At 40.3% G+C, this 125,524-nt stretch overlaps 5 protein-coding genes across 11 annotated transcripts; 3 read left to right on the top strand and 2 right to left on the bottom strand.

The window, feature by feature from the left end:
• The first annotated feature begins 5,840 nt into the window (after positions 1-5,840).
• Positions 5,841-12,075, top strand: LOC143025547 (uncharacterized). Of its 2 annotated transcripts, XM_076185400.1 has the most exons (3): positions 5,841-5,908; positions 7,749-7,998; positions 10,129-12,069. In XM_076185400.1, exons 2-3 carry the CDS (start codon positions 7,762-7,764, stop codon positions 11,653-11,655), a joined length of 1,764 nt encoding a protein of 587 aa, XP_076041515.1. In that variant the 5' UTR covers positions 5,841-5,908; positions 7,749-7,761; the 3' UTR covers positions 11,656-12,069. The 2 variants fall into 2 exon arrangements, with proteins under 2 accessions (XP_076041515.1, XP_076041516.1); XM_076185401.1 differs by lacking the exon at positions 7,749-7,998 and having other exon boundaries at positions 5,878-5,908; positions 10,129-12,075.
• A 5,142-nt stretch (positions 12,076-17,217) lies between these two features.
• Positions 17,218-33,012, top strand: T3dh (Type III alcohol dehydrogenase). Of its 2 annotated transcripts, none has more exons than XM_076185397.1 (11): positions 17,218-17,271; positions 17,398-17,494; positions 19,479-19,560; positions 19,716-19,924; positions 20,871-21,067; positions 21,367-21,535; positions 23,699-23,866; positions 25,150-25,308; positions 28,141-28,292; positions 28,830-28,951; positions 32,531-33,012. In XM_076185397.1, the coding sequence occupies exons 2-11, from the start codon at positions 17,436-17,438 to the stop codon at positions 32,612-32,614; spliced, it is 1,401 nt and encodes a 466-aa protein (XP_076041512.1). In that variant the 5' UTR covers positions 17,218-17,271; positions 17,398-17,435; the 3' UTR covers positions 32,615-33,012. The 2 variants fall into 2 exon arrangements, with proteins under 2 accessions (XP_076041512.1, XP_076041513.1); XM_076185398.1 differs by adding an exon at positions 17,646-17,806 and having other exon boundaries at positions 17,239-17,494.
• Positions 33,013-45,632: 12,620 nt separating this feature from the next.
• On the bottom strand, positions 45,633-58,243 carry LOC143025544 (AP-4 complex subunit beta-1-like). 3 transcript variants are annotated; one of them, XM_076185396.1, is made up of 5 exons: positions 58,192-58,243; positions 57,449-57,681; positions 51,363-51,463; positions 50,516-50,690; positions 45,633-47,034 (listed from the first exon to the last, which is right to left on the bottom strand). In XM_076185396.1, the coding sequence occupies exons 2-5, from the start codon at positions 57,530-57,532 to the stop codon at positions 45,835-45,837; spliced, it is 1,560 nt and encodes a 519-aa protein (XP_076041511.1). In that variant the 5' UTR covers positions 57,533-57,681; positions 58,192-58,243; the 3' UTR covers positions 45,633-45,834. The 3 variants fall into 3 exon arrangements, with proteins under 3 accessions (XP_076041511.1, XP_076041510.1, XP_076041508.1); XM_076185395.1 differs by lacking the exon at positions 58,192-58,243 and adding an exon at positions 57,835-57,886; XM_076185393.1 differs by lacking the exon at positions 58,192-58,243 and adding an exon at positions 57,811-57,874.
• On the top strand, positions 58,171-75,812 carry LOC143025546 (transmembrane protein 248-like). Its single transcript, XM_076185399.1, has 7 exons — positions 58,171-58,308; positions 63,853-64,030; positions 64,635-64,869; positions 68,365-68,504; positions 68,754-68,873; positions 69,096-69,230; positions 74,804-75,812. Exons 2-7 carry the CDS (start codon positions 63,875-63,877, stop codon positions 74,819-74,821), a joined length of 804 nt encoding a protein of 267 aa, XP_076041514.1. The 5' UTR covers positions 58,171-58,308; positions 63,853-63,874; the 3' UTR covers positions 74,822-75,812.
• Positions 75,813-83,735: 7,923 nt separating this feature from the next.
• LOC143025543 (cytosol aminopeptidase-like) lies at positions 83,736-124,788 on the bottom strand. 3 transcript variants are annotated; one of them, XM_076185391.1, is made up of 11 exons: positions 124,636-124,788; positions 122,097-122,206; positions 110,465-110,622; positions 109,639-109,810; positions 109,178-109,274; positions 105,492-105,672; positions 103,648-103,794; positions 98,474-98,665; positions 97,422-97,571; positions 91,340-91,419; positions 83,736-84,100 (listed from the first exon to the last, which is right to left on the bottom strand). In XM_076185391.1, exons 1-11 carry the CDS (start codon positions 124,711-124,713, stop codon positions 83,942-83,944), a joined length of 1,524 nt encoding a protein of 507 aa, XP_076041506.1. In that variant the 5' UTR covers positions 124,714-124,788; the 3' UTR covers positions 83,736-83,941. The 3 variants fall into 3 exon arrangements, with proteins under 3 accessions (XP_076041506.1, XP_076041507.1, XP_076041505.1); XM_076185392.1 differs by lacking the exons at positions 83,736-84,100; positions 91,340-91,419 and adding an exon at positions 96,906-96,931; XM_076185390.1 differs by lacking the exons at positions 83,736-84,100; positions 91,340-91,419; positions 97,422-97,571; ... (4 more) ...; positions 109,639-109,810; positions 110,465-110,622 and adding an exon at positions 111,313-119,712 and having other exon boundaries at positions 124,636-124,715.
• Positions 124,789-125,524: the final 736 nt, after the last annotated feature.

Here is a 125,524-nt window from a genome sequence, read left to right as displayed (position 1 = left end):
AACCAAATTTCTGGAGAGAGGGAAAAAAATGAGGTAGCTAGGGAATTCCATTGAAAATACATGGAAATTCACAAAGAAGGTGCAACAAGTAAGATCCAGCAGTATGAAGGAGGAATTGAAGAGAGGGTTGCTCAATATGGCTGTTTCTTATTGAAGCAGTGAGAACCTGACCCTGTTGTGGATGTGCTGTGTCTTGCTGGATTGCTTCTGATCCAGGTTGTGGGTAGGGGACAGGGATGACCCTTCATCCACAAGGAGCTAAAATAAAAGGGAAACAAATGGGTGATGTATGGGTTGGGTGGGGGTGGGTGGGACATGCCTTGACTGACTATTTTACTTGTAAGGGGGAAGCCTTTTAATATGTAGACTAATCTGGTCTATGCCAAAATGACTGGAGAATGTAATGAAACAGAAGATTAATATGACCAAGTACTAACTGTAGAGAAACAGTTAATAAAGGTCAAATCATGTGAGATTTTGTTTAATTTACCATAAAAATATTTAATTTGTAGCCGCTGTATTTCTATCACCTATATTTTCTCCACCTCACATAGGGAGCTGTCAAATGGTGATTGCTCTCCTCTTATTATTATAACCCTTTGATACAGAAACCAGAGTCCCAAAATTGATAGCAGTGCCCAAGGATCATTGCCATCCATTGTGAGAATACATGTTTCCAATCTGTGAAACCACAGGCAACAAATATTATTACTGGGAATATGTGTGACCAATTCAAATTCCTACCAACATGCAGAATTCATTTGGAAGCTTCCATTAGAAAGGAACCCCAAAAATTCTGGGACTAACATTTGATACTTGTATAACATTCAGCCCATATATCAAGGACTTGATTGCAAAAATCAACAAATAATAAACCTACTGAAAACCATTGTTAGCACTGACTTTGGACTACAAAAAGAAATTCTAATAACCATCTTTTGGGGGATTAACATAATCAAGTAAATATAAACCTCGGGGTCTGAGACATACAAATTCACAGCCTTACAGGTGTCTATAACAGAACCTCCACCCACTGAAATAAAGGAATAAAATTCTCCTTTCTTAACAAAGTCTGCTGCCTTCTGAAAGCTGTAATAATAAATAAAAATGTAAAATGTTGTAATACTGAAAACTTATTAATATTTCAACAGCCTTTTTTAATGCCAGCTTTGCAGTGATGATAATAGAAACAAGTTCATGATCAAAATATGTTTCATGCTTTCTTAATTTCTCCTAAATAAAATTGACTCCATGATTTTATATAAAAAAGATACATATACCAACTCCAAAGACCCTTTCCCTCAACAACACCAATACTTCTATCATACCTCCACACTTTTCTACAGAAGACTGGAATTCTTTCCAAACTATAATTACCTCTCAGCATAACCTTCCAATGTCACATGAATACTCCTAAATATTTAATAATACAATACTGTACATCCACATTTACCCATTTCCTACTAGTATCACCAATACTATGAACCTAAACCATCTCTTAGCAGAGGCATGGTACTGTACTTTACCTTCCTGCATATACCTAATTGTTATGTACAGGAAGGCAGTCATGTGTGCGGTGCCCTGTCTCTTGTTCCCTAATTATCATACCTTGTTTAAAATTTATGTATGGTTTCAGCTTAGGCTGTATCATCTAGGTTATTCAGGTCAAGAATCTATACAGAAAGCCATGTTTTCACATATTTCTTGTGTCCATGACCTTGTGATGCTCCCTAATCCCAAACCAAGAGATCTTCTTTGTCAACTTTGTCCATCCTCTTCAATGATCTGAACATCACAATCATGTCTCCCATTTCTCTTTGATCCTATAATGATGGTTGAGCTAGTGCCTCTAGGAGTCTAGTCCATCCTTGTACAATTTATCTGCATTCTGGTTGCTGCTCTTTGTATTCTCTTGATCATGCTTACATTTTTCAATTTGTGTGAGGATCAATCCACTGCTGTGTATCTTAATCTTGAATGAATTAAAACCTCTGATTTCTTTCATCATCTCTTCAGTAATCCATATTTCCCTCATAATCTATGTTAAATGAGAAGTTACCCCGTATCAACACTCCTAGATCTTTCCCATCTTTCACCTTTGTAACTGTCTCACTTCCCATTGAATAATTAAATAATGTTCTTTTAGAGCTAAACCTATTTACAGTACTTCGTATTTTGCATCACAGAATTTTGTTTTCCATTCTTGGCTCCAGGCATGCATGGTATCTATTTTTTTTCAGCAACATCTCGCATCTCACTCTTCTCATGATCTTTGGATCTTTGCTCCATCTGCAAACATGATTGCATAGTACCTTCCATCATGTCATTTACAAAGATAAAGAACATTACAGAAGATAGTACTGTCCCTTGTGGGACTCTGGAAGTCACTGCCCTCAAGGCCTCAATCCTGATGTAATGGTGTCATTATTATTTATTTTAAACAAATATAAATTTTCTTACATTTATTTGAATATTACTATTTTCTTTACTTTCATTGATTATTATACATGAATGTAATTACAACTAAACGAAAGAATCTTGGACTAGAGTCCAATTGATACAATGACACAACATACAAAAATATTTGTGGTAGCATGACACGGACCTAGTCAACAGAATGAATCACCTGATTTGAATCTTTGGGTAAGGCACATTGGTTACCTTCTTAGGAAATCCACTGGTCATATATAAAAAGACACAATTAATGTCAACTCTACAATTATTATTAATCCGGATCTGAGGATGGGTCATGGAGCACTAATTACACTTCATATCTGAATTAACTAATACAATAGAATTAAGGGCTTTTCCTTGGATGGGCACCATATGAACTAACGGACAAAATATATGAGATATTGTGGCGAAACAGCATGAATGAATGTTGCATAGTGAGCCTGGATGTTTAGTATGGACGTGACGTGATTTCTAACGTGTGATTGATGCGTGATTTGGAGAGTAAGCAAGGGGTATGTAGCGAGGGTATGGGTGGGGGGACGCAAGGGGGGGGGGGTCCCGGCGTCGCCCGCCATACCCCGAAAAGCAGCATTGCAAACTTAGACCCGGTGTTAAACAAAAGTGTCAATCCTCCTATCGTTGGACAGAATAAAGTGAAGAAAGTGACACTCCTGCCTTTCCCTGACCCGGACAATTGCAGGTAAGATTCTTCCATCGCTCGTGATTTCCGGATCACGGCCCATGTGCCATATAATTGGTGACTGTGAAAAGAAGTTGTTGCAGATTCGTAACAATGTTAATAATTGATTACTCACTCAAAGAAGAAAAGGTACCACAAGATTGGAAAAAGGCAAATATTGTACCAATATACAATGGGGGGACAAGGAAAATCCAATTAACTATAGACCGGTCTCCCTTACAAGCACAATAGCAAAAATATGTGAAAAAGTTATCAAAAGTAGATGGATTAAACATCTGAAAGAAAATAATGTACTGAATCCAAAATAATTTGGCTTTAGGCACGGAAGATTGTGCTACTAACTTCATTTACTAATACAGTAAAATTCCTTTTATCCGACCTTGGTGGGACCTACCTTAGATCGGATGTTTGGACGTACACTAACGGATTAAAAAAATATAATTGGTTTGGGACATTTTCACTTATTCATGGTACAATAAAGCATAGTAAACAAGACAACAGAGTGGAGGAGAAACAACTACCAATAACCAAACGTAAGCAAACACTGAAATGCCCACGAAAATAACAGCTGACTTGAGCCCCATGAGTCGGAAGTGGAGATGATGATGATGATATGGTTTAACGTCACACACTCCCCCCGTATCGGGAGGCTAGGACGGTGCCCCTCACAGAGGGCTTTGTAGCGTGGAATTTAATTAACCATGCTCTTGGTTCAACTTCGCTGGTGGCAGGGTTCGAACCGCCCTCACCTCGACCTTCGCCGCAAGTAACGACGCCCTAACCCGCTCAGCCAGCGAGCTTTCTTGTACTTGATGGTCGGATGTTTGGACAAATTCAACTTTTATCCGACTTGGGACATTGAAGAAAAAAGTAGGATGTCTGGACTAGTCAGATGTTCGAAGGTCGGATATAAGGATTTTTACTGTAGAAATAATGCAAGAAAGGGATGGATGGGCTGATTTTTTCTTTCCTAGATTTACAAAAGCATTTGATGATTAGTACCACACAAAAAGCTACTAAGAAAAGTTGAAATAATAGGTGGTGTACAAGGAAACTTATTGAAATGGATGGAAGATTTCTTGAACAGGAGAAAAATGAGGGTGGTACTTGGAGACAAAAACTCGACCTAAGAAGAAATGATAAGTGGAGTACCACATGGTTCTGTATTAGCTCCTATAATGTTTGCCATATATATAAACATATAAATAACATGGATGGTGTGGAATGCTATATGAACTTCTTTGTAGATGATACAAAACCGAAATATAGGAGTTATACTTTCTTTTAAGTTTCCTTTTATTCCGACTGGGTTTTTCGTGATTATATATATATATATATATATATATATATATATATATTATATATATAATATATATAATCACGAAAAACCCAGCCGAGATGGGCAGAACAGTACCGACCAGTACCGTCCAGTCTTCTAGCCGTCCCATCGAGCCTCGCCGTCATCATCTGCTACCGCCTCGCTGACGTTAGGCTCCACGTCCAGCTACAACTATAAGCTCCACTAAGCTGTGACCTTAGTCCGAGCTTCACCTATAGTTCTCATGTGACACTTCTAGTGTCGCACCTTGTGGCTAATTACCAAAAGAGAGAGATTAGATATTTTGTGTTGATTTTCATTTGTCCTGCCGTTGTTCCGAACTAAAACTACTACAATGTATTTAGCATTTTCCAGCAACCCCTAAAATCGATTTCATCGCCCCCAAGTTAAGAAACACTGTGCTAGAGTGTAGAACCACGGCTATCCTTCGCCTAAGACTCAACCCGCCACTCACCGCGGTAGGGGTGGCGCGGCACCTCACCGTCACCCCTTCCGAGGCAGCTCAGCTTCTTTGGGGCTCACCCCTCTGGCGCCGCCGGCGGTTGAGGGGTAGCCCCTATCCCCTGAAATCGGGGTGCCCCCATTAATGACAATGGCATCGCGTTTACAGTGACATCGGGTGAGCAACAAACCGTGTATATGAACTGTTCCGGTCTACCTGCAAGGTTAAGGTCCGAGCGCTGGCCCCACAAACCAAGGAAAATATATAAAAATGAATAAATAAATAAATAAACAAATAAATAAATTGATAAATCAATCAAGATTATCACGATTCTTTGGTGGAACGTGTCTGAAGACCCTCGAGCACATTCATTCATTTTATTCTATTCGTCGTCTCCGGAATGCCCATCTGTAATAGGCATCGCCTTACTAATAAGGAACAGATATGCAACGTTTGCATAAAAGGAGCATAATTTTTATCGAATTTTGAGAACCTTGATCCCTTTATAGAAAGAAAGCATGAATATTGTTTTAGTTCCATTTATGATTTATTCAAATTCAAGATCACCTTCGATATCACAATAAATTTTGAGTAGTTTCTGAAATGATCCTATAATTTATAGATCAGAGCAACAAACAGTGCTTCAGTAGTCCAGACTTATTAATTAGATGTTTATATTGGGCCATGATTGATCAAAATACTTTAGTATTATGTGTTTGCACTCTAGTTTGTCGACATCCAGCAAATTATAGATGACAGTATTCAATCGGCTTATACAACCCCATAGCAATATACTATATTGAAATTATTTTTCTCGTTAATGCTGTACACTACTACGCTTTTGTCAATTAACTGAATTAAACTAGCTCTAAAAACCCAAAACGCTTCAAAGGTTCATTCCGATTCGCGTCTCAGTAAAATGTAACACCAACAGTGTTGAGTAACTTGAGTGCAGGAGAGTAATTGTTGGAAGGTAAGAAAGTGGTAAAATTGTTTTATTCTAAAACTAAGAGTACTGATTATACAGCTGGAAGGAATATTTGCATCAAATACATTTGGATAATGTAGATATTGATATGGCGTAAGTTTGATACACAATTTGTTAATATCTGGTTCCGTTGTCGTGATTAATTGTGCTTGTTAGTGTTATGACTTATGACCAACAAACTAAGTACCAAAGCATTTTTGTGTCTTCCAACTTGAAAGCATACGTTTATAATTGTATCGACGTACATTTGGATAAACTTTGAAATTTAACGTTCAGTTCTACAAATATAGTTTCAGCGGGTATAGGAATAGGGGAAATGAACTTAATATATAAACAATCCACCCCATTTATCTCCATTGCTTATCTCCACGTCCCCGTTTCACATCTCTTCCCATTCTTTGCTCACAGTGCCATCCCCTTCACTTCCCTCTGTTCCCATCGTTCCACCCCAACGCCCCCTTCCCCATACCCTCCTCCCCCATACCCTATTCCCCCCATATCCCCATACTCTCCAAGCTTCACTTCACTCTTCCGCCATGTCCTCTTGTGTTACATCTTCCTTTCACACCTACCCTACACCCCATTTCCCCTTTTGTCCCTCCCCTATGCCCCATTACCCCTTTGGTTACCCCATATTGACACTTCCTCCATGCTCCCTTCACTAATTCCCCTGCCCCCCTTTCAACACTTTCCCCATGCCCCCATTTACTATGTCCCCCATACCCCCTATTGCTACTTTCCCCACACTCCCTTCATGACTTCCCCTGTGCCCCTCATTTACCTCGTCTATGGGTTTTATTTTAGTTGTGCACACCTACGCGATATATCATTAGAAAATTAGATATTAATTTTGTAAATTAAAATGCATGAACCTAGTATGCGATTTTCTTGGCGGAAATAAATAACAAAAAGAACCTTGCTACAAGCATATCTACAGTACTAACGAACGAAGCCGCTTGGCATGTCGTCTGTCCAGCCCAGTCACTGTCTGTTAGACCAGTGGTTCTCAAACTTTTTCGTGAGCGACCTTATTTGGAATATTTCAATTCTTCGCGACCCAGAATATAGTAAAGAGAAACAAAATGGACAGTGATATATACCCTTTACTTTGGAAAAAAAGTGGTACAGCTTTTCTTTAACAAAACTAAATTAACAGAATCCATGGCACTGCATTTCCTTCAGAAAACTAAATTAATCAGTCAAGTATTTGAAATACTCTGAAAACATAAGAATTTTCCGTGTCCCTCCGACCCATCAAAATTGATCTCGCGACCCACGGTTTGAGAACCACTGTGTTAGACGATGGCTTTCACGTTGTGGACCGGGTATTCTCCAAATCCAGGTGACGTTAATAAGCGCTATTACAAAGACAATTGGGCTTTCTTGGACTTTGAGAGAACACGGGGTTCTCCCGTCATCTGTTAATTGCCCGAGGTACAATAATAATCAGACCGTCAGCATCCGTGACAACGACGACCCGGATGATCTTTAGAATTTGAGGTACCGAATTACTAAATATAGATTAGGTTACATAGGATAGTTAGGCTAGGTTAGGTTAGAATAGATGAATTTATCATCCTTTCATTTCTTCGACCTCGGCATCTATCAAAACAAACATGGCGTATCATTCAACCGCCGCGACTTCGTTCGTTAGTAAATTGGTTTTAGCAACATTTTTTTTTATTAATTTCCACCAAGAAAACATATTACGTTGATGTATTATGTTTTACAAAATAGAAAAATAATTTTCTGTTGCTCTATCGCGTAGGTGTGCACAACTAAAATGATACCGTTTTTTCTTACATTGATTTTCCTCTGCTTTCAGTAGGGACTTGTGGATGTCCCTTGAGCTCTTCCACCACAGCCACCCACCCTGGAGATCAAGAATGAAAATTTACTGGTTTGAGTCTGGGCGCATAAGGGGTGGGCCGGCACTCTTCCTTGAGAGGTCCTACTTTCCCACCCACCTCAACATCCATGCCATCATTGTCAGTGTCTCCTTCGCTCTCCCCATCTTCGTTTTCCTTGTTCTTCTGCCCTCCTTCAGGAACAAGCATTGGCAGAGCCTCTTTGTGGTGAGTGAGTAAAAGTGTTATCCTGGATAGTGCTTAATAGCCACACAATCATTATTTAACATCATCAGGTTTTGTACATAGCATATAAATGTTTACAGTAGGATCAATGACTGGTATATGCACGAGATAATCATGCAAGATGGACATCACAGTCATCTCCCTGCTTCCCATCTTCAAAATCTCTCAACATTCCCACCTCTCTTTGGAGGTACGCGCTGAATGGCCTACCGGCTCCGGCGCTTGGCCTTCAAGCCAATAATTCCATAAATCAATCAATCTCTGAAGGTACAGCTCCTGATAACCAGCAGTAGTTCTTCTACAACTACTACTTCTATTAGTCTCACACTAATACAATGCAGAAATCAGTCCAAAGCTTGTTTCTAAAGAGATGTAAGGGAGAGCCTAAGGTCCATCAGCAGCTGTTGTAGGACTGCAGGTTTTTAGTTAAATTTGAGGCAACGTCTATTACATATATTATGCTGCTACTTGGAATGTAGGAATCATCAGTAATAAAAGTGTATTTATGTTTGGAACAGTGTTTATATAGAGAATATAATGTTTAATATCTTTTAGATTTTCGATTTAATGGCCATGAATAACTTGAAGAATTGCTGGAGGATAATGGATAATAAATGTTTAGAATTTTTTTTAAAGAATATTTAATGATTATGATGAGGTGTCAGTAACAAGTACTCGATACCTACCTACATACCAAAGAGCCTTTTCTCTTTTATAATGGGGATGGCAGAGTCAAAGCATACACCCATCCCACACCCATCTAAAATCTATTCATCATCTCCCCCAACTTTACTCCTTTGGGTAACAAGCTGTGCTTAAAATATGAAAGAAATATTTTATTTTCTGTGTACAGTTAGGTAGAGCAGTGGAGGATGTGCTCAGTGCCCTCCAGGTGATGGTTAGATCTAGGGAAGTTCATTTTTTTAGCCAGACTTATTCTATGCTGATACTGTCTTAATGCATATATGCCATTGTGGTACTTTTTTCTCTTGATGGATTTTTCTATGGGGCTATTGTATGGTTGAGGGGATTTTGATGGAATAAGGAGTTTGGTGGTTGGTCTAGAAGAGCTTGTTTTGTGATCAGGGTGTGAATGTATTTTTGTGTGGATGTGTTGTGACACAGGTGATTGCTATGGATGCTTGAGTAGTATGCTGCTCATGTAATTTTTTGCTCCATTCAGTTTATTGTGCTTGTGTGATTTAATGAGAAGGCGGGTAAGGTTGAGGGCTCTTACACAGAACTGTGTACCTATTATTTTCATGTTATATTCCATAGGGGACTTTGGTTTCGGTGTGCAGATCCTGTTAGAGTGGTTGTGGTCCAGTCATTATTTTCAGTTATTATTCTCCATAATTTTTGTATAATTTGAGAGAGTTCTGTTTTCCCAAGTGTTGGGAATCATGCTGTGGAAGCATAGGAAGTCCCATACTAATACAACACAGACAACAGACCAAAGTCTCTTCCCAGAGCGATCTATGGGAGGGCCCGAGAACCATTACCAACTACTACGGGGCTGCGTGTTTATGGTCAGCGAAATTCGTGGGAAATATTATCTTCATGAAATCATTTGGCAGTGCCATAATAAAATCCTCATTGAGGCTGAAGTGGATTGGTTGGGTTTTGGTCAGGAAAAGAAGAGTACTGTAGTTTGTACATGCTTGTTCTCTGGTAGTAATTGGTTGTGGTGCCAAGGTAATGTAATGCCAGTGCAAGTGCTGAATGTAACTGGTTCACTGGGAAATTTTGGAGTAAATGACACATGCACAGAACTTGGGCTGAACTATATGATTATTCGTTTATACATTTATTTATTTATTTTTATTTATTTACCTATTTTCAAAACTGATGAACAGGAAAGACAATTACTTTAGCCACACTATTTCTCCAGAAATTTCCTTCGGTTGAATAAGATCGCCTAACAGGAGATAAAATAAACAAATACCTGCAACTAAAGGTTTAAGCATTAAACATAGTTCCTTTAATCCTTGAGTTTGGGATGTTGTTCTCATCTAAATAGAATTGCATGGCGATAGGACAACATACGAAGTTGGTAGGAGACGTGTCTCATTAAATCAGTGGTAGACTACAGTGCTTTCTCTCTCGTTGCAGTTGGTGCTGTGCTGCATGACGGGAAGCCACATGATTGCCTCCATGCTCTCCCTGTCGTGGATGGTCACTCAGGCAGAGGTGACCTCTGCAGTTGGGCCTGCGCGCCCTCCAGTTCCTGCTACTGTGGGCCTGTGGGTCGGCCTCGACAGCATCAACGTGACCTACCATTCGAACGAGATGTACCTCAACGAGGACATACCCCTTGATTGTGTCAAGAGCCTTCGGGGTTTCAAGGAAATTATGGCGGTCCGAGGATTACCCTGGCCCTTAGTATCCGTGATCGAATATCTCGGGGGCCAAAGGTTTGCGTGGAAGGACGACCTTGGGAGGACCCTCCTAATCGCGGGAATCTACTGCAAGGCCCTTCTGGTCGCAGCCCTTTACATGTGGGCCGTCTGGTGCGTCCTCTTCCTTGTGGCGCCGGGCCTCACGCCGGTGCCTCTGGTCCTCACGGGTGTTCTCCAGTGCCTGGCCACATGCACTTACGCCTTCGTTGTCCGGAGTATGAGTAATCTCTTTCTCATCGTCGCAGGCGAGATGATGATCCTCAAGTTTGGGTGGTGCTGGTACTCCACGTTGGCCTCGGGCCTGGTGCTCACCCTCGTAGGCTTTGCCTTCTTCCTTATGGAGTTCTTTCACCCAGGTGTCTTCACCACCGTCTTCGAAATAGATTTCGGAGGCCCCACCCACCGGAGTTACCTGTACATTCCCAAAGTCCCGAGCCCAGACATCGAGAGGATCACATCGAGTCCTGTGTTTGAGTGGAGGTCCTCGGGGCTCGAGCCAGAAGGGGACCCCTTCACGATCTCTCCAGTTATACCACGGACACGGTACGACAATTCCCTGCAGTTTCACTATAACGTCACAGCAACACCAATATCAAGCAGGATCCCTCGGCGGATACCACCAAGCGGCAGCAATTCTTATAAAGATCGACTTCGGAATGTTTTAGGTCGAGAGTCACCTTTAAGTTCGACCAAACAGTTCACAGGACCGAGAGGTAAAGACCGCGTAGTCCCGGCACAGCGACTCAGCTATGTCAGGTTCCCGAGGATAGACGACCTAGAAATAAATGAAATGACCAGTACAGAGAAAACATCGGTGGCGACCCCCGTCTCCGGGGCCTCTTCTCCCGCCATCTTCCCTCAGGCTTCCGTCTTGTCTGCGATCCCGGCCATGGATCTGTCGATCTCCAGTTCCCACGAGGTTGCAGGATCGCCGTCACGGTCTATAGGCGCGTCATCAGCTTGGTTTTCGGCGTCGGCGTCGTCAGTGTTGGGATCTCCCTCTGCAATTCCTCCGACTCAGTTTGAACTGGTTCACGAGGAGGGAACCAGGAGAATCGAGGATTCCGGAAGGAATTCGGAGAGGAAGTTCGAAGAAGAGAGGTATACTTTGGGAGACGGGAGCAGATCGAAGTTCGCAAGATCTGAAGACTTCATTTCTGAATTTCAGCTTCGCAAGCGAACACCGCCCTCGATGGCGTATGCCGACGGTCAAACGGGGACCACAATGACGCACTTGTGAAGGGATTTCCTCAGGGGAATCCCCTGATGTCCACGAGGTTAACTTCATACGAGCCGAGAGCTACATCGACATTGGAGGGAGAGATGACTAGAATCCTCATGTACCGGTCGGGTGGGTCAGGTCTCCCAAGACTGAATAGAATCGCCCGGCATCACTAGTGTTTTAGTCGAATGTTGAAGTAATACAGCCAGTCAAGATATAATTTTGTTCTATTTACGTATTTTACTATTATTGAAAACAAAAATGGCCAGTCAGAAAACAGACTAAATCACACGGACAGGTGCAATTAGTGTTAAGAAAGACTGCAGGATAAAATGATCAATTAAGAAAATATAGATATTGTAATCCATTTTGGAGGTTATAGTTCCATTTCAATAAAATGCTCAGTTACATGTCATTTTTCATTCCAGTAGGCACCTTTGGTATAGATTTGAACCCTGAGATGAATGGTCGGGGCTGGGTTGTTGGAAAACGATATGATCAGTCATCCACGCATTGAAGGTCAACGAAAACCAACGAACGCGCACACGTAGACACACACACAGCATCTCTGCACTGCGAGCTGGCACTCTAACTTTGTCGGACAAGGAGTTTGTGTGTGTGTCACAATATGCCCATAACTCGGGCCTTATACTATCTCTAAGCTCTCACCCGGGAGGGTAAAAGTTGTCGATTACGAGTCAAACGTGATTCAAGACGGGTGAATTGTACATACACACACCGCTCAACGCCCGCAAACTGTGCCGCCCGTGGGCGGCCCTCTGGGGGTTCTCATTAAAAATCTCCAGTCACACTTACATGATAATTTCCCACCACATATGTCGATAAATACACAAGTACCGGTAGGCTTGTGGTGCTTCCATTTGGTTTTGTGGGAGATGAGGTAGAAAGGGAAGCTTTGAGGCCTGTAAAGATGCCAGGGGGGTCCACTATTTTTACTGCCAACCTCTCGACCGGAATGTCGACGGCGATAGTCATGTATGCATTGATTTCGTTATCTCTCAAGATAGAGAGTGTGTGCCTCTGTGCGAACACTGCTGTGCAATTTGAATTCTAAAGTTCACACAAATGCAGGTTTATTTGTAGCGTTGATGCTTTATGCCGTCATGTCTTTTGTTATTTTTGGGATATAAAGACGAACATCTGGGACGGTACCTATGAAAACCACGATAGGTATTCCTAACTGGACTTAGCAGACAATTTTTTTTAATGTTGCACGTAAATGTGCAAACGGTACTAAGTCTCCCTTACGCACTCTGTCGCTAAGTACACTTTGGCAGACGGCAAAGTGCCCTCGGGAGGTGTTTTAAATCATCTTTAGTCTACTTGGCGAAAACACGGAGTTACATATTAAAGTCGACAGCATTAAGGAGGTTGTTAATCTTCTTATAGGTATTCTCAAGCTTTCTAACAAGTACTCGGTCATTTGGAGGGTGGGCATAAACCAGATTGCCAAAATGATTCATTTATTCAACGTTTCGTCTGCAAGGAGACATCTTTAGGAAAATCTGTAACATAAATTACCGACATACAGAAACAAAGAACAAGGGTATTAACCTTAACATCACCACCACGACCTGTGACCACACCCTATGTCAATACGCCCTAACCCCCCTCCACCTCTTCCCACCCACTCCATCCATCCTTACCCCCAACCGACCTCGCAACCCCTCCTTCTCGACATGATGGGTCATCAACCCCTCCCACTACCCCTTCCACCACCCAAGCCGGCTAGGCTCGCATATATATATATATAAGTCACCACTCGACGATTTCCTTCGTCATTTCTTTGGACCTTTATTTTTGTAAGTATTGTTCCCCAACGGCCCATGTATCGGGATAGGATTTGATTTATTGTTGTCTATTTCCATGATTGTGAATTTTTGTTAAGGTTAATACCCTTGTTCTTTGTTTCTGTATGTCGGTAATTTATATGTTACAGATTTTCCTGAAGATATCTCCTTGCAGACGAAACGTTGAATAAATGAATCATTTTGGCAATCTGGTTTATGCCCACCCTCCAAATGGCCGAGTACTTGTTAGAAAGCTTGAGAATACCCATAAGAAGATTAACAACCTCCTTAATGCTGTCGACTTTAATAACGCATGCCTACAAGAGAATCTGCTCCCTCGATATTCAAATATATATGTATATACATATATATATATATATATATATATATATATACATATACATATATGCTAATAAGAACACGGGTACGTGTGTTCACTTATGCAAAGTAGACCACTATGAAAAAGGAAATTAACGAAGCAGAGCGCTTTCGTATATTACATCTTGTACTTGTCGCACTGAAGATGTAATATACGAAAGCGCTCTGCTTCGTTAGTTTCCTTTTTCCAAGTGGTCTACTTTGCATATATATATATAATATATATATATATATATATATACATATAATATATACATACATGTCCCGAAATCCCTGGTCAGTGGAGAGAGGAGGTGGTGTTTGAAGGGCATGAGAATTCTCTTGCATTGGGAAATTGGCGGAGAGAGATAGCTGTAGTGGGAGCCAGAGTCCAGGAAATTTGGGACGTCGGCCGGGACCACGGACGATCCCTTCAAATTCGTGCGTGTAATCAAGGAGGGGATCAAACTCGTGTAAATCACTGCCCTAGGCTAATTAAACAGAACATGCTACACTGATTTAATAGTATTAAAATTATTTCCACAAACAATGGCATGCAACTTATTCATCATGACTCCAATATCAATTAACTGGGCAAGATACACTTATGCATTAGGTAATCCTACCTAGCTAGCCCTGCTCGCTCTAAATTCTAGCTAATGAAAACAAAATACCTTTGGCCTCTCCGTTAATAGTGCACTAACTGGTAATATCTTCAAATGAGTGGAAGTCCTCGGTTGAACAGGATGCTGGTGATATTCATGGATCCATGCGTTGTGCAGAAGGCGGCGGGAACCATGCCCGTCCTTTGTCGTTGGCATTGCTCGTGGTGGGGGAGGAGAATCGCTGCGTGCACTCACAAAAGTTTTTAGATTCGAATAATCACTGGAGGGGGTTCGGCTATGAACTCCGATTGAACTGGTAGATTCTGATTGCGGTGCATTTCGCGAAGCACCTTGAGATTACGTTACGGCGCGGCGTCACGATGGGTATATCACGGTGGATACGTCACGGAACACATTCCCGTTTCAGTAAGTCTCCGGGGCACTTAGAGTCCCACAAAAACCGATCCCACGCGAGCGGGTGGTTTTACCTAGTTAGTCCACTTCTCTCCAGCAAGAGGCCTCGGGACCAGTTCTCACCACCAAGACGCCTCGGGACCAGTTCTCTCCAGCAAGTCTCCTTGTTCCCTCCTGTGGCCCTTCGCTCTCAGCCACGACGCATGATGAGGCCTTCACTCCGGACCTTCTCTCTACGAGACCTCGTCCGTGACCTTCTCTCTACGAGACCTCGTCCGTGAACTTCTCTCTACGAGACCTCGTCCGTGACCTTCTCTCTACGAGATCTCGTCCGTGACCTTGTCTCTACGAGACCTCGTCCGTGACCTTCTCTCTACGAGACCTCGTCCGTGACCTTCTCTCTACGAGACCTCGTCCGTGACCTCTCTACGAGACCTCGTCCGTGACCTTCTCTCTACGAGACCTCGTCCGTGACCTTCTCTCTACGAGACCTCCGAGCATAGTAACCATTAAATCTTAGGATTAGCGTTATTGTGAATCTCATTTCCTTGGCTTGTCCATGTCCGAACCAAACCACGACAAGAGAACTGACCGTTTATGTTTACCATTTTCAAATAAAACTTTGAAGTAGAAGTAGGAGAGTGCGGGGCAGCCAGGGTGGGGGAAAGGAAAATTGTTCAAGACGGTTCAGTAGAAACCTGGTCTGAGATGGCGGAATTACATACGGTAATTGTGGACGGGGAGATAGTTTACACCGGTTCACATTATGTCTTGCATTTTAAGGTTAGAAGTTGAAGGTTATGTTGCAAAGGAAAAAATGTTAGGTATTATTAAGGAAAATCACCTTCATTTTTCCTCAAAATATTTACTACCCAAGGTACTGATTACCTTCAAAGCAGTATTACAGATATAACAATAGATCAATAAGATATTTTAACATAGGTAATTGCTACGTGTAAAAACGTAAAAAAAAAAAAAAAAAAAAAAAAAAAACGCTCGAGTGAGAAGTCCTGTGATCCCCCAACATGTAACTGCAAAGTTGGTGTCGCTGTATGGTTCGGACAAGCAAGGGTAATGAGACTCGCAATATCACTAACACTAAGATTTGATGGTTAATAGGCTCGGAGGTCACGGACGAGGGCTCGTACAGGGAAGGTCTGGAGTGAGGGCCTCATCAAGCGTCGTGGCTGTGAGCGAAGGGCCACAGGAGGGAACGAGGGGACTCGCTGGGGAGAACTGGTCCCGAGGCGTCTTGCTGGAGAGAACTGCTCCTTGGAGTTGAGCCCGGGAGAGAAGTCGACTTGTCAACTTGCCAGGTAAGACCATCCGCTTGCGCGGGATCGGTTTTTGTGGGAGGGGAAGAATGTCTGTAAGAAAATGAAAAGATAGTGGTGTATAAAAGAGGGCTTTTGCCACCGGGCGATTGAGCGAGCGATTAGGGGCGGTTGGTGGTCGTGGCTCAGGAGAAATGGGCAGGGAACTCGGACGGAGGCGCCGACGCCTGAGATTAGAAGTGCTCGTCTCTGCTCGATGTCGACCTTTTAAAGGAGGCTGGTGGGAAACCGGGGAGCTTTCCGAGTTCCTGATTGGCTGGCCGCTGGTTGACCGGAACGTTTTATTGAACTATGCTTGCCAACTACAGCGAGTATAAAAGCGAATATCGAGTTGTGTGACGGCCAGTCTGGTTTTGACCAGCTGCGCGTCACTATAGTGGTAACAATTAACCCTGGTGAGCACATTCTTCTAGCATGATCTCATCTATAAATATAATTTCAGTAGTGCTGTCTAATAAAACACCCTCGCATAATCGATGGTGTTCATAACAATGCCTTGCGTAACTAAGTTAGCAGAGCCCTTACATGCCAAAGTGACGCCTCTCCCCTTACAGCCTGTTTTAGCAATTGGCTTGCAAAATAATTAAACGGATCTTAGATTTTGTATGTAATGTCCCTATTGCGGAAAGGATACGGGAAAAATATTTCATATTCTGTTTATTCTAACGCAAATTTCGTATATTACGGTAAAATATTCAGGGCTCCTTTGACTTTTTTTTTATTATAATTATTTTGTCAGCCTTGTGGGCGGCATATCCAGACTAGAATTGCCGCCCCCCTAAATGTGCCGCCCCAGGGCATATGCAGCCCCCCCCCCCCATGTGAGGGCCCAGAAAGTTAGTATCTTCATTGAATTCCACGTGTGGTACAAGTTTACGTCATAAAAAGTACAGTTACGATATGAATGGGCTGGGTTGTGGGAAGATTTTTTCAAGTAAAACTTTACACTTATCTAAAATGTTGGTGTAAAGTTCTTTATTGCATATGGCTTCATTCAGCCGTTATCGATTTACCAATTCTTAAAATTTCTTGGTAGGTGTTGACGTCGTGCCCAAAGGTCACTTGTGTTGTTGTGTAAAGTCACACAGGTAGTTAATGATAAGAGTTGTACGGGTAAGCACATTGCAAAAGGCGAAATTTTAAGTGTTGATCACAAAGAGTAACGACGTGATCATTCATAATTTAATGCGGTGCACAATCCAAATATCACAATTCTTAAAATAATCATCTCCACTCCAGATTGCGACTTACTATAATATCATAATATGCAGTGAGACATGGCTAGTGCAGGAAGAAATCACGCGTTAAATCTTCTCCGAACTCTTGCTTCGGGATCGTAAGTATTGCTGTCGTACATGAATCTTGCATATATTTGGTTACATTGCAGTATCACACAAACACATTTTCACTAGTTTCTTTTTTAATTTGAAGTATATATTTTTTCTATGGAATGATTATGTTTGGACTTTGGTTGTATTCTGTATTAGGTTAGGTTAGGACAATCGTCACTGTAAGTTTCACGATTGCGTGATTCTGGCATTTTATCGAAATGGGAAGCAAGGAAGTGGGTGAACAAAAAGGTGGAGAGACAAGGCACAGAAGTTTTTAGGAGTGACATGACAAATGATGATTCATGCAACTTGGAAAGGTATGGAGAGGCATGATCTCTGAATGGTCAATTTATTTTTTATATGGTCTTATTTATGTATATATTTATTTTCTTTTACCAAGATCCTGTAACAAGCATATATGAATTTAACCCCATTTCATAGCATCCAGCCAGTAACACAATCCATCTCTATCATCCTTCCTAGCTACCTTTAACATTTTCAACCACCTGCACACCTATTTACATAACAAAATCCCAAACATCTGGAAAAGAGCTCATATAATCCTAATCTTGAAACCAAACATATCTCCTGAAAACCCTGCATCATGCAGACCAACCTTACTACTTTCTACAGTATCCAAACTAATTGAAAGAATTATAAAATAAAGAATCAAATGAGAAATACCTACCCCCCCCAAACATCATGGATTCATGGAAGGCTGCTTCACAAGGACACTGCTCATGAACATCACAGTGCTGCAATAATAAAAAAAAAGAAGAAGAAAAAAGTGAGGAAGAAAAGTTATGGTTGCTATAGATATAACTAAGGCTTTTGACAAGGTCCCAAGACACAGACTATCCAAACATTGAGACATACATTCATAACAAAAACAAGAAGTGGTTAACCAGCTAAAGGCTATACAATGGAGTCCCTCAGGGTGCAATACCTTCACTATTACTGTTCAAACTTTTCATGAGTAATCTCCAAACTCTAGAACCAGAACTAAACTCCAGTGTTCTATCATATGCAGATCTGTATATATGTCTACATAACAATAGCTTTTTCCACCATATGAGGGAGATAGCCAAGTCAAAAGACATATACTCCCATCCACCACACTTTCCTCCCTCTCACCTTAGCTCCTCATGGATTTAAGATCACCTCTGTATCTCTCCCACTACCCTGGGTCGGAAACAACACGTACACAGCACATTCACAGCAGTGCCGCTTCACTTCAGGCAAACGTGTAAACAAAATAGTTGGAGAAACTTACAATATAATAAGATCAATGAAAGTGGCCTTTGACTACATGGATGAGGAAATAGTAAAGAAAATACTAGTTACACTGATAAGACCAAAATTAGAATATGCAGCATCACTATGGACACCTAGTACAAAAAAAAAATATATAAAGAAACTAGAAAGAATTCAAAGAGCATTGACCGAGATGGCACCAACACTTAGCAAGTTGACATACGAACAAAGATTGGACAAACTAAACTGGCAACAGTCATCAAGTATTCCTCATAGATCCCTATGGGAAGAAACATTGGACTGTTTTCTGTCGTATTAGTGTGGGACAGTTTCTATGTCACCAACTTATAGTAGTCAGAGAAGGGGAGTCATTAACAGTTGTCCGATCTCCTGAAATGAAAAGGTAGAAGGAATACAGCGGAAATTGTTAGAGATAAATTATGGGTCCAATTTGGAGATGAAGTGTCAACCCCTCAAAGCTGTATCTTGAGATGGGAGTGAAGATGTTGATGGATTTTGAAGATAGGCAGCAGGGAGATGAGTCTATGACATTTGTCTTGTAATTTAGGGTACTTCTTGTTGGATCTTACAGTGAGGAATATTGAGAAGATTGCAAAGAGATTATAAGTCCAAACTGAAAAGGGAGGATGAGGGAAAATTGGATAGAGATTGCACTTATATGAAGTGCAGGACAGCTTGTGTATATTTTATGAAATATGTTTTATGACATTACAGATGCCAGTGCCCAGCCCATTCAGGAGGATGGGGACGAATTTTGAACTCCACCCAGGCCAAGACAACAGACTATGCTTTTGAGGTTCGCACAGAGTAATTGTTTGAGCGTTTTGAGTTCAGATTGTAGCATAGACAAAATTTTGAAAAACAGTGATAGTCGATCTTTTAAAGAGCAGCAAGACATCAAGATTGTAGTAGTGTGGTTGTTAACATACTGAATGTGGTATTATATTGCAGATGGCTTGTTCTACTATTCGATATGGCCCTGGTGTAACACAAGAAGTAGGTCTTGATGTCAAGGCCATGGGTGCCAAGAAGTGTTTAGTGGTGACAGATCCTATACTTGCACAGCTTTCTCCTGTTGCAAGTGTTGTAGATTCTTTAACAAGACATGGGTGTAATTTTGAGGTCTTTGATCAAGTCAGAGTTGAACCAACTGATAAAAGGTCAGTATAACTTTCATCTTACTTTATCTTATCTGTGACTTGCCATAAAGTATGATGATTGGAGAACAAGAGACAGGGCCCCGCATACATGACTGCCTTCCTGCACATTACAATTATGTAAATGCAAGAAGGTAAAGCACAGTACCATGCCGATGTTTTAGGTTTGTAGTATTTGTGAAACTAGTAGGAAATGGGTAAATGTGGGAGTACAGTATTGTATTATTAAATGTTTAGGAGTATTCATGTGACATAGGAAGGTTTATATGCTGTGAGGTAATTGTAGTTTGGAAAGAATTCCAGTCTTCCATAGAAAAGTGTGGAGGGATGATAGAAGTATTGGGTATTGTTGAGGGAAAGGGTCTTTGGTGTATGTATCTTTTATATAAAATCATGGTATCATAATTGTTGATGACAAATCAAGAAAACGCAAAACATATTTTGATAATGAAATTATTTCTATTGTCATCATTGCATATGGATGATGTTGTGACTGCATGAGGAGGAATGGGCGGGGGGTGGGGGGTGGGGTAGTATGTGTGAGTAAATTTTGACGCAGCCCGAAGGGATTTCTCCCCGTCCTCGCCTTATATGCAAAGGGGGACGGAGAGGGGGGGTCGCCGATTAAATGAAGCGGCCTTACTGTGGATGTACTGTGTCTTGCGACACTGCTTCTGACCCAGGGCGGTGGGCAGGGTGCAGGGATGACCCGTCATCCAGGAGGTGCTCAGATGAGAGGGAGGGTGGGAGGGGTGTGGAGTGTATTTAGGGATGAAATGGGTGGGAGTGTTTTTATGCCTTTCCCTTTTTGGCTACCTCCCTTGGAAGGGGGAAAAAGCCTTGGTATATGTATGTATGTATATCATTGCAAAACTGGCATTAAAAAGGCCGTTGAAATATTAACAAATTTTTAGTATTACAAAATTCAAAATTCTTTTATTTATTACAGCTTTCAGAAGGCAGCAGACTTTGCTAAGAAAGGAGAATTTGATGTTTATATTGCAGTGGGTGGAGGTTCTGTTATAGACACCTGTAAGGCTGCAAATTTGTATGCCTCAGACCCTGAGGCTGAATTCCTTGATTATGTTAATCCTCCTATAGGGAAGGGCAAACCAGTTACAGTGAAGCTTGCTCCTCTCATTGCAGGTTGGCCATATTTCTGTATTTGCAAGTTCTCTGTGTATTAACAAATTGTTGAATACAATCTATCAAGATTCCTGATTCTGGGCTTTTTGGTTTCCTGTAAGAGAGATCTGAAGTTGAAAAATGATTGATAGACATAGAGTAGACCTTTATCCTATAAGCATGAGGCCCTTGTTTTTCATATACTGGGTAGTTATATTCAATATATAAAGACTTTCAAATTGGATATTGATGTATATATATATATATATTTTAATCTGTTATTTTTACTTGTTTTCAAAAAGTTTATCACAATTTTTCAGTTCCTACAACTGCTGGTACAGGGAGTGAGACAACTGGTGTTGCTATCTTTGATTATGAACCATTGAAGGCAAAAACAGGCATTGCAAACCGTGCCCTTCGCCCTACATTGGGAATTGTGGACCCATTACATACCCTGCTTATGCCAGAAAGAGTGGCTGCATATAGTGGGTAAGTCATTCAAGTTAACTATCTTATATACCAAGTGTCTCTTCCCCCCTATAAGATAGGTAGCCTATTCAGGTTATACTTAAGAAAGTTCCTTAGCAATATACACTAACTCCATTGATGAAATAAATAATCTGGTAGGTGCTAGAATGCTTATGTACAGATGGTATTGAAAAAAAGAATACAACAGGCCAACCTGAAGTGGTTTGGTGATGTTACAAGAAAGGATGAGAGTAGACATTCTTGAAAAAACTGTGAATCAGTGATCCCAGAAGTGAGAGATATGAGTAGACCAAGGAGAAGGTGGATTTGTAAAATGAATCAGACCATAAAAGCTTGCTGTCAAGATGTCAAAGTGAAAACATGCATGAGTGACAGTCAAATGGAAAAGAATGTAGACGAAGGTAGCTTGTTCCCTAACATTTTCATTTCATTACCATTAATTATCACTTTATCTTGGGGGCACTATCATGATGAAGAGGTGGAGTCATACTCGTTTAGAGAGGAATGAATAAACTAAGGCAACAAACTTTTCCATAAGATTTGTGTTTTGTTACTAATAACTAGCACTTCTATCCATGAAGACTCATGCCAAAAAAATGGTAAAGAAGTCTTACAGAAGGTAACAGAAAGGAGGAATGATAGAAGTTAAAAGGTGTCAGCCTTTTGTAGAATAGTCTTAAATTGTAAATGAATGTTGCATGATTCTGGTCCACAGGGCTGTCATAAAAGTCCAGTATTAACCACATAAGAGGGTTGTGCCAAGTATGAACAGGGAGTATTGCTGGGAATGAACCAAGTCCTATTTTCACATGATTTAAGAAAAACAAGTGAAAGAGACAAGTGCCATGTGAGTGACAGGGTGAGGATGTTTCTCTCCCATGGGTAGCCACCTCATTTTGTTGATTTGGGAGACAACAGAAAATGGATGAAAGATACAACCCATCAGTATGTACCCAAAGCCACCTAGTTGCAAGTTGTCACACTATATCCACTTCCACAATGTGTCACAATATATCCACTTACACAAGGTGTCATACTATATCCACTGAAGCTTGTGGAACTCTATTTGTTGGTACTCTCCATCCTAATATCTTATCCTTTACCATTGTCCTCATATATTGTACTTTCAAAAAATCTTAAATCTATTTGAGGAGTTTGCCTCTTAGTCCTCCAAAATGCTTAAATTTCCATGTAAGTCATCTGTGAGGTATTTTATCAAAAGCCTTCTTTAGTTTGAGGTACACACAGTACACCCACCCCTCTCTTGTAACACATCAATATCTTTTGATTCTATCTACAATATACCAAGGGATTTTCTGCCCTTACAAGGGAGGTAGCCAAGTCACTTGAGCAAAAGGTTTGACACACATGACCTTCCAGATCTAAAGCCAAATTGACTGTCTGTCACAATGTTCGTCTCTTCAGATATTTGGTCCATCAATCTTTGACAGTCCTTTGACATATCTTCCCTCCTCTGTGTTTACCTAGTTGTACCTAGTTGTATCTTACGGGAAGGGGAGCTATGCTCGTGGTGTCCTGTCTCTATATATCACCATATCTAATTTACTCTTAAATTCTTGTATTGTTTTTGCATTCTCTTATCCCAGTTTAGTAAGTCATCTCTATCAAGGACTTCCACACCTCTCATAATTCTGTAGATGGTCGACAAGTTACCTCTTTCTCTTCTTTGTTCCAGTCAGTAGTTCTAGTTTGAAAACTAGATGTATGTATTTATGTACCTTGTTTAGGTAATGGTAAGTAAACATTTACCAGATTGAGGGCACCCTCATAACTGAAATTCAAGTAGCAAATTGTTGAAGAAAGAAAAGTTACTGATGCTGTATTGTCCAAATGATGATTATGATAATATGGTTTAATGCCACAAACTCCCTCAATCAGGAGGCTAGGATGGTTCCCCTTACAGAGGACTTTGTAGCATGGAATTTAATAAACCACACGCTTGGTTCACTGGTGGCAGGGTTTGAATTGCCATCTCCTCAATCTTTGCCACAAATAACAACACCCTAACCTGCTTGATGAGCAAACTTCCAATTATCCAAATAAGTTATAATGAACCTATGTTTTATGTGTAATAACCATAAGTAAAATTTTGTATTTAATCATTTCTGTTTTCTTGTTTACAATATATTTCCTCTCCTTCAGGTTTGATGTCCTTTGTCATGCCCTCGAGTCTTTCACAGCCATAAAGTACAATGAGCGATCCCCATGCCCTGATCATCCTCTCCACCGGCCAGCTTATCAAGGGGCAAACCCCATTTCTGATGTATGGGCTAGGCAATCTCTCAAAGTCATTGCAGATTGCTTTAAAAGGTTGGTACTTTAAGTTGGTGGAATAGTCAAACAAGATAAAAGGATTAAAATCATTGCAATCAATCAATCAATCAATCAATCTCTTGCCTGTGGTCTCTTTTGTAGAAGACCTGTGGCCTCCAGGAAATTGGCAACAGCCTCCAGGCAGGACCACAAGTCACATACAGAAGAGATGTTGTGTGTCAGGAGATTGTTAGTGTAGGGCATAGTAAGATGACATGTTCTGTCTTCTGTGAAGGGGTTGCATGTGGGGCAGATATGATCTGTGGCCAGGCCTATTCTGTGTTGGTACTATCTTAATGCTGGGTGGTGTCATGAGTGGAGGTGTGCTAGTGTGGCTCTTGTCAGCTGTGGGGGTTGTTGGAGTATTGAGTTTTGTGGTCTTTCTTGAAGGGCTTATTAAGTTACCTGGGTGTATGTATGTTTCTGTGTGGATGTTTTGTATGGTTTCAGTGGTAGGTTATTGTAGATGATTATTATACTGCTAATATAGGTTTTGTTGCATTTTACAGGGTGGGGTGCGGAAACTTCCCGATTTGGGGATTGAATTAGAAAGTGTTTACACTTCACAATTCTTTATTGTACTTTTATGTCTGTCACACAACATGGGAGATTTACTTTTACACAGTTCTAAAAACAATATCTTTTAAATGTCCACCTCCATTGTCAATACACTGATTCAGACGATTTCGGAAGCTTTGGTCTACTCTCTCTAGCATGGTGAGCAGTATATTGGCTATTTGAGTGCGGATGGCATTCTGTAGGTCTTCCAGGGTCTATGGACGGTCGTTATAAACCAGGGATTTGAGATAATCCCACAGGAAATAATCACAGGGGACTAAATCAGGCAAGCACGCTGGACAGTTTAAATCGCCTCTCAGGGAAATCAGCGCGCTCGCCTGATTTAGGCCCCTATGATTATTTCCTGTGGGGTTATCTCAAATCCCTGGTTTATAATGACCGTCCATAGACCCTGGAAGACCTACAGAATGCCATCCGCACTCAAATAGCCAATATACCGCTCACCATGCTAGAGAGAGTAGACCAAAGCTTCCGAAATTGTCTGAATCAGTGTATTGACAATGGAAGTGGACATTTAAAAGATATTGTTTTTAGAACTGTGTAAAAGTAAATCTCCCATGTTGTGTGACAGACATAAAAGTAGAATAAAGAATTGTGAAGTGTAAACACTTTATAATTCAATCCCCAAATCGGGAAGTTTCCGCGCCCCACCCTGTATAAGGATATCCATTGTTTGAAATTTTTTACTTTCTATATTTCAGGTCTGTCTATAATCCAGATGATGTAGAGGCACGGTCTCAAATGCATCTTGCAAGCACATTTGCTGGAGTTGGATTTGGCAATGCTGGTGTACACCTGTGTCATGGAATGTCTTACCCAATTGCTGGCAATGTAAAAAACTTTCAGCCAAATGACTACACGTAAGATGTGCGATCTTTCACAACTAGGTTCTTTTTCAGCTGCAAATTATGATAATTTTGTGTATAATTACTCCTGTATTGTCTTCCTAAACAAAAATACTGAATGATGATGTCTGGATGTCTTTTGAAATATGCATCATTTGAACTTTTTTTAAAACAGCTTTAGAATGTGTTCATCGTTCTTTGCTTGCCAGTTGAAGCTGGTTTTGATTAAAATTAAGTTTTAGTGTGTTATATTTTGTCACTACATACATATGTACATATACGAAGAAATTTTTCCCCCATACAAAGGAGGTAGACAAAGTCAAAGGCATAAATTCACTCCCACCCATTTCATCCCCATATACTCCACTCCCAATCACCTCACACTTTTCTGGGCTCCTCCTGAATGACAGGTCATCCCTGCATCTCGCCCACTGCCCTGGGTTAGAGGCAATGCAGCAAGACACAGTGCATCCACAGCAAGGCCACTTCATTTAATTGGAGACCCCCCTTCTCCGTCCCCTCATGCAGAAAAAGAGAACATAGGGAGAAATCCCTTCAGGCTGCATCAACATATAATTCACATATACTCCCTAAACCCCCCGACCTCCACCCACTCTCTTCTATGCATCACAGAATCATCCATACACAACCATTCTTCACTCACTCCTTCCTTCTTTCTTCTCCCTTCCTTCCTCAACAGACATCCCCCTCTTTCCCAATGCCCCTTTCACCCCATCCATCCATTTCATCCTCAGTTGCCGTCCTCATGATCACTCCTTCCACCTCGGCCTTCCACAATTCTTTTACTAATCTTTCTTCACTCATTCTTTCCATGTGTCCAAACCATCCCAATACTCTTTCATCAACCCTATCTCTCAACTCCTTTTCTACCTCCACTCTCCTCCTCACCTCCTCATTTCTCACTCCAGCCTCTGAAGAAAAAAATCAATAGTGAATTACATTGGAAGAGCATAGGAGTAATATTATTATTATATATACAGTGCACTTCTGATTATCTGGCTGTCATAGGACTTTTCCATTTCTGCTAAATCAAATATGCTTTAAAAAGGCATGAAACCACCCAAAACCCAATTAATTTCCTACCTAAGCCTTGCAAATAACATAAACACGATGACAAACGACAGTACAGTAGTATAATTTTTTTTATTATTATTATTATTATTTTTTTTTTTTAGCCTTCATCATTCTCTTCTCCCATCTCAGTCACTACTCTATCATATTCCACAGTTAAAATCAAAGCCTTCATGTTTGGCAACTAGAAATATCCTAGTTTGGTAAGGTGTGGAAGAGGCAAAAGGAGAATGTTGAAGGTAAATGTTGGTAAAAGTCAGGTGATGAGATATACAAGGGAAGAGGATGGCAGCAATTGGGAAGTGATTATTAAAAGAGAGAAGCTGGCAGAAGTGGATAGCTTTAGATACTTGGGGTTGCATGTGGCAGGAAAGGGAGGAGTAGGGGTGGAGGTAGATTGTAGATTGAGAGAAGCAAGTAAGTGCCTTGGGGAATTAAAAAGTAAAGAGAAATAGACGTTTGAAAATGGGTGCTAAGAGGCAATTGTATGAATGGGTGATTGTGCCGACAGCACTATATGGGGTTGGAACATAAGAGAGGAAGAGGTTAAATGTGTTTGAGGTGAAATGTCTGAGAAGTATGGTAGGGGTTACAAGGTTGGATAGAGTGAGAAATGAGGAAGTGAGGAGGAGGGCGGGGTTGGAAAAGGAGTTGGGAGTTGGTTGATGAAAGAGTATTGAGATGGTTTGGACACATGGAAAGAATGAGTGAAGAAAGATTAGTAAAAGAAGTGTAGACTGCAGAGGTGAATGGAGTGAACATGAGGGGGTGACTGAGGATAAGATTGATAGATGGGGTAAAAGGGGCATTGAGAAAGAGGGGGATGTCTGTTGAGGAAGTAAGTGAGAAGATAAGATAGGGGTAAATGGTTGTGTATAGATGATGCTGTGATGCATGGAAGGAAGTGAGTAGGGGATGGGGGGAGTTAGGGAGTGGTTATGTATGAATGATAATTTGATGTATGCTAAAGGGATTTCTCCCCATCTTCACTGTTTCTGCATGAGGGAATGGAGAGGGGCCTTGCTGTAGATGTGCTGTGTCTTGCTGCATTGCTTCTGACTTGGCAATGGGCAAAATGCAGGGATGACCCGCCATCCAGTAGGAGCCAAGACAAGAAGGAGGGATGGTGAATGGGTGGGGATGAAATATATGGGGGTAGAATTATCCCTTTTGACTTTGGCTACCTCCCTTGTAAGGAGGAAAAAGCCCTTGGTATATGTATGTATGTATACATATTTATATGTATTTATACTTTATTTTCACTGTTGAGGAAGGAAGGAAGAAGGCAGAAGATAGAGGTGAGTGGAGAATGGCTGTATATAGATGATACTATGATGCATGGAAGGGAGTGGGTGGGGGATGGGGGGTTAAGGAGTGGTTATGTGTGAATGATATTTTGACACAGCCCAAAAGGATTTCTCCCTATCTTCAATGGTTCTGCATGGAGGGATGGAGAAGGGGATTGCCAGTTAAATGAAGTGGCCATGCTGTGTTTTGCTGCAGTACTGCTGACCCAAAGTGATGGCTGAGATGCAGGAATGACCACTCATCCATTGGGGAGCCAAGATGAGAGGGAGAGAGGTGTAGTGGCTGGGAGTAGAATGGGTGGGAGTGGAATTATACCTTTAGACTTTGGCTACCTCCCTAGTAAGGAGGAAAAAAAAACCTTGGTATGTTGGTATGTGTATATATATATTTTCACTCTATATGTTTATTTTTTCATTTCTTAACAGATTTTTAACTTGCTTGTTTCAGATGTGATCACCCAATAGTACCCCATGGGCTCTCTGTGGTTATGACAGCTCCAGCTGTGTTTACCTTCACTGCCCCTATGTGTCCTGAGAGGCACATTGAGGCTTCTAGTATTCTTGGCAAAGATGTTACCAATGTCAAAAAAGCTGATGCAGGTCAGTAAGTTTTTACTCATTGACATTGGAAGTGATATTTGTTGCATCATGTTTCATAGACTGGAAATCCACAGCCCCTCAGTAGTAAATCCTCCCCATAGGACATGATATGAAAATGACAGGAACACAGTTCTACAGTAGAACCCTAAACAGCACACACCCTCACACTATATTTTACAAGCACCACTACCAGAATGGAACAAAAGAAGCATATTACTCAAATACCTACAACAACCTATCACCTAAGCCACACAAAAACTGTTGTTTTCCCACCTTTGGTTTTTCCTTGGAGTTTCTATCAAACAAGTTCTTTTGGGGATGACACTTCTTGGACTTTCCACTTTGCTTATATCCAGTCCTCTCTTTGTTGGCTTGTTTATTATTATTTTTTCATTTTCTTTCTCTATTTTGCCAAAACTATACTTTTTTCAAGAACTGGATTTCCTTTATTGGTCACATGAGAAACACAGCTTACCCATCCCGCACAATAATCACTATTTCGAACAAACTTCTTGATATACTCTTTGTTATTCAAAGGATTGGTACTGGCTGATGTTCTAAGGGACATAATGGATCAAATGAAGGTGGATAATGGCCTTGCAGCTCTTGGCTATGAATCAGAAGATATTCCTGCTTTGGTCAAGGGAACTCTACCACAGGTTTGTTTGATGGTGTTGTTGTTGTTGTTGTTGTCGTTCCCTAGACTGTCTGTCCGAGCAGTCCCGTCTCCCCAAGGAAGGCCACAGCCGAAACTGGGTTTTCCCACAAATCCTTTATAGAGTGTATGTTGTGTTGTTTGCGTGCATGATTGTGTATAATGCAGTCTTCCATTATGTGTTGTACGGTATGGGGTGAAGTGTTACATCCTGGGCAGCTGTTCACAACACGGTCGTCCAGCCTCTTCTGGTAGCTTAGAAGTGCTGGGTGGTGACCGCATCGCAGTCTGGCCAAGTGGACTCTGTCCTTTCGTGGGAGAGAGGATTCAGAAGGGTGGATATCAGGGGGTCTGGCATGCAGCAGTGTGTTGTCTTTCAGTGTGTTAATGGAGCGGTGAGTGATATGATTATGAATATGTTTCCGGAGGCTGGTATTTGGTGGTTGTGGAGGAAGAGAAGAGAGTATCTGTGCGTAATAAAGGTCTTTGGGTGTAGTTTTAATGTTTCTTGGTGTGTGTGGGTGTTCTGCTATGTAGTGTAGCGGGTGTGATGTGTTTGTGGTGGCTGCAGCAAGTGTTTGTGTGCCTCTCATGTCGAGGTGGTCCTTGACTTTGAGGACTTTTGTTTCATGGTGTAAATGGTCTGTAGGTGTTGTATTTGTGCAGCCTGTAATTGTTTTTAGGGCTTTGTTTTGTATGATTTGAAGGGTGTTGTGGTGTGTCTCACTGAGATTAGGAGCCCATGCAGGACTCGCATAATTCATCACTGAGCGTATGCATTGTTTGTATATTGTTATATTAGTTTCTTTGTTTTGTCCAAATGTTGTTCCAGTGATTGACTTAAGTGCGTTAAGTCTAGGTGTGCATTTGTTTTTTATGTTTGTGAGGTGTTGTTTGAAAGACATGGATGTATCGTATGTTACACCAAGAATTTTCGATGTGTTTGTGTGTGGTATTAGAGTGTTGTTGATGTAGAGATGAGGTATGTATTTGTGTTCTTTTGTCCAGTTGGGGAGAAGTGTTGCTGTAGATTTGGTTGGAGCTATTTTGAGTCTGTTTGTGATGAACCATGTGTTGAGTGTGTCAAGGTAAGGCTGGATTATTTCTGCAGCTTTGTCTGTGTTACGATGTGTGCATGTGATTGTTATGTCGTCTGCGTAGGAAGAGATTTGTATTTCTGAGGTGTCTGGTGTGGGTAAGTCATGCATGTATAGATTAAATAATGTGGGGGATAGAAATGAGCCCTGTGGTACTCCGTTCTTAATGTTTCTGATGTGCGATGATTGGCCATTATATGACACATGAGCATTCCTGCCTGCCAGATAATTGGCCAGCCATCTTTTGGTGTTATTGTGCATGTCTGTGTTATATATTTTATTTGTTAGGTTGTGGCGGGGGATAGCATCATAAGCTTTACTAATGTCCAATGTTATAAGAAGTGTTCTGTGGTGGGGCCTATCTGAATTGATGCCATCTAAAATTCTTTGTGTGAGGTTTGTCAGAAGAGTGTTTGTGGAGTGTAGTGGCCTAAAACCGTGTTGTGAGTCAGCAAGGGGAATATATGGTGTGACAAGTTTAAGTATTAGGCGTTCAATGACTTTAGAGGGGGTGCAGAGAAGTGTGATTGGGCTGTGCGATGTTGGGATTGTTTGGACTTTGTTTGATGTTATGGCCTGTCCCTTGTTAGATAGATGTAGCTAGTGGCACCCTCTCACTATTAAATATATTGTTCAAATAAGACTTCATGTGGAGTCTCATTTTATTTTTACTATGTGTAATGCCAAAATTTATTTAGTTAGGTTAGTTCAAAGTAAAATGTTGTTTAGTGATTGAACATCCTAGAGTGTAGTTTATATTGTCTCAATTACTCTAGTAGGCAAGATATGTGATAACTATATACCAAAAGGCTTCTTCCCCCTTACAAGGAAAATAGGCAGCCAAGGCATGCACCTGTACCCTCCCATCAATCATTTCCCTTTTATCTAGTGTTATCAAAGATTGAAGGTATCTTCAGTAACACTAGTCCTTAACCTCTTCAATATGAGTCAGATATTCGTGTGCACATCAGGTTGCCTAATATACAGTGATGCATCACAATATACATATACCAAATGCTTTTTCCCTGTTATACTCTCTTTCACCCTGAATAAATATAATGTCACAGAAAATGTGATCAAGCCTGTTCACAGAATATGGGATCACTCGTGGCTCATGATGCATACATAGGCGGCGTCATATTCAAGAGTCTGTGGGAAGCCCACATCTGTAGTTTCAACCTGTGGAGTCCTAGGCTAAATCAACTTGAAATAACAACCCTCTTATTCCCTTTTCTTTTTCATTATAGGGCTTATCCCAGTACTTTCAGAATGGGTCTTCCATTTTTTTTTTTTTTTTTTTTTCATAACTATGTCTGTGGGGCAAGTGTTGATAAAAACAGACAGCTCCTAGTCACTGTAGGGATTGTATGGACTAGTTCATAGGGCCTCGGACCAGCACCCTAAGGTTTGGGTCTTTGGGTCTATTACTAAGTGGTACCAATTAAAGTTGTCTAACCATATGGCAGCCAAGAAATATGAGCCTTAAGAGCTGTTTACAGAAGTGTATGGGGTAGAAACATGGAACATAAGAGAGGAAGAGTTTAAATGTAATTGAGATGAAATACCTGACAAGTATGGTAGGGGTTACTAGGCTGGATAGAGTGAGAAACAAGGTGAGGAGGAGAGCGGGGGTGAAAAAGGGGTTGGGAGATAAGGTTGATGAAAGAGTATTGGGATGATTTGGACACATGGAAAGAATGAGTGAAGAAAGATTAATAAAAAAAAAAAGTGTAGAATGCAGAGGTGGATGGAGTGAACAGGAGGGGTTGACCGAGGATATGATTGATGGATGGGGTAAAAGGGGCATTGAGAAAGAGGGGTATATCTGTTGAGGAAGGAAGGGAGAAGAGGATAGGGGTGAGTGGAAAATGATTGTATATGGATTATGCTGTGATGCATGGAAGGGAGTGGGTGGGGTATGGGGTGGTTAGGGAGTGATTATGTGTGAGTGATAGTTTGACACAGCTCAAAGGAATTTCTCCCCGTCTTCTCTTTTTCTGCATGAGAGGATGGAGAGGGGTGATTACCAATTAAACGAAGCGGCCTTGCTGTATATGTGCTGTGTCTTGCTGCATTGCTTCTGACCAAGGGCATTGGGTGAGATGCAGGGATGATCTGTCATCCAGGAAGAGCCAAGAAAAGAGGGAGGGAGGGAGGAGTGGTGAGTGGGAGTAGTATTTGGAGATGAAATGGGTGGAAGTGGAATTATGTCTTGACTTTGGCTACTTCTCTTGTAAAGAGGAAAAAGCCCTTGGTATATGTATGCATGTGCATCAAATTGGGAACAGATAAAATTTGTCCAGAACAGTCATATTTGGTGTATGTCAACTTTAGTCTTCAGTAATCTAAAGATTGTACAGTAGCACCATTTGAACAGGTTCAGAGTACATAATTATTGAGTGACCATTGGAAGTATTCTTTCCCTAAATTTATTTGCCCACACTCATAACATTTACAATTTAAGTGATGCTGATTTCTCTTTACAGCACCGTGTGACCAAGCTTGCACCTAGACAACAGAGTGAAGATGATCTTGCTTCGTTGTTTGAAAATTCAATGCAAATCTTCTAAAAAACTAGAATAACAAGTTATCATCCAGATATCTTCCATGTTGCATGTGCACTTAGAGAATGCATGCATGTATTAAACAATGTGCCAATTAATGTCTATCTATATATACCAAGCGGTTTTTCCCCCCATATAAGGAACGTGGCTAAGTCAGAGGTATGTACCGAGTCCCACCCATTTCACTCCCCCTCCACCCCTCCCATCACAGCTCCTCATGGATGATGGGCCATCCCTGTATCCACCAACTGCCCTGGGTCAAATGCAATGCAACAAGACTTGGTACATCCACATCAAGGCCACTTCACTTCACTAACTTGATTAAGTCAATAAATGTATATGTATTTATATATAAGGTAGCCATGTATTTTTCTCGAGATAAACTAAATAGATTTGATCAATTACATGACTGTTGAAATCATACCTGAATGCTGAATTTTATTTGCCATGGCTTCCATGGATTCTCACCAAGATCAACAACTGGTATTCAAGAATCAAGATGGGTAGAAATTCTGGAAGAAATGTTAACCATGGCTGGCCAACATCCTAAGTACCTTACCCTTGCGGTGATTATGGAGCAACGACTGATAAAGCAAAATATGTTTTTTGTGAAAGCTGTCATCTATGATTCCATTGATGCTGTCAGAAGATATTGATGTCAGACTTTCAATTCTTAGGCAGTACAGAATCTGGGGTTTTGGTGATAAACAGGCATTTGACAGTAAAACTGGTGGCAAGAAGAACAAGATGAGTCGTCAAAATGGGAGCTAGTGTTTTTGCAGGATGAGAAACAACAATATATAACAACAGCAAACTGTGAATATGGTGGCACTCTTACCCAGGGTGAAATTGCCAGGAAAATCACCAAAGGGTGATTGCAAGTAAAAGTACCAGTATGGACCTCAGGAAATGGGAGATGTTTCTTCAGTTCACTGTCAGTATCATGAAGGGAGACAAGATATTGGTGGTAGAAAATTGATTGTGCACATCAATTGAAATGATTCAATAGGAGGAAAAGTATCATTCATTGTAGAAAAATGATAAAGCGACTTCTCAGTGTTTAGGTTGTTTTATGATGAAAATGGTAAAAGTGAAATCATGCAGAATACTGGTCTGTGGTTATACTACATACATACATATACCAAAGGCTTTTCCCCCCTTGTAAGGGAGGTAGCTAAAAAACAAAGTCATAAAAACCACTCCCACCCATTCCATCCCATCATACTCCACTCCTCTCCCTCGTCTCTCCCCCCCATCCTGGCACCTTCAGGATGACGGGTCATCCCTGCATCCTGTCCACCGCCCTGGGCCAGAAGCAGCATCACAAGACACAGCACATCCACAGCAAGGCTGCTTCATTAAATCGGTGCCCCCCTCCGTCCCCACACACAGAAAAGAAGACAGGGAGAGACCCCTTGGGGCTGTCAAATTTTTCTCTCATGTACTCCCCCACTCCCCACCCACACACAACCACTCTCCACTCACCCCCGTCCCCCCCCCAACAGACACTCCCCTCCCCCACCCCATCCATCCCATCCCAGGTCACCCCCTCATGTCCACCCTTTCCACATCCGCCCTCCACACCTTCCCTACAAGTCTCTTCACTCATTCTTTCCATGTGTCCAAACCATCCCAATACTCTTTTTGCCTCGTGCCTGCACCAAATAATTATTCACACATACTCCCTCACCCCCCATCCTTCACCCACTCCCTTCTATGCATCACAGAATCATCCATACATAATCATTCTCCATTCACCCCTACCTTCTGTCTACTCCCATCCTTCCTAAACAGACATTCCCCTCTTTCCCAATGCCCCTTTTACTCCATCCATACATCTCATCCTTGGTCACCCCCTCCTGTTCACTCCTTCTACCTCTGCCTTCCACACCTCTTTTACTAATCTTTCTTCACTCATTCTTTTCATGTGTCCAAACCATCCCAATACTCATTCATCAACTCTCTCTCAACTCCCTTTCCACCCCCGTTCTCTTCCTCACATGGAAAAAGATGTGTGGACATCAAAGGCACTATTATGACAGGTCACTTTTGGGCAAGTGGCAATCCATGGTAAGCATTAAAAACTGAACAACTTTAAACAATTCTTGAAGCTTCTATCATTTTACAGAGGAGAGTAAAAAGAATCAATATTCAATCAAAGATTTTTTCTCATTCCACTTGTAGGCTACACTCAGGGTCTCGTACAACTGTGTGCAATGCTGCTGAGCCAATTACTATCATGCTCAAACATAGTACATGGCATTGTGGCAGGTGACTTGGTCATTCATAAACTTTACAGGTTCATTATTCCATAAAATATTTGTTAAACATCTATTATTCAATCACAACAATTCATTCCCAGTGGCATGGAAGTAGGTGTGGGAGAGCAGACTGATTGTACAAAAATTAATTTCACTTCCATAGTAAAGTATGTATATGCATGTATAGTACATGTATCTAAAGCCCTTTCCCCACCCTTTACCTATCACATAACCAGAGAAGTAAGCAAAACTTATAAAAAGAAAATGTAATCCTGTCTGGATGTATGATAAAAAAGAAAAAGCAAACTTTTAGTTGAATAATCTAAATATTTAGATTGAAATATACACGAAGATTTCCACTGGATCTAAAGAAAGAGTTCAAATAAGAAATAAGTTCAAAACCTGAGAAATCCATTGATTCACACGAGCAGTGCTCTTGTATCACATTAAGAAATTGATTGATGCTGTAAACAAGGGCTAAAACTAAGAAAAAACATAGTACTGCAACCATCAGGAAAGCTGACAACCACATTCTACACTTAGAGCAATTGGTCTTTATCTGGGAAGGGTTGTCATATTTTTGCTCATTGCTTGTCTCTTCCACACTTTCTTCATCTCTCTCTCTTCTGTCTTTCTTTCCTCTGTTCTTGATGACATTATTTCTTCCTGTTGTTTCTATCTCCTCTTCTTTTTTATCCTTTCCATCAATGGAGCTTGAAGGATTCATTTTCATGTTATGGTTGAATCTGTACAGTAATAAAAAAAAAATCACGAGCAATTCATTATGAAAAAATTAATATACTCTACCTAGTTCAAATGAATGTTATGTCCTACTACCTGTAGCCCCAAAAGGGGATATTCCTAAAAAAAAGAAAGGGCATAAGAGGGTCTGGGAGCTTTCCAACCAGTACCCTAAAGTTTGGGTCTTTTAATGTGCATGGATGTGGTACAGATGAGAGTAAAAGAGAAGAGATAGGCAGTATGTTTGTGAGAAGAAAGATGGATGTACTGGCTTTGAGTGAAACTAAAATGAAAGGAAAGGGCAACTGTGAGTTTGGGAGTGTAGCTGGGAGGTACTCAGGAGTGAAGAGGGGACGAGGGAGAGAAGGGGTGGCTATACTAGTAAGTGAAGAGATAAGTAAGCGGGTAGTGGAGTGGAAGGTGTCATCAAGGTTGATGTGGATGAAGGTGAAGCTGGGAAAGGAGATGTGGGTTTTTGTAAGTGCGTATGGGCCTAGTAGTGAAAAGAGCGTAAAGGAAAGGGAGGCCTGCATCTTGCCCACTGCCCACTGCATCTTGCCCACTGCTGTGGGTCAGATGCAGTGTTGCAAGACAGTAGTAACAATAAGTAATTGGAATTTTCTTGCTTTCATTTATTTATTTTTCTGATTTAGTGGGACTAAAACTAAACTTATGGATGCTATTAGTGAATGCATCCTTATGAAGACATTTATTTTTCTTACATTTATTTTTTCGTAAGAAAACACATCTGGCATTCAAAGTTGGTCCAAGGTTGAGATCCATGATCATGCATTTCTTATTTAGTGCTAACCTACCTAATCCACATGACCAAACCAAAACCTTGTAATTACCACATCTTACCATCATCTTCAGGCGGCAAGCATGGGGCAGGTACTCTCTCCTGAGTCCAATCATATAAGGGTGGGTAATTAGCAGCTTGTTTAAAGAAAAGAATTATTTCCTGGTCACCAACCTCCTTAAGAAACATGTACTGAGCAAGGTATTGATTGAGAAATGAAGTCTGGATCCCAGGATTCTTAAACCAATGTTTGATGTCATTCCACAAGCATTCAATAACCTGCATATGAATTTCTGGTCTCTCTACATCAACAAAATGTTCACTATGGTTGATGGAGTAATGCTTATAACCATCATCAGTGAGTGAGGAGTAAGCAGACCATGAGTCACCCATAATAATGGAACCAGGCTTACTGTACTATGTTTCTTTATCAAGAGGATTAATGTTACCTTGTCCCTTTTTTTGTTTTCCAATGTATCTGAATCCAATGGAGGCACCACTATTTTTTTCGTGGTTCACACATTTAATCCCCCCCCCCCATATAGCCAAGTCTGTGTCACCTTCCGCCCTGTACTTTCTCCTCACTAAAGTGTTTCATCAATTTCCACAATTACTCAATCACTACCAAGAGGGTCATGTTGAGAGAACTAGAACTGAGTCACCTCTCAACAAAATCCTCTCCAATCCAAGGTGGTGTCCTTAGAAACTTCCAGGTTTCTAGTGACAGTTTCGTGTTTTTGACCCAATGATGCACAAAATACACGACCTGCCGAGGCAGATGTGTGCCCTCAAGAAATGTTTCTTTATAGTCTGAAACGGAGTACTTTTCTTTAATTTCGTCTTGGGTGGCCGGTACTTCCCAGTACACCGCCAAACGTTAGTCACTAGTATTAACACTCCTTGTTACACTTGAGCCACTCCAATGACAGGTAAAAGACCTTGGCACCGAAGAAAATGAATACTGGCCTCGTTATTTTTAAAACATTTGGTATTTGTTCAGTTGTGTACATGGAAGCGATATAGCGTTAGAAAATTATATATTATTTTTGTAAATTATAATGCATGAACGTAATATGCGATTTTCATGGCGGAAATAAAAATAAGAAATACCTTGCAACAAGCAAATATACTAACGAACGAAATCGTTAGCACAGGATAGGGACGCCATCTTGTCGTTTGTCAAGTGTTGTCAGCCCGGTCCAGTTGAGGCCTGGTGTACCCCTTCGGTATTTCCGCCAGTACCTCGCGAGGTATATATTCTTGAAGGAATGCTATGGAGCTGAAATCCATGCATTCCTTCAAGCTATGAAAAACCTATATACCCCGCAATCAGAAAGAGTGATTGAACAGGCCGCCAACATCCGTGACGACGACGATCCGGATGACCTTAAATTACAGGTACCGAATTACTAATTACACGTTAGGTTAGGTTGGGTTAGACGAATTTATCATCCTTTCATTTCTTTGACGTCGGCATCTATCATAAAAAACATGGCGTACCATTCGTCCGGCGCGACTTCGTTGCTTACGAAATCTGTTTTGTTTTTTATTTCCGCCAAGAAAACTGCACATTACGTTGGTACATTATAATTTACAAAATTTATAATTAATTTTCTAACGCTATATCGCGTCCTTGTACACAAATGAATATTTACCATTCCTGAAAAATGAGTGCAGGAACAGACGTACATTTTCCACACTGAACAGCAATCATTATTTATTATGCAATGACACAATGTTTTTTGGAAGTAGTCTTGGAGACCCCAAGTGCTGGAGAGCGCTCATTGATTGAAAAACCTTTAAACATGTGATGAATTGAAACAGGTAAGCTTATGAAACAAAAACCTGTCATTGGCCTATTTATGAATATTTCCCACACAGATTCATTGTTGTCCCACCGCATGTTCGGAACAGAAATGGCGCTTTGGCTGCGGATAGCGGGAAGGTTGCGGGAATTATTTTTTCATCACCTCTTATATCAAGTTACGGAAAAATACATTACTATGAAATTTGTTGGAATTTGATCGTAATATAGATGCAAACTATATACAAATTGCTGTACGAGCGGGTGATACAAAAATTCTCATCGTGCATTTCTTAACTAGACTACGTTATTGCGAAAATAACCGTAGATAGTAAAATCTGACGATAGTGTGGCGACGACATACCTTAGGGTATTTGTTATAATCCTGTTGTGCTGCCGAGTCTGGAGAGATATAAGCATACGCTGAAAATATTATCTTCCTTGGCGTAGTGACTGCTTTTCTTGGCTTATAGTTGAGTGGAAACAATTCGTTTTTCTACCCTGCTTTCATCTATAGTGCCATGCCTGATATCAACTGTTTATGTTGGATTGTTTACTAGGTCATTTACTTTTTTCCTGTGAGTACTACTTATTTAGTCGTTATTTTCAAATATATGTTTTTTATTATGTTTTCCTTCGTCCAAAATGGGGAGAACAGTTCTTTGGATGTATATTATATTTGTTTGTTGTATGACGTCATATCGGAGACCAAGATGCATCGATCAACAATATTGTCACAGAAGCTATTCGAATGCGGGTGGCGGGGGCTATCCTACGTTGAATGAAATGAACTGGCAGCAGCAAAAGTAAAAACGTATAACTTGCATTGATGAAAAGTCCGAACTCTAATCAAGAAACAGTGTTTTCTTTCTTCAGCTGAAGCATCACCTAGGAGAACACCCATAAAAATAGAGTATGGAGGTTGCTGATAGGATATACAATACAATTATATACCCAAATTAGTGCACTTGTGATAATTAATTACTATCTAATATAATGTAAATAGAGGAAAAAGACAAGAGGTAGGGAGGTGCTTAGAGTGAACTGCCTAAATGAGAAAGAAAAGAAGGAGTACAAGAAGAAGCTGAGAGAGGAGTGGGAGGGAGTGGAGGATAGAGTAGAACTAGGAGTGGAGAAGGAATGGGGATGGTTCAAGGAGGGAGTCACAAGGTGTGCGAAGATGGTGTGTGGAACAAGGAGGACGGGAGGAAATAGAAGGAAGGGTAGTGAATGGTGGGATGTGGAAGTAAAGAAGGTTGTAGAAGAGAAGAAGCGAGCTTTCACAGATTGGTTACAAAATAGGACGGGGGTCATATGAGAAGTACAAAGAGAAGAGAAGTAAAGCATAAGATAAAGGAGGCAAAGAGGAGACCAGATGTGAAATGGGGTAAGAGTATTACAGAAAATTTTGAAAGTAATAAAAAATGTTTTGGAAAGAAATTAAGAGAGGAAAAGGAGGTGAATCAAGTAGAAAAGAAAAGGTAAAAGGTGCAGATGGTGAGATGATAATGGAAGAAAAGTCAGTAAGAGGAAGATGGGCAGAGTATTTTAGGGAGTTGCTAAATGTGAAGGAGGATAGAGAGGAAAAGGTAGATGCAGTGGGAAGTGCAAACAAAATGACTATGATGAGTGAGGAAAATGGAGGAGAAATAAGGATGAAGTGAGGGCAGTTATTAAGATGATGAGAGCAGGTAAGGCACCTGGTCTGGATGGATGTCATGCAGAGTGTCTGAAGAAAAGGAGGTACATTGATGGTGGACTGGCTGGTGAGGTTATTTAATTTTTGTTTAAGAGAGGGTAGTACCAGAGGACTGAAGGAGTGCCTGTATAGTTCCACTTTACAAGGGAAAAGGGGACAATTGTGAGTGTAGTAGTTTCAGAGGGATTAGCTTGTTAAGTGTAGTTGGGAAGGCTTATGGGAGGATCTTGATTGAGAGGATTAGGAGAGGGAGTAATTGGTGAGGAACAGTGTGGTTTTAGGACAGGTAGAGGTTGCGTAGATCAGATTTTTGTGATAAGACAGATATGTGAGAAATCTATAGAAAAAGGTGAGGATTTTGTTTTGTTTTGCTTTTATGGATTTGGAAAAGGCTTATGATAGGGTGCACAGGAAGGCACTGTGGGAGGTATTGTAGATATATGGGATAGGAGCAAAGCTCATCGGAGCTGTCAAGAGTTTTTCTGAGAGTATTAGAGTATGTGTCAGGATTGGAAGTGGAGAGAGTGAGTGGTTTGAGGTAAAGTCAGGACTTCGTCAGGGATGTGTTATGTCCCCCTGGCTGTTCAACTTATACATGGATGGGGTGGAGCGAGAGGTAAATGCAAGGGTGGTGGGTCAGGGGTTGGAGATGGTTAAAATGGAAAAAAGTGGGAAATAACCCAGTTGTTGTTTGTTGACGACACTGTGCTTGTAGCAGGATCAGAGGAGGGATTGAGGAAGTTAGTGACAGAGTTTGGGAAAGTGTGTGAAAGAAGGAAGTTGAAGATAAATGTAGGTAAAAGGTGATGAGATGTACAATGGGTGAAAGTGGCAGTGGACTAGAAGTGAATATTGAGAGAGACCGGAGGAAGTGGATAGTTTTAGATACTTGGGTGCAAATGTGGCAGGAAAGGAAGGAGTGGAGGTAGAATGTAGATTGAGAGAAGCAAGTAAATGCCTTTGTGGATTAAAAAGTGTAATGAGAAATAGACATTTGGTAATGGATACTAAGAGGAGGTTATATGAAGGAGTGATTGTGCCAACAGCACTGTATGGGGCAGAAACATGGAACATACATGAGGAAGAGAGAAGGAGTTTGAATGTGTTTGAGATGAGGTGTCTGAGAAGTATGATAGGGGTTACTAGGCTGGATAGAGTGAGAAATGAGGAGGTGAAGAGGAGAACGGGGATGGAAAGGGAGTTGGGAGATAGGGTGGATGAAAGAGTATTAGGATTGTTTGGACACATGGAAAGAATGAGTGAAGAAAGACTAGTAAAAGAAGTGTGGAAGGGGTTGACCTAGGATGAGATGGATGGATGGGGTAAAAGGGGGTTTGGGGAAGAGGGGAATGTCTGTTGAGGAAGGATGGGAGAGGACAGAAAACAGGGGTCAATGGAGAAAGGTTGTGTATGGATGATGTGATCCATGAGGTGGAATGGTTGGGGGGAGAGGGAATATGTATGAGAAAATTTTGATGCAGCCCAAAAGGATTTTTCCCCATCTCTTCCTTCTCTCCATGAGGGGATGGAGAGGAGGGGTCACCGATTCCATGAAGCGGCCTTGCTGTGGATGTGCTGTGTCTTGCAACACTGTTCCTGACCCAGGGCAGTGGACCAGATGCAAGGATGACCTGTCATCCAGGAGGTGCTAAGGAAGAGAGGTGGAGGGGGATGGAGTGTGATGGGGGATGGATTGGGTGGGAGTGGTTTTTATGCCTTTGTTTTTTGGCTACCTCCCTTGTAAGGGGGAAAAAAGCCTTTGGTATGGTATGGTAAATAAAATCTTTGTATTGATGTTAACTATATATATATATATATATATTTTTATATATATATCACTGTTCAGGTTTATGTCAAGAAAAAATCTAAGGGAAACACTGTGATTTGTTCTGCTCTACAAAACAAGAAGGGATATAAGAAAAATTGAGAGAGGAAGAAGGCCGCCAGAAACTAGAAGAAGTACATAAAACAAGTCATTCGAAAGAAATGGAGGGAAAGGCACGTATAGTACCGGCATCCAGCCAGAGTCGGGTCAAATCTTGAGAGGGCGACTGGCCACTCTACTCTCTACGAGCATGGCTCAGCATGCCCACTGGATGGTGGACCAGCTCACTAGGAACAATTTTTTTTGCCACTGTTAGGCGAGGTGGTGCACAGAGGAGATTAGGAAGGCAGGGCACCCCTCAGCTTCAGGCTTCACCAAGGAAGCTGAGGGTTGTTTCAGAAGGGGATATGGTGGGGTGCCATGCTACCCTACCAAGGTGAGTGGTGGGCTGAAACCTAGGTGAAGAATGGCTTTACCTCTGCACTAGATCAAGCATGCTATCGTCAATATGGAAGGCTAAGGATGCAGAAGCAATGCCCCATCTCGCTCTTCATGGGAACACCCTCCCCTGGGTGCCCACCTATTAATACTTGGGCATCTAGATTGATGCCAAGCTCTCCTTCACTCCAGAGGTCAGGTACCTTCATGAAGACATGAAAACTAGATTGAATCTCCTCAGAGCCATGACGAGACTCTGGCTAGGTGCCTGGCACAAGGTTCTCCGGATGTATTATATCCAAGCAGTATGTTTGGTGGTAGAATATACAGCTGTGGTTCTAATCTCTCTCTGGCCCAGTTCGTGGGACAAACTTGTAGTCCTCTAACACCAGGATTTCCTTGCATGACATCCAAAGCCCCCCTTCACCCTATTCTTGGTCTTCTCCTTTGAGTTCCCTCCATCCACCTCTGTTTTTCATACTATTTGCTAGTCTTTCTCCAATCATTCTTTCTATATGCCCAAGCCATTTCAGTGGTCTTATTTTTCAAACCTGTCTACCAGCTCTCTTTATACTGCTAAATACCTTATCCCAAATTTTCTCATTCTATCCATCTTTATAACTTCAACCATATTCCTCAAACACTTCATCTCAAAAACATATTAAGGTTTTTATTTTCTGTTTCCTTCAAATTCCACATCTCTCCTACATACAAAGCACTGACTACTGAATGAATTAACGAAATAGAAGGTTGAGTAATAATAACATGAATAAAACATGAGCATTTATTACTGTAGTAATAACTAAATCCTCTCTTCTGTATTGGGATAAATACATCACAGTCCTAAACTTTGAGGGTAAATGCCAAAGGTTAGAATTATGTCTAAAGTCATACAGTTGTAAAATGTGAAAAAGAAATTCTGCTCTTTTGATTCAATTTCTACTCAATGAATTAAAAAAGTCCTTCTGGAAAATATATCTCACATAGCTATATAAATGGATCTCAGACACTTGAATGAGATCAGTTTTTCTGAAAGCAGCTAATAAAATTAGGAACATGTAGATATGTTTCAATAACACAGCTACTATCCAAGTTTCATTTTGTACAGTACATCAATTCAAGGTAATTACAAAAGTGGGTTGTTATTAAACTGATGGTAATATGGTGGATTTAGCCATGAAACATGTCATTTAATCCGTAACCACTAATAGGCCCATTCAGCATCCTAAAGGTGAGTGAAGCATCCAGCTGTGTGTATTAATACGGGTACAATTTAATGCTGCTAACAGGGGAAGGAGTATTCCACAGTTGGTTCTTGTTAAAAGTGAAGTCAATGTTATCTGGAGTTGATACAAATTTTGTGTCTGTTAGTAGACAGGATGCAGGACTGAATTCATCTGTTTGTGAAAATGGAGGAGAGAAACAGAAAAGTTTCCGTGTGAAAATCAGCAAGGAAAGTACACACATAAGGAAGGATGATGAGCTTTTCTAGGTGAGTCTCTTATCATATGATTATGTTTGGTTTTTCACATTAGATCAGTGAAAAGGAAAATGGCTATATTCTCAAATATATTTTTTTCTTTTCTTCTTTTAAAAGAATATGAAAATCACCCAAAAAAAGATGAGTGGTAATACCCACATCTGATGGGGAAGGGGATACTATGGTTATACATACTGTACATAATACATACATCTACCTATATACCATAAGGTCTCTTTCCCCCTTATAAGGGAGGTAGCCAGCCAAGGTATGCTCCCACCCTACATCAATATCACACCCATCCAACTCGTTTATTTTTTCCTTTTATTTTAGCACCTTCAAGATGACTAGACATTCCCACCACCCATGCACTGCCTCAGAAGCAATACACTGAGACACGGCAAAGAAAGAGCAATGAAGTGGTGACTGTACCCATAACACTGTACAGGTTAGAGATTTGGTATTAAGGGAGGTAGAAGGGAGAAGCCTAAATATGTTTGATATGAAGTGTTTTAAGAAGTATGGTGGACATTACAATGATGGATTTGGAGAGAGAGAGAGAGAGAGAGAGAGAGAGGAGAGAGAGAGAGAGAGAGAGAGAGAGAGAGAGAGAGAGAGAGAGAGAGAGAGAGAGAGAGAGAGAGAGAGAGAGAGAGAGAGAGAGAGAGAGAGAGAGAGAGAGAGAGAGAGAGAGAGAGAGAGCGAGAGAGAGAGAGAGAGAGAGAGAGAGAGAGAGAGAGAGAGAGAGAGAGAGAGAGAGAGAGAGAGAGAGAGAGAGAGAGAGAGAGGACTGATAAAAAAAACAGCAGAGGTGGATGGAGCAAATTTGATGGTAAGATCAAGATGGTGTGTGTATAAATATGTATATATATAGTAATCCCTCCCATATTCAAACTACCATTATTTGAACCTTACTGTCTTTTGTGATGTAGAGGGAAATTTTACATGTATACCACTTTTATTCCTTCACAATGGGAAATTTAGCGCTGTGGGTGGGTGGGTCATTTTACCTTATGTATTAGAATACCTCCAAAATCAAAACACCCTGTGACTCCCTGAGAGGGACTGTATGTATGTATATGAAGGGGAATAGACCTTTGGTATAAATAGATATATACACACACATGTGCATGCATATGCACCAAAAGCCTTATCATCTTTATAAAGAGGTGGCCAAATTAAAGCACACACCCATACACAAATAAAATCCGTTTAACCACCCCTCTCATCTCAGCACCTCAAGAATGAAGGTTCATCCTGTCCCCTCTCTCATAGTTTGGGTCAAAGATAATGCAGTGAGGCACAGTTCTTCCTGAGCAGGGTACAACAGCCAGTGCTGGTTTACCCCCACAGCTTCATATGGCAATGCCCCTCCTCATCCATTCATATGCATGTTTAAAAAGAATCTATACATATTCTGTACGTACAATTATAGCTTACATAAAATAGTGACAAGGTGAATATGGCATTCCTTATTCTGATTCATCTTCAACATTGAGATGATTAGTACATACATACATACATACATATACCAAGGCTTTTTCCCCCTTCCAAGGGAGGTAGCCAAAAAGGGAAAGGCATAAAAACACTCCCACCCATTTCATCCCTAAATACACTCCACACCCCTCCCACCCTTCCTCTCATCTGAGCACCTCCTGGATGACGGGTCATCCCTGCACCCTGCCCACCGCCCTGGGTCAGAAGCAGTGTCGCAAGACACAGTACATCCACAGCAAGGCCGCTTCATTTAATCGGCGACCCCCCCCCCTCTCCGTCCCCCTTTGCATATAAGGCGAGGACGGGGAGAAATCCCTTTGGGCTGCGTCAAATTTACTCACACATACTACCCCACCCCCCTGCCCATTCCTCCTCATGCAGTCACATCATCATCCATATACAACCATTCTCCACTCACCTCTGTCTTCCGTCCTCTCCCTTCCTTCCTCAACAGACATTCCCCTCTTCCCCAAAGCCCCCTTCACCCCATCCATCCACCTCATCCTAGGACGTCTCCTCATGTTCACTCCCTCCACATCTGCCTTCCATACCTCTTTAGAGATGATTAGTGATCAACTCTATTTTCATCTCAATATATTTTTTCTATTTTGTAGCTAGTATAGCCACAGCCCAAACAGTATCCTGCATGATTGCACTTTTACAATTTTTATCATAAAACAGCCTAAACACTGAGCAGTCGCTTTGCACATGATGGCCCTTCTTCCAGCATTGCATACACCTGGGCAGCTCGACCAGCCACTTCGCGTTTGTCACCCTTTAAGCCCAACTCCAATACATGGCCAAGAAGCATCTGACATTCAGCTGGACGACCAAGGAAGAGGCGCACTGTGGATGTGATCAGGAGTTGCTGGGTAGGAACATCAAACTGCTGCATACAATGAACCAGTTGTTCCATACAGTATGGAGCAACTTCAAGATGTACACCTAGCTGTCCTACAGTTCTTAATACAAGAGCTGGATTACTCTGCTGGAAGGAAGGAGTTGCAACAAGGGCAGCTACAGCTTCCTGTAGGCCTGAAGAAAGTGGAGGCTGAGGGTCAAGAGCAAGAACACATTCAAGAGCAGCACACTGCACACGTTCACTGGGACCTGCCAGAAGACTAACAAGAGCACTAAGGCACTGTGTCCTTGCCTCCTTGCTCGCAAATGCTTGCTCCTTTAGGCTTCCAATAGCTTCACGATAACACTGATAGTCAGTACAAAAGAGTTTAAGTTCGTCTATTATACTTGGCGCATTGGCCTCACAACTAACAAGGGGCAAGACTTCCATCTTTTTAATTTTGAGATAGGATGGGTCTTTGGTTTTCACAAGAAAACATTTATAATGAGGTGCAAATACATCACATATCACACTATCTAATGATTTTAAGTAATCAAGAACAAAATAAGTGTACTCTGGAATGTTTTTATGTAGGATTTTGCAAAGTCCAGGTTGTATGGTTTCCAACATGTCCTTTTTGAGATGTGGATAATCTTTCGTTAGATGGAAAAACAACTTCATTACAGCAACAAGAACTGATGGTACAGTAGACTGTAGCATTTCATCAACAGTATTCAGTAATGTAAACACTTCTTCTTCATTCTTTGGGGAATACCTTAAAAGTAAGGTCAACACAAAGACAATGTTGCATTCTGAGAACTGTGGCAATCTACTGTAGAGGTAATGTGCAATATTTTTGTTCAGGACTATTCCGCCTTCAGAAATAAGTATTGTGTCCAGGGCAAGGAGGCAGTTAGTGATGACAGCTGGGTTTGGGTCTCGTATGCCTTCATAGAGGGAATCAATCAGATTGTTCTCAACCACCACATCAGGTGCATGATTATGAAGTTTCACACACGCAAGGGCACCTGCCTGTCGTACCTGGAAAAATAGTTTTATGAATATATGTATGTGGAGGTGGGGTGGGGGACCTTAAGAACTCATATGCTGAAAGTATAAACAAAATCTCAAATTACCTAAAACATATCAGTCCCCAAACTCATGTAAACAGTAGTCTCCATCTATTGTTACACTGATCTGCTGATGGCAATTGAAAATTTCCAGATAATTAAATATAGTGCAAGTCAAGAATAGAGAGAATAAATTATTTGGGGTGAAGGTGGGGTTGCACTAGAATTACATGACGTCAACATGGTTGTTTAATGTTTATGTGGTCAGGGTGGTAAGGGAGGTAAATGTAAGAGTGCTGGGCAGGGATTTGGGGTTTGGTGAGAGTGTAAGGAAATGCAAGGTGAGCCAGGTGTTTGTAGATGACACTGCACTTGTGGCTGAGTTTGGGGGGAGATATGACTAATTAATCTTAGTGATGAGTTTGAAGAGACTGGTCCATTCCTGTCCTGCAGGAGACACCATATAGCTGTTGTGACTAAATATGAGATGGTTAAAACAACACTAAGTATTTGTTAACCCTTTCATGCCAATATTTTATTTTATCTATTTATTTCTCTACCCTGTGGTGGGGGAAAAGAATGCTGCCACCAAGTATTCCTACTTGGATCATAAGAAGCGAGAAAAATGGGACGGGGATTGGGACCAGGCATCCTTCTCCCTGTAGCCCCACAGGGGACATTCCTAAAAAAAAAAGTAAAGGCATAAGAGGGTCTAGGAGTTTTCCAACCAGCACCCTAAGGTTTGGGTCTTTTAATGTGTGTGGATGTGGTACAGATGAGAGCAAAAGGGAAGAGATAGGTAGTATGTTTGTGAGAAGAAAGATGGATGTGTTGGCTTTGAGTGAAACTAAGTTGAGAGGGAAGGGCGAGTGTGAGTTGATGTATGTATGTACAAAGTCAAAAGGCACATTCCACTCTTACCCATGTCATCCCCATCCACTCCACACCTATTCACCACCCTTCCCTCCCTCCCTCTTTTCTTGGCTCCTCCTGGATGACAGTTCATCCCTGGACCTCACTCATTGCCTTGGGTCATAAGCAATACAGTAAGACACAACACATCCACAGCAAGGCCACTTTATCAAATTGGCAACCCCACCCTTTCCATCCCCTCATGCAGAAAAAGATGGCAAGAAATCCCTTCAGGCTGCATCAAAATATCATTCACACATAACTATTCCCTAACCCCCACTCCCTTCCATGCATCACAGCATCATCCATACACAACCATTCTCCACTCACCCCTATTTTCTGTCTTCTCCCTTCCTCAACAGACATCCCCTCTTTCTCAACACCCCTTTTACCCCATCCATCCATCTCATCCTTGGTAACCCCTTCATGTTCATTCCATCCACCTCTGCCTTCCACACTTTTTTTAGTAATCTTTCTTCACTCATTCTTTCCATGTGTCCAAACCATCCCAATACTTTTTCAGCAACCTTATCTCCCAACTCCTTTTCCACTCCTGCTATCCTCCTTGCCTTCTCGTTTCTCACTCTATCTAGCCTAGTAACCCCTACCATACTTCTCAGACATTTCATCTCAAACATATTTAAATTCTTCCTCTCTTAAGTTCCATGTTTCTGCCCCAAACAGTGCTATTGGCACAATTACCCCATCATACAATCTCCTCTTAGCATCCATTCCCAAATGTCTATTTCTCATTTTGTTTTTTAATCCCACAAGGCATGATAAATGAGTGGATTAGGGTGTTGTTCCTAGCGGTGAAGGTCAAGGGGATGGTGGTTTGAACCCTGCCACCAATGAAGTTGAACCAAGGGGTGGGGGTTTGTGATATTAAACCATATCATCATCATAACACATTTGACTGAATGAAGATGCTCTAGCTAAAATTTCATAAACAAGTTACAATAATACATCATATAAAAATGGTGGAAGGTAAGTTGAGTGTGGAGAATAGGTGGGGGAAAAGGAAAAGGGCAGTAGGTTGAGAAGTGGTTAGGGTTAACAATTTAAATGAAGGAAAGGGTGCAGGAGTATCAAAAGAAGCTCAGAGAAATGTGGGAGGTGGGAGTGGAGGAGAAATGGGTGTCTTTCAAGGAGAAAGTGACAAGGTGTGCAGAGACGGTATGTGGAACAAGGAAAGTGGGAGGGAATAGAAGGAAGAGGAGTAAGTGGTGGAATGATGAAATGAAAATAGTAGAAGTGAAGACATGAGTATTTAGGGATTGGTTATTAAGTAGGACTCTGGAAGCATATCAGAGGTACAAGGAATAGGAAGAGAAGCAAAACATAAGATAGAAGAGGCAAAGAAGAGAGTAGATGTAAAATAGGGTAGGAGTATGACAGAAAACTTTGAAAACAAATAAAAAAGATATTTTGGAAGGAAGTTAAGAGAGGAGGGGGGTGCATCAGGCTGAAAGGAAAAGGTTAAAGGTTCGGACAGATGTTAATGGGAGGGAATGCAGTAAGGGGAAGATGAGTAGAGTATTTTAGAGAGCTGTTAAATGTGGAGGATAGGGATTGATTGATTATAACTGGGTAGCACTTAAAAAAGTGACAGTGATGGGAGAGGAAAATGGAAGAGATATAAGAAAAGGTGAAGTATAAAGAGCTTTGAATATGATGAAAGCTGGTAAGGCACCTGGGTCAGAAGGTTTCATGTTGAGTGTCTGAAAAATGGAGGTATTTATATCGGACTGGCTAGTGTGGTTGTTCAATGTATGTCTATGGGAGGGGAGAGTGTTGGAGTACTAGAGGAGTACTTGTATAGTTTTGCTTTACAAAGGAAAAGGGAACAAATGTCATTAGTAGTTTTTGAGGGATCAATTTGGTGAATGTAGTTCGAAAGGCTCATGGGAAGATTTTAACTGAGAGGAACAGAGGGAGTTATTGAGGAGCAGTATAGGTTTAGGAAAGGTAGAGGATGTGTGGACCAAATTTATGTGCTAAAAAAGGTTTGCGAGAGGGCTATCGTAAAAGGTAAGGATGTCTTTGGGGCTTCATAGATTTGGAGAAGGCCTAGGGCAGGGTTGACAATATCCTGAGGGTGAAACATTCAAGGCCAAAATGCCTAGGGCTGAAACATCTGTCTACAGTATGATCTGATTAAGCCATCCCCCTTGTAAGGGTGAAAAAGCCTTTTGGTATGTATGTATGTATTACACTGAGCACTATGGTGAGGGGCAAGAACACCATTGTCACATTTTCCGGAATGTCACAGAGGGCAACTAAATAGGGCAGCCTCAGGGAGCTACAGATCTCTTTTTTCCATATGTTCTCATATAGTGAGTAAGGGTAGTCCAGCTCTGTTAGACCCTGTTGTTACAGCACTGTGTCTCATTCCATTGCCTCTGACTTAAGGAGTATGGTGAGGGACAGGGATGACTTCTTTCAACGAAAGCTATCATTAAACAGTTTTGTCAACACAACAACTGTGGTGGTCATCTATGCAATACAGGTGGTAATCGTACAATATCTGAAGAACATACCTTGGCAGCAGGATCGGCCAAAGCAGCATGAACTGCCCTTACAGCTCCTTCCTGAACAGCAGGAAGTGTTGCCAGGGTGGTAACAGCTACACTACGAATTGCTGGATTGGGGTCACTAGCATCACGAAGAAGCAAATTCGATGCCAGGTAGGCAAGATCTGTGTAGGCCTGGCATCTGCAAGATCAAAAACTACTTTAACTTGGCATTTCATGAAATCAACTCACTCATTAAAATACTATCTATATAGAGGACTATTTAGGATTTTTTTATGTATTTATTTACTTTATGCAGTGGGGATGAAATGGGTGGGAGTGGAATTATGTCTTTTGACTTTGGTTACCTCCCTTATAAGGGAACAATCTAGATGATAGACTAATATTTATCATTCGACTAAATACGTTGCATCAAACTATCCAAGATTTCAAATGAAACCATGATAATAAAAGCAAATAAGAGTTATGGTCATTCATTTTACATATGATGTGACTCTAAGCCTTGAATCAATATTCTTTAATGACTAAAGACAAATCTCAACTCGACTATGCCTCCTTTCTGCTACCCTCCTAAAATTTCTCCTTTACCACCCTGGTAACTCTATTCACACCTTGTGGGAGAGGACTCTAATACTGCCATCACTTCCCCCTGGATGTCATCATAGGCTACTAAATGAGGTGGCATGAGAGGAACAGGGACCCCCTCTTTGTATTTTTTCTCCCATGCAAAATCAGGACATGAAATAACTTTAATTTGGCAACTCCTTTATAAAGGAGGATTAAGGCCTTTACAGTATATATGTACAATGAACACTTAAACATTATGAAACATTAAGTACAATAAAGTTCTTACTTGTGAGAAATATATCTACAGGTGAGTTTTTTTGTGAGTGTATCATGTGCAGCCAGAAGTTCTACTACTTCACTTGTTGCCAGGACTCCACCACTTACCACCTAAAATAACAGGAGTAATGTTACAAAATTATAAAAAATATGATGATACATTAAAATACAATATTACCCTTACATTTAAATATTCATATAAGCAACTAAATTTCAATACACTACACAATGAAAATTTAAACTGCTGTCAAATGAACAAATATCAAATGTACTATTGATAAACAACAATGGTAATCCAGAACTTAGGAAGAAATTGCTGTACAGAATGTGGAAGATGAGAGAACTGATCAAGAAGTCTAGCTAAAGAGGACTATCCAATAAGGTGATCTAAGCATCAAATCAAGAAACAAAAACAAATTGCATATCAACACTGATCTAAAGGTGTCACCCCGAACTTTATCAACTTTTACAGACTTTTATATAAATCATGATAAAACAGTCTTAAAATTTAAAAAATGTGTGACATGCTGGTATTTTCCTCTATGGTGACAGACCCATACAGCACAGCAAAAGGGGTTAAAAAAAAAGGGACATGATGGAGATGGAAAAAAAACAAAAAACAAAAAAAACCCTGATGGCAATCAGAATAACAAAATAATAAGATAAGTGTTACCATGCACAGAGGGGTTTAATGAAAGGATTTTCAATGTTTTCAGAGAAGTGCTCACCTACCCATTATATCAATAGAAAACTAAATATCCATTCTATAAATCATAATACATTAATATATGTTTTTCTTGGTGTGAGAAAAAAAAAAAAATTGACATTGTCTACCATGTGTTCTCCCACACCAAGTGACATCACAACCCAACATATTTTTAAAACAAAACTTTGGAGCTCAGCTTCATGCTTTTCTTCAAGCTATGAAACTCCTCTACACCCTGCAGTCTGACTGGATGCCAAAACCAGCCGCTAACACTCCTGACAACAATGACGACCCTGATGATCTATAGAATTACTATGACCACATTACTAAATGCAGTTTAGGTTAGGTTAGACAAATTTATCATACTTTAATTTCTTTGACCTACATATCTATCAAAACAAAAATGGTGTTTCAAGCGCCCTCATGTTCACTCCGTCCACGTCTGCCTTCCATACCTCTTTTACTAGTCTTTCTTCACTCATTCCCTCCATGTATCCAAACCATCCCAACACTCTTTCAACCACCCTATCTTCCAACTCCCATACCACCCCTGATCTCCCCCACCCCCCATTTCTCACTCTATCCAGCCTAGCAACCCCCACCATACCTCTCAGACACCTCACCCCAAACACATTCAAACTCCTTCTCTCTTCCTCTTCCACGTTCCAAGCCTCTGCCCCACACAGTGCTGCCGGCACAATCACTCCTTCACACAACCTCCTCTTAGCATCCACCCCCAAATGTCTACCTCTCATTACACTTTTTAATCCACCAAGGCATTTACTCACTTCTTTCAATCTACATTCTATCTCCACCTCCACTCCTCCCTTTCCTGCCACATTCGCACCCAAGTATCTAAAACTATCCACCTCCTCCAGTCACTCCCCCCAAATGCTCACTTCCATTCTACTGCCACCCTCACCCCCTGCACATCTCATCACCTTACTTTTACCCACATTTATCTTCAACACCTTCCCCCAAACTCCATCACCAACCTCCCCAATCCCGCCACAAGTGCAGTGTTGTCTGCAAACAACAGCTGGCCCACCTCCCACCCCCCTCCACCTCCCCTAACCATCTCCAACCCCCGCCCCACCACCCACCTCTCGCACCACCTCATCCATGTATAAGTCGAACAGCCAGGGCGACAGAACACATCCCTGACGAAGTCCCACCCCCACCCCGAACCACTCCCTCCCTCCACTTCTAATCCTGACACATGCGCCACCACTCTCGTAAAAACTCCTGACAGCTCCTAGAAGCTCTCCTCCTATTCCACACATCTGCAAAACCTCCCACAGCACCCTCCCATCCACCCTGTCATAAGCCTTTTCCAGATCCATAAAAGCCCAAAACACATCCCCACCCTTTCCCATAGCTCTCTCACACATCTGTCCCACCACAAAAATCCGATCCATGCAACCCCCACCTGTCCCAAATCCACACCACTCCCCACCAACCACTTCCTCAGTTCCTCTCTCAATCAAGATCCTCCCACAAGCCCTCCCAACCACACCCAACAAGCCAATCCCCCTGAAACTACCACACTCACACCTGTCCCCCCTTCCTTGTAGAGTGGAACCACACAGGCACTCCACCCTCTCTCCAACACACTAAATAACCTCACCAGCCAGTCCACCATCACTGTACCTCCCCTTCTCAGACACTCCGCACAGCACCCATCCAGACTAGGCACCCCACCCACTCTCATCATCTTAACAACTGCCTTCACTTCATCCTTCCTCACCTCTCCTCCACCTTCCCCACTCATCATGGTCACCTTCTCAACACTTCCCACCCTATCCTCCCTCACACTTAGCAACTCCCCAAAATAATCTACCCATCTTCCTCCTACTGCCTTCTCTCCCACCATCATCTCTCCATCCGCACCTCCCACCTTTTCCCCTCTACTTGATTCACCTCCTCTTCCTCTTTTAATTTCTTTCCAAAACATCTTTTTATTACTTTGAAAATTTTCTGTCATACTTTTACCCCATTTCACATCTGCTCTCCTCTTTGCCTCCATTACCTTGTGCTTTACTTCTCTTCTCTCTTCTTTGTACCTCTCATATGACTCCCTCGTCCTATTTTGTAACCAATCTATGAAAGCTTGCTTCTTCTCTTCTACAACACTCTTTGCTTCCTCATCCCACCACTCACCACCCTTCCTTCTATTTCCTCCCCTCTTTCTTGTTCTACACACCATCTTTGCACACTTTGTGACTCCCTCCTTGAACCATCCCCACTCCCAGCTCTACTCCATCCTTCACTCCCTCCCACTCCTCTCTCAGCTTCTTCTTGTACTCCTTCTCCTTTTTCTTCTCATTTAAAGAGTTTACTCTAAGCACCTCCCTACCTTTTGTCCCTTTCCTCTTTCTCCATCTATCCTCCACTCTCATCTTACCTTCCACCAAAAAATGATCTGATATTCCCCCACTCTCTCCCCTTAAAACATTTACATCCTTAACTCTTCCTATTATACTCCTATCTATTACTACATAGTCCATTAATGCTCTATCTACCTCAAATTCTATTGATCATCCAGGTCATTGTGATGGATGCTGATGGCCTGATTATTATTGTACATACATACATATACCAAGGCTTTTTCCCCCTTACAAGGGAGGTAGCCAAAAAGGAAAAGGCATAAAACCATTCCCACCCATTTCATCCCTGAATACACTCCACACCCCTCCACCCTCCCTCTTATCTTAGCATCTCCTGGATGACGGGTCATCCCTGCACCTTGTCCACTGCCCTGGGTCAGAAGCAGTGTCGCAAGACACAGCACATCCATAGCAAGGCCGCTTCATTAAATCGGCGATCCCCCCCCCTTTCCATCCCCCCCATGCATAAAAGGAGAAGATGGGGAGAAATCCCTTCGGGCTGCGTCAAATTTTGCTCACACATACTACCTCACCCCCTATCCCCCCGCCCATTCCACCTCATGCATCACAACATCATCCATATACAACCATTCTCCATTCACCCGTCCTTCCTCAACAGACATTCCCCTCTTCCCCAAAGCCCCCTTCACCCCCTCCATCCACCTCATCCTAGGACGTCCCTTCATGTTCACTCCCTCCACATCTGCCCTCTTTTACTAGTCTTTCTTCACTCATTCTTTCCATGTGTCCAAACCATCCTAATACTCTTTCATCAACCCTATCTCCCAACTCCCTTTCCACCCCTGTTCTCCTTCTCACCTCCTCATTTCTCACTCTATCTAGCCTTGTAACCCCTATCATACTTCTCAGACACCTCATCTCAAACATGTTCAAACTCCTCTCTTCCTCTCTTATGTTCTATGTTTCTGCCCCATACAGTGCTGTTGGCACAATCACTCCTTCATACAGTCTTCTCTTAGCATCCATTCCCAAATGTCTATTCCTCATTACACTTTTTAATCCACCAAGGCATTTACTCGCTTCTCTCAATCTACATTCTACCTCCACCTTCACTCCACCTTTTCCTGCCACATTTGCACCCAAGTATCTAAAACTATCCACTTCCTCCAGTCGCTCTCCCTTAATGCTCACTTCCAGTCTACTGTCACTTTCACCCCTTGTACATCTCATCACCTTACTTTTACATACATACATATACCAAGGCTTTTTCCCCCTTACAAGGGAGGTAGCCAAAAAGGAAAAGGCATAAAATCATTACCACCCATTCCATCCCTGAATACACTCCACACCCCTCCACCCTCCCTCTCATCTTAGCTCCTCCTGGATGACGGGTCATCCCTACACCTTACTTTTACCCACATTTATCTTCCGCTTTCTTCTATCACACACTCTCCCAAACTCTGTGACCAACTTCCTCAATCCCTCCTCCGATCCTGCCACAACCACAGTGTTGTCCGCAAACGACAGCTGGCTCACCTCCCACTTTTCTCCATTATTATTGTACCTCAGGCAATTAACAGACAATGGCAGAAACCCATGTTCTCTCAAAAAGTCCAAGGTAGCCCTATTGTCTTTGTAACACTGCTTACTGCAATCACTTGGAGTTGGAGAACACATGGCGCCTGGACTATCCTAGTGGCTTTGTTTGTTAATAGATTTGCTTATAGCAAATTTTATCTTTTATTATTTTCATCAAGAAAATTGCATATTATGTTCATGTATTATAATTTACAAAATTAATATTTAATTTTCTTATGCTATGTCACATAGGTGTGCACAACTAAAATAATACCCTATTGAAAATTGCAGATTAATCTTTAAGATTATTTATATCAGTGTAATATGCATTTTTCTTGGCAGAAATCAAGGACAGAAAAAGTTTTTAAAAGTGATGCACAAATGAATGTAGCCACTGCGACTGCTTGAAATGCCATCTTTGTTTTGATATGGGAGGAGGTCGAAGAAATTAAATTTGGGTAAATTCATCTATTCTAACCTAACCTACCTATATAATAATATAACATAACCTGCATTTAATAATACTGTAAGTCCTCGTTATATGGTATATATGTGTTCCTGAAAACCTTACCGCAAATTGAAATTACTGTATACCACCCATTATAACATGTAATAATTATTATAATAGGATATGGCAGACGTACCTTCTCCATGCTCTTTCCTCTTCAAAATATCTAGCAGATACCGTATCTGTGAATTTTTCTTACCGTAATTAGAATCGAGGGTACTAATTACCAAATACCGTAACTGTGAATTTACCGGATAAAGAATTACCATATAAGAAAGACTTACTGTACAGTATCTGTAATTCTAGAAGTCATAAGGGTTGTCATCTTTGACCTCAGAATCTATCAAAATAAAGATTGTATCTTAACTTCTGAAGGATTCACTGCAACTCTGTTCGTTTGTGTGTTGCTTTTATTATAGTAATATTTTTGTTATTGCTTTCTGCTAAGAAAAATGTATATTATGTTAATGTATTATAATTTACAAAATTAACATTTCATTCCCTAATGCTATATTGCATAGGTGTGTGCTTTAAAAAAAATCTTATAGTTGCCATACAACAAATATTGCCATAACTCTGCTATATAAAGGGTACTGTAGGCTCCATTCAAAGAGTGAAGACAATAAAACACAACTCCTTCACTCATAATGGACCTCGTTTGTTCAACTGCCTCCCAAGAGATCTCCGGGACCAGACAGATACTAGCCCGGAGACTTTCAAGAGAAAACTGGACAAATGGCTGGATGGGTTACCAGACCATCCACTGATACCAGGATACCCATACAGCCACCACAACACCCTGCCAGAAGCAGTACAGAACCATGGGCAACTTGGAACGTGCGGAAGCTGACTTCAGCCGTGTCATTAACAGACAAAATTACCGAAAGTATACCGAAAGTAAGTATACCTTTAATATCCATATATATCCCAGTTACCTGTAAGTGGTAACTTCTTACCTTGGCTAACATTTTCTTCCTTTCTGGTGTGGAAGGTGCCATTGATAATATATAAACTATAAAGGTTACAGTCCAATCAACCATATGTATATTTTTTCAATATAAATGAGAACTTCACGGCCTCTTTCTTCTTTGTTTTTGAACTTGAGAAAGTATACATTTCATTCTAGAGTACTTAGTTAAGTTCCGTGGTCGATCCTCAAAGCCGTGGTGGACTAACTGGAGTGATTTGCCTGAGTGGGTTATAAAGTACAAACATTGGAATCATCAGAATTAAGTTTATAAGTATAGAGCCCAAATAACGTTTAATGCGCATGTATAACAACAGTCCAGCTTGTATGATATAGAGGTGAAATCGCAACCTAAAATCTAAATTGTGTTTTCACCCTTCCAGAAACTCGTCTGTGAGTAAACAGCTGTTTAAATCGTTCGTATGCTTTTCGAAAACCTTAGACCAAACATTAGATACAGGATATAGAAGATACATATATATAACATTACTATAATTCTACAAAGCTCCAAGAAATTAATGCAAACCTTTAATCATTCATGTATGAAATATTTAGAATGTCTATGGAACCACAAAATCTATTTCAGTAGATTCGAACATTATTGCATTATCTCTATTTGAAAACAAACTGTATAGAACATGTAATTTTACGGCTTAAAAATCAAGAACACTGTAATGTGCATTATATTCTCCTTTTGAAATAAAACAATTGAAATAAATTCTGTTTACAAACATTGCTCTTCTGCGACACGTATGGTACTGTGGACGTAGCACTAGAGTTTCGGAACGTCAAGAGATTAGTGATTAACACAAGAAGATATAAATTTCATCGTTGTGTCTGGAAATTAACGTATGTACCTAAATATATCAAGACGTAACTAGGTACCTACCAGGATATTAAAAGATGGTTATGATCCCCATTGTCGAAGTACAATTATACAATATTTACATTAACATTTAACTTGTCAAATGATTTTACCAGTGACCAAATCGACTGATCGTTGATCTCCATTATTATGGTAATATTTTTTTTTGTCATAACTTTTTATTAATGTCATTACTTGATTAAAACTGGGTAAGTCATTACACATCCCTTCCATAAGACCGTACTAGAAAGTTTAAATTACCCAACAACTTCAACTTGTATGTGAAAATGATAGTTTCTGATTGTAAATTACTCTTTACTTTTAGGTCTTGTAGGTAGGTTCCAGTGTCAACACCATAGTATATCTGGGGACACACCACTCCTATATCTCAGCCTGAGCTACATGTATTGGAGTTAGTCTGTGAGTGAATTCATTGCCACTCCTCATGATGGTGGGCCATGTGGGATTGGAGGGCTCAGGGTTATGTGGGATGATGGCCAGGAATTTGTCTAGCCTACTCTTGGAAGCCTCCATGCTGACTCCTGTTAGGTACCTTATCTTTCTTGGGAGACAGTTGAAGAGTCTGGGGCTGTCTCAGGTGAAGCTTTCTGCCTGGATCATCTTCAGATATTAGGAGCCGATGCTTATGGACCTCGGGTGGTGTTTCCCTCTGATACCAGCTCCATCTTTTTTGTGAGAGGTTTGGTGCTATGCCTCCAGGACTTTTTAGATGTAACCATGTAGTGAGCACTGAAACTGTCAGTTGTTTTAAGAAACGTTTAGACAACTTTATGGATGGGGGTGACGGTGGTAATGGATATGAAATTGCCTTAAGTAGGCCTTGGCTTGTGGTCTCTTGCAGCCTCCTTCATTTTTATGTTCTTTTGTTCTATATAAAGTTCTCGGCATCTCTGCAGTGAATAGAACTTGAAGGCTTTCAGTCTCTCCCATGTGATAATTGTTTTAGTAATTTGACCGTCTTGGGTATTATGATAATTGTTTATGTAATTTGTAATATTTAACTCTGAACCTCAAGTTCTCATTCCTCCAATGAAGATTTATATTGATCAGTTTATAAACTTAATTCATTGATGTTGGTGAATCTGCCTCTATTCCCTCACTAATAGTTATATGAATATTTATTAGTTGTTGTTGTTGTCGTTCCCTAGACTGTCTGTCCGAGCAGTCCCGTCTCCCCAAGGAAGGCCACAGCCGAAACTGGGTTTTCCCACAAATCCTTTATAGAGTGTATGTTGTGTTGTTTGCGTGCATGATTGTGTATAATGCAGTCTTCCATTATGTGTTGTATGGTATGGGGTGAAGTGTTACATCCTGGGCAGCTGTTCACAACACGGTCGTCCAGCCTCTTCTGGTAGCTTAGAAGTGCTGGGTGGTGACCGCATCGCAGTCTGGCCAAGTGGACTCTGTCCTTTCGTGGGAGAGAGGATTCAGAAGGGTGGATATCAGGGGGTCTGGCATGCAGCAGTGTGTTGTCTTTCAGTGTGTTAATGGAGCGGTGAGTGATATGATTATGAATATGTTTCCGGAGGCTGGTATTTGGTGGTTGTGGAGGAAGAGAAGAGAGTATCTGTGCGTAATAAAGGTCTTTGGGTGTAGTTTTAATGTTTCTTGGTGTGTGTGGGTGTTCTGCTATGTAGTGTAGCGGGTGTGATGTGTTTGTGGTGGCTGCAGCAAGTGTTTGTGTGCCTCTCATGTCGAGGTGGTCCTTGACTTTGAGGACTTTTGTTTCATGGTGTAAATGGTCTGTAGGTGTTGTATTTGTGCAGCCTGTAATTGTTTTTAGGGCTTTGTTTTGTATGATTTGAAGGGTGTTGTGGTGTGTCTCACTGAGATTAGGAGCCCATGCAGGACTCGCATAATTCATCACTGAGCGTATGCATTGTTTGTATATTGTTATATTAGTTTCTTTGTTTTGTCCAAATGTTGTTCCAGTGATTGACTTAAGTGCGTTAAGTCTAGGTGTGCATTTGTTTTTTATGTTTGTGAGGTGTTGTTTGAAAGACATGGATGTATCGTATGTTACACCAAGAATTTTCGGTGTGTTTGTGTGTGGTATTAGAGTGTTGTTGATGTAGAGATGAGGTATTTATTAGTTTTTGAGGGTGCTTCAAACCAAGTGTTGAAGCATCTGAATTGGTGGAAGAACAAAGTTGTTCCTGGTTTCAACTTAATATTTCTCTCAGTGAGAAACTTTAAGTAGAACCATCCCACTACTAACATCTTTATTACATTCTGAACCTGTTAGCACCTTAGCAATACTCATATTTCCTTTTTTTCTATTATTCAACTTCATGTTTTCTATTTTGGTGTTTCGTAATGTGAAACTCCCTCAATGAACCAGTGAGTATCTTCAGTCGTTACAAATTTATCATTCATTTCTCTTGAAACATTTAATTTCATTTATGTTATGTTATATCTCTGATAATAACTATCTTGCACATAGTCATCATACAATTTTCACAAATGAATTTCTACCTAAGATTTTTATATGAATAATTATAAATTTCTACTTAATTTTTTTTAACATGTAAAATGGGATAGGAGTATGACACAGAACTTCGAAAAGAATAAAAAAGATGTTTTGGAAGGAAGTTTAGAGAGGAAGGGGAGTTGAGTCAGGCAGAGGAAAGGATAAAAGATACAGATGTTAATGGAAATGAAGGGAGGAAGGGGAAGAAAGTTGTTGAATGTGGAGGAGGATAGAAATTGATTGATTCTGGCAGTGGGAAATGCATTTAGGGATTGTATGCAAAATAGAACTTGGAAAACATCTAAGAGGTACATACATACATGCATATACCAAAGGCTTTTTCCCCCCTTACATGGGAGGTAGCCAAAAGGAAAAAGGCATAGAAACCACTCCCACCTATTCCATCCCCTACTCACTCCACTCCCCTCCACCCTCTTCCCTCCCTCTCATCTTGGCACCTCCTGGATGACGGGTCATCCCTGCACCCTGCACACTGCCCTGGGTCATAAGCAGTGTCACAAGACAGCACATCCACAGCAAGTTCACTTCATTAATTCAGCGACACCCCTCTCTGTCCCCTCATGCAGAAAAGGAGAAGATGGAGAGAAATCCCTTCGGGCTGCATCAATTTATTTCTCATACATACTCCCTCATCCCCATCCCCCACCCCCTCATACATCACAACATCATCTATATACAACCCTTCTCCATTCACCTCTATCTTCTGTCCTCTCCCGTCCTTCCTCAACAGACATTCCTCTCTTTCGTAATGCCCCTTTTATCCCGTCCATCCATCTCATCTTAGGACGCCCCCTCATATTCACTCCTTCCACCTCTGCCTTCCACACCTCTTTTACTAATCTTTCTTCACTCATTCTTTCCATGTGTCCAAACCATCCTAATACTTTTTCATCAACCCTATCTCCTAACTCCCTTTCCACCCCTGTTCTGCTCCTCACCTCATTTCTCACTCTATTCAGCCTAGTAACCCCTATCATACTTCTCAGACATTTAATCTCAAACACATTCAAACTCCTTCTCTCTTCCTCTCTTATGTTCCATGTTTCTGCCCCGTACAGTGCTGTCAGCACAATCACTCCTTCATATAATCTCCTCTTAGCATCCATTCCCAAATGTCTATTTCTCATTACACTTTTTAATCCACCAAGGCATTTATTCGCTTCTCTCAACCTACATTCTACCTCCACCCCCACTTCTCCCTTTCCTGCCACATTCACACCAAAGTATCTAAAACTATCCACTTCCTCCAGTCTCTCTCCCTTAATACTTGCTTCCAGCCTGCTGCCACTCTCTCCCCTTGTACATCTTATCTCCTTACTTTTGCCCACATTTATCATCACCTTCCTTCTTTCACACACCTCAAACTCTGTCACTAACTTCCTCAATCCCTCCTCTGATCCTGCTACAAGTGCAGTGTCGTCAGCAAACAACAAATGGCTTATTTCCCACTTTTCTCATTTTTCTTTAATCATCTCCAACCCTTGACCCACTACCCTTGCACTAACCTCTCACACCACCCCATCCATGTATAGATTGAACAGCCAGGGCGACATAACACATCCCTGACGAAGTCCCACTTTTACCTCAAACCATTCTCTCCATTTCTAATCCTAACACAAGCTCTACTACTCTTGTAAAAACTCTTGACTGCTCTTAACAGCTTTCCTCCTATCCCATATATCTGCAGTACCTCCCACAGTGCCTTCCTGTCTACCTTGTCATAAGCCTTTTCCAAATTCATAAAAGCCCCAAAAAACAGCCTTACCTTTTCCTATAGCTTTCTCACATATCTGTCTTACCACAAAAATCTGATCTATACAACCCCTACCTGTCCTAAATCCACACTGTTCCTCACCAATTACTCCCTCTGTTCCTATCCTAATCCTCTCAATCAAAACCATCCCATAAGCCTTTGCAACTACACTCAATAAGCTGATCCCTCTGAAACTACTACACTCACACTTGTCCCCCTTTCCCTTGTAAAGTGGAACTATACAGGCACTCCTCCAGTCCTCCGGCACTCTGCCCTCTCTTAAACATTAAATAACCTCACCAGCCATAACTGCACCTCTTTTCTTCAGACATTCTGCATGGCATCCCTCCAACCCAGGTGCCTTACCTGTCCTCATCATCTTAACTGCTACTTTCACTTCATCTTTCCCTATTTCTCCTCCATTTTCCTCACTCATCACTCTCATTTTCTTAGTGCGTCCCACTGAAACTGCCTTTCCCTCCCTATCCTCCTTCACATTTAGCAACTCCCTAAAATACTCTGTCCACCTTCCTCTCACTGCCTTCTCTCCATCTGCACCTTTTACCTTTTCTAAGAGGTACAAAGAAAAAACATAAGATAAAGAAGGCAAAGAGGAAAGCAAATGTTAAATGGGATAGGAGTATGACAGAGACTTTTGAAAAGAATAAAAAGATGTTTTGGAACAAAGTTGAGAATGTTAATGGAAGTGAAAGCTGGAAGGGGAAGATGGGTAGAGTATTTTAGAGAGCTGTTGAATTTGGAGGAAGATGAGGAAGGGCTGTGGCACTGGGAAGCACTACAAAAATTATGGTGATAGGAGAGGAAAATGGAAGAGAGATAAGACAAGATGAGGTACAAGTAACTTTGAAAATTATGAGAGCTGGTAAGGCACCCAGGTTGGATGGGTGTCATGCGGAATGTCTGAAGAATGGAGGAACAGTTATAGTGGACTGGCCAGTGAGATTGTTTAACATATGTCTTAGGGAGGGGAGAGTGCTGGAGGAGTACCTATATAGTTCTGCTTTACAAAGGAAAAGGGGACAAATATGATTGCTGTAGCTGTAGAGGGATCAGTTTCTTGAGTGTAGTTGGGAATGTATATGAGAGGGTTTTAATTATGAGGATTAGGAGAGGAACAGAGTGACTAATGAGCAATGTGGATTTATTCTTTCATATTTTCTACTCCCTAATTGTAGTTCATTTCCCTCACTTCCAGTCTAATTGATGTTGATAATGTATCTTTTTCTTATTTTTTATTACTAGCATTGACTGGTGATGCTTCAAGATGGTAGCATGTGCTGGATTGCGAGATTTTCTGGTGAATCGACCACCGATGGTAGTATTCATGCTAAGCGTCTCGGCATTTGCATTGGCCTTTGTAGGAGTCTCCATTTACATAGAAATACATAAAAAGGAAATTCGCAATCCAGACATTAAAATGGTATGTAGCCATACATTTAACCACATCACTATGGTGACATACTTTGCATGTTAAGTAAATTCTCAATTATTTTTATTCACCTTGAGACAACAATAACTTTGCCATATTGATATATTTTACAGATTTTAGTTTAGTTAGTACCACATGACTTGCATTTTAGTCTGCCTGATATAATTTTACTCAGCTTGAGGTATGGGGGTTAATTACTTGGTATTGTTAGCTATTCAAGTAATTTGACCTATGCCTAACAACTATGCTGAGATTCATAAGCTCTTGAATCTGGAATGGTGGCACAATTTACTGGTAATGATATGCATATGTATCCAGCATTTCAGTGTGAAGATAGTGGATCTCAGTGGTTAATGTTGGCAGAGGAGGTGAATGAAGTTTAGGAATAGATGAAATGCATAATTCATGTTGCATTTTCTTGGTGACATAAGTTAGTGTACATTTAGTGATATTTTTATTGTGCCTGTATCTGTGCTGATAAGTTGAAGCCCAACAGATTTGATGCTTTAAATTTTACTTTTAGTAGTGGGCAGTAGCACTTTAACTTATGTTTTAAAATAGCACTTTAACTTATGTTTTAAAATGTACTTGACAGGACTGGAACATGTTCTTTGAGAAATTATCAAAGCTTGAGATGTGTCCTCTGAAAGAAACAAAGACTCGCTCCAGAAGGACAACTACAAGCACTGTACATGATGAGGATATTGATATGCCCGTGGATAAGAATGTAACATTTGCAGTCACTGCTGTTGTTTCTCTTCGTCCAATGAAAAATGGCCATGATGCTCCAATCCATGGGTTTATAACAGCAAAAAATCTTGGATTTGAACGTATGTTAATATGATTTCAGTAGAAGGATATAGTTAAGTCCTAAACACTAAGGTTGGGGATTGGGGAAACCTGGTCTGATCACTGCATTTCCTTTATACCTCTAGTTTTAAGCTTGGATCAATTGATATCCCCCTTTTCCATTACCAGTATCTGAAGACAATATATGTAACTTTTGTTTCATCTACATCTGTTATTTGTCAAAAATTGAAGTGTAATTGAGAAAGACCCAGTCTTATTTAATTCAGAACAGCATTGAGAAGGTTATAAATTGCTGTTGTGTATATGTATGTATGTGTGTATATATATATATATATATATATATATATATATATATATATATATATATATATATATATATATATATATATATATATATTATCTGACCCAGGGCAGTGGACAAGATGCAGGGATGACCTGTCATCCAGGAGGTACCAAAATAAGAGGGAGGGTAGATGGTGGAGGGGAGTGGAGTGTATTAGGGATAAAATGGGTGGGAATGGTTTTTATGCCTTTGTTTTTTGGCTACCTCCCTTGTAAGGGGGAAAAAGCCTTTGGTGTATATGTGTATATATATATATATATACACATATATAAATGGTAAGAATGGAAAGACACGATTGGGAACAAGAGACTTTATTCCTGACCGGTTTTGCCTTTGAGGCTTCTTCAGAGGTAATATTTACAGAGAATGAAATCATTGGTATTTATAGGGCAGTTGCTGTGGTTCATGAGGGATGCAGGGTGGGATTCTGTATGCTGCTTGGCTTGGTGGTCATGTTGGGTCAGGTGTGAGGTGGGTGGATGTATTTGTTTGTTTGTTTTGTGTGAGCAATTGTCTCATGGCGTATTTGGCAGCATGTTTTTCAATCTTGATATCTCCTGTTCTGTTGTTGATGCAGTCGTTGGTGTTTATGTATATTGCTTCTAATGTCTTTCTTTGTGGTTTATTTAGGTTTTCATGTAAAATGTTAGCTTGGTTCCATTGAGGTAAATGTTGTTTTTCATCTATGTGGTTTACCCAGGCGTTTGTTGTGCGGTGGTGACGGACGTCATCTTTGTGTTCATCTAGGCGTTTTTTTTTAATCCCCTGTATGCTTCACCATAGTAGGCAAGGTTGCATCCTGAGCAGGGGATTTTGTATAGGATACTGTCGGTTTGAATGGGATTTTGTCTGTTATTTGTGAAGTCACGTATTTGTTGTCCTTTGTCTGATATTACTGTGATGCCTATGGGTTTTAATTTCTTGGTTAGGAGGTGAGTTAGGTCCGATGATGGTGTTATGAGGAGGATATTTTAATTTTTGGCTTGTGGTTCTGAGATGCTTCTTCATTTGATTTCCTTAGCTTTGTATAGGGCTCGGGCAATGATTCCTGTTGGGAAGTGAAGTGTTTTGAATGTAGTGGTGATGTGGTCTATTTCGTCTTGAAGGTATTCTGGGCTGCATATTCTTAGTGCTCTCAGGAAGAATCCTATTAGTATACCACTTTTAGTTCTGTCGCTGTGGGCACTGAAGTAATGTATGTAGTCGTTTTTGTTTGTGGGTTTTCTGTACATACATACATACATACATACATATACCAAGGCTTTTTCCTCCTTACAAGGGAAGTAGCCAAAAAGAAAAAGGCATAAAATCATTCCCACCCATTCCATCTCTAAATACACTCCACTCCCCTCCACCCTCCCTCCCATCTTAGCACCCCTGCACCTTTGAATTTTGCTGTATTATTGTTCCTGATGATTAAAGGACTCTCTCCCATACCTTGACACTTTAATCATAATATATAAAGGATTACAAAGGCGGAGCATGCCGACAGGAGACCTTTTGATCCATATCTAGGTCGGATGCAAAAAAAAATCATATTAATAATAAAATAATAAATAAAAACTATAATAATGTAAATAACAAATAAAATACATAAATGAATGCATAGGTATAGTTAAAATAATAAACAAACAGGTAAATAGTAAATAATAATAAATTGACATGTAACTAATAATAAATGAAAATCAGACAGACAAATTATAACAAAACAAAAACAAATAATATAAGATAAATTATAATCATTACAGCATCTTACTTAGGTATTTATCTAAATGATTCTTAAAGCTTCAAACTGAACTACATTCCACTACCTGTGCAGGAAGTTTATTCCATTAATTAACTACACGGTTGGCAAAGTTGTTTCTACCTACTTCCAAATTGAATCTATTTCCGGACAGTTTGAGACCATTGTTTCTTGTCTGATTCTCATTCAATGTGAAAATTTTGTCACTTTTGATGTTGTCAATTCCCTTTAAAATCTTAAAGACCTGTATCAAGTCACCTCTGAGTCTACGTTTTTTTTAGGGAAAACAGATTCATGTGCTTTAGTCGATTTTCGTATGATTTATTTTTGATATTTGGAATCAGTTTTGTGGCTCGCCGTTGTACTTTTCCCAGTCTGTCAATGTCTTTAATGAGATTCAGTGACCATACAGAAACAGCATATTCCAAATGTGGACGAACTAACGATTTATATAGCTTGTTAATTAGTGATGGACTTTTGAAATCAAAAGATCGCGCAATCAGTCCCAGAATCTTATTTGCTTTCTCAGAGGCTGAAATACACTGCTTGGATGATTTGAGGTCGTTACTGATAATTACGCCGAGATCTTTTTCACTATCCACTTTTGTTAACGAATTTCCAAATAACTTGTAATCGTACTTACTGTTATTTTTACCTATGTGCATTACCTTGCATTTACTTGTGTTAAATTTCATTAGCCACTTTTCAGACCATTGCTGTAATTGATCTAAATCTTCTTGAATATCTAATTGGTTTGAGTGATCATTTGCCACTCCGCACAGTTTTGTATCATCAGCAAATTTGGAAACAGTAGATTTTAGTCCATGGTCTATATCATCTATATATACTATGAATAGAAGTGGCCCAAGAACGGAACCCTTAGGAACTCCACTTGCAACAATATATATTCTAATAATGCTAAAAATTTGGCTTGTGACTAGGTGGCCTCATATCATGCAATAAGTTTTATATTTTTTCTGAATCAGGGAGTTCCTCATGGTGTAATGAAAACAGTGCCTTGATTTTTTTCCAGGCATATAGAAACTTTATTGTAATAGTTTTTATTATGGCATGTATGATAATTGAACAGTGTGTGGTTTTCATTCATGGCTTTTGTATCTAAACTCTTCAATACAAGTCAAATATTCTCGTGTGAGTGTTAGGCTGCCTGATGTACGATGATTTGATGATACATCACAGTATGCGCATTATGAATAGACAAGGCAAGTGAAAGGAGAAGAAAGGAGAAAATGTGTGTGCATGATAATTTGTAAACATTACATCATCACTATTCAGCTACAACTACAAACCAAATATAATCAGGATGCCGACATTGGTGACCTCATGTACCCACTCATGCCTCAGGATGCCGACGTCAGCATCCTCCTATGCTAAGGGTTAATAACTGAAAATTATTTTTCAAAATAGGTGATACAAGTATGTTGGAGGTCAATATAAAAATGGCACCGAAAAAGAAGGATAGGTTAAAGTCATGTCTTTTCCTCTTTGGACCTGAACACCTTCTTCCAAAGTCCCCAATTCAGCCAGAAACATGCCATATTGAGAAGGTAAGGTGACACTCCATTTTCTGTATATATTTAGTCTGTATAGAAAACGGATCACGGCATTGTGTTTATATGTAATGAATTGCATGGGTTAGAGACAGTGTCAGCCTCTCAGGGCTGCATCTCCTGATGGAGGTAAGAGGGTTGACTGGTTCTGAATAAGCTTTACAGTCCACCCTGCAGGACCACCACATACAGATATATTATACACTCACTATAATTATTTCTTTTTCTTTTCACTTCATATCTCAGCCTGAGAACAATATAGAGATGAAGATTATCTTACCTGAAGAGAGGGAATGGTGCACTAAAGGGGAGAAATTCAAACTTCATATTGACACCCAGCCTGAACTTAATGTTTTTCTAACAGAGGTGAAGTATATTAGATATTTTATATGTATTGAATAATTGAGGAAAGTGTCTGTCTGCATGTAACATATTTGATAACCATGTAATTTATGGCTCTCAGTCCATCAGAAGCCAAAATACAAGGCAGTGTATAAAAACTGAAATGTTAAAAAATGATAATTCTAACAAAATATTTTTATTTAGTTATTTTATTTTTTATTTAGTAACTGCTGTCTGTTCTTACAGGATGATATTGCCATGATTCACATCCACATCCTGTACACGACCTCTTTCCTGTTTATCAGTGTCATAGCTATTCTCTTCACCTCCATTTACCGCAAGAGAGTTGCAGCAAGAGTCAAGGGTCAGAATCCAGACCAGGTAAGTTACACTTGTCCATACCAAGAAGTATGAATGCACTGCCTGTATGTACATATAATGATAGAACATACTAGCATTTAAAGAATCTTATAGAAATTATAAGGTATAGGATACTATGAGAGTTGATATTCTTACAGTACAAGTCTTACATATGATCAAGAAATGAGCAAACAGTTATGGTAAGTTGAATATGAGAAAAAATCACTGAGTGAATAAGAGTGCCTATTTTGCACTGTTAAATACAGGAAAAAATCTATGAGTGTGTATATTTATATATATTTACAACACATATTTTAGTGGCCAAATGCACAGTTAGTTGGTTCTGAACCACAGCCATGGCATAGAAAACAGCAACAAGCAAATAACTAAACCAATGAAAAAATCAAAATTTCGTAACAGACTTTAGCCCAAAGTCACTTTTTCACTGTCAGCCTTTCACTCCTGCTGTCAAATGTAGCACCTTCCCCACCATGTCTTCATCCAAAACAGCATCAGAAATGTCCATTATGTTTGTGACCTCAAAACAGCCGGGAACTTGATGGGCTGAGGTCAGCAGATTTGCTGCCAGGACAGTGCACAATATAAAATTTACCCATGAATTGTAACTTATTGGTCAAGCACCATGGCTCTCTGTCTATATACCAAAAGACTTTGGCCCCATTATAAAGGAGGTAGCCAGCCAAGATATACACCCATCCCTCACTTATCCCACACCCATCCCTCACCCATTTGTTTCCATCTTATCTTACTCTTGTGGATGAAGGGCTCTCCTTGTTCCCTGCCCTCTGTCCAGGCCAGAAACAATGCAGCAAGACACAGCACATCCACAGCAGGGCATGGCAGCCTAAGCTTATATAACCCACTGTTTCATTTACATGGTGACCCATCCTCCTCATCTCTATATGTATTTACCTAGTTGTATTTTACGGGAAGAGAGCTATGCTTGTGGTGACCCACTTTTGTATCTTTCAACACCCAGTTTGATCTTAAATACCTGTATAGTTTTTGCACTCACTGTTTCTTTATTCTGTTTGTTCCAGATATCTATCACTCTGCGTGGGAAGCTATTCTTTTTCAGATCTCTTCTGTAACTATCTTTTTTAAGTTTCTTTTTGTGCCCTCTAGTTTTTCTTTTATCCCACTGTAATAAGTCATCTCTATCAAGGACTTCCAACTCTTTCATAATTCTGTATATGGTTAGCAGGTCTCCTCTTTCTCTTCTTTGTTCCAGGATAGGTAGTTCGAGTTTAACCAATCTTTGTTCATATGTCAATTTGGAGAGTGTTGGTGCCATCTTTGTCGTTTCTCTTTGAATTATTTCTAATTTCTTTATGTTCTTTTATGAGAAAAAATTGGACACAGCCCGAAGGGATTTCTCCCAGTCTTCTCCTTTTCTGCATGAAGGGATGGAGGGGGGGGGTTGCCGAATTTATGAAGTGGCCTTGCTGTGGATGTGCTGTGTCTTGCGACACTGCTTCTGACCCAGGGCAGTGGACAGTATGCAGGGATGACCCATCATCCAGGAGGTGCCAAGATAAGAGGGAGGGAGGAGGGTGGAGGGGAGTGGAATATGTAGGGAATGGAATGGGTGGGAGTGGTTTCTATGCCTTTTTCTTTTTTAGCTACCCCCTGTGTAAGGGGGGAAAAGCCTTTGATATATGTATGTATTTATGTTCTTTTTAGTACTAGGTGTTCATAGTGTCACATCGTACTCCAATTTTGGTCTTATCAATGTAATTAATATTTTCTTTACCATTTCTTCATCCATGAAGTCAAAAACCACTTTCATTGATTTTAATAAAGTGAAAGTTTCTCCGACTAATTTGTTGATATGTTTGTCTGGTGTCATGTCATTGGTGATAGTTACTCCTAGGTCCCTCTCAGAGTTGACTTTTTTAATTTCCTTTGTACCAGTTTTGTAATGTCCTGATATTCTGTTTTTGCATTTTCCAAATTCCATTATACTACATTTCTTGATGTTGAAATTCATTTCACACTTCTGACTCCCATTTTCAGATTTTGTCCAGGTCTTCTCGAAATGATTTGCAATTCTTCTGTACTTACTGTCTTTAGTAGTTTCACATAATCTGCAAAGTTCATATAACATTCCACACCTTCATCCATGTCATTTATATATATATGGCAAACATTATTGGAGCCAATACAGGGCCTTGTGGGACTGCATGTATCATTTCTTCCCAATTTGAGTTACTGTCTCTGAGTACCACTCTCATTTTTCTCCCGTTCAAGAAATCTTTCATCCATTCCAATAAATTTCCTTGTATTCCACATATCGTTTCAATTTTTCTTAGCAGCTGTTTGTGTGTTTTGTCAAATGCCTTTTGTAAATCTGAAAAGGCACAATCTGCCCATCTGTCCCTTTCTTGAATTATTTCTATTAATCTTGAGTAAAAGCATATGTGGCTCATGATTTTCCACTTTTAAATCCAAATTGTTTTTGATTTAGTATTTTGTTGTCCTCAACTTTAATCATAATCAGTTCTACATTATTTTTTCCTTCTGTTATCTTTCACAATTAAACATTTTTAGTTCTATTTTCCGTTCTATTTTTTGACCATTGGTTATATAGACCTTGTGCCATAGTATTTGATGGTAATGGACCTTTTAATTTTGTTTCCACAATTTCCATTATGTCAGGTTTTTCCGTTAACAGATAGTCATTTAATTCATTTAGTCCAGAAATCATTCTGTCTATGTTTGTGTATGTTATTATTATTATTATTATTATTTTTTTTTTTTCTCTCTCAGCCTCCTTTGGGCTGCATCAATTTATTGTCCATTCACAACCACTCACACCTGTCTCTTGTCTTTTCCCTTCCCTGTTCAACAGACAATTCCCTCTTACACAGAGCACCATGTTGATGATGATGATGATATGGTTTAACGTCACACACTCCCCCCTATCGGGAGGCTAGGATGGTGCCCCTCACAGAGGGTTTTGTAGCACCATGGTACACCATAGTACACCATAGTAATCCATGCCATACAAACCCATGTACTCAACTTTACATAAATATACATTCATATATACAGCAATCTCTCCCATATCCTAACTAATTTGGCCACATGGTGTTCAGGGAAGTCTTTGCTATGCCTCTTATAAAGGGTGAAAGTCCTTTGGTATGTACAGTGAGTCCTCCCTATACGGTAGTTCTTTATCTGGTAAATTCACAGTTATGGTATTTGGTAATTGCTACCCTCAATTCTATTTATGGTAAGAAAAATTCACAGATACGGTATCTGCTTGTGTTTTGAAGAGGAAAGAGCAGGGAGAAGGTATGTCTGCCATATCCTATTATTACATGTTATAATGGGTTCAGTATACAGTAATTTCAATTTGCGGTAAGGTTTTCAGGAACGCTTATGTACTGTATAATGAGGACTTACTGTAAATATCATCATCATCATATGGGCCACCATTCATCCCGTAGGTGCTGAGATGGTGAGGTGGTTGAATTTGTTTTATTTGCTTGTGATGTGCCTGTGTGTTTTGGCTAAGACATTTCTCGTATGAAGGGGGAAGGGCATTCAGTATATATGTACCATGATGTCATGGAAAAGTAGTGGGCATAGTCGATACATTCTTCCCAGTCACCTTTTTGCTTGTTTGACACCCTGACCACATTCATCAGGATTTGTTTTACTCTGTTAACTTTCTTTGTGGTCAGAATGTGTGATTTTGAACTTCACTGCACTGTTACTACTCTGTATTTACCTTATAAGCATGGTTTTCAACATTCAAGATAAACAAAAGACATCCTACAAACTGCAGAAAATATGTATACATATACCAAGGGCTCTTTCCCCTTACCAAGGAGGTACCCAAAATGTGTGTGTGTGTATGTATGTATATATATATATATATATATGTTACAGTAAGAACACGTACCTAGGGATTACGCGTAATCCCTGAATGTTTATTCAGTGAATACGCATAATCCCCGTTTCACTAACCTAACCTAACCTAACCTAACCTAACCTAACCTAACCTAACCTAACCTAACCTAACCTAACCTAACCTTAGGTTAGGTTAGGTTAGGTTAGGTTAGGTTAGGTTAGGTTAGGTTAGTAGAACGGGGATTATGCGTATTCACTGAATAAACATTCAGGGATTACGCGTAATCCCTAGGTACGTGTTCTTACTGTAACATATATATATATATATATATATATATATGTATATATATATTATATATATACATATTACATATACACACACACCAAGAGCTTTTCCCCCCTTATAAGGGAGGTAGCCTAGTCAGAGGCATGATCCTACTCCTACCCATTCCACTCCCATCCACCACCCTTTCATCTTAGCTCTTCATGGATGATGGGTCCCCTGTATTCTGCCCACTGCCCTGGGTCAGAAGCAATGTAGCAAGACACAGCACATCTATAGCAAGTTTGTTTCATTTAATGCACCCTTCACTCATCCCACACCCATCCACATTTATTTGTTTCCTTTAAAAAATAAAAAAAATCCTTACTACATGTGACCCTGAATACTTAAAATTATCCTTCTTCTCTAGTCTCTCTTTTAAGATGTTCCTCCAATTCACTACTACCCTTACTCCTTGTACATCTCCTTACCTTTCTTTTACTCTCGTTCACTTTCATCTTTTAACTATCACACACCCTTCTGAACTCAGTCACCAACCACCTCGGACCCTTTTCTGACTCAGCCACAAGTGAATTGTCATCATTAAACAACAACTGGCTCAGCTCCCACTTCCCTCCACTCTGACTAACCATCTCCAATCCCTGTCCATCACCCTTGCATACACTTCCCATACCACCCCATCCATGTGCACATTGAATAACCATGGTGATGTAACACAACCCTGGTACAACCATACATTTACCTCAAACTGCTCACTCTCAAACATATACTAGGAAGGCCTTTTCCCCATATAAGGGGACTAGTTGCGTGACACCTCCTTGGAAGGTGATTTATGGTCCCACCTGTAAGCTGCAGGTCTTGTACAAGAGTGACCAGGAGCAATGGATTGATTGTAGAGTCACCTTCAACAAAGAAAGGCATCCAAAGTACTATGATTATAGACACATCCGTCACTTTCCATTTGTTTGACATTATTTTCATACTGTGTGGCATGCATTGCTATACCTGCCCCCTGGGGCTAGGGGGTGTAGTATAGAATATAGCCCCCGCCACGTCGGCTGCGTGTCGTAAGAGGCGACTAATGCCGATCCCCGGGCGGGGCTCTTGTTTCCCCGCACATGGCTTCCTCTTAGACTTCCTTTTCCACTCTTCCCTTCTCTTCCGCTTGCTGTCCCCTCCCTCCGACCTAAAAAAATTCTGGCGCTGAATGATCACTTTGGTCCCAGTGCCTGGCCGTCGGCCAAAAACTCATAAAATCAATCAATCAATCAATCAAGCATTGCTATACCTACAGGGTGTGGTTCACTGAGCTTTGGTGAGATCTGTTTACTTTTGAATAAGTTAGTGTCAGTAAATGTTTAAATATATATATGTGAAAAATAACTGTGATTTAGACAGAATGATTAATTCATGTTTTCATTACTGTCTGCAGATACCCTTGCAGCCATAGGAGCAACAGATCAAGGTCAAGATTGATGAAAAATTCTCTAGTTTAAGAATGGGATAGATCATGCTCTCAGTGTGTCATTAATATCTAAAGATCCCTGTTACTACCAGAGAATAAGCTACAGAAGAAAGTCTTCATGTTGAAGTACATCTATACCTGTGAAAATCTAATTCACCATTTTTTATGCTAATATAACCTGGAGATAGTGTTCTGCTGATGCAAATTTATTTGTAAGAGGAAAAATTGTTACTGTAAGACAGTGTATGATAATATATACATTGTTCAGTTTAGGAGATGTGATAAGAGTTTCAGTAGGGACTCTACTCTCAGAAAATTAAGACATACCCAGAATTAGTTCTCCCAGAATTAGTTCTCATTTACAGAGTGGTCATGTGTGAGGAACAGTGTGATTCTTGTTATCACTTCAGGGAAAAATGTGGAATGTTTGCTTGCTTACATTCTCTCTGTTTCTCTTGGCTCATTGTCATGACTAAGCTTCATAAACTACATGTTTAGTCAATTAAAAGACATACAGGTGTGTAATATTATAATTTTGTCACCGTTAGGAAACTTGTGTCCACTATTTTAGACTTATCTGTTAACCCTTTCACTGCATTTTATGACTAGCTGTTTATTTTAGCTGCCTCTGGGTAATTTTATTTGACCAAGGGTTCTTTCTGCAGAGAAAGGATTAAAAGCTATCTCAAAACTATCCAGATTAACCCTTTCACATTATTCTATTGCTAGTCATTTATTCTAATTGTAGCCTGATGATTTTATTCAGCAAAAGAAAACCCCTTGTGCAATAGAAGAGTTAAATAGACAGAGAATACCATAACACCGAATAAGATTGTCCGGCAACAAATAGAAGTTATAATTGTGACCCCCAGTAGTTAGTCTTGAGATTGGTTGAACCCTTCAACTGGCAGAGAGGACCACTGTGGCTGAAGAAAATTGTCTGGTGATGGCCAGAAAAAAAAAAAAAAGTAAAGAATGTTAGTTTTAGTGAGACAGGGGAGACATATCTATAGCTGTTGTGTGTATATATAGTTTTCAAGTGAAAAGAATGTGCTGTAATGAATCTGTGGTAAAGAGAGGAGACATTGATGTGTCATATGGTCCTCATAAGAATCCATGTTGACTAATATTAATCCTTTTTTGCCCCTCAGTTTTAGTCTTTTGGCTTGGGACCAAGATTATTTGTGCCTTGGATAGTGCATACCTACACACACTTTATAGTGGCCCCTGCCAAAATGAATTCATGAGATGAGCAAGTAAAATGAAAAGGAATGGAAATGTTAGAAATTATTTTTTCTTAAGATATATAATGAATTATATCTTTTCTTATCGTTTATCCTGTCAGCACAGTGGCATGCTTTATAAGTTTTGTTCTGACTAAGACCGGTAATTGTATTCTCCCAAGGCCCATCCATTCAGATGAAAGAGGGATGCTAGTTATAGTTTTTGTTTAATGTCCAACCCACAGCCAAATAAAAATTTGTTGCATTAGCTAGAACAAATTCTACAAAGTATGCCCTCATGCTTCACCTAATCGGCAACACCCCCGTCTCTGCCCCCTCATGCTGAAAAAGAGAAGATGGGGAGAAATCCGTTTGGGCTTGTCAAAATATCATTCATAAGTTGTTATATATGAATGATATTTTGATTCATCCCGAAGGGATTTCTCTCTCTCTCTCTCTCTCTCTCTCTCTCTCTCTCTCTCTCTCTCTCTCTCTCTCTCTCTCTCTCTCTCTCTCTCTCTCTCTCTCTCTCTCTCTCTCTCTCTCTCTCTCTCTCTCTCTCTCTCTCTCTCTCTCTCTCTCTCTGTCTCTCTCTCTCTCTCTCTCTCTCTCTCTCTCTCTCTCTCTCTCTCTCTCTCTCTCTCTCTCTCTCCTCTCTCTCTCTCTCTCTCTCTCTCTCTCTCTCTCTCTCTCTCTCTCTCTCTCTCTCCTCTCTCTCTCTCTCTCTCTCTCTCCTCTCTCTCTCTCTCTCTCTCTCTCCTCTCTCTCTCTCTCTCTCTCTCTCTCTCTCTCTCTCTCTCTCTCTCTCTCTCTCTCTCTCTCTCTCTCTCTCTCACTCTATCTCTCTCTCTCTCTCTCTCTCTCTCTCTCTCTCTCTCTCTCTCTCTCTCTCTCTCTCTCTCTCTCTCTCTCTCTCTCTCTCTCTCTCTCTCTCTCTCTCTCTCTCTCTCTCTCTCTCTCTCTCTCTCTCTCTCTCTCTCTCTCTCTCTCTCTCTCTCTCTCTCTCTCTCTCTCTCTTTCTTTTCATGAGGGGATGGAGAGGGGGTCACCAATTAGGTGAAGTGACCTTATTGTGGATGTGCTGTGTCTTGCTGCATTGCAGTTGACCCAGGGCAGTGGGTGGGATACAGGGATGGCCCATCATCCATGAGGAGAAAGGGTGGTTGATGGGAGTAGAATGGTTGGGAGTGGGTACTTGCCTTTTGACTTGGCTACCTCCCATGTTAGGGAGCAAACTTCCTTGGTATATAGATAGATGCCCTCATGCCAAAAGGGTTATGTAACAAGTTGAAAAATGCCTCAGGTTATGGTTGTGTAATTAATAGAAATTGTAATTTTGTGTTCTGTTACAAGAGTTACAGTATAGGCCTGATTGTTTGAATGACGTTGTTACTAGCAATTTGTTATATAGATATACAGTAGGTTACGAAGAAAAGGTGCATTCCAATATTCTTGCTTTTTTGTAATTATATGTGCACCCCCACACCCAAAACATCCATTACCCACAAATTTACATGGCTAGACACATTAGATTTATGCTCTGTTTACATGTTTTTTCTTTTAATTGAGACAGTATTTGTTATGAAAGAGTACAGTAAGTTTCCGTTTTACACACCTTTGAGTTGTGCAAGTTTGAAATAATGTTTCCTGTTAATGATGTGAAGTATATGCATGTGCTGCCTCCTATTTCCCAATGTTTAGTCTTTCCATTCACTTTGTGGCAGATATCTATGGAAGTATTCATTTGTTTTGATTCTTTCCAATAGTGTTTGGATAGCTTGCAGTTGTATAGATTTTTTGTTGTTGTACTTTTGTAACTGTATTTTCACACTGTAGTACCTGTAATATGGTAAATGTGACCAACAAGCATCCATCTAATAGGCAAGGTGGTAATACTACCAAAGTATTGCTGAAATTTTATTTTTCTTAAATCAAAATTGGATGAGTTTGGCATGGCTAGTGCACTGCAAATTTGAAATGTGATTTTAATTTGAGGAAAACTTTCTTGCATACAATTGATATTTTGAAAAGTGTCAGCTATGGAAATGGCATATGTAGAGGTCATATAGTTTGATTAGCTCTTAGGGGTGTGGAATATATCTACAGGAGTGACCATACACTCAAAGTACACAGATTTTAAATTCCACATCCCTCTTAAAATGAGAACCTAGAGACCAATGAATAGTACCTGCCAGTGGTGGTCCTGTGAGATGGACGGCAGAGAGAATCATCAAGCTGCCCATTTTTGAAACACATCAAACCCCTTGCCTTCATCTGGAGGTGCAGCCTTGAGGGGCTGGCACTCACTCTTTGGACCAAGCCCAAGATCTCTCTCTATCAACTTAATCTATATTTCCTTCCCATTTTTACATAAAGAGAACTAATAGCTTGTGACTACTTCCCTCCTGTTCCTACTTTCAGTTGGTGACATTGGAACAATCCCATACTGGAATATATATCAGTGGTGTAGTCCCCACACAGAGTGAAGGATATAAACAAGATCAAGAGACTACAAAAGCTAGCAGCCAAATTTGTTCCCAGCCTGGCAGATAAGCCATATCAGGAGAGACTGATCTGCATTATACATGTGCCCGAGATCAACCTAATTAGGTCTCAATTTTGAAGCATCAAGGAGAAAGAGGTGTCTCAGTTACAGTGTCCTGGTGACTAAAGGGGGACTATGTTAATAGGAGAGATCTCGTGATTAGGGACAGGAGGGCTTTATGTGGTCAAGAGAAAAAAAATAGAGTGGATGTCTAAAAGATATGAAGAAATATTCTCCTATCAGATGCATAAATGCTTTGAATAGCCTCAGTGATATAGCCCAAACTGGAATCTTATATGAATGGCTCTCTATCTTTCATTTACATGAATGTAGATAGAATTATAATAATTGGAGAATAAAGTGATGTAGAACAAGTTGGAACTTGACATGAATTTTAAGTTATTATCAAGGCGAGAACCCACTGTAGATAGGAATTGTGTTTTGCTATTATATATACCAGTATTTATACACTGAAGGCCCTCTCCCCTTTATAAGGGGGGTGACTAAGTTTAAGCACACACACTTTATTCACAATTAAAAGATTCCGAGCTGCTATTCAATTTTTCTTTTTCTTTTTAACTTTTCAGTTATAACCCACTTTGTTGGGTGGCAGACATGAATGCTTTTGTTAGTGTAGGGATTTAAGGTCATATAACCTTACTGCTGTCATGTGATAGCTTTCTAGTTTGGAGTTGTTCAGTCATCATCTAACTTATTGCTTCTAAGTGCTGTTGCCTTAGTCCATTTGTCCAACATGTTCCCTTTAAGTTTAACTATTATTGTAATGTTATTATTTTCTTTTTTTCTTGCCTACAATATATATTTGGGTAGAATTGGTGTGATTCCATGTGTTGAACTTGAAGATTAGGTGCACATTACATTGTGTGTTTGTATTTTGTCTTCTAGTCAGTGTATATGTTTCACTTAACTTGCACACAGATGACCTTTCATGTTGAATTTTTATATAGAAAAGCAGATAGTTGTCAGAAAACTATTTTGTTTGAGAGTGATTGTCTTTGATGTGTAGTTGTTTCACCAAATCACTGGCAGTTGACATAAGAAACAGCATAAATAGTTTAAAATTTGAATTGGATATTCTTTTTTTTTTTAGCTTTCAACATTTCATTACGTTCCCATGTGTTCATTAATTGTAGTACAGAATGTTAAGTGCAGAGTTCTAGGAATTATAATTTTTTCTACTTTATTTCTTTATTACTACTATCATTATTATTATTATTACTATTTTGTATTTATTCTATTGTATGAAGGGGTGATTGTGCTGATAGCACTGTATGGGGCAGAAACATGAAACATAAGAAAAGAACAGTTTAAATGTGTTTGAGATGAAATGCCTGAGGAGTATGATAGTGGTTACCAGGTTGGATAGAGTGATTAATGAGGATGTGAGGAGGAGAGCGGGAGTGGAAAGGGAGTTGGGAGATAGGGTTGATGAATGAGTATTGGGGTGGTTTGGACACATGGAAAGAATAAGTGGAGAAAGATTAGTAAAAGAGGTGTGGAAGGCAGAGGTGGATGGAGTGGACATGAGAGGTCGACCTAGGATGAGATGGATGGATAGGGTAAAAGGGACACTGAGAAAGAGGGTTATGTCTATTGAGGAAGGAAGGGAGAAGATAGGGGTGAATGGAGAATGGTTGTGTATAGATGATGCATGGAAGGGAGTGGGTGGGGGATGAGGGGGGAGGAGATGTGTGAATGATATTTTGACGCAGTCCGAAGAGATTTCTCCTCATCTCTTTTTCTGCAGGAGGGGACAGAGAGGGGAAGTCACTTATTAAATGAAGTGGCTTTGCTGTGGATCTGCTGTATCTCACTGCATTGCCTCTGACCCAGGGCAGTGGGCGAGATGCAAGAATGACCCATCATCCAGGAAGAGTCAAGAAAAGAGAGAGGGAGGGGTGATGCATGGGAATGGAGTAGGGGGGGATGAAATGAGTGGAAACGTATGTATGCCTTTTGAATTTGGCTACCTCCATTGTAAGGGGAAAAAAGCCATTTGTATATGTATTTTATTTTATTTTTATGAAAATAAGGTGATGAGATGTGCAAGGAGAAAATGTGGCAGCAAGTAGGAAGTGAGTATTAAGGGAGAGAGATTGGAGGAGGTGGATAGCTTTAGATACTTGGGTGTGAATACGGCAGGAAAGGGAGGAGTGGAGGTAGAATGTAGATTGAGAAAAGCAAGTAAATGCCTTGGGGGGTTAAAAAGTGTAATGAGAAATAGACATTTGGTAATGGATACTAAGAGGAGATTGTATGATGGAGTGATTGTGCCGACAGCATCATATAAGGCAGAAACATGGAACATAAGAGAGGAGTTTGAATGTGTTTGAGATGAAATGCCTGAGAAATATGGTAGATGGTAGGGGTTCCTAAGTTGGATAGAGTAAGAAATGAGGAGGTAAGGAGGAGAGGAGTGATGGAAAGGGAATTAGGAGATAGGGTTGATGAAAGAGTGTTGGGATGGGTTGGACACATGGAAAGAATGAGTGAAGAAAGATTAGTAAAAGAGGTATGGAAGGCAAAGGTGGATGGAGTGAACAGGTGGGGGCAACTAAGGATGAGATGGATGGGCTGAAAGGGGCATTGAGAAAGAGGGGAATGTCAGTTGAGGAAGGAAGGGAGAAGACAGAAGATAGGGGTGTGTGGAGAATGGTTGTATATGGATGATGCTGTGATGCATGGAAGGGAGTGGGTGGGGGATGCTGGGGGTGAGGGAGTAAGTGTGAATGATATTTTGATGCAGCCCAAAGGGATTTCTCCCCATCTCTTTTTTTGCATGAGGGGCAATGAGTGACATGCAGGAATGACTCATCATCCAGGAAGAGCCAAGATAAGAGGGAGGGAGGAGGTGAATGGGAGTGGAGTATGTGGAGATGGAATGGGTGGGAGTGGATTTTATGCCTTTGTTTTTTTGCTACCTCCCTTGTAAGGGGGAAAAAACCATTGGTATATGTATATATTTTTTTTCTTTCTTTTATTTCCACTATTGAAACTGAGGTTGGTGAACTGAGCGGTCCTAATGGGATTTTCTTTGGGTAACTTTTTACAAGAAATGTCATAATCGAAGTTAGATTTATGTAAATGGCATCACTGGTGTCAAAATGAAAAGTGCGCATCTGCATTAGATAATGGTAATCACCTAAGTTTCAAAAACGAGTTATTAATACAAAAAATTAACAGTTTTGTAACAAGCATTTTATTTTCTACCAGATTCCAAGTTCCAGTGTTTGTTGCTAAATTCTTCAACCATGTGTTAATCATTTCTCAACTGTTAGTCTAGATTTTGTGAGATGCCACGTATCATTTGTTTGATGAGTTTTGGATATATACAGTGAGTGTACGAATTATCTTTTGTTGTTGATCCTCACTCCCAAGTATGCCTAGTCCTTATTACTTCACCACACCATCCATGTGTGTAAAAACTTGTATTTTGTTGTAGATACAAATTTCATTAGTATAAAACCATAGAGTTGGACACGAGATTCATCTGGTGCTAACATTGTGAGTAAAAGCCTATGTCTAAATGCTGTCATAAAAATTAATAGAAAATTGACTGTACATTAGATTTTTTTTTTAATGCAATCATTCTCCCTTAAAAGTAGAATGCAGCTGTAGATAAGCTTTAATATTGGTTGTATATCATTTGTACCTACACTGGTGTATTATTTCTCTTACAATGTTCATATCTATGCTTTACAATAAAAAATGTTTAATGTCTGTGATCTGGAGTGCCTTCTTGTTGTTAGATATTTATTGTCCGAGGTTTTCAGTAAACATTCTTGAAGTCTATTTTTATATTATTTAATTCCTTTCAAGGACTACAAGTACAGCCACATCCTGTACATATTTCATTGTGACAAGACTGATACATGACAAGTCACTTTAGAGTCGACACACATTCAAATTTGTGAGGTACCTGATTGTGTACCTTGAATATTGTAGTGTATGGTATATACATATTTATTATGGTAAAATTATGGATGTAGGACAGATGAGAGTAAAACAAAGGAAATTAGTATATTTATGAGAAGAATGATGTGTTATAAATGAGTAAAACTATATTGAAAGGAAAGGGAGAGTTGCAGTGTGGGAGCATGGTTGGTTAGGTATCCAGTGACGAGGGTAAATGAAAGGAGTGCCACTGCTGGTAAATGCAACATGTATTAACATCTTTCAAACAACCTTGTCTTATGCTTTCTCCAAATCCATGAAAGCCCAGAAGACGTACATACCCTTTACCAAAAAATTCTTGCATATATTGCTACAAAAATTTGATCTATGCACCCTCTTAACCCACACTGCTCATCACCAGTGACTCCCTAATCATTAACTCATTTTATTCACCCAGGGGCTAGACCCCATAATGAGTAAGGTCTGATCAATACTTTTCAAGCCAAGGTCTACCCTTCAGCTGTAAATGACACTGGTGTAACTGTATGTTGAGGAGTTGGCAACCAAGAGGTTGTAAGTGAAGTGGCAATGTCCCACTTTGCTGGCCCTTGACAACCCCCACCACCTCTGATTTCCTCCCCACTTTTGTCAGTCCAGCAATGACAGCAAACTGGAGGTGGCAAAGGGTTACATGGGTGTTTAAAAAAAAGCCCACTGAGAAAAGTTGTTGTCATTCTTCTTTGTGTCGAAAAGAAGTGAGAGGTTGCAAGTTGGCTCTATCATGTCTGGCAGATGGAGAGATGAGCAGAGTTCTTTTGTCATGAACGTGTGTGATTTGTAACTTTCAGTTACACGGTTGGTTGTCAGGTGCCGTTCGTGCATTTTCTATTGCTTCCAAGTGGTTGTGGGTCGGCCCACTCCATTTCATTTGCTCTTGGTTTGGTTCACAGTTTGGGCAGCAGAGTGGTTGGCAGCAGCTCAGCCCTGGTACATGAAGTTGCTGCAGTTAGGTTGGGTTTTGGACTTGGATGCACAACAAGACACAAGCATTGGCTTTTCAGACTTGGACTAAAGTGGAATAGTGTTTGTTCTGATTTGGGTACACTATATTGAAGGGCCACTTTACAATGAAAATCCATCTCAACAAGAGACTTTTTGGTCCATAATTAGGCCACATTTTTTAAGGAAGAAACATTTGGAATAAAGAAACCCATCATACATTAATGTTCCCTTTATTTACAGTAAGAATACATCCAGAGCACATCTTCCCTGAGCAACCTACATAGGATGCAGAGTACCTCATGGTTCTGCCTAGAGGTTGTTGCCAGTTACCTGAAGGCTGTAGGTCTGCAAGACAGACCAGGAGCAATGGACTGATTGATTGAACACATCCTTGACATTTGTAGTCAACAAATATACAAATTAAATTCCTTTAGCATTTTGAGCCATCAGTCTCATGAAATGAGCAATTGTTCTTGTTGGACGACCAGACATTCCTTTACCTAAATATGGAACTTCATCTTTGTTTTCCATGACTCCTGCAATATCCAGGTGCATCCAGTGGTTGCATGTTACAAATTCCTGGAACAGATAATACATACATTAACTCCTGGGATTAAAGAGAAATGTCCATGTAGTGGTATTGGGAGACATTAACCCCTTCCATACGGTGCCGCACACGTAGGCGTCATGGACTTAGATCTCGGTGGCAGCAACCAATGCCAGCCGTACGTCGTGTCGTAATAATACTCGCATCATAAAATATAGTCACCGCTTATATCGATCGTTCTCTCTTCACCCGTGAATTTTGATAACCATAGAAAATGCGATTACAAAAGAATTAGAAAGAATGTCATTATGGAGGGGCGACTACAATAAATATAATCAAGACGCCGATATGGCAGCCTCGCGAATACACTCACTCCCCATGACGCCTACGTGTGCGGCACCGTATGGAAGGGGTTAATGCTAGGGTAGGAAATGAACCAATAGATGGAGTGGTTGGGAAGTGTGGAGTTCCAGGAAAAAATTGTAGTGGAGAGTTGATGATAGCAAATACAGTGTTTAGGAAGAAAGTCAAGCATAAGTACACATGGGAGAGGGTGGTGGATGGAAGGGTGGTAGATAGAGCATTAATGGACTATACTCCTGGTTACCACTGTAGAGTTAAGGATGTACATGTTCTATGGGGAGAGAGTGGGGTAGTACCAGATAATTTTTAGGTGGAAGGTAAATTGAGAGTGGAGGATAGATGGAGAGAGAGGAAAAGGACAAAAGGTAGGGAGGGGCTAAGAGTGAACTCCTTAAATGAGAAAGAAAAGGAGAAGGAGTACAAGAAGAAACTGAGAGAGGGGTGGGAGGGAGTGAAGGATAGAGTAGAACTAGGAGTGGAAGAAGAATGGGGATGGTTCAAGGAGGGAGTCACAAGGTGTGCAAAAATGGTGTGTGGAACAAGGAGGATGGGAGGAAATAGAAGGAAGGATAGTGAGTGGTGGGATGAGGAAGCAAAGAAGGTTGTAGATGAGAAGCGAGTATTCACAGATTGACTACAAAATAGGATGACGGAATCATATGAAAGGTACAAAGAAAAGAGAAGAGAAGTAAAGCATAAGATAAATGAGGCAAGAAGAGCAGATGTGAAATGGGAGTATGACAGAAAATTTTGAAAGTAATAAAAAGATGTTTTAGAAAGAAGTTAGGAAGAGGAGGCAAATCAAGTAGAGAAGAAAAGGTAAAAGGTGCAGATGGGAGATGATAATGGAAGAGAAGGCAGTAAGAGGAAGATGGGCAGAGTATTTTTGGGAGTTGCTAAATGTGAAGGAGGATAGGGAAGGAAAGGTAGTTGCAGTGGGAAGCACTAAGAAAATGATGAGTGAGGAAAATGGAGGAGAAATAAGGAAAGATGAAATGAAGGCAGTTGTTAAGATGATGAGAGCAGGTAAGGCACCTGGTTTGGATGGATGTCATGCAGAATGTCTGAAAAAAGGAGGTACAGTGATGGTGGACTGGCTGGTGAGATTATTTAATGTTTGTTTAAGAGAGGGTAGAGTGCCAGAGGACTGGAGGAGTGCCTGTATAGTTCCACTTTACAATGGAAAATGGGACAAATGTTAGTGTAGTAGTTTCAGAGGGATCTGCATTGGGAAAGAGGGGAATGTCTGTTGAGGAAGGACAGGAGAGGACAGAAGATAGGGGTGAATGGAGAATGGTTGTGTATAGGAGATGCTGCGGTGCATAAGGTGCATAAGGTGAGAAATAAATTGATACATCCTGAGAGGATTTCTCCCCGTCTTCTCCCTTTCTGCATGAGGGGATGGAGAGGGGGGTCGCTGATTTAATGAAGCAGCCTTGCTGTGGATGTGCTGTGTCTTGCGATATTGCTTTTGACCCAGGGCAGTGGGCAAGCTGTAGGGATGACCCATCATTCAGGAGGTGCCAAGATAAGAGGGAGGGGAGTGGAGTATGTTAGAGATGGAATGGGTGGGAGTGGTTTTTTATGCCTTTGTTATTTGGCTACCTCCCTTATAGGGGGGAAAAAGCCTTTGGTATATGTATGTAACTCCTGGAATGTGCATGAAGTACTGTACTCATAATGCATAATCTCAAGCACTCATCTGCCTGTGGCCCTGATAACATAAGCAACATCCACCTAAAACACATTGGACCACAAGGTATACACGCACTCACAAACATTGCAAACTACAGCTATTCACACAACACTATACCCGACATCTGGAAGCATGGTAAAATAATCACCATTCCAAAACCGAACAAAGACCCAACAATCCCAACATCGCACCGCCCAATCACACTTCTCTGCACCCCCTCTAAAGTCATTGAACGCCTAATACTTAAACTTGTCACACCATATATTCCCCTTGCTGACTCACAACACGGTTTTAGGCCACTACACTCCACAAACACTCTTCTGACAAACCTCACACAAAGAATTTTAGATGGCATCAATTCAGATAGGCCCCACCACAGAACACTTCTTATAACATTGGACATTAGTAAAGCTTTTGATGCTATCCCCCGCCACAACCTAACAAATAAAATATATAACACAGACATGCACAATAACACCAAAAGATGGCTGGCCAATTATCTGGCAGGCAGGAATGCTCATGTTTCATATAATGGCCAATCATCGCACATCAGAAACATTAAGAACGGAGTACCACAGGGCTCAGTTCTATCCCCCACATTATTTAATCTATACATGCATGACTTACCCACGCCAGACACCTCAGAAATACAAATCTCTTCCTACGCAGACGACATAACAATCACATGCACACATCGTAACACAGACAAAGCTGCAGAAATAATCCAGCCTTACCTTGACACACTCAACACATGGTTCATCACAAACAGACTCAAAATAGCTCCAACCAAATCTACAGCAACACTTCTCACCAACTGGACAAAAGAACACAAATACATACCTCATCTCTACATCAACAACACTCTAATACCACACACAAACACACCGAAAATTCTTGGTGTAACATACGATACATCCATGTCTTTCAAACAACACCTCACAAACATAAAAAACAAATGCACACCTAGACTTAACGCACTTAAGTCAATCACTGGAACGACATTTGGACAAAACAAAGAAACTAATATAACAATATACAAACAATGCATGGGCTCCTAATCTCAGTGAGACACACTACAACACCCTTCAAATCATACAAAACAAAGCCCTAAAAACAATTACAGGCTGCACAAATACATCACCTACAGACCATTTACACCATGAAACAAAAGTCCTCAAAGTCAAGGACCACCTCGACATGAGAGGCACACAAACACTTGCTGCAGCCACCACAAACACATCACACCCGCTACACTACATAGCAGAACACCCACACACACCAAGAAACATTAAAACTACACCCAAAGACCTTTATTACGCACAGATACTCTCTTCTCTTCCTCCACAACCACCAAATACCAGCCTCCGGAAACATATTCATAATCATATCACTCACCGCTCCATTAACACACTGAAAGACAACACACTGCTGCATGCCAGACCCCCTGATATCCACCCTTCTGAATCCTCTCTCCCACGAAAGGACAGAGTCCACTTGGCCAGACTGAAGAGGCTGGACGACCGTGTTGTGAACAGCTGCCCAGGATGTAACACTTCACCCCATACCATACAACACATAATGGAAGACTGCATTATACACAATCATGCACGCAAACAACACAACATACACTCTATAAAGGATTTGTGGGAAAACCCAGTTTCGGCTGTGGCCTTCCTTGGGGAGACGGGACTGCTCGGACAGACAGTCTAGGGAACGACAACAACAACAACAACTGTACTTCATTATAAAAACTCTAATAGTGATAACAATGATAATAATATTACATACATACATATACCAAGGCTTTTTCCCCCTTTCAAGGGAGGTAGCCAAAAAGGGAAAGGCATAAAAACACTCCCACCCATTTCATCCCTAAATACACTCCACACCCCTCCCACCCTCCCTCTCATCTGAGCACCTCCTGGATGACGGGTCATCCCTGCACCTTGCCCACCGCCCTGGGTCAGAAGCAGTGTCGCAAGACACAGCACATCCACAGCAAGGCCGCTTTATTTAATCGGCGACCCCCCCTCTCCGTCCCCCCTTGCATATAAGGAGAGGACGGGGAGAAATCCCTTCGGGCTGCGTCAAAATTTACTCACACATACTACCTCACCCCCCATCCCCCCGCCCATTCCTCCTCATGCAATCACAACATCATCCATATACAACCATTCTCCACTCACCTCTGTCTTCCGTCCTCTCCCTTCCTTCCTCAACAGACATTCCCCTCTTCCCCAAAGCCCCCTTCACCCCATCCATCCACCTCATCCTAGGACGTCCCCTCATGTTCACTCCCTCCACATCTGCCTTCCATACCTCTTTTACTAGTCTTTCTTCACTCATTCTTTCCATGTGTCCAAACCATCCTAATATTCTTTCATCAACCCTATCTCCCAAATCCTTTTTCACCCCTGTTCTCCTCCTCACCTCCTCATTTCTCACTCTATCTAGCCTAGTAACCCCCACCATACTTCTCAGACACCTCATCTCAAACACATTCAAACTCCTTCTCTCTTCTTCTCTTATGTTCCACGTTTCTGCCCCATACAGTGCTGTTGGCACAATCACTCCTTCATACAGTCTCCTCTTCGCATCCATTCCTAAATGTCTATTCCTCATTACACTCTTTAATCCACCAAGGCATTTACTCGCTTCTCTCAATCTACATTCTACCTCCACCTTCACTCCACCTTTTCCTGCTACACTTGCACCCAAGTATCTAAAACTATCCACTTCCTCCAGTCGCTCTCCCTTAATGTTCACTTCCAGTCTACTGCCACTTTCACCCCTTGTACATCTCATCACCTTACTTTTACCCACATTTATCTTTAGCTTTCTTCTATCACATACTCTCCCAAACTCTGCCACCAGCTTCCTTAATCCCTCCTCCGACCCTGCCACAAGCGCAGTGTCGTCCGCAAACAACAGCTGGCTCACCTCCCACTTTTCTCCATTTTCTTTAACCATCTCCAATCCCTGACCCACTACCCTAGCATTCACCTCTTGCACCACCCCATCCATGTATAAGTTGAACAGCCAGGGCGACATAACGCATCCTTGACGAAGTCCCACCTTTACTTCAAACCACTCACTCTCTCCATTTTTAATCCTGACACAAGCTCTACTACTCTCATAAAAACTCTTGACAGCTCCCAAAAGCTTTCCTCCTATCCCATAAATCTGCATAACCTCCCACAGTGCCTTTTTGTCTACCCTATCATAAGCCTTTTCCAGATCCATAAAAGCCCAAAAAAACATCCTTCCCCTTTCCTATAGCTTTCTCACATATCTGTCTTACCACAAAGATCTGATCTACACAACCTCTACCTGTCCTAAATCCACACTGTTCCTCACCAATTACTCCTTCTGTTCCTCTCCTAATCCTCTCAATCAAGATCCTCCCATAAGCCTTCCCTACTACACTTAACAAGCTAATCCCTCTGAAACTACTACATTCACACTTGTCCCCTTTTCCCTTGTAAAGAGGAACTATACAGGCACTTCTCCAGTCCTCCGGTACTCTACCCTCTCTCCAGCAAACATTAAATAACCTCACCAACCAGTCCACCATCACTGTACCTCCCTTTTTCAGACATTCTGCATGGCATCCATCCAGACCAGGTGCCTTATTAATACATACATATACCAATTTTTTTTCCCTTACCAAGAAGGCAGTTAAAATCAAATGGCATAATTCCACTACCATCTATTTCATTTCAACCCATTCACAGACCCCTCTCTGCATTTCATATTGGCTCCTCATGGATGACAGGTCATCCTTGCAACAAGACACAGCACGTCCACAGCAAGGCTGCTTCATTTAATCAGCGACCATCCCTCTCCGTCCCCTCATGCAGAAACACGCAAGATAGGGAGAAATCCCTTCAGGCTATGTTAAAATATCATTCACACATAACTACTCCTTAACCCCCCTCCATCCCCTACACACTCTCTTCCATGCATCATAGTATCATCCATACACAGCCATTCTCCACTCACTCCTATCTTGTCTTTTCCCTTCCTCAACAGACATCCCCTCTTGCTCAACATCCCTTTCACTCTATCCATCCATTTCATCCTTGGTTGTCTCCTCATGTTCACTCCATATACCTCTGCCTTCCACAATTTTTTTTACAAATCTTTCTTTATTCATTTTTTCCATGTGTCCAAACCATTCCAATACTCTTCCATCAACCCTATCTTCCATCTCCTTTTCCACCCCAATCTCCTCCTCACTGCCTCATTTCTCACTCTATCCAACCTTGTCACCCTTATCATACTTCTCAGACACATTTAAACTTTTCCACTCTTATGTTTCATATTTCTGCCCCATACAGTGCTATCAGCTCAATCACCCCTTCATACAATCTCTTCTTAGCACTCATTCCCAAATGTCTATTTTTCATTACACTTCTTTCCCCCATATAAGGGAGGTAGCCAGTCAAGGCACATCACACTCACTCTCATTGTTTCCCTCCCATCTTAGCTCCTCATGGATGATGGGTTGTTATTACTATTACCATTTCAATAAAAATAATAATACATATACCAAGGGCTTTTTCGCCTTTACAAGGGAGGTAGTCAATAGTCAATGGGATAAATCACTCCCATCCATTTCATCCCCACATACTCCACTCCCATTCTACCCTCTACATTCTACCTCCACCTCTACTCCCTTTCCTGCCATATTCAATGCATGGGTTGGGCTGGGGATTGGAGGTGGTTAAAGAAAATGGATAAAATGGGAGACAAGCCAGTTGTTGTTTGCTGATGACACTGTGCTTGCAGCAGGATCAGAGGAGTGATGAAGGAAGTTAGTGATGGAGTTTGGGAGGGTGTCCAAAAGAAGAAATTTAAAGATAAATGTGGGTAAAAGTAAGGTGATGAGATGGCACCAAACTGAAAGTGAGTATTAAGGGAGAGAGACTGGAGGAAGTGAATAGATTTAGATACTTGGGGGCGAACAACAATAATAATAGTAATAAAATAATAGGGTCTATCTATTTACATACCAAGTGCCTCTTCCTTCTTATAAGGGAGGTAGCTAGCTAAGGCACCCATCCCCACCCATAGTAACTATTTCTCTTCTGCCTATAACCACAAGTTAGTCACCTGAGGGTTGGATTGCAGACAAATGAGACTACATTCAAAATACCCTACAGTTCAAGGTTAAACCCAAGCTGAATGCATAAGTATTAACTTGACTCACCTTAAGAAATGCTGCTGCCGTACAGGCACCTCCATAAGGAGAATATTTTCCAACGTTATTCACGTCAGCTAACCCAAATCCTGAAGACCAATAAAGACAGATCATTACTGCATGACTTTATTCTTTATAACTAAGCTAGATTACATAATGATGTCAGCAAAGGTTCCAGCCTTTCTCCATTATACTTTCAGGTCAGCATCCAGCAATGAAGCAATACCATCACAGAACAAAATTGGCCACAGACACAAACTGTCCCAGATGCAACAATCACTGAAATACCATACACTTCATTTTGCACTGCCCCACCCTAGCCATATTCATACAACAATGCAATATTTCTTCCTTTAGTGATGTATGGACCTATCTGATGGTTGCTACTGGTTACCTGAGAGCTGTGGGAATCTTGCAGAAGAGATATGGACCAATGGATTTAACTATCCTGAATATATATATATATATATATATATATATATATATATATATATATATATATATATGTATATATATATGCAAAGTAGACCACTTGGAAAAAGAAACTAACGAAGCAGAGCGCTTTCGTATATTACATCTTCAGTGCAACAAGTACATAGTGATAGGAATACATAGACATTATATACATAATACAAAGGAACCAGGACAGTTTTGAATAAGCATACCGACTAATTACCCCCTAGAGAGCGGAAGGTCATGGTCAATTATCTTACGATGGTCGGGCGACATTAGGTCACATTCGCCAAGGAGAGCTGAAGGTCATCGTCAATTATCTTACGATGGTCGACATCAGGTCACAGTCGCCAAAGAGAGCGGAAGGTCATTGTCAATTATCTTACGATGGTCGGGCGACATCAGGTCACATTCGCCAAGGGTCACTGTTTCTACTACTTATATAGGGCGACATTAAGTCAATTTGTTGAATTACATTTTACATGATATTATCTTACTAATTTCTTGACAAATGAAATTATCAAGTTTGTACAAGCCTTTATGTAGGTTGGTATTTTGATTACTAGTGGTATGAATCAAACTGCACTCTATTAAATTTCTTGCTATTATGTTGTTGGTATAATAGATTGCCTGGGCATTACCCCAATCAACTGGATGATTATTTAATTCAATATGCTTGAATATACCACTAGAATGATAGCCATCCCTGACATTTTTCTTGTGTTGTTCAATTCTAATGTTTAAGGGTTTGGCAGTTTGACCTATGTAAAATTGATTACACATTTTGCAAGGAATTTTATAAATGCATCCTTTTTTTATTTCAATACTATTGTTGATAAGTTTATGTTTTACTGTACTATCATGTTTAAAAACTACCTTTACGTTAAATCTTTTTAATAATTCTGTGATACTTAACAAATTTTCTTGAAATGGTAAAATTAAAACATTGTGATAATTGAAAGGTGATTTAGGCTGAGGAGTTAAAAATGATTTCCTTGCAAAACTGTAAGCAATATCAAGGAATTGCTTAGGGTATTTTAATTCTAGCCCAATGTTAAAAACATTTCTGATTTCTTCATCAATAAATTCAGGACTACAAATACGAAAAGCTCTTAAATACATTGAGGCAAATACTGTACGTATTGATGACATCTTATGTCTTTGGCCAGAAGATAAAAATGTCCATAATTTTTTAACTAAGTTGAATACCCTTGTTGATTCTATTAAATTTACTTTAGAAATTGAGAAAAATTGTACCTTACCTTTCTTAGATTGCACTATCCTACGTCATGACAATAGCCTTAAATTTAAAGTATATCGTAAACCAACCAATGTAAGTTCATATATTCATTATTATTCTTCTCATCCAAATAATATTAAACGTACAGTATTTGCCTCAATGTATTTAAGAGCTTTTCGTATTTGTAGTCCTGAATTTATTGATGAAGAAATCAGAAATGTTTTTAACATTGGGCTAGAATTAAAATACCCTAAGCAATTCCTTGATATTGCTTACAATTTTGCAAGGAAATAATTTTTAACTCCTCAGCCTAAATCACCTTTCAATTATCACAATGTTTTAATTTTACCATTTCAAGAAAATTTGTTGCCTTTTCTTTTTGAGAGTTGATAATGGAAGAGATGGCAGTGAGGGGAAGATGGGCAGAATATTTTAGGGAGTTGCTGAATGTGAAGGAGGATAGGGAAGGAAAGATAGCTGCAGTGGGAAATACGAAGAAAATGAGAGTGATGAGTGAGGAGAATGGAGGAGAAATAAGGAAGGATGAGGTGAAGGCAGTTGTAAAGATGATGAAAGCAGGTAAGGCACCTGGTCTGGATGGATGTCATGCAGAATGTCTGAAAAAGGGAGGTTCAGTGATGGTGGACTGGTTGGTGAGATTATTTAATGTTTGCTGGAGAGAGGGTAGAGTACCGGAGGACTGGAGTAGTGCCTGTATAGTTCCTCTTTACAAGGGAAAAGGGGACAAGTGTGAATGTAGTAATTTCAGAGGGATTAGCCTGTTGAGTGTAGTAGGGAAGGCTTATGGGAGAATCTTAATTGAGAGGATTAGGAGAGGAACAGAAGGAGTAATTGGTGAGGAACAGTGTGGATTTAGGACGGGTAGAGGTTGTGTAGATCAGATCTTTGTGGTAAGACAGATATGTGAGAAAGCTATAGGAAAGGGGAAGGATGTTTTTTGGGCTTTTATGAATCTGGAAAAGGCTTATGATAGGGTAGACAGAAAGGCACTGTGGGAGGTTATGCAGATTTATGGGATAGGAGGAAAGCTTTTGGGAGCTGTCAAGAGTTTTTATGTGAGTAGTAGAGCATGTGTTAGGATTGGAAATGGAGAGAGTGAGTGGTTTGAAGTAAAGGTGGGACTTCGTCAAGGATGCGTTATGTCGCCCTGGCTGTTCAACTTATACATGGATGGGGTGGTGCGAGAGGTGAATGCTAGGGTAGTGAGTCAGGGATTGGAGATGGTTAAAGAAAATGGAGAAAAGTGGGAGGTGAGCCAGCTGTTGTTTGCGGACGACACTGCGCTTGTGGCAGGGTCAGAGGAGGGATTGAGGAAGCTGGTGGCAGAGTTTGGGAGAGTATGTGATAGAAGAAAGCTAAAGATAAATGTGGGTAAAAGTAAGGTGATGAGATGTACAAGGGGTGAAAGTGGCAGTAGACTGGAAGTGAACATTAAGGGAGAGCGACTGGAGGAAGTGGATAGTTTTAGATATTTGGGTGCAAGTGTAGCAGGAAAAGGTGGAGTGAAGGTGGAGGTAGAATGTAGATTGAGAGAAGCGAGTAAATGCCTTGGTGGTTTAAAGAGTGTAATGAGAAATAGACATTTGGGAATGGATGCGAAGAGGAGACTGTATGAAGGAGTGATTGTGCCAACAGCACTGTATGGGGCAGAAACGTGGAACATGAGAGAAGAAGAGAGAAGGAGTTTGAATGTGTTTGAGATGAGGTGTCTGAGAAGTATGGTGGGGGTTACTAGGCTAGATAGAGTGAGAAATGAGGAGGTGAGGAGGAGAACAGGGGTGAAAAAGGATTTGGGAGAGAGGGTTGATGAAAGAATATTAGGATGGTTTGGACACATGGAAAGAATGAGTGAAGAAAGACTAGTAAAAGAGGTATGGAAGGCAGATGTGGAGGGAGTGAACATGAGGGGACGTCCTAGGATGAGGTGGATGGATGGGGTGAAGGGGGCTTTGGGGAAGAGGGGAATGTCTGTTGAGGAAGGAAGGGAGAGGACGGAAGACAGAGGTGAGTGGAGAATGGTTGTATATGGATGATGTTGTGACTGCATGAGGAGAAATGGGCGGGGGGTGGGGGGTGGGGTAGTATGTGTGAGTAAATTTTGACGCAGCCCGAAGGGATTTCTCCCCGTCCTCTCCTTATATGCAAAGGGGGACGGAGAGGGGGGGTCGCCGATTAAATGAAGCGGCCTTGCTGTGGATGTACTGTGTCCTGCGACACTGCTTCTGACCCAGGGCGGTGGGCAGGGTGCAGGGATGACCCGTCATCCAGGAGGTGCTCAGATGAGAGGAAGGGTGGGAGGGGTGTGGAGTGTATTTAGGGATGAAATGGGTGGGAGTGTTTTTATGCCTTTCCCTTTTTGGCTACCTCCCTTGGAAGGGGGAAAAAGCCTTGGTATATGTATGTATAAGAAAATTTGTTAAGTATCACAGAATTATTAAAAAGATTTAACGTAAAGGTAGTTTTTAAACATGATAGTACAGTAAAACATAAACTTATCAACAATAGTATTGAAATAAAAAAAGGATGCATTTATAAAATTCCTTGCAAAATGTGTAATCAATTTTACATAGGTCAAACTGCCAAACCCTTAAACATTAGAATTGAACAACACAAGAAAAATGTCAGGGATGGCTATCATTCTAGTGGTATATTCAAGCATATTGAATTAAATAATCATCCAGTTGATTGGGGTAATGCCCAGGCAATCTATTATACCAACAACATAATAGCAAGAAATTTAATAGAGTGCAGTTTGATTCATACCACTAGTAATCAAAATACCAACCTACATAAAGGCTTGTACAAACTTGATAATTTCATTTGTCAAGAAATTAGTAAGATAATATCATGTAAAATGTAATTCAACAAATTGACTTAATGTCGCCCTATATAAGTAGTAGAAACAGTGACCCTTGGCGAATGTGACCTGATGTCGCCCGACCATCGTAAGATAATTGACAATGACCTTCCGCTCTCTTTGGCGACTGTGACCTGATGTCGACCATCGTAAGATAATTGACGATGACCTTCAGCTCTCCTTGGCGAATGTGACCTAATGTCGCCCGACCATCGTAAGATAATTGACCATGACCTTCCGCTCTCTAGGGGGTAATTAGTCGGTATGCTTATTCAAAACTGTCCTGGTTCCTTTGTATTATGTATATAATGTCTATGTATTCCTATCACTATGTACTTGTTGCACTGAAGATGTAATATACGAAAGCGCTCTGCTTCGTTAGTTTCTTTTTCCAAGTGGTCTACTTTGCATAAGTGAACACACGTACCCGTGTTCTTATTAGCATATATATATATATATATATATATATATATATATATATATATATATAAAATTGAGAAAAATGGGAAATAAGCCAATTGCTGTTTGCTGACAACACTCCACTTGTAGCAGGATCAGAGGAGGGATTGAGGAAGTTAGTGATGGAGTTTGGGAAGGTGTGCAAATGGAGGAAGTTGAAGATGAATGTGGGTAAAAGTATGGTGATGACATGTACAAGGGAAGAGGAGGCCTGCAAACTGGAAGAAACAAAACCCCAGTCTAGCCAATAGAAGTTGCCTGCATCTCCACATCTGAAGAAGGCATGGCAAAGTCAAAGCAATATCAAGGTCATGTTGACAGTGTTTTTTTTATTATTAGGATTTTGTCTACCATGAATATGATACTCAAAGCCAAACAATAACAAAGGAGTATTACACGGAAGTTCTTCACCATTTTAGGGATGCAGTGAGAACAAAATGGCTGCAGCTGTGGGCTAATGGTGACTGGATTCTTCATCATGATAATGCACCTGCCCACTCTTCATGTGTCATGCAGGGATTTTTGGCTAAACATTCCATCGTCCAGCTCACTCTGCTCCCCTACGTCACAGCTGATGAAGATCCCAAAAGAGGACTTTGCAAAATATTTTGAAACATATAAGGGAGCAGGGAGATGTGCGTGAGGTCCAAAGGAAATTACTTTGTAGGAGTAGGGCACCACTGTCTTAACCCCTTCAATATGGGCCAAAATCTCGTGGGCAGCATTAGCTGCCAGATGTGCAATGTTGCGTCATAATACTCGCAATATAAAAAATAAAGTTACCGATGTATTTCTCGTTCTCTTTCACCCGTGAATTTTGATAACCATAGAAAATATGATGAAGCCAGTTTACAGAGTATGGGGGTTACGCAGGTACAACTACAAAATATATAATCAAGACGCCGACATCGGAATCCTCGCATACCCACTTGCTCCTCATGACGCCTACATATCAAAGGGGTTAAGTTAATAGCATTTCTTGAAGTCGTAAATGGCTGGATACTTTCTGGACAACCCTCATACATACATACACACATAAAAATGAATGCAAAACAACCAACCTGTGACCTGTTTGGTGTAATGTGACCACAATGGCATCCGCCAGACACGGTCTCCAGAGACCTTGCCTGCACTATGCATCAGCTCCCACAAAGGATGGCTATTGCTAAATGCACCTGCAGCTCCACTTCCAAGGGCAACAGCCACTGCTCCTGAACCATGACAAAAACACAAAAAGAAGTATTAAAAAAAGATATATATATATATATATATATATATATATATAATACATAGACTACCATATAGTATATTTTTTCTATGAATTTGTCAAATATTGGATATTTCTGAAGTTAAGGTATTCCCAATAGAGAGAAATCTTGCAGTATTTTATTGAAATTTTCAATTCACTGCCAGACTATTTCATTCCAGTAAAGAGTTGGTTATCACACAGGTCAAATCCCTCTCTTTTATCCCTTCACAACCCAATACAAATTTACTCCCTATGGGGGCCACAAAAGTTTTATAAATACATAGATACTAAAAGGCCTTCTCCCCCTATAGACAGAGAAGTTAGTTATCACCAATGAAATTCTACTACTATTACTTTTGTTACTTCTACTAACTACTACTAAATGATCTCCATTCTTGTGAAATTGTATGGTGAAAGCACTCAGTCTCTGTCTTCCACAGACACAGTTCATTGGCCCCTCTCTCACCAATGACTATCGTCAACTACACTTTTATATTTTATATTATCTAACTTTAATGAAACCAAATACAAAAGTTCACCAATAAAATATTACTTCTACTACTACTTAGAAAAAAGTGGGGAGGGGTTCTCTATAATTTCATTCAGCTACAATTAACCTCTACCAAGGAAAGGAATAAACACTTCAAGGACTTGGATTTCTCATAAAATCAATCCATTACAGCCATTCCCAAAACCTAACCAATCACACACTGATAGGCTTCTTACCACTAATGAGGAAGTAGCCAGTCAAGGGATTGGACCCACCCATCAAATACTTCCTTATCTTATCTCCTTGTGGATAAAGGAATTAAGTCCATATATAAATAGTAACTTTTAATCATGACATATTAACAAAAGAACTACCTGTAAGTGTGGCCATATCAATCATTGCTCTGGGTTCAAACTGTGAGGCATAGTGTAAAGCATCAGCAAGAATAAGGCGGCCTTCAGCATCAGTGTTGTCAACCTGAATACTTTTGCCATTGGAAGCAATCACAACATCTCCGGGTTTAATGGCACGGCCACTTGGCATATTTTCACATAAAGGTATAAAGCCTGGAAAAAAAATTAAGACTATGAGATAAGACGGCATTCACTTAAAACTACTTGGAGAGAACTTAAATATAGGTGCATATCAATTTTGAAACAATCTCACAGTAATAACAATTGTTGTTTCAAGTTCTATGGATTGAAAACCCACAACCCTACAAAACCTCCAATAGTCCTCAGTCCTCAGGCTCTTTCATCAATCTCTCTGGGCAGAAATATTGGATTATTAACTCTGTTGTATTGGTGGGGGACTGTTTCTATGTTCATGGCTTCTACGAGTATGTGGGGAGCTGTCACTGATTGTACACTCTCATTATGTGAAAAGGTGGAGGAACTACAGCTGAAGTTGATACAGTAAGATCTTGTGCCCAGAGACCAAGTATTACCCCAAGAGGGACTGAGAAGGTTGACAGTTTTTGATGATGGGCTGATTTTTTTTTTTTTTTTTTTCTCCTCCTCCTCCTCTAAAGTCTGGTTTGCAGGATTACTTGCAGATGCTTGGTACTGGTCCCTCTAATGATAAACAATTGTTACAGGAGGAAAATATGGGTTATTGACACTGTTAGCATTTTCAGAGATTTAAAAAAGAATGTACTCTTTACATGAACAGGGTAGTTTGCATATAAAGATGTGTGTTTTGAGTCTTAAGTATACCAAATATTTTTCACTCATATTGCTCAACAATTTCTAATTATGTCCCCAAATAGGCAAAATCTGCAGTAAAGTATCCTTTGCAGAAACCACACTAATGATCTGAGTGATCAAAACAAATATATTGATACATTTTATGCTTTAATCACAGAAAAAGCACCATTTACTATAAAAGAGGTACAATGGTAAACCATTATATAGTATACACTTAATCCTTGCCATTTGCTGTATTTGTATTTGATGTTTCTCACATTCTGTAATGGTTAATTAGAGTAATACTATACCTGTATAATTCTGCTTTACAAGGGAAAAGGGGACAAATGTGACTGTAGTAGTTTCAGAAGGATCAGTTTGATGATTGTAGTTGGGAAGACTTATGAGTGAGATTTGAGAGGATTATGAGAGGAACGGAGGAAGTAATTGGTGAGGAACAGTGTGGGTTTAGGAAAGGTAGGGGTTGCGAGAATCAAATTTTTATGGAAGATATGTATGTGAGAAAGCTTTAGCAAAGGGTAAGGATGTGTTTTGGGAAAGGCATATGATAAGGTAGACAGGAGGGCACTGTGGGAGGTTCTGGGGATATATGGGATAGGAGGAAAGCTGTTAAGAGCAGTCAAGAGTTTTTATGAGAATAGTGGAGCCTGTGTTAGAACTGGAAATGGAGAGAGGTTTGAGGTAAAGGTTGGACTTCACTAGGGATGTGTCATGTTGCCATGGCTGTTCAATGTGTACATGGATGGGGTGCTGCAGGAGGTGAATGCAAGGGTAACAGGTCGGGGTGTTGTGATGGTTAAAGAAAATGGAGTAAAATGGGAGATAAGCCAGTTGTTGTTTGCTGATGACACTGTGCTCATGACAGGATCAGAGGAGGGATTAAAGAAGTTAGTGATGAAGTTTGGGAAAGCATGCAAAAGGAGAAAGTTAAAGGTAAATGTGGGTAAAAGTAAAGGGATGAGATGTACAAGGGGAGAGGATAGCAGGAAAGTGGGAATATTAAGGGAGAGAGGCTGAAGGAAGTGGACAGCAGGAAAGTGGGAGTATTAACCACTTCCCTACGGTGACGCCTACGTAGGCGCCATGAGGAGCAAGTGGGTATGCGATGATGCCGACATCAGCGTCTTGATTATATTTATTGTAGTCGTACCTACGTAACCTCCATTCTCTCTAAACTGGCTTCATCATATTTTCTATGGTTATCAAAATTCACGGGTGAAAGAGAACGAACGATTGAGCACTGACTTTATTTTTTATAATGCGATTATTATGACGCAACATCGCACGTTGGGCAGCTAATGCTGCCAGACGTGCGATGTGCCCCGGAGTGAAGAGGTTCAGGGAGAGAGGCTGAAGGAAGTGGATAGCAGGAAAGTGGGAGTATTAAGGGAGAGAGGCTGAAGGAAGTGGATAGCTTTGGATACTTAGGGGTGCATGTGGCAGGAGGGGGAGTGAAGGTGAAGGTAGAATGGAGATTGAGAGAAGCAACTGAATGACATGTGGGATTAAAAAGTGTAATGAGAAATAGACATTTGGAAATGGATGCTAAGAGGAGATTGCATGTATGGGGCAGAAACATGGAACATAAGAGAGTTGGCAAGGAAGAGTTTAAATATGTTTGAGGTGAAGTGTCTGAGAAGTACGGGAGGGGTTTCTAGGCTGGATAGAGTGGTGAGTGGTGGGATGATGAAGCAAAGAAGGTTGTAGAAGAGAAGAAATGAGCATTTACAGACTGGTTGCAAAATAGGATGGGAGAAACTTATGAGAGGTACATACATACAAAGCTACAAAGTGCTCTGTGAGGGGCACCGTCCTAGCCTTCCAATAGAGGGGAGTTTGTGATGTTAAATCATATCATTATCATCATCATCATCACATACATACACACATATACTAAGGGCTTTTTTCCCCTTATAAGGGAGGTAGTCAAAGTCAAAAGGCATAATTCCACTCCCACCCATTTCATCCCCACCCACTCCATCTGAGAGGTACAAAGAAAAAAAGAAGAAAAGTAAAACATAAGATAAAGTAGGCAATAGGGAGTGCAGATGTAAAATGTGGGAAGAGTATGACATAAAATATTGAAAGTAATAAAAAGATGTTTTGGAAGAAAATCAAGAGAGGAAGGGGAGGCAAATCAAGTAGAGATGAAAAGGTAAAAGGTGCAGGTGGAGAGATGATAATGGAAGAGGCAGCAGTAAGAGGAAGATGGGTAGAGTATTTTAGGGAGTTGCTTAATGTCAAGGAGAATAAGGAGGGAAACATTGTTCCAGTGGGAGACACAAAAAATGACAGTGATGGATGAGGGAAAATGGGGCAAAATAAGAAAAGATGAGGTGAAAGTTATTAAAATGATGAGCAGGCAAGCCACCTGGGTTAGATGGGTGTCATGCAGTGTCTACAAAAGGGAGGTACATTTATGGTGGACTGGCTGGTGAGGTTGTTTAATGTCTGTCTGAAAGAGGATAGAGTGCTGGAGGACTAGAGGAGTGCCTGTATGGTTCTGCTTTACAAGGGAAAAGGGAACAAATGTGAGTGTAGTAGTCTCAGAGGGATCAGCTTGTTCAGTGTGGTTGAGAAGGCTTATGGGTGGATTATGATTGAGAGGTTTAGGAGAGGAACAGAGTGGATTTAGGAAAGGTAGGGGTTGCATGGATCAGATTTTTGTGGTAAGGCAGATAGGTAAGAAAGCTTTAGGAAAAGGTAAGGATGTTTTTTGGGCCTTTATGGATTTGGAAAAGGCTTATGACAGGGTAGACAAGAAGGCATTGTGGGAGGTATTGCAGATATATGAGATAGGAGGAAAGCTGTTAAGAGCAGTCAGGAGGTCTTAGAAGAGTAATAGAGCTTGTGTTTGAATCAGAAATGGAGAGTAGGAGTGGTTTGAGGTAAAGGTGGGACTTTGCCAAGGATGTGTTATGTTGCCTTGGCTGTTCAATTTATACATGGATGGGGTAGTGTGAGAGGTAAATGGATCCACCATTCTGTGGGGAAAGCTGTTCTTTTTCATGTCTCTTCTATGACTGTCCTTTTAGAGTTTCCATGTCCTCTTGATATTTCTTGTATCACATTTTAGTAATTTTTGTCTATCAAGGACTTCTGTACTTCTCATGATTCTATAGATAGTCAACAAGCCTCTCTTTCTCTTCTTTGTTCCAGTGTCAGTAACTCTCGTTTTGACAGTCTCTCTTCATATAACAGTTCTGAAAATGTGGGGACCATCTTTGTAATTGCTCTTTGGATTTTTTCAATTATTCTTATATTCTTTTTGGTACTGGGTGACCATAGTGTCACTGTATACTCCAGTCTTGGTCTTATCAGTGTGACTATTATTTTTTTCACCATTTCTTTGTCCAAGTAAGTAAATGCCACTTTTATTGACTTCAGCAAGTTGTAGGTTTCTCTGCCAATTTTGTTTATCTGTTTATCTGGGGACATGTCTTTCATGATGATTACTCCCAGGTCTTCTTCAAATCTCACTTTCTTTACATCCTTTTCACCAATTTTATAATGTCCTGATATGCTATTTTTACTTTTTCAAAAAAACTACATTTCTTGATGTGTTTGAGATTAAATGTCTGAGAAGTGTAGTAGGGGTTACTAGGTTGAACAGAGTGAGAAATGAGGAGGTGAGGAGGAGACCAATAGTGGAAAAGGAATTGGGAGATAGGGTTGATGAAAGAGTATTTGAATGGTTTGGACATATGGAAAGAATGAGAGAAGATTAGTAAAAGAGGTATGGTAGGCAGAGATGGATGGAGTGAACAGGAGAGGGCAACCAAGAATGAGATGGGTACAGGGTAAAAGGGGCATTGAGAAAGCGGGGGAAGTCTGTTGAAGAAGGAAGGGAGAAAACAGAAGATAGGGGTGAGTGGAGAATGGTTGTGTATGTATGATGCTGTGATGAATGGAAGGGAGTGGGTGGGAGATAGGGGGTTAGGGAATGGTTATGTGTGAATGATATTCTGATGCAGCCCAAGAGATTTCTCCCCGTCTTCTTTTTCTGCATGAGGAGACAGAGAAGGGGGGCTGCCAATTAAATGAAGCAGCCTTGCTGTGTCTTGCTGCATTGCTTCTGACTCAGAGGAATGTGTGATATGCAGGAGGAGCCAAGAAAAGAGGGAAGGAGGGGTGGTGAGAGTGGAGTGGGTGGGATGAAATAGGTGGGAGTAGAATTATGCCTTCTGACTTAGGCTACCTTCCTTGTATGGGGAAAAAAGCCCTTGGTATATGCATTTATGTACAAAATAATTACACCAGAGTATGGGATCTCGTCCCTGCTTCCCATCTACTTGCAATACAATAATGACACTATTGATTCAAACATTTACGAGATTACTTACCTCTCACATTGATGGGGTATTGCAAAGCGGCAGCAGCAAAGATGGATCCTACTGTACAGGCAGCTCCACCCATGTCAGCCCGCATTTTGTCCATGCTGCCTGAAGGCTTCAGAGAAATACCTCCACTATCAAATGTTACACCCTTACCTGTAATATAGAGTTGTTATAATAACTTCTCTTGACTTACCTGAGTCACTCTACCAAGGTGCCTCACCAGAGACTACTAAATAAAATCAAAGCCCATGGCATAGGAGGAAAAGTGATATAATGGATTAGAGCTTGGATCAGTGACAGAAAACAGCGGGTCACTATAAATGGTGTAAAATCCAGGTAGGGCAGTGTTTCTAGTGAGGTCCCCCAGGGCTCAGATTTGGGTCCCTTATTGTTCATCATGTACATAAACAACTTGGACAATGGGATTAATAGTGATGTTAGTAAGTTTGTGGACAATACTAAAATAGGTTGCCTAATCAGGTCAGAAGAGAACAGTGAGATTCTGCAGGATGATCTTAACAAATTGTTCATGTGGTTGGTGAAATGGCATGTGAACTTCAATATCTCAAAGTGCAGTGTGTTAAACGTAGGGTTTCACAACTCTGAAAATAGATATAGCTTAGATAACACATTTTTACAAAAAACTGAGTGTGAGACTTGGGAGTTCTAGTGAGTCCTGACCTTAAATCCAGGAAACAGTGCATTAGTGCCAGGAATAAAGCTAACAGAGCATTATGGTTCATTGCTAGGACAGTTATGAATAGAAGTGCAGAGGTAATTATCAAACTCTATCTTGCATTAGTTTGACCCATCCTTTACTATGCAGTACAGTTTTGGTCTCCGTCTTATGGAATGGACATCAATTCACTAGAATCAGTACAGAGGAGGGTGACCAAAATGATACATAGGCTCAGAAATTTATCTTATGAAGAGAGGCTTAGGGACCTTAATTTACACTCTCTGGAAAGACAAAGAGCGTGGGCTGATTTAATAGAGGTGTTTAAGTGGATCAAAGGCTTTAACAAGGGTGACACAAGGTCATCATATTAAGACAACAGGGCAGGTCTCACAGTAATGGATTTAAATTGGACAATTTTAGATTCAAGGAGATAAGCAAGAATTGGTTTACTAATAGGGTGGTCAATGAATGGAATAGACTTAGTAACCATGTAGTGAGCACTGAAACTATAAATTGTTTTAAGAAACGGTAAGATAACTTATGTTTTTATGTTCTAATAAATCTATTGAGCTATGAGAGACCCACTGGTTTTGGGTTACCCAACATAGGGTAGCCAACAGTTTTTACTTTAGGAGAGTTTGTGTAAGGGTAGGGAATGAGGAGAGTGAATGGTTTGCAAGGGTGGGGCTGCACTTGGACTGTGTATTGTCACCATAGGTGTTCACCATGTACATGGATAGGTGATGTGGGAGGCAAAAGGCCGGGGTTTGAAATTGGTAAATGAGAGTGGAAGGAGGTGGGAGATGGGGGTGAGGAACATATTCTAAAATAATATTGTGGATGTGCTGTGTCTTGCAACACTGCCTCTGACCCAGGGCAGTAGACAAGATGCAGGGATGACCCCTCATCCAGGAGGTGCCAAGATAAGAGGGAGGGTTAGAGGGTGGAGGGGAATGGAGTGTATTGGGGATGGAATGGGTGGGAATGTTTTTTGTGCCTTTTCTTTTTGGCTACCTCCCTTGTAAGGGGGAAAAAAGCCTTTGGTATATGTATGTAATATACATACATATACCAAGGATTTTTTCCCCCCTTACAATTTTGTAAAAACTAAATGTAAACCTAACAGGACACAGAAACATGAATTAAAATAGGTATTATACACCTGCCTTACCTACAATGGCCAAGGGTTTGTCTGTAAAGTCAGCACCCTTGTAGCTCAACTCCAAGAATACTGGTGGTTCTTCAGAGCCCTTTGAGACTGAAAGGAAAGAATTCATATTTCTTTCCTTGGCCCATTCATAGCTCCGTACCATAACTTCCACTCCTAAACCTTCTAAACTGTCTACAGCAGCCTGGGAAAATAAATCATATAGTGAGGAATTTTCTGTATTTTGTCAGCTGTAGACAGTTCTTCTAACCTTGGGGGGTCAATATCACAATGACAAGATGCTGTTAGAGGTGGTAAAAGACATTTAAGGTAGTAGTATGGAATTATAGAAGTTCAAATTATCAGTATTCATTTTAAGGTGTGAGTCACAAGGTGTGCAAAGATGGTGTGTGGAACAAGGAGGATGGGAGGAAATAGAAGAAAGGGTAGTAAGTGGTGGGATGACAAAGCAAAGAAGATTGTAGGAGAAGAAGAAATGAACATTCATAGATTGGTTGCAAAACAGGACAACAGAATCATATGAAAGGTACAAAGAAAAGAAAAGAGAAGTAAATCATAAGATAAAGGAGGCAAAGGGGAAAGCAGATGTGAAATGCGGGAAGAGTATGGCAGAAATTTGTTAAAGTAATGAAAAGATGTTTTGGAAAGAAATTAGGAGAGGAAGGGGAGGCAAATCAAGTAGAGAAGAAAAGGTAAAAGGTGCAGATGGAGAGATGATAATGGATGAAACTGTGGTAAGAGGATGATGGACAGAGTATTTTAGGGAGTTGCTAAATGTGAAGGAGGATAGGAAGGGAAAGGTTGTTGCAGAGTGGGAGGCGCTAAGAAAATGAATGATGAATGAAGAAAATGGGAGAGAAATAAGGAAAGATGTGGTTAAAGCAGTTATTAACCACTTCACTCCGGACTTAAATCTCGCGGGCAGCAGCCAATGCCAGCCGTACGACGTGTCATAATAATACTCGCATCATAAAATATAGTCACCGCTTATATCGATCGTTCTCTCTTTCACCAGCGAATTTTGAAAACCACAGAGAATGGGATTCAGGGCACATTTGGGAGAATGTAAAAACACAGGGGCGACTACAATAAATATAATCAAGACGCCGATATGGCAGCGTCGCGAATCCACTTGCTCCTCATGACGCCTACGTAGGCGGCACCGTATGGAAGGGGTTAAAATGATGAGAGCAGGTAAGGCACCCGAGTTAGATGGGTGTCATGCAGAATGTCTACAAAAGGGAGGTGCAGTGATGGTGGACTGGCTGGTGAGGTTGTTTAATATTTGTCTAAAAGAGGGTAGAGTGACGGAGGACTGGAGGAGTGCCTGTATAGTTCTGCTTTATAAGGGAAAAGGGGCCAAATGTGAGTAGTGGTTTCAGAGGGATCAGTTTGTTGAGTATATTTGGAAAGTGTTATGGGGGTTTGGTTGAGAGGATTAAGAGAGGAACAGAGGGAATAATTCATCAGGAACAGTGTGGGTTTCGACAAGGCAGGGGTTACATGGATCAGATTTTTGTGATAAGGCAGACATGTGAGAAACTTTAGGAAAAGGTAAGGATGTTTTTTTGGGCCTTTATGGCTTTGGAAAAGGGTTATCATAGGGTAGACAAGAAGGCACTGTGGGAGGTTTTGCAGATATATGGGATAGGAGGAAAACTGTTAAGAGCAGTCAAGAGTTTTTATGAGAGTAGTGGGGCCTGTGTTAGAATTAGAAATGGAGAGGGCAAGTGGTTTGAAGTACAGATGGGACTTTGCTAGGGATATGTCATGTCACCATGGCTGTTCAATGTGTACATAGATGGGGTGGTGCAAGAGGTAAATGCATGGGTAATGGGCCAAGGATTGGAGATGGTTAAAGAAAATGGAGAAAAATGGGAGATAAGCCAGTTGTTATTTGCTGACACAGTGCTTTTAGCAGGATCAGAGGAGGGATTAATGAAGTTAGTGACAATCTGGGAAGATGTGCAAAAAGAGGAAGTTTGAAAATACATACATATATACATATACCAAGGCTTTTTCCCCCTTACAGGTAGCCAAAAAGAAAAAGGCATAAATTCATTCCCATCCATTCCATCCCTAAATACACTCCACTCCCCTCTACCCTCCCTCCCATCTTAGCACCTTCTGGATGACGGGTCATCCCTGCACCTTGTCCACTGCCCTGGGTCAGAGGCAGTGTCGCAAGGCACAGTTTGAAAATAAATGTGGGTAAATGTAAGGTGATGAGATGTAAAAGGGGAGAGGATGGCAGCAAGCTGGAAGCGAGTATCAAGGGATAGAAACTTGAGGAAGTGGATAACTTTAGATACTTGGGAGCAAATTTGGTGGGAAAAGGAGTGGAGGTGTAAGTAGAATGTTGACTGACAGAAGCAAGTAAATGCCTTGGGGGATTCAAAAGTGTAATAAGAAATAGACATTTGAGAATGGATGCTAAGAGGAGATTGTATGAAAGGGTGATTGTGCTAATAGTACTGTATGGGGCAGAAACATGGAAATGCCTGAGAAGTATGGTAGGGGTTACTAAGCTGGACGGAGTGAGGAATGAGGAGGTGAGGGGGAGAGAAGGGGTGGAAAAGGAGTTGGGAGATAGGGTTGATGAAAGAGTATCAGGATGGTTAGGACATATGGAAAGAAAGAGTGAAGAAAGATTAGTAAAAAAAAAAGTGTGGAAGATTGCAGTGGATGGCGTGAACAGGAGGGGACGACCAAGGATGAGATGGATGGATGGGGTAAAAGGGGCATTGGGAAAGAGAGGGATGCCTGTTGAGGAAGGGAGAAGACAAAAGACAGGGGCGAGTGGAAAATTGTTGTGTATGGATGATGCTATGATGCATGGATGCATAGGAGTGGGTGGGGATGGGGGAGTTAAGGAGTATGTGTGGATGATTTTCCAACACATCCCAAAGAGATTTCTCCCCATCTTCTCTTTTTCTGCATGAGGGGATGGAGAGGAGGGTTGCCGATTAAATGAAGCAGCCTTACTGTGGATGTGCTGTGTCATGCTGCATTGCTTCTGACCCAGGGCAGTGGGAAAAAATGTAGGGATGACCTGTCATCCAGGAGGTGCCATGAAAAGAGGAAGGGTGGGATGGTGATTGGGAGTGGAGTGTGTGGGGATGAAATGGGTGGGAGAGGATTTATGCCTTTTGACTTTGGCTACCTCTCTTGTGAGGGGGAAAAAGACCTTCGTATATGTATGTATACGTTCACTATAAACCCACTATCGGAGAAATAATAACAGAAAGTACAGGGAAACTGTATATTTCGACTACTATCTGTAGTCCTCTTCAGCAGAATGCTTACATGAAGAGGACTACAGATAGTAGTCGAAATATACAGTTTCCCTGTACTTTCCGTTATTATTTCTCCAATAGTGGGTTTATAGTGAACTTTTATAAATGTGTCATAACATACCAATTTCCAATGTATGTATATCTTGACAATTGAAATCTTGTTTGTGGTGATATTATGTAGTGTAAAATAGAAATACAAATAGATAAAAAAAATCTACATATATTTCCCATAATTGCTTGTCTGATTCATAAATACTCATATCTGGAACATGTTTGAGTCCAATACAGTTATGTAGGGAAACTGAAAATTGTAATATAAAAACTCAAGCATTAGGTGGAGCAAACACTGTACCACTCATAAACAAAATATGTACTGAATAAACTTTTTCTTGCCTGAGCAAAGTTGGTTGGAGTCATATAATTGGCTGGAGCTTCCATAAGGCGGCGAGAAATATTCTGTCCTTCTGCTAGGGTCACCCCAACAGACCATCTGAAACAAATCCAATTTCATTCTAAGATATTAGGCCAATAGAGACCATCTGAAACAAATCTAATTTCATTCTAAGATATTAGGCCAATAGAAAATCTCATAAAAAAAAATAAAAAAAAATCATTCTTTTGATCCACAAGATATCTAAAATTTTGTACAGACATACATATACCAATGGCTTTTTCCCCCTTACAAGGGAGGTAGCCAAAGTCAAAGGCATAAATCCACTCCAATCCATTTCATCCCGACATACTCCACTCCCATTCACCACCCCTCCCTCACTCTTTTCTTGGCTCCTTCTGCATTGTATCTACATTTATTGTATGATTAAGTAATAAAAAAATACAACTAATCAATATATTACTTTTCCGAATCTCCATCAAGGTTGGATAATTGGGGCACTGATTTTTTCTTGCTTTTCTGTTCCTGATACTTAAAGGTTGCTAAAGTTGATCCCTCTGCAGCTGCTTCTGCATCTCCACAGGAATCCACAAAAATTTTCTCCACTTCAGCATCACCGACAGCACAACATCCAGCTAGGAAAAATACACAAATTATATAAAATAATCTCAACTATCTTGGGTCAAACTGTATTAATCTAACAGAGTACAATAACTTTTGTTCTTCTTAACATTGCACAATTTTATTTTGCTAAGGAGTGAACCTTGGTTGTTAAAAGATAAACAATGACTAATCTTTTTCATTTCAATAGAACACCTAATTATTTTGTTCTAACATGCTAGATAATCTCATTCACCTGAATGCAAACCAATGATAACCACTTCTGTCCTTGGGGACAATATCATGCAAAAGAGGCATCATAGGAGTGGTAAAGAGATTTAAGAAAGGTGTAGAAAGGATGGTAGAAATCAAAGTGATCAGTATTCTTTTTTTGAATGGAAATTAGTCTCCAACCATAAGATAACACAATGTGACTCTGGCCCATAGAGATGTCACAATGAAAGTGCTAAATACTCCCTACAGTGACCACAACATATACACTGATCATGTTTTGCATGGATAGATACTTAATTAGCTCCACTATAAAAATGGACAAAATTAAGAGTAACAATTAAGAAGTATTGCCTCTTCTGCACCATGTCTAATCCCATAGTTACCATACTGAAACCAGCTACCAGTATCATAAGATACCAGGTAGGTCACAAATTGATAATTCTATTCAGAATTACCTGCAACTGCAGTGCGAACTGATTCACGGGTCTCATCAACTTCCTCAATGGGGCTACTAGACTTTCCTTTTTCTCCAAGACCAACAACTGCGACAACTGGAAATTCAGTCGAGAGTCCATAGACAACCCGACTCTTGCCAGCTTCAATTTTGGAACCACTGTTGGAAAATTTGTATCATTATTATACTGAATCATTAGAGATTAGGTCACTAATACAAATTACAACACAAGTATTCTCTTTTCACCATTGAGCACCATGTACAATTGTTTCTGCTCCTCAATTGAGAAGACACAGCATAATAGCCTTAGTATTTCATCCTAAAATATGCTAACCAGTTCTACTCATGGTGAGATTGTCCTCTACCTATTAAGCAGCCAAAGCTATGTCAAATCAGGTCTTTATGAACCTAAACAGTTGTTCCGATTTATCTTAATTACTGTCAAAGGAGTTTGGTCAGCTGTACAGGATGTGAGGTTACCTATTATCATTTTATCTGTTTTCCCAAATTTCTCACTAGAGACTTGTGGCTCCAAAGTATCTGCTACAAGTTGTTAGCCCATAGATAATTTGGTTAAAAAAAAAAAAAAAAAAAAAAAAAAAAAAAAATAGTGTTGCCTTGAATGAGTGTATGACAGAGCAAGATAATATGTTCTGTGTCAGCTGTGTGGTGATTGCATCCAAGGCAATTGGTATTTGGTGCCATGCCATTTCTGTGGTCAATTTTTTGTGTGGTATGGACCTAAATTAGCACATTACAGGGAATTACCATAACTAGTTATAATGAATCCACATTACCTTGTATGACACTTGGGTTGAGTAAAATCAAAACAAAATTTATTAAATCACCTTTATTGAAACCTGAATAACTGGTGGCAGCTGTGTGCTACATTAACCATTGTAGAGTAGGGCACTCTTAGGCCTGTCCTTTGCTACAGCACTATCATATAATCTATCAAGCGACTACTTTACCCAATACATTTTGACCTTACGACATCATTACTGTATTCATATTTGTGTCAAGTTCAGAATAATCTGAATACAATGTTCACAGCAAGTCACTACAAACACTGTACACTATCAGACTCATCACCAATAAATATTTTTTACATAATTTTTTTTTACAAATCAATACACAATACTCAGAATTTAACTTTAACAGCAAATCTGTTAATGAATTCTATCAAAAATTGCAAAGTAGATGTTTTGTATATAACCAAAAAACTAATATCCAAGAACTAAACTCACACTATCTTAAGCATTACTAAAGCTGTTATGCATTATACATCATAACACAAAAGCCCTGAAACAATCATGCCACACTATAGCAGTGACTACCGTCTACAAACCTGTTCATACAAAATTATATTATAATGACACCCTTTACCTTATACTACAAACACTAAACATATGCCAAACTATTTGCCATGTCCTACACTCCTTGTGGGACCAACAGTGGGTACATGTCCTATAGGACGGCTTACAGAAAGAACTATTTCCCCACCAACACCCTGATCTTCACTTTGAGGCAGCTTAATCAATGTCTCTAAATTAGACCCAAGCCCTTTTTAACCTCCACGATTTCTCAACCACTTTTTTTTTTCATGAATGTAGAGCTGACAATCTGCAACTGCTCCCTTCTTATTAGCTGATGAGAGAATAACACAGAACAGACAGTAGTCCAATGTTTCTTCCCACTACTCCAAATCCCAAGGACTACATCTACATACTATGGAACTGATGGTTTATGGTTGGTGAAACTCAAGGCAACAAGTGATTGACGTACTCTCCTCATTTCTTGGCCTTATTCTCCCCAAATCATGTACTTAAAATTAAAAATTATGCAAATACAAGGAATGAATAAACACAGCCTTTTTGAACATAGACTTGTACATAAAAATGAAAATACTATCAATATAACGTATCCAGCACGTCAAAATCAGCTTATACGTGTTGATTAAAAAAGTAAGATATATAAAATATATTTCTGTGTATATAAATTTGTGTACACATTAATGTATTTCATTTCAGTGGAGGATACCCTTTTCCTATCTCCAGAGATGTAAGTGTAGTCATCACAGCTCCATCATGAGAGGAGGATGAGGATGGGACATTTCTTCATTGTAATGGTGGCCTGTACCACTGATTCTCAAATTCTGTGCACGTAAATAATACATGGCTTGCTGGTGTGTTGTACTGTATTTGTCATTAACATTTCACCAGCACTTCTATCTTTATGGACAATATTGTGTTGTTAAGAAATATCTAAGTTTGTAAAGTTGGATTAGCCATTAGGGTGTGGGTATATATGGGCTTGTTGGTGTAAGTGGTTAGCATCTCAGGTTCCCACGCCCCAGTGCAGAATTTGCATTTACTGTGTGAAGTTTTCTAGTAATATGTCATTACTGTTCCTCTTGAGCAAATATGTGGGTGCAGTATGTATAATTGTGTTTTATCACTAATAATTCACCTATTCCCTTGTGGACAATAGTGTGCCATTACTGAGAATTGTTTTTGGGTCATGGTGTTCGGCGAGTTGTCTGCATCAGTAGGGCGAATATACAATATATGGGCATACTGATGTATAGCATCAGATGGTGTGCATGGTATGGGTCAATCACTGTTTAGTGAGAAGGCCTGTCCTCAGTAGAAAAAAGATAGAGAGAAATTGGAGGTATTGGTGTCAATTCTTCTAAAACAAGGTGAAGTGGTTCAAGGGGAGAAGTGATATTATGAGAGGTCTGCAAGGAGTTGAGTAGATTGGGCACTTGAGTAAAAAGTGTGATAGAGTAAGGGATCAAATAGACAGGTTGGAGGCAATCCTATTTCTAAGACGAGAATGTCATGTTCTTAAATGCACCAATGCTAAGTGTCAGTTGCATTAGTGGGAAGAAGATTGTGTCCGTACATGTGGTCTGATAGTTGTGAAGTGGTTTGTAGTGTGTTCCTACCTGCATTCTTGCCAAAAGTTTGATAATGTGGACTAGAGGGTGGAGTAGATGCATATTGCAGGCAGTAGGGTGGAAACATTGAAGGGGTGGATGCTGCATCCTGGGCTGCTTTGCTGGTTCATTTGTTGCTAGGAATGCTAACATAACACCCAGTAAAAGGATATGAATTCAAATTGGGAGGAAATAGGTGCCTCAAGTTTCAGTCTGGAAACCTGCTGACCAACTGCAGCTAGCAACAGTCCCTGGGTTCTCCCATATACCTTTCTGGGAAGAAATATTAAGACTACTGTCTGTGTTGTATTGATATGGAACAATTTCTGTCACCAAGTTATAGTAGTAGTAGGAAAGCAGTCATCAGTTGTCTGCTCTCCTTATCTAAAAAGGTGGAGAAATGCAGCTGAAATTTATGGAAAAATCTGAATGACCCAGAAAGTGTCTGTCACACACGGCACCTCCAGAAAGAGGCGTGGGTGTTGATGGGTTCTGAAGTGGCAAGGAGTGATTATCTGGTTTTGCAAGATCACCACTTTCAGGTTTCTGCCATTGGTCACTCACAGTCAAACATACATTTACAAACCTACATGACTCGATGGCACAGTGGTAGTGTTTGCAACCACTGCTACAGTGATCAGAGTTTGAATCCCACCCAGGGCTGGAATAATTTTAGCATCACTGTGCTGCGAGTTGTTACTCCAACTCTTGTGGGTGGGGAGTTGGGGGTGTGTATGCGTGCAAGGTCACAGCATAACCCACATATTGGTCATATATGAGCTCTGAGCTCTCTTCCAGGAGGGTAATAGCTGTCAATCACGTGTCCAACACACAATCCATGACCATGGTGAAATATTCTTCAACCTTGGTACCTCTCAATGAATTAAGGTTGACAACCCATCCCATACAACCCCTAAACAAAAATGAGGGAACAGACAAAAACCATTTCCTCATATTTCACACTAATACACAAATCAATAAAAAACGTACAACACATAATAGCCTAATATTATGAATGATGAAAAATTTCACCTGCACTCCAGTCTAGTCTGAAATACCCATTCTTTGTGTTGCCTTAACTCAAATTTCTTCTCCACCATTTAATCTTTATTTCTACCTTTTTTTAAACTTCCAACTACAAAAATGTAACAAAAGCTAAATGAATATATTCAATAAAAGGAAAACATAAGCGCATCACACAAACACATATAAATAAAATAAAGCAAACAGAGCATTAGGCTTCATTGCTAGGACGGTAACGAATAGAAGTGCAGAGGTAATTATTAAACTCTATCTAGCAATAGTTAGACCTATCCTTGACTATGCGGTACAGTTTTGGTCTCCGTCCTACAGAATGGACATAAATTCACTAGAATCAGTACAGAGAAGAATGACCAAAATGATACAAGGACTCGGAAATTTGCCTTACGAAGAGAGGCTTAGGCACCTAAACTTACACTCTCTGGAAAGACGCAGAGTGCGGGGTGATCTAATAGAGGTGTTCAAGTGGATCAAAGGCTATAACAAGGGTGATGCAAACAAGGTCATCATAATAAAACAACAGGGCAGGACTCGCAGTAATGGGTATAAACTGGACAAATTTAGATTTAAGAAGGAAATAGGCAAGAATTGGTTTACAAATAGGGTGGTCGATGAATGGAATAAACTTAGTAACCACGTAGTAAGCGCTGAAACTATCAGTTGTTTTAAAAAACGATTAGACAACTTTATGGATGGGGATGACAGGTGGTGATGGATACGGAGCTGCCTAGTGTAGGCCTTATGGTCTTTTGCAGTCTCCTTTATTTCTTATGTTCTTATGTCACACAGAGTTGATATGATGACTGATTCTTCAAAATTAGTCATTTCAACTGCGTCTGAAGGAAAACAGGTACCAATTGGGTATGCTAAGGGGAGCAATGTTTAGTGGTCATCAGTAGAATAAAATTGGTAGTTCCAACTTTATGAAGAAGTTTAGGATGGGAATATATATATATATATATATATATATATGGCACAACTTCAAAGAAGTGTGCTTTCACAAATGTTCACACCACAATTTTTTCTTATTTATTGATCTATTTATTATAATTATCATTATTATTGTTATTATTATTATTATTATTATTATTTTTTTTTTACAAAATCTTGTTAGGAAAATTTACCACAATAAAACCATGTCCAAAATAAGAGGACTTCACATATGTGAGAAGTGAATTTGTTTGCAACAGAGTTGAAACTGTTGAGGAATTTCCTCTCCTCCCACAAGCTCAAGTTTCATGATCTGCGATGAAAGCATGAAACAAGAGAAAGTCACCAATCCGGCTCAGAAACCAAAATTTGATCTCAACTTCCATTCCTTTGTTATCCCATCTCTCCCAATTTCAGTATCCAGTACTTTATCCCAGTCTTTCAAGTACCTAAATTTTTTCTACTTCACTTAATTTTAACTAAACCCCTTCTCCAGTGATGTACTTTATATTCTTCATTTTAGTTAATACCCACTTACTACTCTAGGCCAATCTCCAACATTTACAATTCCCATCTGTGACAACACTCCTCCTTGCCTCTGAGTAATAGGTTAATACTCTTTGTAATTCATGTTTAACATGCATTTCAATAAGTACTGGGTTTGGAGCCAATTACCAATGAGAAACCAGAAGCAAATTGGCTTCCTCTCTCTTCCTTAATAGGCCAATTAGAGCTGCCATGATATACAGCAGGAATGTTTATCACACTTGAGCACATATTAAAGTATCTCTTTATTAACCCAAGTTTAATTAAAAGAGAAGAATTGCATCAAGTAAAATAAAGCAGCTTTTACATAAGATTGAGAGAATCCTTTTTCTAGGTTAAATTGCATCTATTAGAATATATAACATCTGAAGAATCAAATGTTTGTTTGCACTACAAAATAGAGCAATAATAATCATTGTACAATATTAAAACATACCATATTCTAAATATAAAAATATAATAAAAAATTAAACTCCTTCTGGGGTTGTATTGTGTTTCCATAGATGTAGGAAAATGCTTCAAAACAGAAAAGAATCCCATGACTGCATCCACTACTAAGTATGCACAACAAAAACATATGAACATGTTCCGCTTGAAGCACATATACATAATCATATGAAGGAGCTAAGATAAAAGAGAAATAAATGAGTGTTGGATGGATGAGGGATGGGTGGGGTGTAGGTGCATGCCTTGGCTGGTTACCTTCTTTATAGGGAAGAAGTCTTTTGGTATATAGACAGATTAAGGTCTCTTAATGGAAGTACATACATGCATACATATATACTGTACATACCAAATCCCCTTTCCCCATTATAGAGTTGAAGCACACATTTACTTCAAACCAAAGCAGATCCTGACACCTTTATCATATGGCAACCTCTCTCCTCATCCATTCAATATATTTTTTTCTAGATTAGATGAGAACATCCCTTTGGGCCACATTGTTTATTCATCTATTTACAATCTTCCTCTATTCACTTCTATCTTCTGCACTCTCTACCAGCTCTACAGACATTCCTTGTGCACTCAAGACCTTTACTGCATCCATCCATCTTATTTTTGATTTTCCTCTCACATTCCCTTAGTCTGGTTCCATTTTCCACTCTTTTTGCTGGTCTTTCCTCACTCAGTTTCCATATACCCAAATCACCTTAGCCCTCTTCAATCTAACCTGTCTTTCCACCTTCATTTTTTGTTTTATCTCCACATTTCTAACTCTATTCTTTAACACCCACCATACTTCTTACACTTTGTCTCAAGACACTCAGGCTGTTCCATATGAAACGTAACTGACAAAAAAAAAAAGTATAACTCTCAAACTTAATGAAAAATTAATAAGTTACACAAGGGTTCACCAAGTGAATTTAGCTTATGTTTCACGATTTTTGTCTAGGGTCATATTCCTTTTTTGTCGCTTGTTCATATGTACAATCCTCAACCAAATCATAAAATGCACACAAGTATTTTCAAATGGTTATGCATACCATGAAAACATGTTCATATGAGCAAGTTTATGCAAATTTGTGTGGCATCACATACCATATAGGAACAAACCACAATCCATACCAATGTGGGATTCTGATGGCTACCACCAGTTTTATATTTCCCCCATCATTGAAGCTTCTATTTACAAATATCCACTACAAAAACACCAAGTTTTGGAAAGTAACCATTTTACTTGACAGATGCTTGTCCTAGTTAACTGGTCACCATTTCTTAAATTGCACCTATCACACAGCCCCTTCCAATATACAGTACTTCACACCTAATACGAATGCTATGAAAAAAGTGTCAAGACTTATACCATCTCCAGTATCTTAATAACCCCGAGGCTATTTCCAGCTGCTATGATGTTTGAACCTTTTCTCCAACAAACTGCAGATACAAAATCAGAAGAATCTTCATCTTTACTATCTTGTTCAAGTGTAGATTTCCTCTGATCAAACTTAAAACTAAATAATTTCTTTGAAAGACCTTTGTAATAGACATACAAAGCATTGTTTTCTGAACCACAAGCAACATATTCCCCATCTGTTGCCAGGCCAACAAAGTTTTTCTCATTGGTATGTCCCTGAAGGGACCGTACACAATGAGTTTTGTTCACACTCCAGATTTTGAGCAAACTATCAGTGGAAGCAGAAACGATCTCATCACTGGATATGAACTTTACATAAGACACAGCTTTCCTATGTCCCCTGAATACCCACAATGGTTCTCTCATGTTACGAAGGTCATAGTAGTGAACACAATGGTCAGCTGACCCAAAAGCCAAGTGATATCTATTTGTTGGACTAAACTGAACACAGCAAACATGGGCTTTGGCTTCAATGGAAGCTACTGAGTGTTCACTATCAATAGACCACACCTTGACCCTTGCATCATCACTTCCTGAAGCCAAAACTCGGGTATCCACCTTGTTAAAATCCACACTCCAACATCGCTTCTCATGCTCTTGGAAGACATTCAACTTCTCCTTAGTCATGGCATCCCATACTGTGACTGTCCCATCATAATCACTGCTGGCTAACATATTTTTATAATAATTACTCCAACTAACACAACTAATCTTGGATGTACTCTGCATATCAGAACAAGGGTAGTGAAGATCCACGGTGTCTCGAACAACAGTGCTGTAATCAAAAATTCTGATGCGCTTCGTTAGGCCTGCTACAGCGAAATATTCACTGTCTTTATCAAATTCAATGCTGGAAGCAATGTTGCTATGTCCATTGTGTGCCTCACTAGCATAATGAACTGTAGAAATTGTGGCTAAAGGTCTTAGTGAAGAGAATTGAGTAAATTTTGACATACAATGGCCAAATTTATCCAAGCATGAATCAGGATTTTCTATTCCTGATTCACTGAGCCCAGAGTTGCGAATGCTAAAGTAACACTCCTTCAGATCATCAAAATGAAGATTCATTCTCTTTCTCTTAGCACGAGAAGATGGTTCAGGTGCAGCTTTACTGAAAGATGGTACATTGAAACCTTCTTCTGTGTTCACTTCTGCTTTAGTTACTATGCCACTACTTCCATCACTAGAACACTCTCCATCCAGCATATCTGTTAGTAGAGCCATACTTGTCTGTGGAACTCTACTTGTTGAAGGTGTTTCTGTTGAATACACTTGTTCCAAGATATTCTGAACCATGGAGAGATCATTCTTAATTAACTTAATGTCCCCATTCAATTTCTCCAGTTGTTCCTCTTTCTGTTTCTTCAACTGTGTAAGAAAGTCTTTCATCAGTTCATACCTGATCCGAGTTGACAAAGCCTCTAACTGTTCTCTTCTTTCCTGAAGAATCAAGATGATGTTGTTAATGTCACTCAGTCCTAAGTTTGATGACTCTGATGTAAGATAATTTCTAAGTTCACTAAGTGCAGCTCCCTTGTGCCTCCTTGTAAATGCATTATAAAGTTTACTTTCACTCTTTTTCTTCTTTATCAATTGATTGACAGTCAAATTAGGGAATATATGATCTGTACTTTCAATATTATGGTTGCACTTTGGACACTTTTTGTTTATCTCAATGCTTTGCTTAATACACTCATAACAAAATGTGTGCCCACACTTTGTCATGTGGGCTTCTGATATTAGATCAAAGCACACTGAGCAGAGGTAGTCTGTGTTTTTGTTTTCAAATGTTCCCTCTAGTCCATTTAGCACAAGTGGCTGTGACCGTTTGACCCCACGCCCAGGCCCCCGAGTGCTGGACCCCTCCGGCCTAGACTCTCCTGATGCCATTTTGTCTCAAGATTTCCTATATGCTCTCTCTCCAATGTAGTGTTACCTGAAAGATACAACCCCAAGTTAGCTCAATATTTCATCTAAAATATATACATGAAATAACACTATCATTTTTTCCCTCACTTAAGGGTGCTTCAAATTGGAAGTCTTTATGTTTCAACCCCATTGAAAAAATAATAAATATTTGTAATTCTGTCATACTATTGCTACAATGAATTTCTACTAAAGGGAATCTTAATTTGTATTATGAAATCCCAACTACATTATTGGAAAAGCAAGATTCTTTCAGGCCACAACCAGAAACCAGGAGAGTTAGTTAATCACCACCTCTATATTTGATGAAAGCATATCTATAATCTAAAATTTGTTTAATGTTAGCTTGTGTTACAATCATGAAAGGTACAAAATCAATCTATCAAACTGTATCCCCAGTTCTCTCTTACATATCCGGTCACAGCCACTGTAAAGGCCCATAAATCATTCTGTGAAAAAACTTTGTGTTGTCTGTATTGAGTGAATACTAGGCATTGAAATATGACATGATCCATAATTTTTATAAAGTAACTACATCTTGGGCATAGTGTCTGTTTCCAGGCTAACTTTATACCAACATTGTTTTTGTGTTGAGTGGTCACCCTGAAGAGAAGAAGGCTAATGCGATTCAAGTGTTCCTCAGGAGAATTTTCTCTTGTGGGTTTATATCTGGGGGTACTTGATACAAGAATAAGTGTTGTAATGAGTTTCACCAACTGAAAACCTGCAGCCCCACAGTAGTCCTTGGGCTTTCCCGTGAATCTTCAGAAAGAAATGTTTTGTTCTTGTCTGCATTACATTATTGCTATACTAGGGTGTTTTCTGGAATATTCTTCTATACTTCAACATACACCTTCTCTCTTCACAGGAGGGACCAATCATGGGTATTTGCTTATGGTGATCCTGCAAGATAGACTGTAGAGCTGTTCATATCTAAAACCTGTCAACCCTCTCATCTCCACAAGGAGATGCAACCCTGAGGTGCTGACAAAGTCTCTGGACTAGGCCCAAGATCCCTTTCTTCAACTTTAACTGTATTTCTTACATCTTCTTGTCTGCAAAAGTGCATGATAACTGATTGTGAGATGGAGAAATATAATCCATAGTCTTCAATCAATCAATTAATTGCTGCCTCAAGTTTTCCTTAGTGAAAAATCCATGGCCCCACAGTGGCTGGCTACAGACCTCAGGACTTCCCACAGATCTCTCTGGAAAATTGTTTGGACTGTTGTCTTTATCTATATGGGACTGTTTCTATGTCACTGGCTCACTGGGAAAGAGAGGAGAACAGTTACTGGTTGTCAGCTCTGCATGAGTGACCAAGTGTAAGAAATATGGTTGATAACGATAGAGAGATCTTGGACCCAGTTTGGAGATAATTTTTTTAGAAGGCAGTTGGCATGAGCAGGGTTGGTTCTGACACAAAACAGGACTAGGTCATTGATATAAAGGCTGGCATGGGAGAATATGTTCATTATGTCACCAATGGAGCTACCAAGGAAGTGTCCTCAATATTCTTTTTTTCATTATAGCCACTGATACGTAAATGAATATAACAAAGACTTTTCCTCTTACAAGGGGGATCAACCAGCCAAGGCATACACCTAACTTCACCCATCCCAGAACAATCTGTTGTTCCTTTTATCTTATTTCCTTGTGGATAATGGGGCATCCTTGTCTCATGCCCACTACCCTGCATTGCTTTTGACAGAGACAGTGGTGGGGACAGGAGAGGAAAAGAGAGAGAAAGAGAGGATGGATAGGGAAATGGAGAGCATAGGAGGGAGGGAGAGAGAGAGAGAGAGGGAGGACAGAGAGAGAGAGAGAGAGAGAGAGAGAGAGAGAGAGAGAGAGAGAGAGAGAGAGAGGACACAGAGAGAGAGAGAGAGAGAGAGGACACAGAGAGAGAGAGAGAGAGAGAGAGAGAGGACACAGAGAGAGAGAGAGAGAGAGAGAGAGAGAGAGAGAGAGAGAGAGAGGACACAGAGAGAGAGAGAGTGTGTGTGAGCGAGTGAGAGAGTGTGTGAGAGAGTGTGTGAGAGAGTGTGTGAGTGAGTGAGAGAGTGTGTGAGTGAGTGTGTGAGTGAGTGAGGGGAGGGGAGTGAGAGGAGTGAGAGAGGAGAGGGGGGAGAGAGGGGCAGGAGGAGAGGGGGGGAGAGAGGAGAGAGGAGGGAGGAGAGTGGGAGGAGGGAGGAGAGAGGGAGAGAGAAGAGAGAGGAGAGGAGAGAGAGGAGAGAAAGGAGATAGAAAAGAGAGGATATATATATATATATATAGAGAGAGAGAGAGAAAAAAAGAGAAAGAGAAAAGAGAGAGAGAGAGAGAGAGAGAGAGAGAGAGAGAGAGTTGAGGGTTGAGGGGGGAGAGAGGGGGAGAGAGACTGAATCTACTTACTATTGAAGGGAATTTGTAATTCCTCCTGCTGTTTGATTATTCAATATTTCAGCAGCTGGTGTCAATGTGTATTCACCATCTTTATTGTAGACACCAACAACAAAACCAGCCTGAAAAGAAGTTTATGCATTTAACTTCATGCCACAATGTAAATGAAATAAGAGCTATTAATCAAACTATAAGCAAAAGAGGTAAAAAACTGCATATGCATCCAACTTCTAATCATGGTTTTTCTGAGATCTAACCATGGTTCATTAGATATGAAACTGAGTAAGTTTGTACTATCCTCTACTTTGCTCCCATCTCCCATACCAGTAGTTCAACTTATGTGATTTCAAACCTAATGTGCTGTAGTCATTAGGGAAGTCCTACATATCTAAGATATCAAATGAACCTGATACTTGGCCCAAACTTTCTGATTCTGGAAAGCAATGACATTTTCCCTTAAATTCCAAATTTACATTAATTTAAACTTTAGTAAAGGATTCGTGGTTTGTAGAGCAAAGTTCCTACAGGTGAGGCAAGGTATTTCATTACTTTTGTATAATACATGAAATGCAAGCTGGTAAACAGGTTCTAACACAGGTATTCTTAAAGTTACGCCCCAATACCCCCATGGGGTGTTAAAGCACTGAGATAGGTATCACCAAGAACTAGGAACTGTACCCGGAACACTGGAACCAAAAATATTGAAGAACTGATAGTATAAAATATGGACCTCCTACATTGAAACCTCAAATATGATACGACACCTGTACACCATACACAACTCACAATACTTGGTTACTTTCCCTAACAAACAGTCACCCCACGGACTTTTGTTGTAAGAATGTCCAACACCATTCCCTGCCCTGTACTTTTCCCTTTATTTTGACTGCTAAAAGGCATTCATTTTTGTGACACCCTTTCAGTCGTGAAGGGATTATAGCATTTGTCAATTAGACCACAATGGAAATAAGCTTATATGCTTTTTTGTGTTATCCTCTGCATTTGTAATTGATATTTCAAACTATGTGTTCTTTTCATTATCTGCACTTCATGTATATTGATTCAATGCCAAAATAAATTATTATTATTATTATTCCTTATTCAGTGACTTTTCCTTTTACTCAGGCTGATGTAAGGCCATTTTATCCTCCATGGTATAGAAATACTCGAGGAAAATACTAGTATTCTGTTAGGTGTAGGGTCAATTTGGCCCATCGCCAACTTGACCCATCTACTCGACCAAGTCACCCCCCTACATTTAGGTTAAGTAGGTTAGGTTTGAGTAGACAAATTGATCATACTTTAATTTCTTCAACTTCCAATCCTATCAAAACAAAGAGGGTGTCTTAAGCAGCCGATGGGCCAAGTTGGCAATGGCCTGAGCTGGCTGGTAAGCTTTTGTCAGTGATAACCAGCACTTTTATCCTCGTGGACAAATTGTGTTGAAGAGGCTGAGTTACTGAGGTGGCAAAGGAGATATTTAAGGTGAGCATCAGAAAAGAGGGATAATACAAAGTAGTGAAACTGTTTTCAGGCACATGTTCCTGACTACAATATTAGGTTATAGGCTCGGCAAGTTTTATGTGACATTCTGTTAAGCACTGACATACTTCCCTTCTGATCTAGCCATCTAGACAGTCTGTACCAAATTGTGCATATTTTGCTACATGCACTGGATCACTCATCTAGTAATAATGAAAGAGGCAAGCAAATCTGGTGCTCATGAATCTATTACTCATTTGCAGTGATGTTTCATTAATAATAAATTTCATGGTTAAAGCATCACTCAAAAAGCAAATTAGTAAGTGAAAATTCCTGTAATCATACTTAGAAAGTGGCACCAATTTAGGTTCTACCGCAGTATCACTCAAACACATTTTTTACTTTATTTTTTTTTTGCTTTTGAAAGATCTATTATTATCTATACAATGGTAACATTAGGTTAGGTTATGCTATATTATGTTACAAGCTATTGGACAAGGTAAGTTTCATGTTAAGTATCTGTGTTTGCATACTTCTGGAATTTTAACCCAATTTACTTTGGGAGTGGCAATATCAATTGTGAAAAACACAATAATGTATTATGTATACATACTAGTTTAGGCAGCCTATACTTTCCTATTGCAATGACAAATAAAATCCCAAATTTTAATTCTGACCTTTTAATCAAGTGCAATAGTCAAGAATGTAATTTCAATAATCTTCCTATTCAACCAATTCTGCTGTGACTCCAACTAATTATTCTCATGCCTAATGCCACCCATGCCCTCTATAAATATTATCATTATGTAAGGTTTCATTGCCTGCCGAAACTCTTTCCAACTGAAAACCTTAATATCGGTGAAAACTACAGCTTCTTACATGTGCTACTTATCCCATTACATCTAAAAATATTCTTATTCCTATGAATGCTGTTCATCTTACATACATCACCCCCATACCCTCAGACAAACCACAATTGAAGTTGTAACCTGACCAACTAATTCTGTATTTCAATGGCCTATGATTTTTTCACGGCAAAGTAACCTACATTCACAGAATTCCAGCTTACCTTCTCCGCTGTAGCATAACTACGTAAAATTGCCAACGAAAGCCCCCGGGAAAGCCCTAGCTTCCTGCCTAAAATCATGGTGGACAGAACTACCAGCTTCAGCACCTTCGCCGACCCCGGTTGGGATAAAAAAATTGATAGTAATATCGATAATGTATTTTCAAACGCAGTTCAACCTTTCTACAGGCTTTCAAAATGGTATAGTGTTAAAGGACTTTACTGTTTTCTGCATCTCTTCGTATATATATACTTTTTTTTTTTTTACAAGTTCTAGGGAATACTTTAGTTGACCGTTAGTACCAGTTACGTAGCTGACACTTAGGTGGGTGGGCCGAAGTATGATCCTCTTAGAACAATATCGCCTCTAATTGGAAATCTAGCCGGTGGCACCCATATCAAACAAATCTTGTACGAAAGATATGACAAAGTTCATCTCGCACAAATAGTACTACTAGGATTCTCCTGATGACTAGCACGTTCTAGTGCTAGATATAGAAGGCCTTGTCAAAATGACTTCGTGAACCAGTGGGCATCTTAGATATATTGGACTCCACAGAATACAAAGGATTAGGTGGCACCGAAAAATGTATATTACCAGAAACTGTGTGGCAAGGAGGTGAACTGGTACTGCCACAACCTCTCGACTAACTAAATTATATCGCGTGCTTCGGAACATGAAAACGATTTCACAGGGTCTGCAACGGCATCCAGCATATGGTGAGGGGGGGGGGTTGACTGTTTCGATTATAGGAAATAACAACCTGGCGTATTGAACCACTAAGCTTATTGTTAACATATTCGTTTGATCACTGTCTATATATTTTTTTAACCCCGGTGGCACGAGGCCTTGCTCCAAGCTGAATAAAATCGTCTGGCAATAGACAAACTG

This window comes from Oratosquilla oratoria, chromosome 5 (assembly GCF_046742065.1).
Source record: "Oratosquilla oratoria isolate Oo_2021 chromosome 5, ASM4674206v1, whole genome shotgun sequence".
NCBI classification, from domain to species: domain Eukaryota; kingdom Metazoa; phylum Arthropoda; class Malacostraca; order Stomatopoda; family Squillidae; genus Oratosquilla; species Oratosquilla oratoria.
The sequence above is the reverse complement of the archived record's forward strand: the minus strand, read 5'-3'. Positions and strand labels throughout refer to the sequence as shown.

Excerpts from the sequence above, each read along its gene's own strand:
- LOC143025544 (XM_076185396.1), bottom strand. The coding sequence starts at position 57,532 with ATGGTTGATTGGACTGTAACCTTTATAGTTTATATATTATCAATGGCA. Across the intron at positions 51,464-57,448 it reads GGAAGAAAATGTTAGCCAAG|GTGGTAAGTGGTGGAGTCCT; the intron begins GTAAGAAGTTAC and ends CTGTTATTTTAG. Across the intron at positions 47,035-50,515 it reads TGGCCGATCCTGCTGCCAAG|GTACGACAGGCAGGTGCCCT; the intron begins GTATGTTCTTCA and ends CTATTTTTCCAG.
- T3dh (XM_076185397.1), top strand. The coding sequence starts at position 17,436 with ATGGCTAGTGCAGGAAGAAATCACGCGTTAAATCTTCTCCGAACTCTT. Across the intron at positions 19,561-19,715 it reads CAACAGACTATGCTTTTGAG|ATGGCTTGTTCTACTATTCG; the intron begins GTTCGCACAGAG and ends ATTATATTGCAG. Across the intron at positions 28,293-28,829 it reads TGTCAAAAAAGCTGATGCAG|GATTGGTACTGGCTGATGTT; the intron begins GTCAGTAAGTTT and ends TGTTATTCAAAG.
- LOC143025543 (XM_076185390.1), bottom strand. The coding sequence starts at position 119,666 with ATGGCATCAGGAGAGTCTAGGCCGGAGGGGTCCAGCACTCGGGGGCCT.
- LOC143025546 (XM_076185399.1), top strand. The coding sequence starts at position 63,875 with ATGGTAGCATGTGCTGGATTGCGAGATTTTCTGGTGAATCGACCACCG. Across the intron at positions 64,870-68,364 it reads AAAAAATCTTGGATTTGAAC|GTGATACAAGTATGTTGGAG; the intron begins GTATGTTAATAT and ends TTTTCAAAATAG. Across the intron at positions 68,505-68,753 it reads AAACATGCCATATTGAGAAG|CCTGAGAACAATATAGAGAT; the intron begins GTAAGGTGACAC and ends TTCATATCTCAG.
- LOC143025547 (XM_076185400.1), top strand. The coding sequence starts at position 7,762 with ATGTCCCTTGAGCTCTTCCACCACAGCCACCCACCCTGGAGATCAAGA. Across the intron at positions 7,999-10,128 it reads ATTGGCAGAGCCTCTTTGTG|TTGGTGCTGTGCTGCATGAC; the intron begins GTGAGTGAGTAA and ends CTCTCGTTGCAG.